Here is a 121,896-nt window from a genome sequence, read left to right as displayed (position 1 = left end):
CTGTTTACCTTAGCAGACAACAGAAACCATATTTTTGTCTGTCTCTCTCGTTTGGAATTGATATACACAACTGAATGAAAAGCAGAAGGTGTTCAGGAATTTACAGATGTGGTTCAACCATGGTTTCCCATATTGAAAAGACAATAACTTCTGTTTGGTAGTTCAAAGTTGAATAAACATTTAAATAAACATTTACTCCAATGTTTTAACCTCATGGACTTCAAAGATACTACATTTGAGGAGACTTGAAATACAATACTTGACCAAGGTTGTATTTCTAGATCTAGATGTGTCAATTACTTTTGAATTATGTTCTTCTCCAGAATCAATGTGTAAGCGTTTTGTAGATTATCTTTCATGGGTTAACAGTTCTTAGTGTCACGTCTCGACAGGAGGTCCTATAGTCATTTGCTTTTAAACATAACAAAATCCATTTCTAAGTTGTAACTTTTGTTTATTCCATTTATAGCCATAAATGTCTTGGGTTTCACGCTGCTTGATATACATTCATGTGCCATATTTTCGGTTGTCAGTCACCTAAATCACCTAGTTCTATTGATTAAAAAGCCCACGTATATCTTTGACAATTATTCTTGGAAACATTCAGGCACCAACACGACGGATGGGAGATCCGACCTTTGCCCCTAGAAAGAAAGCAAAACAAAACATCCTTTAAGTAACGCATCAAGGCTTAATGTGTTTTCGAGCTAGAAAAAAGCCACTTCATAAATTTATAATATCAGTAAAGCCAGAAAACCACTGTTGAAATAGATATATGTTGGATGAGTCAATTATTATGTATTCTTTTGTGCAATGTAACTGAATCTTCGATATTTACGAGTCCATTGTGTATACTTGTACTCATACAACTACATGCGTGGTCAGAGAGGTGACGATATGATGATCAGACGTGTTTGCGTTATTCGCAGTTCAATTTTTCCTGATATGTGAAGATCAGGAGACTAACAACAGCAAACCAAAACACCAAAAGAAATCATCACATACAAATAAAAACAAACAAACAAAAAAAAGTTAAAACCCAAACAGCAAGGTCACTGGATTGTCTGGTGCAGGTTTGAATATATAGAGACTGCCATCTGAGTGCTTCTTTAAACAAGGAACTCTCCAATTTCCAGAATCATGTTTGTTGTAGGGAAATATCTGCACAAACACCATCCTACTCTATAATGTTTTTTTTCAAACAGCAATGCATTAATCCCAATTATTTACCAGCATGGATGGCCAGCATGGGGTCCTGGTCAGCGCCACTGACACGTATGGCGGCGTGTCCACTTGCATCAACATGGACTGTTTTGCCAGTACACTTTCCGTTCACAAGGTCACCGGAAATTACATCGCAGTAGTCTCCAGACGGAAGTCCAGTGTTAAGTGTCTCTTCGAGATCGCCTCCCTCGAGATTAAAAGCAATAAAAGCTTTGTTCCCTCTCGAGAATGCTATCTGATAGTCTGAACCAGACCACCAGTTGTTCAACTCTGAGAGACTAGCAACGTTCCTGAAGGCAACCATGTTGTACATCGGGCGCCATCGGTGCTCACAAGTCCATCCGTTGCCACAGCTCATATCACTGGAATAAACAGAGAAGGAAACGTGAATGGAACCAATTTCCTAATAGTGCTTTTATTCAGTTGTCTGTGACGACATTAGGGTAATCGGTTCCAGGCAACTTTCAAGGCAGTAATGATTACACTGCATTGCACGCAAGGATGATGAGAGCAGATTAACCGAATACTCTGGCCAAAACATTTCCGGGAACAATGTTGTCTTAGTTATATTAGACTTTGCTGGATGTGTTGATGCTAGATGACATTCCTGGATGAGGATCAATAAAATTTATGATACCATGTTCAACTGTCTTCCGAATCCATTTCCATGCACGTGACATTTTGAGAACCGACGGTAAAAATATACCCAAAATATATAACATACAAGAAACTGACACATGGCTATAACTAAACGTCCATTGTCCGATTTCGACTTTGTCATAGGGTCATGTTTGTATTTTCTGTCAGTTAATGATGATACCGGGGCTGGAGGTAATAAGCAGAATCAGATAAAAGGCCCTCCGCATGTCAAGAAAGACATTCATGCAAAAATATTTTGCCAAAACATGAAGCCTTGATTTTGCAACAAACATACCTTTTGATGGTCACCGGCTTGGTGCTCATGTCACTGTTGTGAGGGGGTCCCTCATTAGTGTCAGTCAGTGAGAAGTCGTATGAGCTCATAATTTTGGGGAAGCCGTACGGATAGGCTAACATAAAGGCTGTAGCCAGCTTGTAAGCACGGGGCTCGAAGTGACTGAGGATGTCCCCAGGTGCGCCGTGATCTCCATGATCCCTCTGAGTGTCCTGGGTATCAATGAAGACGATTGTATCGTCAGATCTCATCATACCTTTGCCCCAGTCAGCCAGTAACTTCATAGCCTTTTGTTTCCTGTCGATAAAACAAATGCACAATTTGACAGTAAGCATACGAGCTACTGTTGGTTGCTTTGAACCATGAACCATGAATGAAATAGATGTTGTTGTTCCATAGGAAAGTTCCTCAAATCTGCCAATCTGTGTTTACTGAAACACAATTCTGAGACCATATCTGAATTTCACTAACAGCATATATGATGCTACAAAAAGTAGTGGGTATTCCATGTTTGGAATATATGATTTAGGAACCAATCTATATGAATGTATCTAGAACTAGAATATGATTATTTCATGCAAACATGTTGGTTCTTGCATATGCTTGCATATGCTTATTTAATGTGCGCATGAACATGGTCAGGGTAAAATCCGAATTTACAGTAAATGGGTCAGTGTGTTCATACACACCAAACAACATGTGGTGTCTGTCATGAAAGGAATGGCTACATGCAGTTCATCAGTAATCACACGTCTTTCAATGTGGAGATAAGTTGGTGAGTGAGTTTGGTTTTACGCCGCTTTTAGCAATATTCCAGCAATATCATGATGGGGGACACCAGAAATGAGCTTCACGCATTGTCCCCATGTCGGCGATTCGACATGACGTGCGAACGCTTAACCACGTTACACGTGTTAGAGTGAGTGGCCACACGAGTCATCTACACACATTGCATCTGCATATCCGACGTCAAAGTGTTATCCCGCAGTAAGGAGGGGGCGTAACGTCACTTTGGGAAAATTTTATGTGTTCGAATGTTCACTTTGACATAATAGGGGCAACAGAGGCTGCCATAGATGGAACGAGGTATTTTCATACCCTTAAGGTCAGACTAATAGTTTTGGGGGTGGACCGGTAATAATAGGGGTGGGATCATCGTGAGTGACAGAACAAATTTACATGTTATCTACGGAAGTGTCAATGAGCAAAACTGAAGTGACAACATACTGGGCTCACATTTGCGAAATGGACAGTACAACTGTACAACTGAGTGTACTTTTCTAGTCGCCGCCAGTACCACTTGCGTATACCTAGAGTCATGACACTTGTTCACTCAAACGTTTTTCACTAGAATCTGGTGCGATAGATGCTCCAGTCTCGAGGATCTCTGCAACTGACGATACTTATTTAGATATGGTCATTGCGCATTGTTACCTGAAGTACTTTGTGAGCTCGGCTCCATAGATGAAGTTTGTGACTCTTCCGCTACTAAGATACTGGTCGCCCGTGATTGGTTCACCATTTCCCGTGTCTATTACTTCTTGGAATACGAAGGGCCTCTTGTTGTGACCAAATGTCCCCGAAGGAAGGTCGTGAACTTGATCCATAATAGCTATAATATCTCCTAGAAGGAAATTTGGTACGAATGTCTATTATCTTTATTATTATAGACATAGTTTGTTATATATTACGTCCACTTTATCATATGGACTCATTTAGCGATATATACGTACGAAGTAAACATTTGAGATTACATAAACTGTCCTGTACGATGAATATGTATCTTGTTAAGAACATGTATTAATCCAACATCTGTAAGTGTGAGAGTTTAGTTTTGAGCCGCACTCAGCAATTCAGTGATCAACAGCATGAACATTGATCTACGCAGTTGGGATCCAGTGGCATGTGTCAACCAAGTCAGTGAACCTGACCACCCTATCCCATTTGTCGCCTCTTACAACGAACATAGTCGTCTTCACGGGCATTCAATATCTGTACAAACCTGGCCACATGTGCTTGGCAGCATCCAGCCTGAATCCAGCAATACCCATATCAACCAGGTGGTTCAGATAGGCAATAACTTTGTCTCTGACGGAGGTCTTGTCAAGTTTGAGATCTACGAGGCCAAGCAGTCTGCAGTTCCGTATCTCGTCAACATTCTGAAAGTCGTGGATGCTCAGGTCTGCGGTATGGCACGTTGACTCGTCGTTGAAGTCGGAGGGGCCAAATGGCACGCCCGGAAATTGAAGCGCACTCCCGTTGTACGTGCTGCCAGCAGTTCCATAGCCAGCGGCACTCGAGCTAGCCATATGGTTTATCACCGAGTCCCCGTATATTCTATAAATAATAGCGACACAACATTTTCCATATCCACTTACGCAGATTGGATCGTACAAATCTGAGTATGTCCTGAACTTGTGTTCATGAATCACTATCTAATAGTCATGATAAAAGGTGCCCCGGGCGTACACCCTTTACACCTGTCACAAACACACGCAAGGGTTACTGAGCCGCAGATACCACACCAACGCCTAGCACTTTTCTCAATTCAAAGTCAGCAGTGTATTCTCACACAAAGTTTAACATGAACCTCTCCCAGTTGTAGTCACGAGTAAAACAACATATCTTTTGGTTGATGATATAAATATAGAAAGGTGACATTCTCTCCAACACACAAAATAATCGGGAATGCTTACTCGACCAATCTCTTATTCAGTCATTCGATAACTAATAATTGTTATTTCCTTTTTGATTCTTGGTGTTGTGTTACAAGTGTGTATTTTCTGTGTATTGTTGTTAATTAACTGATAATTGTTATTGGGTCACGACGCTTAGTGTTTTGAATGATAATTGTGATGGATCACATTTCGTATGGTGGATGGTCAGCATTTTTGGGATTTTGGTAGCTGGCTGTCCGGGAATTATCTGCCCTTTGTTTTCTGTTTGTACTTCCGGGAGGCTGCCAGACATTTCTACGGTGTTGGCGATGGTCGTATAGTATTCCCAGAAATTATTGAGAATCATGTTGCGTCATGTAAGTCATTACGTTTATTAACTTCTGGCGTTTTACTTACATAAACATGTTAAAACATCATCCTTTTACAGTCTCAGTCTTGTTTTAGTACTTTGTTAGACCTCCTCGCTCAGCAATGCATGCCTGAATACGCCTAGGCACACTACCCATCAAAGTTTGTAGGTAATCGTGTGACAGGGTATCCCAATATTGGACCACCTCGGCCTTCATATCTTCAATATTTCTCAGTCCCTTTTGGTTTATTCTGTCCTTCATGACTCCCCACACATTCTCAATTGGGTTTAGGTCTGGGCTGTAACTGGGCCAGTCTAAAACTTGAACATTTTCGCCCGACAACCACTGTTTTGTGTAGCGCGCAGTGTGTTTTGGGTCATTATCATGCTGGAAAATCCAATCATCTTCATACAATGTTTGTGCTGTCGGAAGAAGGTGACCATTTAGAATGTCAACGTATCTTTCCTTTGTCAAGTTTCCCGTGAAAACACACAATGGCGTCACTCCGCGAGCCGATATGCCACCCCACATGTGAAACTTCGGGCTAGGTTTTGGTCGCTGGTAGATAGGTTTGACAGTATCTTTGGTCCAAATTTTCACACAGTTAGGGAAAAGCCAAACAGAACTTTCATCCGAAAAGAAAACATTATCCCAATCTTGATTTTCATGAGCCCGACACCAGTTTAAACGTTTTTCCTTTTGTGCATCTTTCATCAACGACGAGGGAATTCCACGTTTTTTCACCCAATTAAGTCTCTGTAATTCCTGCCTAACTGTTTCATTGCATACCTGAGGACTTCCTCTGCTAATCATTTCATTTCTGATGTTCTCAACACTTTTCAATTTGCCCCTACTCACAATCTGCCCAAGTCTTCGGCGATCCACAACACTGAATTTCCTAGGCCGACCTGCCCCTGTTTTGTGCTCTATCCCGGTTCCTGTTTGAATATTCTTCAAAGTTCTGTATACTGTAGACATGGTATTCCTCTGTCACTTTAGCATCAGCCTCACCCCTTTCAAAATCATCTAGAATGAGCTTTCTTTTCTCTCTTGCTGTAAATTCTGCCATGTCAACACAGGAAGCCGTCTGCTCTTGACCTAATGAGCTGCCTTCTAAGCCTTCAAGAGTTGTCTCCCTTATTTAGTATGCTTAGTGCATAGTGAAAGCCCTTTTTCCAATCTTAGCATCATTAGAAAAAAAAACAAAGATTTTCTCAATAATTTCTGGGAACACTGTATGTGCCCGAACGTTTGTGAATATATATAAAAAAAGGCTGGTTGACGTGTTGCGACGGACACATTCACATTTATTCACTAGAGTTTACATCGCCAACAAATCCGTCAACGCCGAAACTACTGTCAGACCACTCGCCGTGTTACATTCTGCATGACTGTTTCTCTCTGAGACTAACACTAAGACTTTGGGGAGTTTGCTATATTATATTTTGTTACCCATTGCCTTAGATTTTGTCGCATTTGTATTGTATTTGATATCGATATTGTGATATTGACTTGTGACTTTGTATAACCTGCTCTCATTGCCTTAATACAAGATTTGAATATTTTAACTTGTCATTGTTCTGTTTTGCTGGTTCACACGGGATTTCTTACATTGTTTGTCACGGTAAATTCTTAACCGTTACAGTTGAAATACACAGATTCTCCGTGGGTATTGAAGGATGCAGGATGTGGTTACTGGGGTATACAGGATCTGAGTGATTATACGGATTATATGGGGTTATTGAAGTATTCAGATTCTTTGTGGCTTATTACACCTCTCCTAGCGACTGTGGCTTTTGACTATCAGGATCAGTCAGTCAGTCAGTCACTCACTCACTCACTGAGTCACCCCTAGCATAAACGATTACATTTATTACTAGTATAATCCTGTCTGGACATCAGTGACTCAAACTTTCACTCAGTCACTCACTCTTTACATACCATTTCATCTATAACATTTCTCGTTAACCGATCCTGTGTGGTTGACAGTGAAGCTCACCTGACTCCGGCTCATCTCATGCACCTGTCTCACTCACTCACTCACTCACTCACTCAGTCATTCTCTGCATATAGTCTGGCTGAGAAACTAATTTACTCGTCCATGTGTGTGACATTCTTCTTTGACAGTCCTCTGTGTTAATGTGTGAAACTTTCCTGACTCCAACTTTGTTGCACCTGACTGAGTCACTAACTTATGCACGTGTGTCTTCTTTGACAAATTCCCGATCATGTGTGTAGCTCACCTGACTCCCACCTTGTTGCATCTGGCCACCATATCCTTCAGTTCTTGCTCAGTGCCGCTCCTCGTCTGCAGTTTGAAGCTGACAGGCTGGTACCTCTCCCACCATGGCCGATTAGGATTGGTGACGATCCGATTTTCATGAGGAGGAGAGATCTGTTATATCATGGTGGCTTATAATTAATCGAACAAACCAATATCTTCTAAAGCGCAAAGACACAAGAGTTCAAAAGCAACCAAATCTTCGGGAAGGGTGTTGACAGGAGGTAGGATGTACACATGGTTTACATGAAAACAAACAGCTTACATATGTTGGTGATGTTTAAGCATTTTAGGAAAATTATGAATTCATGATGAAAATAATAGGTATAAAACAGGTTGTACCATTTCTGTACCTAATGCCGATAGCTATCAGGCATTAATAGTTATAGGAGATCAAAATGTAGACTGTATTCTTGCTTATTAGTGGTCGATTTCAAGTTTCACCACGACAGCTCTAGGGGAAACATATCGTGTTATGCAGCTAACCTTTAGAGTGTTGATATCAAATACAGCCGATAAAATGGCAACCAATATGGCATCAGTCATCTTGAAATCAGTCCACCGTAAGAGCAACTGCCAAAATCCTAACCGTGTGTTTAAAGAACGTGTCATAATTGCTGACACGTAATCCAAAGAAGTCATCATGCCACATCATGTCATATCAAACAGGATGCGTTTCACTTTACATCGCTCCATACAATTATAAGGCTTAGCTCTTTTCAGAGCTCGTTAGTTGATAATATAAGTTTATAATATGTTGACAAGGTGACAAAATATATATACGTGTCAAGGAGGTGTAGAGTATTGCCATCGTGCTCGCGCGCGTGTGTGTCCATGATTGCAACCTTTTTCTCATGCATAAGAAATGTCTGCTGACTGAAGGCAGTATTTATTGTCAGATTCCGTCTATATCATGGATAGATGTAGTGATGCTACCAGATGAACGTTAAAGGTCGGTGGACAAGAACATTAGTGACGATAAGCTATGGAGAGAAGGCCACCTGGTGTCTCTCCTTGAAGCTAAGGAGACGTAGGCGATGTTGAGGGATTATTGTCGTTAATGTTGTGGGAGATGTACACAGTGAGATGGAATGTCCTGGTCGGCGTTATCACGACATAATCATGGCAACATCGTGTGATAAGAAGCGTACTGATGACTCAAGGAACATTAGCAAATTGAGAAGACTTGGCATTGAAAGACATATGATATCAATTTAAACGTCCACATGAGAGGTCCTCAAAGCATGTTTTGGTGTACTGAATCAGATTGTTTTATGAGATCGTTGTCCTGACAGTAAATGGACAACGGCATTTCCATAAGGGAGTGCTGTACTATTTCCATGTAACCTTCAAACCATAGGCAAGGTAAATAGCAGAGTGGCACGTCAAATGGATGAGGGCGACTGTGCTATACCTAGCGGATCCTGCAGGAACACCTACACACTTATCTAGATAACAGTTCCTATGATAGGTGAACGACCATTGTCGCCTTAAGCAAATAATTTACATTATCCTTAAAGGCAATATTCACTGTCAAATAACATTCTCCACTTGAAAACTCCTAGTATATATAACGTGATACCTGAACACCACAGTACCCGTATGGTGCAAGGAACCGCTCACATTCGTCAGCAATGTCTGTCCAACGCCACTCGAACAGGTGCGTGATGGCGGTGCGTCCTTTCGCACAGTTAGGGTCACTGTACATGGACCCAAGAGCTTTAGATATGAAGAAAAGATGTAAGAGCATCACAATGAGGAACACTCTAACAGGTGCGCGATACACGGTTCAGGTCACTGTACATGTGCCCTAACCTACAGACATGCTAAAAGATGTAAGAGCATTACAATACAGCACACTCTACAAGAGCACAGTATTTGCTTTTGTATCCTGCCATGTCATTTTATTTCCACTTCAAAACTACCCTCCAGACCTTCCCCACCCCTACCCCCGACATCAACACATCACGGCATTGATAAAGGTTAAATAAATAAATAAATAAATAAATAAATAAATAAATAAATAAATAAATAAATAAATAAATAAATAAATAAATAGGGAAAATGCGTGCTGTTGTTATTTCTGTGTGTGTATCGTTAGGTGAGCAAAGCTAGGATCAATTTTGATCAACCAACAAAACCTGGAGCCTTCATCTAACTCAGGTGCGTTTCAAGTCTGTTACAACACATTGCGACTGTCCTGACGTCAGAGATGAGTTCGTACAGTACATGGCAGCAGCAAAGGTGTTTCCAGAAGGGTGGAGCGTTTTCAAATACTGTGAAATGTGATTTATTTAAGTGTAGTGGTGCATATTATTGTACTTAATTTCAGCTTGAGTAAAGAACACAGTACTATAAATCTTCACGTTTCTGTGTGGAAAATCACTCACCCGTCGGCAGGATGAACGTCAAACACCACAGTGGAGCCATGTCAGTGGGTACTAGCTTGTTAGATAATGTAACTGCCTTATATAGACTGTTATCTGTACCATGATTGTACAGACACCATAGGTCGCGTCCTTCACCACTGTACATGTTGAAAACAGACATGACTCAACCTAAATTCTTTTTCACACAAATGATAAATTTTGACGGATGTGAACCGGACAGATTGAACCCTTTGTGCTCTATACTTCGACACTACGACACTTTCCAACTCTCCATGTCTACTCTACGACACAAGTGTACAGCACGTATGTGCTGTTGTACGCTCTACGACACTTCTGACACTATATATCTGCGCTATGGACACAATTTGCGCTACTACACAATTTATACACAACACGTCACAATTTAATTCTGGACTCACAAAAGTCCAGAAACTCTCCGCACTCTGGCCACTCTCCCACAAGGAATTTGGCAAAAATAATCATGCAGCTGTTATGTATATGTGCTAAGCATGAAAAAAATGCAAAAATGTTTTTTTTCGAAAACTTAGAATTTAAATTCGCTCGCGAACAGTGGCCAATGGGCGAGAATGTTTAATTTCGTCCAGAATAGATGTTTTGGAGGTTGTAAATGAATGACATTTTAACAGTTGCATGCGTTGAGCTTGTAAGATGTTTTAAAGATTAATGGAAATGGTAGAGAAGGACACCCCCACTTGGGAACTTGGCAACAGAGAGACGCCACGGTTCAGTGGTTACAACTGTACGGCCTTCTGTGCGCTCTGCTCAATGTATTAGGGATGGTGATGTAGATGAAGGCTACGCAGGAAAAGTAGGTGATGTGGGTATACTATATTCTGCACTATGACACAGTTGTACTCTCTACGTCTACACTTCGACATCTCCAGACACTATACATTTGCACTACGCTACCGTCAGGCACTATATTCTGCACTATGACACAGTTGTACTCTCTACGTCTACACTTCGACACCTCCAGACACTATACATTTGCACTACGCTACCGTCAGGCACTATATTCTGCACTATGACACTGTTGTACTCTCTACGTCTACACTTCGACACCTCCAGACACTATACATTTGCACTACGCTACCGTCAGGCACTATATTCTGCACTATGACACTGTTGTACTCTCTACGTCTACACTTCGACATCTCCAGACACTATACATTTGCACTACGGTGCCGTCAGGCACTATATTCTGCACTATGACACAGTTGTACTCTCTACGTCTACACTTCGACACCTCAAGACACTCTGCATCTATACCAACGGTATACGTAACACCAGCCTCTAGACTTGAATCTCGTCCGATACGTTACAGAAAATATACAAATGTTCTTGAACACAGTACATTACACTGTCATTACACCAGAATGACCTAAAAGTGCATCTCATAGAAGGGAATTTATCAATGTATCATCGATGTTTTCGAATGTAATGCTCTATAAACATGTTGATATGATCTATCCATCTCGTGTAGCTTTGGCCACAAATTGGGCTCCCCTGTATCGACTGTATTATGATATACCAAGACTGATTTACCGCTAAACCATAATTAGGCTTTAATGATGAATCTAGATATTGTAATGAATACTGTATGAGTAGGTATGGTAATACAAGGATTTATGAAGGCAGTCTTTCTGTGAAATTGGCTTGACAAAGGACTGCAGGGGATGATAAGACGGTCTCATTTCCGACTAGAGCATACTAATTATGGCATTGAATTTCTTGTGGTACTTGTGTCCAAACGCGTGATGAAGCAGAGAAACAGATGATTTTTGTGACAGACAGTGTGGGATCAATTTGCTGGCCATGATTTGAGGTTGGTTAGTCACTCTCCACTTCTGTGTGGTGATTGATCACGGGTGTGTACACAATAGTCAGAAGTGTGCTTAAAAGATGAGTTAGCATGTAATAAGCAGAAACGCAGCCCATGGTCAGCTGTCTCCATTGGAAAATCCGCTGGAAATGGTGGCATCCTCGAGTGACCATTCACGTCGCCTTTGTACAATGATCACCTATCTGAATGGGAATATAATACGCTGGATAATCGAGTTTACGTTTGCCAGGAACTGAACACCGTTCCAATCCAGTACTTCACTCCGGTGATAGAGTGGCAATATCTCGGTCGCCATGATTTGATAGGGTGTTTGTTTGTTGTCAGTGATATTCCAGATATATGTCGGGGGCCTGTAAACAATCCTGTCTCTACAAAACAATCCAATCTTTTGCATCAAACAACGATGTTGGGACATGACGACATATATGAACACAAACTCTCTACCGGATCGGCACGTGTACTCTATTAATCGAAGTGACCATGAATTGATATAATTCCTTCAAGCTGTTGCAAGTGTACACATTATTGACAGTACAAAAACGTATCGACAGAACACACACGCAAATGGACATATGGTGTTAGTGAGGTCAAACAATTTAACCTGGCGAATCATACAGTTTTATCCAATATGAAAGCAATCCCCAAACGTAAAGCTAATTATTTGCGTGAAATTGACTGAAACTTGAAGGCCATTTTGCTACTGACTACAATGATCTTAGCTCCTTACAATTGGTTCCGACCAATTGTAAGTTTTGATTGTAACTTACAATGATCTTAGCCTACAATCGCTTTGTGCAAGTGGATGGCGATTGTAGCCGAAGCCTAAGATCGCGATCTTAAGGATTTACAATAATTGCAGCTCTAAGATCGTTTTGTGCAAGTGGGCCCTGGAAGACATCACTCGTATGAAGTTGCATCACCAACCTTTACAGATCGGTTACTATGACGTCACAGTGAACTGACATGAATGATCTACATGCTTCTGAAGATTCTTAGCTTTAGCTGTATTTTATCCCCTACCGGGATGTTGGAACTTTTGTTTGCCTATTTTGTGTTGATTTCTTTTTTGCGCGCTTGGATTCCGTACATTCAATCGATACTCAAGCCATATGACGGCGGTCTGTAAATAATCACACAGTCCTGTGTTTGAACTGTGATCCATATGAAGGACATACAATCGACAAAGTCAGCGTGTCTGACCATTTGATGTCGTCATTCGCCTCTTTCTGAAGTGATGATTTGCTGAAGCCATTTCTAAGGGCAAATCAATACATTTCTTGTCTCTCATATTTAGTTTTTGGTATTTTTTCCTGATTTCTATACAATGTTAGTTGAAAACCTAAAGCCGGAAGCTGATGTGGATTCCTGAAGTCTTTATACATGGAAATTAAATTTATCAGTGAATAAACAAACAAACAAACAAATAAATAAATAAACAAGGAATTATCTTCATGTGGCCTAATCCGCATCGGCATTGATTCCCTTCTTGTTAGTGTTCTTGTCTTATCTAACTGACAGTGAAATTAATGAATTTCTCCAACCTGCACGAATATACAAAATACACATGACTGGTGATATATTTAAATTGATGTCGAAGCAAGTTATATTTAGCGACCAAAACAGGCCTCCGAATAGGATACCGCTTAGCTGAATGAACTGCATCACAATACTTTCTAGGCCATTCTGGTGACTTCGGTTACTGTGAAGCCAAAATAAAGTCACATCACTTGCCCCTCTTCCATCTAAACCGTTCAGCTGGACATGTTAAATTAGAACTATTAGATTACACTGTACACATAGACTCGCACTGTTCCACAATTTATACTTTTGTCGAGTCGTGTTGACATATTGTAAATCAAAAGACTTGAGTGGAATTCCCAGCTGGCTTTCGCAAGAGGTATTAAACGTGAGAGGTGAAATGTCATTTATATCAAACTTGTGACACATTTGGTATCAAAGGAGCGAAAACGGAAAAGAATGAATTGATCTGAAGTCAGAACTGCCATTAAACTTCTTAAAGCAGTGTTCTCGGCGATGTCATTCAACTTTGTGACGTCATAGCATTGTATGATCCTGGTGATGTCAAGTCATTGTCAGGTCATTAACTGATGACGTCACTGCGTTATGGCAGTTCAGTTGTTGCGATATGTACATGTCCATGTAATACATTTTTATTAAACGAGTGAATGATTTGGTATCAAACGAGCGAATGATATGATATGAACTTTGTTTTTGACACCCCGATATCATCTTCGATATCTCCGACATAGTGGAGACGTCCTCGGTCAGATGTGGCTGTCTCGGGATGACATGGGGCGGGATATGAAAAATGAAGTATAATAATCATTACACATTATATGCATTGTGACATGAATCAACCCTTATCACTACATATCAACATATCACTACAAACAACGGCGTAGGAGGAGTGATTTGAATAGTAAATGAATTATCACAATTGTGTACATTATTTGATGTAAAGTCAACAATCAGTATGAACTTATATCGATATATTGATAAAAGTGTAATGACAGATTCTTCATAATTATGATATATTTGCAACTCACCAACCTAGCTGTTATATACTGGGGATCATTAACTCGATCCGGTAAGATTACCTTATTCTCCTGAATTGTTTGAATTGTATTTTTTATCCTAGATTCACATTTATTTAATCCAAACAGACCCCACACCTCAAAGGGTTCTATATTTCCCATATGGGTACAATGTGTGAAGTCCATTTCTAGTGTCCTCCCGCCGTGATGTTGCTGGAATATTGCTAAAAGTGGGGTAAAACCAAACTCAGTTTGTCAGTGAGTCAAGGCTGAGCTGGTAAACTTTGAAACCAGCTTATTTTTTACCGTACGAGTTATCCACCTTGGCCGCCAGAGCGCAGTCACTACATCCGGCGCGGAATAGCTAAGGAAAACAAATCTGGGCACGTTTGAAATGACTCTAAGGATGCAGAACTATATGGAAAAACATAAAATAGGTCCTCTGTTTGAGGTCAGTAGTAAAATCAAGTTATTCAGTTTAAAAAGTTAACGATGTCACGAGTGAAGGTACAACTGCGTTCACTTAATGCAATCATTTTTTGTCACTTTCCGATGCGGAATACATCTAAGTCAGATATTCAAACTGAGAAGCCTACAATTATTCTGGTTCTGTTACTAGCAACATAAGAGTCTTTCTTGTCCTCATTATATAGGTGTGTCTACGTCGCTGACTAGAAATAATAAATAACAGTTTCTTTTCGCAATTCAGGTTTCTTCTTTTATAATGTCAAATAAATACTAGATCTTGATGTTGTGAGTTCACCATGTTCATTGTTTCACAAGTATTATGTTTCTTCAGTTTATGTATGTATGTTCGTGATCTCTTCCATAAAGGATCTCATGAACAAGGTGTTACGAGATATGCCAGAAGATCCCCTTGTCTATGTCCTGAGAGCAGTTTACAAGAAGGCTGGATTAGAAATTCCACAGGTAGAGGAGGATGTTTCTGTATATATAACTTATTTGGTATTTGTAAGTTAAAGGTTTGTAGTATGTTTGTGTGTACAAACATACAATTATGTAAAAGAGTATTATGCCAAGTTTTAAAGTTTGTGGTGCTGTATTCTAAAGGTAGCCCTAGTATGCTATAAAATTGTCTCCCACGAGTCCCAGATCTCAGATTCTATCATTTGGGTTAACCTCAATGACCCATTGTGCCATTACATGACTTCTTTGGCTAATTATTATTTAATTGCCAGTTTTTGTTCTCTAGATTTCTTAACATTTTTATGTAAGTGAGGTAACTCATACACCAAAAACCAAAGCCACCTGTTTTCATGAACATGAAAATATACTTTTCAATCGGGCTTTCTTTATTTCAGTATTGGATTTTCTCACAAACTTGGTCAGGTGTAACTCAATGCTTCACTGTTCTCATTGCCAGTGCAACATTTAGGCTGGGTTGAAACTTGCATTAAGTTGCAATCTGACTGGTACATTAGACCTAAGGGTTTAGGCAATCAAGTTTGTCAAGAGTGGGCAGTTTGAGATTGTGACAACCATGGGATTTTAGTGCAGGTTTACAAATTACTGGCCCAAGATATATTGAAGTTGCTCAATAATATTTTTTTGCTACTGTTTACATTCAATCCTCTAGGGGTTAAGACAGACTAAAATATTTGTTGTGACATACTGAAACCCATACCTCACTGACCCGGAGGATTATATGTATATATGTATAATTATTATGAGGTTTTATGCATGATTTGGTTTGAAATATGTGATTGGGATGCTAATGAAATCAGAATAGGTTATATAGTCACATGTTAGTGGGGAAGGAATCAAAGCACTGTGTTTGGATAGCTACATATTTTCTCTTGTCTTTCATCACTATACCTCACACACTTTTAAGCAGCAGTGGAAGACTTAAAAATAACTCAACAATTTTCAAAGCTCATGTAGTTTTACTTGCATACCTTTGAATCAACAAAATATTTCAACGTCACTATATCCCCCAACATGTCCTGATTTGACACGATACACGACATGGTCCTCATATGACCACTGAACCACCAAGTGGTTTAAATTGAAGTCCTTATTAGACTTCTAATACTTGTGCCCTGATTTAGCACTGTATGCGAGACAGTCACCGATAGCGTGGCTGCCCTAATGAAAACATATCTAAAACTCTCCTGCTCAGTGGCCATGTACACTGATGCAGGCGTCTGCGTGTGATGCATGTTTTTCACCAATCGCTACCCACATTGTTCAAGTGGTGTGTTTGTGCAAATGTTTTGTGTTCGGTCGGACCTTCTGTCCACACACAATGTTAGGTGCTTTTTGTGAGAGGCCTGACTATCTGACACATTGCTCCTGATATTAGATACTAGTTTGTCTGATTCAAGCACATTGATCTACAGGCAGTTACACTGAAACACAAAATCCAACTTAGATGTAAGTAAGGAACAGTAGTATTTAGAATGAGGGGGCTATTAGTATTATTTTAAAGTTGCTTTTTAGAGACCTAAATGTTGTAGAGAAGTAGTTGTTAGCAAAGATGTATGGCTTTGAGTACATTTCTTCTTTCAGTGCATGTTTAGATACCAGTGCCTTTAACATGACTGGTAACAACTGGCTAGAAAAAGTTGTGTTATTTAGAATTATAATTTCAGAGAGAAAAATTACAATTGTCACAGGGAATAGCTGTTGCAATAATCGGGTCATGGTGATGAGAAGTATTTTTCCATTTTGAAGGACTGTGAGTTTGGTGATTGTTCTTATATTCCAGGACATCAGGCATGGTGGATTGAGGCGAAGTCCGTCAGGCATGGGTGAGTAGAATTAGTACAAGTAAGCAAAACACACATGTGAACTTGTGTTTAAAAGAGTTGACATAGAAAATACATTATATGTCCTTGACCACCTCGCTGGACATAAAATAAAATATGATAGTAATATGTGCATGTTTGTGATTATCAGCGTGTTAATGTGGTGTCCTTTCAGCACGTGGAAGAAGTAAGAGTCCAGACAAAATGCCAGTGTCCAGTAGTGCAGGTGAGTCCCTTCGGTTCTCAGTTACCTTTGTTACATGTACAATATCATTAGACTAATAATTTAGAGCTTATTAGTTGACAGTCTGTCATATATACCTTATATTTGAAGTTTGCAAAACTTTGCTCTTAGATGCAGCTTTAGGAACCCGTGACTATGACAAGCCATGGAAGTCACAGGCCAAGAGACTCAAGCCCAAAAAGTCCTCAGATGATGCCGAACTATCAAGATGTAAGTGTCCGAATATGGGGTGGATGATACCTTTAGTGTTTATGTTAATCTCACCAGGTTGTAAATGATGGTATATACCTGCCATCTATGATGTTTGTGGTAAGTAAATCAGATCTAAGTTGATGTCTTTCAGCAGTCTCCCGTCATTTAAATACAGATGTTTATCTTTTTATTACATATAGATCAGTCTGTGTGTTGTGACAAAGTGTAGTCACAGAATCCCTTTGTACAGCAAGTTGTTTCTGCTTGTCATCATCTCTCTGTTGATAATTCTCATCCTTGATAATCTCCAAGGTATACATACTGATAAATCCCCACTGGCACCCTGGATGCATCTATGACCCAGCCCGATAACTGCCTTAGCTCCCTTTGCTGGCTTCTATCCAGTCAGGTGTCTACGCTGGGATGTTGAGTGTACCAATCACAAGGCCTCCATCACGACTCATTTCTGCTTCTTCAGTAAACGTTAATGTTATAAGGTAGAAGGAGTTCTTGTATGTTTCAAGGTTTCAGACCTGTCAGCTTGTCTGTATGAGTTTTTCCCCAAATCTTAGATGCACAGTGAACAAACATTTGTTGAAATTAGCCATCAATGCATCCAGGGCTCTTGAGATTTATTGGAGCATGTACCCTGGCAGGATGCTCTCTGTCCTGATGCTTGGTAATCCTAGGCATTGGCACTCGTCATACATACTCTCCAATCGTGTCATCTGTGGCCATACATATATAATGGGTGTAATTTAATCATTTGTACTGCACTACATTTCTGTCATTATTGAGCTTTACATCAGCAGCCAGCCTGACAGATTGAGCAAGTGTTCTGTACACCTGAATATCAAAGTTGTTAATGGCAACTTTGGTTGAGAGTGAAGGTGTTTACTTGTTTTCATTAATCTTCTGTATATCTAGAAAAGGCGTTTCTTGTGTTGTCAGACTGACTGGGATTGTCTGGTAGCCTAGTGGTTAAAGATTCTTCTCCTCACACCAAAGACCTAGGTTCAATTTTCAGATGGGTACATTGTGAGAAGTCCATTTCTGGCATCTTTTGCCATGATATTGCTGGAATATTACTAAAGGTGGCATAGACTGACTCACTCACTCACTTAAGAGTCATAAGACCAACCTGTCGTTTCTGTGGACAAGAAGTCCTGACATTGGTGACTCAGTAGTCTGAGGTGGTGCTATTTGCTGTGCAAAGCTGCATCTCTTGGGGATACCAGAAACCAGGGTGTGTGGGTTGGAGTCCTGGATGACCCAGATTATGTTTCTATCTTTGCCATCACCTGTGTCTTGGGGTTTCTCCAAACTGGTAAACACGAAACGAAGACCCTGCACTCAGGTTGTCCTCCCACATTAAGCATTGTGCAGTCTTTTGACTGGAGTACTGTTGAATGTGGGAGAAAAAACAATTTGCTCAGTGACTCTCTCACATAGGACAAATCCATTCAAGTGCAAGAAATATCATAGCTTATTTTCACTGGTGAAAATATAGTGTAATTTGATTGGGTAGCTGTTTGCGTCACATCATCCAGAGGTAAAGCGTTCGTATCATGGCAGGATGGCAATATGGTACATAGGATTGTCAAGCATGGATTATCATCACGATTTTACAATTGTTCAAATTTCAGCTCAGAGCTCCAGACTACACTCCGCCCCACTCAGTGACAGTACTGTAGGGGAGTTGCTTAGAGTGACACCGGTCAAACTGGGCAGGTGTTGTTATATTATCAGCATGTTAGACTGGTCCAGGTGACCATGTCAAGGTGACCAGGTCAAGGAAATAGTGTCAGGTGCATGGTGGCAGTAGCTACTAATGTCAGTATGGTGGATGGCTTGCTTTATTGTAGAATGAAGACCAGTCTCCTTATACCCAATCATAGCACATCTTTACAAGAATAAAAAATTCTAAAAATAATTAATATTGCATAACCAGTTCATTTAAAAAGAGTGTGACCATTATGATTTGACAGAATTATTGTAAAGTATGTTTAGCCAAATTCCTTTCGGAGGAATAACTTAAATATTTTTTAAAGACAATATTTCCAGTGATGTAGTCATTCACTCTGCTACTGATACACCTGATAAATAATATACTTGTATTTGCATGTTTTTACCCTGTAACTAGAGGGTTTAAGAGGAGTTTGGATGGTCATGAGAGAAATCAGTGATTCCATACCATCAGTCATGCTAACCACTAACTTCTTACCCCAGTTATCCATAATATTCTGAATTACTTCAGTCATAAAGGTCATGGAATGGTTGGTGAATGAATGGAATCTTATCCATGTAAAAACTCTGTGATGGAACATACTTGAGAATTGTGTTCTATATGTCATTGTTTTGGGTTATCATGACATCAAAAACATGAGATGAAAAAGGTTTTTATAGTCTAGCAACATAATATTTATCAAGACAGTTTCAGATATACATACATTTAAGAATATGAAGGTATGTGAAGGCCTTATCCATACAAATACAAAAATACATCTGGCTGCAGAGATGAAAGATGATTAAATTTCACCAATGTTAGAATCTCAATTTCAAGTCAGATCAGATTTATGTGAGTATTTATTAAGATTGAAATATCACAGCTTAAGAGATAAGAAGATATAGCTGGCCAGTCAGGCTACCTAGATTTCTCTTCTCCAGCCGATAAGAAAGAAGACACACATTGTGGAAAGTGACTTATCAGGAACGACAGGCAAGTGGCAGAATATGGTGTCTCAGAGATCAGGCATGTCATGTTTTGAGTGGTTCCATGGCATGTGCATTTTACTGGGAAATATTGTGATGCCCATTTTGCATGAAGAACATAATGGAATAAGCACAAGTTTTGTGTGGAATACATTGCGGAATAATTTGAGATGTCTTTATTGTCTTTAACCTAATACATTACATAAGGCATGTGGTAGGCAAACACTATTACGTTAAGTGCCAAGCATGTGATAAAGGATGTATATTTGTCAGGCTTGACTAAAGTCAAGAATGTCCAGGAAAACCAGAAGTTTTGACTCAATGGCCATAAAAATACAAGCCTACAAGTGTTGGTGCATGAGAAATCCCATTATGGATTTTGGAGCTCTTTCCTTTTAATAGGTCAGTTCGGCCTCTGTGTATATTGTAAATATGATCCTGGTAATTGTTTGTATAGTTAGCTTTATCTTACCTCAAACATAAACGTCATTTTCTGATTGGCTGAGAGCTTTTCTCTTATTTTCAATGTTACCTGCTGGGAATGACAAACTGAGGGAATTCATTTGGTACTTCGTGTTTGTGTTAGTGAGTAATCATTATTTTTTGTAACGGAGTCGCCAGAAATGTATGGAGATTACTGGTGTTTGCAAATGCAAATCAGTGGAAGAGAGATAGCTCTCAATTTTGTTTTTCAGTCCTCTGTTGTTGGTAGTGGCTAATGGCACTCCATGGTCGAGTCTGATACCTGTGCTTCAAACAGTTCAAACTTAACATTGAGGTGTTTGGTAGGATAAAAGGTCGAGGTCTGAGTGCCCTCCATGTTTGTTTATGTTTCCATCAAACTTGTAATGTATTATGAACATATTGGAAATTTAGCGACTTGCCATGCTTGTTTCATATTTTTTTATGGTTTTCAATTCATACTGAGAATGTTTGAATGGCAATGCTAACAGCAAGTATTGTTACATTGTTATTGCCTATCTAGGAGAGCTACAGTGCTGTGGCATTTTTCTTAACTTCATCCATTGAATATTGCTGCTCTGTTTTGTAGTATATAATGAGAAAGTGCATGACTTTACACTGAAGTGTATGAACAAATTGACAAACAGACCAGAGGCTTACAGTTTTAATCGCATAATTTAACCTACCTTATATCATATATGCTTGACACTTTTAAATATTTGCTTTGAAGCATGAAACAAAGTGGATGATAAATGCTTGGTCTATGTCCATAATACATGTAATGAGAGTATGGAGATGGAGATAGATTTTGGTGTATGGCTAAGTAAATGTATTCACCATCAGTTCAGCTGGCCTAGTTTCATAGCAGTAGAATTACCTTCAGTTCAAGTGTGTAGTGCAAGGGAAGTAACCCTTCAACTTGTCATTCCGTAAACAGTTTGCTTTCAGTTGAGCTTTACTTTAAAGCCTCTTTAAAGTGCCCTTAGAATAAATACAATATATTTTTTAATTAAATTTTAATGATCAACACACTAATCAGAAAGAGAGGTCTTATTCATAAAACTGTTGTTTCAGCTTTTTTATCTTGTTCACAGATATAAAGATGGTTTCTGATCTATATCAACAAGTATCTTATGTGTGTTACATTAGCTCGGCGCCAGAGACCAGACTGGAACAGTGATGTGAAGATGAAGACAACATCGTTTGATGAGCTGTGGGAAGATACGTCTCCTTTGAAGAGAGATGACCCAGTACGATCAGAGACTGTCGGGATTATGAAGAAATCCTGGGCCAGGGTGGGACTGGATGTAAGCCATGAGACAATTATTTTTTTGTTCACTGTTTTATAAAATGAATTGTTCACAGTGCAGATTGCACAACTTATGTATTTTTCATCTAAATAGAAATGTCTGTCAGTCAGGGATTTTGATAGGTATATTGTTTCAAAGTATCCGTCATTTTGTATCAAACATTTATTGACTGTGGAAAATGTTTACATTCATTGAACAAATCAGTTCGTAACTTGTATGCACATTGCTTTGTCATCCCCCTGGCATGTAATGCGGAGGGATATAGTTGACGCCTCGTCTGTCCGTAATTATTTTGTTTCCGGAACTCAAAACCGTTCAATATTTTTAAACCAAAATTGCTAGATAAAATAAACTGAGCCTCTGGTTGGGCCCAGATTTCTGGAATTTTTTTTTTGTTTCCATTTCCAAAGCATCGCTCAAAAACTGTTCAATATTTTCAATATTCAAGATATGTGTGGCAGACCCCAAATTGGTGCCTTTTGCTATTTGCAGATTTTTGCCATTTGTATTTTTTCCGGTTTCCATGGAAACGATTTGAACTTAATGTCAAAAGGGAGGGATGGGCTCCGTTTCCAGAGCACAACTCGAAAACCATTTGGCATCGTTTAACAGACCTTGGCAGATATATAAGACAGATCTTGAAGTGGTACCTTTTGGCATTTGTATTTTTCCATTTTTTCCACAGAAACGATTCAAAGTGAGTCTAAAAGAACATCAAGTAACTGTCAGAAGATTTGTCCTCTCAAATATGTTGGGGCCAGGGGGATATGTCATCTTCTGAAGACTCTTGTTTTCTGTGTTTTCTGTGTTTCCTGTGGGATTAGACCCTGAAAACAAATAACCATAAAATATTTTAGTGGCAATTATACTCTTAATTTTTAAACTTATTGTGTCTTGTGGTGAGAAAGTGTTTAGCCTACCACATGCCTTTTCTCCCTAGGCCTTTCTTGTCCATTCTCCCAAGCACTCCATGCTACCTTCATTGTTAGACAGCGTCCAAACTGTTATGAAAAGCATGCGGCATGCCCCACTATGTAACCATGTGACCACCTCTGAATCATAGTTCTCCTTCTTGTTGCACCTGAGCTTGGACTTGAGTTACTTTACTCATTGTTTTGTTGAGTAACATTAACATCGTGGAAAAGACCAACCAGCCTAAGAAGATTGGAAAGTGTGGACATTGCAACAAGGTATTCCCTGATAGCGACCCACATTTTCCCTGCATTGATTGTGTGGGACAATATAAATGAGGGAGTCAGTGCAGTGAGGGAAATGCAAGCATCTTACCTTTCAGGTTTTAGGGGATTACAATAGGGCTTGCACTTGACGTGTTGGATAGACCAAGATATGCAGCATCGTTAGCAATGCGCTTCAATAATATCCTGAAGTTTGTCTCTCCAATACTCGCTTTGGACCTCAGTGGTCTCATGGGTGGGTCTCAATGCCTGTGTCTTCTCCCCACCAGCTTTTCTACTCAGAGTGATCTAAAAGTAAAAACTGCAGTCGACCTTGCAGATTCAACTGGATTTGGTTGCATCTTTCTAGCCAACCAGAAGTTGGTTTTAGATCTGGCATGTCTTGCAGAACCAAACACAGTTCTGCTTCCTGATTGGGACGACCTGTTGTTACACCGTCACTCGTATCCATGCCATAGTGCTCATTGCACCCTGTCTCTGCACATTCAGCATATTTGCAAAAGTCCCTTTAGCAAAGGGGTACTTTCATAAAGTGACTATGACCATTACTTGTGCTCACCAGAATTCCACCCTCTCACTTTATGACGATAAGTGGAATTACCTCGCTGTTGTCGGTATTGGCCACCACCACAGGTTCTAGGGTCTCTATGGTTCCTGAGCTACAGTATTTACTCTGGTCCTTCAAGTTGGCTGATCAGTCTAAGAAATGTAGACCTCCTGCATTGGATTTGCCAGTAGTGCTGCATCATTTGGTCTCATAATACTATGGATTCCTAGAGCAGAAGGACTTTGAGCAGATTTCTTTCAAAACATTCTACCATGTGACCTTAGCTACAGCTGCTAGGATTTCTGAACTCCATTTTGTGGATGTCCAGTTCAAGAGGAAGAAACATGGCAATGTCCTCCTCGTTCTCCACTGGGACTTTGCAGCAAAAAATCAGATGCCTAGACATTTTTACCATCTTGCCTTTGCCCATGATCCTTTGCATCATGATACTGAAGACCTGAAGCTGTGTCCTGTTATCGCTTTGCACAGTTTCCTTGCTGCTTCTGAGGATCGCTGCCATCTCCGCTTTTTTATTTCATCTTTTCATTCCTTTATCCTCAACATCCACTGTGGAAGTGTGTAGCACCACCTCATCCTTCTGGAATGAGGGCCACCATTTTATGGGCTTATGGCTTTGCTTGATTACCACCTCTGGCAGCTTTCAGTCCACATGAGACACAGGGCATTAGCTTTTACGATGGCTGTAGAAAGACATTGCTCTGTCCATGCCATTATGGAATGGTGTTCTGTGCGATCTGACTCAGTCTACCCCTTCCACTATTTAGGGTATCTTTTGGTCAAGGATGTCCAAGGGCTGTACCAGTTTGGACCCCTTGTTCTGGCACAACAACTGTCCACGGACCAATAACACAGATACCATGCGGTTGCTGCTTTCGTGCATTTTCCTGCATATAAGTCTGAACCTGATGTCTGTCATTGTTCTTCTTGTTATGGTTTTTTTTATCATGCTAAGACATGGAGAAACTATCACCTGGATGGATCTGGAGCATGGTTCTATTTCTATTTCCTGATCTCTACTTTTTGAAACAATTATATCAGTTATAATAATTGATTTATAGAGTGCGTATTTCCAAAAGTTAAAGCAAAGTGTGTAACTCCTGAATTCCAGTGGTTTTCTTTGTGTTCCAGCTTGAAAGTTGCCAGACTCAGGTTTCTTTTGACTGAACTTATGTAATTTGTAAAGGAGTGAGGCTCAATTTGATGTTGTCTGGAACTGAGTGTTTGAACTGTGAATTGTTCTTCTCTTTCACCTGGGCCTGGTCAGTGTCTGTGGAGATCTTCTCGAAGCAGGGGCTTGCCTGGTTATTGTCAAAAGACTTTAATATACGGGATACCTCATAAATCGTGGAGAGGTAAGGTCTAACTTGTGTCCTTTTGTAGCTTAACACCACGTCATTCAGGACCACCCATCTCCCTGGGAGATGTTGTGCTTTGTAAGCTAAGGAGTTCAGGAGAACTCATCACAAACATAAGAGTTGTGTGAGTTGTAGCAGGCCTCTCTTCTGCATTGCTATCTACGGGGCATCAGTGTCCCATCATCTTGCAGTAGGATAAGTGCATCCGTGAAATAGGATAAGTTTAAACATTTGAAAATTTTAGTTATAAATTGCATATTTATATACATAGGCTATATCATGCGATGGATTTCTGCTCAACCTCTCCTCTGTTCAGATTAGCCAAGGATAAGTTTATCCAGTGACTCCAAGAACAAGAATGCTGATTCAAAGGTGATCACATGGTTAGATCATGGGTCATGCTGCATGCTGTGTGCTTTTCATGATGACTGGGAAGCTGTCTTAAAAAGACGGTAGCATGGTGTGCTTGGATGAATGGACTAAGGAGGTCTAAGGAGAAAAGTTTACATTGTTTCACTCAGTGTTGAAGCAAGGGAGAGAAGTGCATACCTTACGACATGATCAGTGTATAATTGTACAATTAATAGCTACAATTTTTACTTCCCCCTCCCCCCAGGACGAAGATGACAACATATACAGCAGCAACAAATACACAGGTCCTCGCCACGCCCACTTTAAGTCTGATGAGGATCTCCTGGCTGCGGAGAATATTGTGTCGTCTCGTAAGGACAACGTTTACCAGGAGAAAACTGTAGGGAAGAGGTGAGTTGTACTGTACATTAGGTACATTCTGAAGTGGGAAAGGAAAATGGGATTTGAGACTTTTGCGCTTACATAACCATGTATATGCACTTGTGTGTATGTGTCTACTTTTACTGCTTGAGTACTGTCAGTTATCGTGTGCTATTCTTATGAGGTAAAACGCTTCAATTTCTAATGGTTATACCCCAATCACACAGTTTATACTTATTAGTACACTGAATTGAGCCCCTTTATTCCATGTAATATCCTGTTGTATGGTGAACTGAAGACAAACCAGTCATTTCGTCACGATGATTGTACCTCTCATACTTAACTTACCAGAGTCATTGCTCTAAGTTTGAAATTCCTCAGGGCTCCCATACTTTAACATGGAGTGCTTGAAGGGTTGCGATAACACCGTGGGACAGGGACAAATTATTTGCCACAAGGGAACACACTAATTACTATCCATTTCATTTATGCTTGCTTATTACCCTGTTTGGGCCATACTTTCAGAATGGATGTTGTAGCCAGTAGTGCATTGAAGAGCATTTTACAAACATATTCTCAAGTTTGGTTGTTGAATTTTACCCCCAATTTTAGACTTATGGGGGTGGAGATGTTTGATTTAGAGATGTTGATGTCTGTTTAAAGCAAATCATCTCGAAGTCACAAACTCAATGCTGCACAGCATCGTCAGGAGCTTGAGAAGTTGTTGTTAGAGTCTGAGAAGAGGCCTACAGATTTGGGCTACACAGAGGAACCAGGGGAGGATGATGAAGCCTTAGAGATGCTGGGTGAGACGGTCATGGCATTGGGTCCTAATTGCAGCTCATGTGACAGCCCATTTGTGGTGTTTTCTTCCAGAATATTTCTATAAGCAGTCTTTTTGCTGTTATAACAACATGTAGATCATGTTCAACAGTATGGTTTGATTATATTTTCAACGTGGGGTGCAGTATTTCTTAAATGTGTTGCATAGTGGATGTTGTTGGATATTTGGTGTCAAGATATACTTTTTGATGAACCATAGTCTGTCAAGGCTCCTAAATCCTCAGTACAAACAAACACTGGGACCTGCATGTCTGAAGTCTATATCTGGACAACTATGTTATCAACAATATTTACTGAAAATGTTATGCTGTTAGATTGTATTTGAGCGCTGTGAGAGCAATGCTTCATGGCATTATCAGAGGATGTCTGTATGGTAGTTCTTGTGTTGGTAACACCCCAGTGTTGGCTTTCAGAGGATGCTGATGATTTGAGAAGAGAAGGAGTGACCAACATCCCAGCTTCAGGCTACAGACTTAGTAAGGTGGGCAGAGAGAGTAAAACAGCTTGTGGTATCCAGGCCAGTTGCTCATAGGTGTCCTTGTCCTTGTCTTTTGGTTAACATTGTTTGCAGAATAAGCCCTTAGAAACATTCCGTGGTGAATCCATGTAGAATCAGTCCTTACAAGCTTTCTGTGGGGAATCCATGTAGATCTGGTCCTTTGAGAAGTTCAGTGGGGATTCCCTGCGGAATCAGTCCTTAGAAACATTCCAAGAGAATCCATGTAGATTTGGTACTTAGGAATGTGTTTGGGAGATTCCATGCAGAATCTGTCCTTAGAAACTTGCACTTGTCCCTGTTGTGATTTTGTGCAGAGTATGTCCTTATAAACCAGTGCTTCTTGACTCGAGGGTTTTCCAGCCAGGGTAAAGTGCTCTCGGAAATAGAAAAAACTGTTTTTAGGCTGTTGCTTTGTATCCCTACAATTTACACAATTACAAATCACATATGTTTAAATAACCCACGTCAGCCTAACTGGACATTTAGTGGGATGCATTATAGGATATCCACAGAAGCATGTTTACTCGCAAAATCAGGCAAAACTTTAAAAAAGGTACGAATAGCTGCGGAAAACAATAGTTAGACTACAGATGGCAATTACATTGCTCAGCCAGGTATGACAACGGACCTTTGACTCTCCTGGCATGAAATGCATGTGCTGCTTATGGGTACAGGGGGTCATCTCAAAGATATTTTATGCTTTTTTGTATGTAACGAATATGTCTCATCTATTGATCATCTTCTTATGTGTCTTCCTGTCATAAAGTTTATGTTAAGATATGTAAGAGAGTATGATAGCCATAGAAAAGCTTAAATCAGCTATTGTATTAAATGTCTCAGAATAGATGGGTAGCATGACCACTTGATGATCAACAGGACTGAATATTATTTGTAAATTGTTATAACATGCCATTTACCTCCCAACTTTGATTCCCCTAAAGGATTATCTTAGCTGATATCTCCATCCCCAGTCTGACACCCATCCTTACACACCGTTTAATATGACCCCTTTATACCCGTTTCCTTTTATAGTGACAGGGAGACTCCATGGTAGCTACATCCTTAGTAGTTTCAGTATTAAAGTTATTATTCTTTACATCAGCTATCGCTTATGATGAACCTAAGTTTACTTTTTAAATGGGCATTTAGAAAGTGTCATTTGTAATACCTTGTCATGGCACACCAATTTGCACAAAGTAATGACTGTTCCTAATAAGTCGCTTTGGACTTTCTGTACTGCACTGACATTGCTCACTTCTGCACTAATCTCTCCTCACTGAAGCCCTACATGTCTTATCTCCCTACCACTAAGAATGTAGTTGGGCCAATATTAGTTCAACAGATATTTCACACGTTCACATATTAACAACATAAATTGTAGATACGAATGCTAAAAAACATTTTTTTATTATTTCCGACAGTACTTTCGGACCCAGTTCACCATGTTTGACTTGTGAGCTGATGGTGGTCTATGGGTTCCTGCTGACTGTCTGTCCTTATGGTATTTGTATCCTGTCAGATTGATCATTTACTCATTCTATCAACCACTAGTTTATTAACCAATCTGATTTTAGAAAAATGTATTTATATTCATCTCTTGCTTTTGGTAGATCATGCGTCAGCGACAATCAGAGCCGACTGTAAAACTGAACATCAAGTACGTATATTCTTGTTACTACACATTGTTTCTTTCATGACTTGACCTGTGAAGATCCAGGGTAGAACAGGCCTTCAGCAACCCATGCTTGCCATAAAAGGCGACTATGCTTGTTGTAAGAGGCATCTAGTGGGATTGGTGGTCAGGATCACTGACTTGGTTGACATGTGTCATCAGTTCCCAGTTGCGCAAATTGATGCTCATGGTGTTGATCACTGGATTGTCTGGTCCAGACTCGATTATTTACAAACCACCACCATATAGCTGGAACATTGCTGAGTGTGTCGTAGAACTGAACTCACTCACTTGCTCTTTCATGACTGGATCTTAACCATGAAACATTCCATATGTTTATCAGAAAGCTTTCAGTATATTGTCAACAGCATCTGTACTGTGAGAGTACAGCCGTGACTTTGTCGATTTGGGAGTAGGATTACTAAATAAGTAATTCAACTTCATGTTACGCAGCAATCATTTCTTGTTTAATGTAATGTTAGCTAAGATACATGTGTGCATTTGTTATCACCCACTTTGTGTTGCTTATCGTAGACCAGTAACAGTTTCCAAGAGTGAGTACACAGAGTTTGAATAGCTCCAATGGTTATTGTTTGTTCACCCTGTTGTTTATATTCTGAAAATAGCTTCTTTGAATCTTTATTGACTTTGCTTGCACATGGTTGTTTTTTTCCTGTTCTTATTTCTTCTGCAAGTTGAACTGTAGAAAATGTTTATATCAAGGTAGTATAAAGAGAATGTGAAAACAGACTGCAAAAATTTGCATTTGCTGGACGTTACAGAAAACATTCATTTAACTTTGATTGAATAATCAATATCAATTTCCAAATCATCAAAATGAGGTTTTTTTGATGGGATATATTGATGTGAATCAGTGTTAGACATTGGGAATAACGGATGAATTTTCAAGGTCCCTTGGAACATGATTAAACTCGGTGCCATGATTAAATTCATGATTAAGGTCATGATACCAAATAAAATATGGAAGTAACACATTATTTTTTACGTCTGATTGGTAGAACACTTTGAAGTACCTGTGACCCAGGTCACGATTATGTTTGACATACAAGTATTCTGAGTCTGCATTCATCCATGTGAGTCCAGCAGTTGTGCCAAATGTCTTTTGTGGAGCCAGGCTATGAGTGGTATGCTTAGTGTAGCTTACATGAGTATGTGTAGATCCTGTAGTAGTGTAGAGGAATGTACATACGCTGCTGCAAAGTCTTTCACTGACCGCCGGGCAGTAATCTAATGGACATAAAAAGCACAAATATGCCTTTTTTAAAAGAACAATTAAAAAATGACCAATTTGCAGCAAAGTATATATTGCACTGCTTGTCTAATGATGTGTTGTGGTAGTTATCTCCCCTGTCTAACTCTCATACCCCATGGTCTGTACGTCTTCCAGTCTTTTTCCACGGCCTGAGCCAGCACCTTCAGTACAAGGTATGTCAGCCGCCATGCCATCCTCTACACTGTGTGCCAGACAAAATGCCATTCGTTTGATATCAGATTTTCTCAACGATGAAAGCGTGGTTTGACATGTTTTTCCACTTTGTCACAAGTTTTTACAGTTCTTGTACAGTGCGACTACTAACATATCCTTACTGCTACATTTTTATTTTCCCCCTTCTTATCAAAATGTCAGAAACAGTTTAATCTGTGATTGTTTTGTTGTGAATAATCATATGATAGTGTATTATTTATGCATAAATATTGTCTTTTCTTGTTGGCATATAGTACCAAAGTGTTTCAATATTGTCTCATTCAGATAATGTCATAAGATCTGATTTTCATGATGCATAGGTTGTATGTGCAGCAGATATTTGTCTTATGTATTTATGTATATGTAAAAGCGTTTGTGTGATCATGTTTGCCTAATCCAGATATGATGATCATTTTTTCAGATAATGTTAATATGAATAATAAGAAATTATGCTTAGAGAAATTTGAAAAGAAAATCTGTTTCAACATATTATCTAAGAAATTAATTTCATATTATTTTATGATTATGTACACGAGAGTTTGTATTCATGACTCTATTGAGGAAAATATATTATCATGTGTTTGAAGTAGACTAACTGAAGAGAACTATAATACTGTGTATTTAGAATAGACTTATTTGTCCAATAACATGGCTCTAAAATCATATGAGTCTTGTAGTCTGGAGTCATACTGGTCATGAGCTGCTCTTTGTGACAAGTGATTCTCTAGTCTCAGGTGGAGCATGTCGTGGAGTGTCTCCTCACTACCCTGCTCACCTTCAGTTAATAGATCATCCTTAACGCACCATGTTTTTCTTTAAGGAGATCCATATGAGGAGTATGGAGTATATGACTCTGACATGGAGTACAGACCACGTGCAGGTCAGTTGTGTGTCGTATGCTGCCAACACAATTTTTTCATGTGACTGTAGTCAATCTGTGATGTTCATTTCTACCCGTGCCCTTATTCTTGGAATGTACATAGCCCCAAGAATTCTTAATTTTAATCGTAGCCAATGTGTTAAGAATGGGCTTAAGAAATTCGTAGGGCTATGGATGTTTCAAGAATTGCTAGCTGGATTCCTTTATATTACTGAGGTCAGTCTCTCATGCCTGGTTAATTATCAGCCCATTCATTTAGAGACAACCTGTCGAATGACATGAATTATCTAATTACAAACATGTATTACACTAATATTGTTCTGTCATGTCAGTTACTAGTGTATATTAGCCTGCCTGTCTTGTTATAAACCTACATTACTACAGGCAGTCTGTCATGTCATGTCAGTTACCGACCTCTGTTACTGTAGGCAGTGTGTCATGTCAATGATCAACTTATATTAATATATGCAATATGTCATGTCAATTATCAATCTATATTGCTGTACACAATGTGTCGTGTCAATTATCAACCTGTATTACTATAGGCAATCTGTCATGTTAGTTACTGACCTATGTCACGATAGGCAATCTGTCAGGGTCATATTACCAGTTAATACAACACGATATGTGTTACACGTTTTTTGGAGACAGTTGTTTTCCCCAATGACTAGGTTAAACATTATTGTAATATTTGCATTTTCTGACCCTGATTTGTGGTATTTAGTCGAGTTTAAACTGTAACATGATGATATCTGAAAACATGTGAACAGGTTGAAAATGTTGTTTCAGGAAGTCCGTCTGGAGTTGAGAGTGATGATGAGTTTGAGAGCGTATCCCAGGTGACGGGCCCGGTAAGTGTAAGTCATCACTTTTCACATCACTGTTGTTGTTTTAGATGTTGGCACAGCTTTCACACTGCCAGTGTTGCTGTCTTTCCTGGATGACTGTATGTTTGTCTGTCTGGCTAAAGAAACAACTAAACTGGATTTGGAGGTCATGCTCACTAACTTTATTGATGTCTCCCTCTGGTTTACCTGACTCAGACTCTATGAAGGATGTACAGTGGTGATTTGGATGTTATTATATTGACTGTTCTAAGATGCTTTGATGAAAGATCAAAGGCACTGACAATACTTTATCAGAAAATAATGTGCACTTTTTGCATTATGTCACAATGTGTTGATGTCACTGCGCCATTCCAGTCTGCCCCCTTGTAATCAAACTTTGTTGCATTACGTCACAATGTAACTGACGTTTCGGTGGATGTCAGTTGCCATCGCCTCGTACAGTCTCCCACAGTAAACTGATTCGTCGCATCAAATTTCTTAATTTGCAGTTGCATCACACAGCTAACATCACTGGTGGAAACATTACGTTTATGTTTTCCGAAGGATAAAATGTCTCACAGTTCGACTCCAAAATTTTCAGAGACACAGTAATGTTTGCAATGTTTACATTCCCACAATGCAGTTGTGGAATGTCGCATGACTAGTCAGCTTCAGCTGAATGTACTGACCTAAACTTTCGTTAGTAGTAGAAATGAGGCAGTCATATTGCCTTGTATGGTTTAAGAGAATCACAGATGTAATTAAAATGATCTAGAGAAGATATGTAACCCGAATATAAACTGTCACCAAACTGTTCATCATTTGTTTTTCTACTAACGTTTGTCTTAACGTAGGGGGCTGACACGTCAAAAGAACAGTGCATCAGTTAGCCCTGCGTGAGGATTCTTAATTGAGGTCACAGACACCGTTGTTTGTTTTCTACCATAGATTAATCGAAATTAGGCTTAGAAATTATTAAATACTGCATCCTAGAAAAGAAATACAGTTTGTTCTACCACCATGTATGGTGTAGTAAAACACACTTTTGCCCTGAACTATTATTTTGTGAAAGCACTCGGACGCAAGCTTTGTGTGTGTGCTTTATTACATTATGCATGGTGGTAGAACAAACTGTATTTCTTAATGACATAGACTGACAAACAAAACATGGCTTGAACAATGGTATTGATCCTGAATCTTCTTTGATATAAACAATTTTTCATGATCAAGCATCTTAAAAGGGTTATCTCCACTGAATGAGCCACCAAATATCTTGTTCATCTTCTGCATCTCCAGTTTAGGGTGTTGATGAATGCTTGATGTTTTCTGTGTGGTTTTCTTGAAAAGAGTGCTTTTCTACTGTGCTTTATGTGCCAGATGTTTATTTACTATATTTGAAATCCAAGTGTATTTCAGTGTACATGAACAGACCTACCTGTGGAAACCAGCAGAGATTAATTTTGCCGCTTTGAATAGAAATAGTTACATGTGTACATGACAGATTAGAAAAATCTCCAAAAAGTGAGAATCATAATGATTAATATCCATCACATTTTCAGTGGAGACCTCAACAAGCTAAATTAGTGCATTATTTGGTTCCATGGAGAATGTTTCTGGTTTTGATAATACAAAGCACACAATAGTATTTACTCCTGTTTCTAACGTGTGTGCCTCTCTATGTGAAGTGTATTTGATCCATAGTTTGGTTACTCTCAGTTTTCACTGGTAGGCCTGACTTTATGCAAAGATTTTCATCATTCAGTATATGCAAGTAAGTGTTAAATTCATATTCAAATACAAACTGTTCAATATTGCTCGCTTGATTTGATTGATACACATGTCATTGTTCAGATTAACATTAAACGTGCTCAGTCACTACAGCTGTGCTCACTGCTGTCTGAATACGGTTTGGATCAGTTCTACTTCTCTTCCAACTGCTAACATTCTTCATGGTTCTTTCAGAGACGCCCTGTGTGGAATGTTCCTGATTCTGATGGTAGGTGCACATATTCTTCCCTTGAACAAATTACTCTGCGAGAAGTCATTTACCATTAGAAAATAAATAGCCAGTATTACCTTGTTATAAAATATATGTGTATGTAAAATGGCCTTACCAAAGACTTACGAGATGTGATCAGATATTACAGAAACTTGTGAAATGAAACAGAACTCATTAGCCCAAAACGTCCGAAGTTGCTCATCTAGAAATTTTTATAGGTAATAACTGGTCATATCTGTCATGTCAGCCAAATTGATAATTCACTGCCTGCCTGTTATCATCACATGACAGAATGGTTTGCTGCATGTTGAGATGTAATGTGTGTCGGCGTAAATATCCCACATGGTGTCAGATATACAGGAGAGATGACCATGGCAGGAAAACAATTTGACTACAAGACAACTTCCAGAAAGTGTCTTTAATTTTACCAGGGATATCATGCAAGTGTGTGAGTGATATTACATTTTTGTGTCAACAGGAGAAAGCTACATACCACGTCCTGCTTTCTCCACTCCACAACCAAGCAAGGCCAAGGGAAGACCGTCAAAGCACAGGTGTGCATACTTTATGTTCATGTAATCCTGCTTTGTTTGAATCCCATGTTGATGATATTATTACTTTGAGATCTGAGGATGAACAATCCATTATGAAAATGTATATCTACGGGTTCAGATGTCTTTTTCTATCTTCTTTGCTGGACATTTTAGAAGTTGAGTTGATGAAGAAGTGACATCTGGTACATTAGTGCTACCAACACAAGTTGTATGATACACTAAAGAAACACCATTCTATAACTAGTCTGATTTCAGCATGAGATGGTGGTACTATATATTGTGTTATCATGTGCTATGTCTTTCCACAGACACCTCTCCTCCACCAGTCCAGCTAGGTGTTATGTTATATTCTCTTCTAGTTACCACACATTGTGTGTTTCCACAGACACCTCTTCTCCACTGGTACAACTAGGTGTTATGTTATATTCTCTTCTAGTTACCACACGTTGTGTGTTTCCACAGACACCTCTTCTCCACTGGTACAGCTAGGTGTTATGTTATATTCTCTTCTAGTTACCACAAGTTGTGTGTTTCCACAGACACCTCTTCTCCACTGGTACAACTAGGTGTTATGTTATATTCTCTTCTAGTTACCACACGTTGTGTGTTTCCACAGACACCTATCCTCCACTGGTCCAGCTAGGTACAGCTAGGTGTTATGTTATATTCTCTTCTAGTTACCACATGTTGTGTGTTTCCACAGACATCTCTCCTCCACTGGTCCAGCTAGGCACAGCTAGGTGTTATGTTATATTCTCCTGTAGTTACCACATGTTGTGTGTTTCCACAGACACCTCTCCTCCACTGGTCCAGCTAGGTGTTATGTTATATTCTCCTCTAGTTACCACATGTTGTGTGTTCCCACAGACATCTCTCCTCCACTGGTCCAGCTAGGTACAACATCCAGAGTCCTGGTCGGTCACTGGAGAGCGTGGATGACTCTACACAGGAGGGTGTGAAGACATGGACTCCAGGAGCTGGCAGCTCTCATCAGGTAGTACTTGAGTTAACTGAAGTATTTATTATGTCTGGCCACTGGATGTGACTCAGGACATGTGACCATAAACGTCATATTCGGTATGCTGGGGTACCAAGTCTCAGGAATGTTATTCAATCTGCAACGAAGACAATCTACACTATGTCAGACTGGGGTGGTAAAGTAGCCTAGTGGTTAAGGTGTTTGCTGGTCATGCTGAAGACCTGGGTTCGATTCCCCATGTGGGTACAACATCTGAAGCCCATTTCTGGTGTTCCCTGTCATGATATTGCTGTAATATTGCTAAAAGTGACATAAAACTGGACTTACTGAGTCACTCAATGTCAAGTTATGTGTTTGTTACTGATATTTTCCTCTACTCAAGTGGTCAAAGTTTTCACTGAGTATCACTTGTTTCCATTCCAAGTTATGACATTTGGTCGAATATATCTTGAATCCTATTCATAGCAGAGTTATGCACGACTCTGTACTCCCTAAGACTCAACTAGTGACTTCTGTGGTGATGATAGTGTTGTCGTTGTTTGACAGAGATTGATGTCCCCTGATGGAGGCAATGAGGTGAGAGAGTCCTTACAGTCGGCTCGAGGGGGATGGACATTTCCAGACGATTCTGATGCCAGTTTCACAGAATTCAGCAACAGTAAGTCACTCCTTTGAATAGCCTTGCTTGTGTTTTGATCAACTAGATCTGCAGGACGTGATTAGACCTGAAATTCTTACATGATATTACAGAAATTTCATTGGTGTTTTGGTTGGTATCATGAGTTTGCTAGAGACCGGTCTTTTCTTCTTTTAGGGAAGGGATCATCACATAGAGAACCACGAGGTAAGTTGTACCTGTGAGCTATGCTGGTAAGCCATACCAGTAACCCAGACCTTTTTAGACGGATCTGTTTCTTCAACTCTACCAAAGAAGCCATGTGTTTAATGTTAACCTGGTACAGTATGCATTTGTTATTGCCCAAGCAACTAACCTTGTAACCTGACAATATACTTATACACAGTGCAGGTATGGCCACCTAGTGGTAAAGGCATCACACCAAAGACCTGTGTTTGATTCCCCATGTCACATTCACACTTGAATGATAATACAGGTTCTGCTAATGATTTATCAAAGCTGTATTATATTGGAATTCTTGATGTTTGTATTCCATGACAGGATCACTATATTGAATCCTGTATTCTTGTCACTTGTGGTCTTTGTTTTGTCCCCACCAAACTTATGAAGTAGGAATGAGTTAGTGAGTCTGGCTTTACACGGCTTTTAGCAATATTCCATTGATAGCACGGTGGGGGACACCAGAAATGGGCGTCACACATTGTACCTATGTGGGAAATCGTACCTGGGTCTTCAGCATGACAAGTGAATGATTTGTCCGCTAGATCTAGACCTCCCCACTGCCCCATGAACTAGGAGGTTCATCAAAGAAGTAATCAATAGTCTTTAACTTGGGATTGGTCCACAACATATGTCATTAGAACATACCTCAAACATCAGACTTGAAACAACTGCAATCCTGTTTTCTCTTTTCAGCATACTGACCTAGGGGAGGGAAGCACAGGCTGACAACTGTTAATGGATTTTATGGTTTATTGGTTTATAGTAAATTGTTGTTATGTCATATATCACTGTTACATTGTAGGTTACATGAGGCCTTTTTGAACTAGAAAGTTTTGGTACTGAAACTGTATTTTTCTAACAAAGTAGACCCGGTTTATGGACATCAGATTTTATAGCTTACTGTAATAGTATGTGTATGGTCCATATCCTTGTACTGAGAGAACCTGATTGGTATCAGTGATACAGAGATTGGAGCTCTGATATATGATAGCCCTTATGTACTGTGATATGTCTGGTGGATGCATATTTGTTGTCTTAGGTCCTTTCATTCTGACAGAAACTGACTGTGATATTTTCAACTGTCCATATCATACTCATTGTATACACATATTTCATGTACATTTTACTTCATGAATTATATGAATAAAAAGTTTAGTTGAGTATGTTTTTTAGTTCATCTGGTATTGTGAGTCGGTATTACACACTTGGACAGATTCCTCATTGTAAAAACAAAAGACCGGATCTTCAATTTGTGTGATGGGAGCTCAAGACCTATAGAACCTTACAGCTATTGAAATTCCTGAAATTAATGCTAGTGCATTATCTTTAGACTTGTGCCAAGGATTAGGCAAAACCTAATGATAGTATTCCTCATTGACCAGAGGCCCATTTGTCGTGAACCATTTGTCAATCGATAGTTTTGCTGAAAATTGAAACTGAATGAAACTTACAGAAAATGAAGCTCATGTGGTAAACATGTTTTGTGTTGTTCAAAAATGAGTAGTTGCAATCTTTGGGAATTTATATTTTATGCTAAACCAGACTACAAACATCAATATGTATGAAAGTATACAAAACGATTTCACCGCCCTGCCAGGGCAGGTCTGAATATCAACAGATTGAAGGTCACATCAGTCACTGGCCACAGTTATCTGAGGTTGAACATGTCGACATTGCACCAATCATCAAGTGTAATTCATGAAAACATTGTATTATTCAATGAATAAAGATAAGATGAAACTAAATACATTGATGTCTTTAGCATCACAACAATGTGTTCCCTTGGACACAGGGACGCTGTTGCTCGACAGGTTAGGTAAGTTGGATCGAGCTGTCAAGTAGTAGGGATTGACTTGATATCAGTGTACCCGATGGCATGGTGTAATGTCAGTCACAGTCTTGTCTGGTTTGTTTTACTGAATTTAAAGACCACCATTATGATGCAGTAGTATAAGACTGCCCCTACTGTTTCCCTAGTCCCCCTACCAGGTGTATATTCATGCCTGAAATCACACAGCATTTTCTTGGGCTGCTGATGTAGAGGCTTGTGCCCTCATATGATGGAAAGGTTTCAGCTGGGACAGCTTCCTCAACATTTATCAAATATGTGTTTCCAAAATGAAGCAAAACAACTTGATCTACATAATAGATTAAAGACTCTTACCAAAAGACTTAAAAATAAATAAACAACAACTTTATTCTATTTTTGTACATTTATTTTCGATGAAGGAAACAGGTCCTGTGTACACCCATTTGTAGACTCCACAGCGAACCATTGCAACCTTGGTAATGTGATCTTTCCATGCTCCAGGGTGCGACACACCCGACAAGTCCATTCCATTTTCTTGAAACAATTAAAGCAAAGGAACATCACACATGAAACTCCCTCAAAGAAGTTAATACATATGTTTTATTATAAATTATGTTTAACCGCCAATAGAGTGTTATCGTGCAAAAATAAAATGGATAAAAAAGTGAACTTCAGTTAGAAAACAGTCACAGTTAAAATCACGAGTTATGAAGGAGTCACTATCTGTAACGTGGGAACTATGTACGTGGCGCGAGAATATAACTGACTGGCGTTCAACATTAATCTCTCGTCATGGCTAAATGTAAAATAAAATAAAATATAATAAAATGGGTATATTTAAATGGGATGCCATATGAGAACGTATTGAAGAATTAAACCCCCTGCATTACAGCCATGCCTTCTGCTAATTTCAGAATACTTGATGTTAAATGTTGGTACCAGATATCTCTTACTTTTGTCATTGTAAGCTCATTCGTTGCCTTCTCAAAGCATTGTCACCTCTGGAACCAGGGTTATAGTTACAGACAGGATTGTGGATTTGACGCGACCACAATGCCTTGAAAAATTATGTAAACGGACATTTCCCTTTAAGTTCCCCCATGGAAATTAAGACAACTGATTTTTAAAAGTTAACTAATAAATACGGTGTAGTTGTGTACGGTGTGCAATCGATTTTCGCTTACCTACAATACCAAAAAATACCAAACGAAACCGAAAGAAATGTTGAAAATTATCTCTGAACAAATTTTAGAAAACCGTGGATGACATAACAGTTCTAGTTACAGATCTGCAAGTCACTTTATGTAACCGAAAAACATTATCTAAAAACACATGTTGTGACTGACCTCTCAGCTGAACGGTTGGTTCTCTCTGTATAAAGGCAAGACCAGCTGTCTATCTGTCAGTGACCCTCCTGTCGTCATGATACACTTCCATGTTTTAGCCTTCTTTCTTCCTACGGGTAAGCCCTGTCTTGGCATATCACACAGTCACACCATGAGGTCATGGCTACAGGAAGTGGTTTGTTGGTCTACAGTTGGTTGGTTTGTAGTCACACTCACAAATACTGCAGTTATATGGTTTGTATACAATCGAGTCGGGACCAGACAATCCAGTGATCAACAGTATGATCATCAATCGACGCAACTGAGATACGATAACACGTGACAACCACGCCTGCGAGCCTGACCACCAGTTAATCGCCTGTTGAGACAAACATGATTGCTGCAGACAGTTGTAGTACGGATCTTCATGGGTCTGTTGGTTAACAGGGGGAGTGACGTTTTATCCCCGTGTCCACACGGGGACAGATATGTCAGGTAGATGTTAAGCGATAGTGTTGGTGTACAGAACTTTTTCATGTCCTATCGTTACAAAGAATGCAAATCTTATGTGTTGATGCTTATCGTTTTGCTGAATATCTAAGCTTGTAACTCAGTCATTACCTGGTCGTGTCCAACGAAATTCCACTCGTTCTACAGAACATGATACAGTACATTGATGCTTTCCCTATGCGGTGGGCGAGGTGTCTGATGGTGCGCCAGACTACTTTTCCAGCTGTGACCGGGTGTATAAACCTTGGAGTCATCTTTGTGTGCAGACTCTTTCAGTGTTGTCACCTCTCCTTGTGTACAGTACACAAACCAATGACAAATGACATTTTGGGTGACCCTAAAACTACTTTAATATCTGTTAGGAGCAGTTCATGCCGTATCCCCCCCCAAACGGCAGCAAAAATTGTGTCAAGAACCATAACATATGACGAATCTGGCGAGCGGCCTGTACTGGCAGGTCGAGCTGATTACAAGATCCTGATCATAAAGTTCCACTCCTAAACCCAGTTAGTACCTGATTACTTATCTGACTGTCCAGTCATATCAACCTTTAATTTCTGCTGTGAATCAGTCCCTTGTAAACCAAAGGAAATCTGACAACGTTTGCCACACTTCTGTGGAACATCTTCCTTCATGGGTAAAAGAAAGAAAACCTCTAAGAATTCTGTTCACACATCAGGACATTTCTGTCCACACTCTCTTTATTGAATTTAACCTTTGCTATGTATCAGTGAACTTGTATCCGCAAAGATGTTTCCGACTTTGTGTTCCACTGTGAACATTCACCTTGTGTGTGGGGTTATCGTATAACTATCGGACCTGTTATAACTATTCGTACTTATATCAACTATAATAATGACAGGAGATTGGTTTAAGCTTACAGTTGGACTTGTAAGTTGAAACACAGATACTTAAACTAGTGTAACAGGGTAGTCTTAGACCTCTGTTTCGATTTGATTCGTAATCAGGCGTGGTCAATGAAACTCTAGTAATTATAAGGGTGAGTCGGATACTGTGAATTGTTTTTACATGTTTTAGTGTATAGAGTCATGATCTAAGGATGAATCTTTCAGTGACGTGTACTGATGCACGTGTTAACATGTAAAATCATTCCTGGATAAGATACCAAATGAAGGCCCATTCTGCACAAGGCCGAGTCGCCAAAGAAAGTGCTTTGTCACACTTATTGATAACTGTTTCACTGTTCAATACATTCCGAAAAAGTATGCCATTATCTCTTGGTAAAAGAAATTGTAAATGTTGAAGTAACGGTAAAATGCTAGTTCCAGTAGATTCTAAATAGATTCTAGAAAGCAGAACATAATTTTCTTTCATTAAATAATCATTTACTCACTCAGAAATTCCAGTTTAGTACTGAACATGAATCTCTCTTCTGTGGCACCGTCACACAGCATTAGGGTCGATCTTCAGTGACACCCACTGTGCAGCGGGGAGGTCTGCTATTGTCCACCTGTTCGAATGGACTTGGTCAGACGTTACAAAGGAATGTGAGAGGTTTCTCGGACCATACGGCTACTGTGGTGTTCAGGTAAGCCAGTCTGAATGTATTCCTTCTAAACTAAGAAACGTATCGTCATATACATTTGATATTTGCAATAAGGAACACATTCGGCATGTTTGGTTTCTTTGTTTCATACAAGAGTAATGAACTATACGTAATGCAGTTTTCATGATGTTAAGACAAAGATAAAGTATGTCTACTTGTAAAGACGTGCATCGATGCACTAGAAACCTCACTCACTCTCTCACTCAAGCGTCTATATTTCTCAACAGTTTTAACGTTTTGCTAAAAATTCAAGGAAGGACTGTTTGCTCCAGATACAGCTAAGTTCGCCCACTTAGGTTTTACCATTCCATGCGTAGTCCATTCAGTCAAGAAAATTGCGTTGTATGGCACGTCGTTTGTCGTCATGATGCTCGATACTGTCCCTAACAGTGATCCAGTTTTTCTCTCTGCCCATTGGTGGCTACTTTACATGAAATCAGTGAAGGGTGCTAACGATAGAACCGATATATGTATATATTTATTGAAATGAAGCTTCGATTAAAACTGATGGCATTCAGTAAGAACAGTGTGTGTTTTAACCAGATATCGCCTCCCAATGAGAACGAAATTGTCACTAAGCCGAGAAGGCCATGGTGGGAGAGGTACCAGCCCGTCAGCTACAAACTACAGACGAGAAGCGGTACTGAGCAAGAACTGAGGGACATGGTGGCTAGGTGCAACAAAGTTGGAGTCCGGTGAGCTTCACACATCAACACAGATGATCGGGGATTTGTTAAAGGAGAATGTCACACATATATACATATGGAAATTAATTAAGCAACACCAAATTCAAAGACACATAAAAACTTAACAAAGTTTAACGAAGTAATTTTGATGATTGATTATTCAATTTTGATGTATTGACATACAGCATGAGCTTTTCATGGGTTGATATGACGCGCGTGAAGCTTGCACAGCGCACGTGCATTGCTTTAACCTCAACTTTCGAAAAATGCACTTTTTCCCTGGGGTGTTTACAAGCGCAGGTTGTCGATTGCATTCGGTTTTTCATTCATTTCAATGTCATGGCACGTAGGAAATTATCAGAGGCCACTCGTTGGCAAATAATCGGCATGAGGAATGCTGGTATGTCTCTAAGACAAATCGGGACTCAAATCGGACGACATCATTCCATAATTTCAAAACTTTTGAAAAAATACCGGGCCACTAATGAAGTTAAAGACCTGCCTAGACCAGGAAGACCCAGGAAGACCACAGTCCGGGAGGACAGAGCTTTACTGAGACGTGTACGGCGCAGGTCCTTCGACTCGAGCTCTCGGTTGAGACAGGAGTGGCTTCCAGGGAGACCCATCTCGAACAGGACTGTTCGGAATCGTCTGAAAGCTGCAGGATACCGGGCAAGGAGGCCAATCAAGCGACCCAGACTGTCTCCAGCCCATAAGGCAGCCCGACTGGCCTGGTGTAATGACCGTTTGCACTGGAACATTGCCTCTTGGAGGAAGGTCCATTTCTCAGATGAGAGCCGGTTCTTGCTGCACATGGTGGACGGTCGTACTCGGGTCTGGAGGCAGAGGAACACAGCAATGGCTCCACGGAACATCCAGGAGACTGTGGCCTTTGGGGGAGGTTCCGTTATGGTATGGGGGTGCATTTCCATGAACTGCAAGTTGGATATCATTACCATCCGTGGCAACCTTAACGGTGTTCGTTACCAACAGGAGGTTCTTGACAGGGCTGTGGTACCTCATTTTGAGAACCATCCTCTGGCAACGAGACCCATATTTATGGACGACAATGCTAGACCTCACAGGGCGCATGCTGTAAATGATTTTTTGCGGCAAAATGCAATTGACAGAATTCCATGGCCTGCCATGAGCCCTGACCTCAACCCCATTGAACATTTGTGGGACTTTATTGGCCGTCGTGTGAGGCAGAGAGACCCACCAGTCCATAATCTCAACGAATTGACGGCTGCCCTGCATGAGGAGTGGAACAGGATCCCCCAGAATCAGATCCGGAGACTCATCCAAGGAATGAGGAGGCGTCTGGAATCGGTGGTGCGTGCGCAGGGAGGACACACTAGATATTGATGAAAGTCGGTGTGCAGACTCTCAGATGACTGTTCTTTCTTTCCATGTGACATTTGTGTTAATACACCTGACAACAACGTCTGTGGATGAATAGTAAATTGTGTCCATTTTTTCATGAATTTAAGACAGTTTTAAGAATTTGGATTTCGTTGCAATAAAGCAAAGTCTTGATACTTTTTCCCTTTAAGTTGTTTGTCAGAGATCGTCTGTTGAATAAAAAAGTGTCAAACTATATCAACCCGGCATATTTTGATTGTCAGAACACTTCAAAGTTGCTCCAATAGAAAAAATTGGGGTGTTGCTTGATTAATTTCCAGGTGTATAGATGAGTACATTAGTTACTCAGCCAGGTGCAATAAGGTTGGAGTCAGGTGAGCTTCACACAATAAAGGGCCCCTATATAATGGACCCGATATAAACCCCCAGTCCAACTCACCTTTTCCAGAATCTATGCCGACATTACGATCAACGACATGACCGGGGTGGCTGGAAGAGGTGTAGGCACAGCTGGGTCCTCATTCGACACTAACCAACTGCAGTACCCAGGGGTCCCATACGGCCCCACAGACTTCAACGACGGCTCCAACTGTCACTCTGCCGACCTCACCATCCACGACTATAATAATGCAGAGGAAGTTCGAAACTGCCGCCTGGAGGGCTTAGCGGATCTGAAACTCTCCAAAGATTATGTTAGAGGCAAGATTGCCGAATACCTCGACCACCTGGTGGACATTGGTGTGGCGGGATTCAGAGTCGACGCTGCCAAACACATGTGGCCAGGTATTTCTACTTGTATTGGTTTATTGTGTTCACATTGTGGATGTACATGTTCACAGTTCGCCATAGCGGTTAAGGTCGGTGGCTCGGCCAACAGCCGTTTGAAGATGGCTGTGTAGGATTCAGCTTTGATTCATGCGAGTACGGTTATGTTGTGTTATGTTGCAGGTGACCTAACGGCGATCTTTGGGAGGGTAAAGGATCTCCGCTCGGATATATTCGGAAACGGAAAGAAACCGTTCATATATCAGGAAGTGATCGATCTTGGAGGTAGTGAGCCTATCAAAGGAGGCCAGTACCTTAGTAGTGGAAGAGTGACCAACTTCATCTTTGGTTCCAAACTTGGTCAGGTCTTCAGGTACAACCCACGATTCCTGTAGGATACCTTCCTCTTGTGACTGTTGCAGCCTTGTTAGTTATCGTGGCATCCATTGGGCATTTGAGGACTGACCACTAACACAGTCTCAAACATATACATTTACCCACAGATAAGCCTATCACGTTCTACAGACTTTTTTGTCTTCAGAATTCGGCTTATCCACGGTAATATACCGTAACTCACTGTTGTAGTGTCTATGGTAAAGAACAAAAGTTGTCTAATCGGAACTGGTTTACAATCCGGACAAACGAGCCGGTCCTAGGCCATTACGTAATATACAGATTCCACTACACACCTGTCTGCACTAATTGAGTTTCCTAGTATTCATTGTCATTCCATAAGCTGGCGAGTGAATAGGGAAACATTCAACTTCATCGACAACAATCTCTTGCTTGTTTCATGATGACAACTTTTATGGACACACAACTTCTTATATTTTGCGAAAGGCGACCATTAGATATGGTTTCTAATATTGTTGTCAAGATTCGAATGTCGTTGTCACTTACTTGACATTGACATTAGAATCCATGTCTAAACGTCGCCTTTCATAGAATAAAATAAGTTGTATAACCAAACATCACTTGTCATCGTTCAGCGTCTTGTATGTTGGATCGAGCGGAGTTTCGAAATAGATCCTTCCGTCTATTGGTTGTGATTAAGGGGATGTTGCTTGTGATCCAACAGTACCATTCCACCGGCAAATGGACAGATGTCTGTCACCGGTTCCACTACACCAAATCACAATTAGCTGTTCGGTTCCAAGGCCATTACGTGAGATTCAGGTCGAGATATGAGGCACAACCAAGCAAACTTCAACTAGGCAAAAAAGACAAAGATAGGAACTTTATTTATTGCATTCTTATTTTTGTGTAAGCATCACTGATCGGTGAAACAATCAATGTTTCTAATTTCAGAAAGCAAAATCCCATGAAGTATTTATCCAACTGGGGATCAGCTTGGGGAATGCTAAGCTCTGATGATTCTGTCGTTTTCATCGATAACCATGACAACCAGCGTGGCCATGGCGGCGGTGGAGGTCCAATCACCCACTTCGAGCCCCGTGCTTATAAGCTGGCTACAGCCTTCATGTTGGCCCATCCATATGGCTTCCCCAGGGTGATGAGCTCGTATGACTTCAACCGAGCCAACCCTGACCAAGGACCCCCTCAGAACGGTGACATGAGTACCAAGCCAGTCACCATCAATAGGTATTGTAATCCATTTCATCCAGTAAATATGTTCGATATAGGTGCCCCATACAAAATGATGAGTGGAATAGAGTTGCTGTAAATATGCGTCATCATAAGAGAAAAAAAACTTTCGTTTTTCGCAAAAGCAAAACACATTGGACCTAAAATGGTACATACCGGCGAACAATTTAATGAAAGTATCACTGAAATTATAACACCAGGTGTTCGCGAGAAAGTAAGTCTGTCCTTCAGATAACATTCTTTACTTACATAGTTTGCTAAAGGAAAACAGTACATATTGCTTGACGCCAGTGCCTGGCTGTAATATAACCAGAAACAGTCGCAGCATCTATATTTCAGTGATATGACCTGTGGCAACGGGTGGACTTGTGAGCACCGATGGCGTCAGATGTACAACATGGTTGCCTTCAGGAACATCGCAGGTTACTCCGGGTTATCAAACTGGTGGGCTGGTTCAGACTATCAGATAGCATTTTCCAGAGGAAACAAGGCCTTCATTGCCTTCAACCTTGAAGGATACGACCTTTCCAAAACTCTCAATACCGGACTTCCGGCTGGAAGTTATTGTGATGTCATTTCCGGCAACCTTGAGAATGGCAGTTGCACTGGCAAGACAATTAACGTAGACGGAAGTGGCCATGCTTCGATTCATATTGGCAGCTCTGACGAGGACCCAATGGTGGCCATTCATGTCGGTAAGAAGTTATGAATGACACCAAAATGATGATAAGAAATATGACAAGGTCAGTTATTTGTAAATGAATCATGAGCAAAGTTAAAATAGGCCTGAACAATGAACTCAATGCACATCTTGCAGTGGTAGCCACCATGATGCAGTTAGACAACAGAGGGACAATGTACACAATGGTTTATCTGATTCATGATATCATGGGTTATATTAATGGTTAGCAATACGTAACAAGAAAATATGTATTTTGGTAATGTTTTCACATATTATCAAACGTCTGTGTACAAACGTTTAGATCTGGCTACAAAATATTAAACCCATAAAGTAATACCTTTATTCAAAATTCATTATCACTGGAAGTCCTACATAAATATATACTTGTGACATACACATTTTTGCCACGTAAGATTAGTAGACTAGCTACTGGTTCATCTCAAACGGTGACAGTGACAATGAAGACGATGATCTAGCACCGTCAATACTTCGAGAGTATTGTTAACATTAAACCGTGATAATATGGCTTAACATACTTCGACAAATGGCCTTGAAGCGAAATATAATCTGAAAAAGGGACGATCCATAAACCAAACTGGATCCTTAGATCTTTACAGGTACTGACGCTGTTAATGATATTCTATGGTATATTTTCAGGTGCCAAAAAGGGTGCGGTAGGAAAGCGAGTTGGTTAAATGATCTAATGCGTGATAATCCAGTTGTAGCTGTATGTACTTGATTATAAATTATTGCTTCATTTTGCGATTTTTTGTCATTTAGAATGATGTGGTTGGGTTTAACTCTCGGTGTGTCAGTTTGGCATGAAAGGAAGGCCGGAAGTGACGATGTGTGCTAAACACCTATTTTATGAAGACATTTTGGAGCCGTTTCAGATTGAAAAGGTGTGATGTGATGTGGTATGGTGATGTGGTGTGTTGTGTGGAGACGTGGTGAGGAGAAGTAGTGTGTGGTGTGGAGTGGTGTGGTGTAGTGTAGTGAAGTGTGATGTGGTGTAGAGATGTGTGGTGTGGTGTGGTGTGGTGTGGTGGGTGTGGTGTGGTGTAGTGTGATTTGGTGTGGTGTGTGGTGATATGACGTAATGTGATGTGATGATGTAGTGTGGTGTGGTGATGTATGTTGTGTGGTGATGTGATATTCTGTGTGATGTGGTGATGTGATGTGGTGAGTAGTGATGTGGTGATGTGGTGATGTGGTGTGTGGTGATGTGATGTGATGTGATGTGAAATGATGTGGTGTGATGTGGTGGGGTGATATGATGTGTGATGTGGTGTGATGTGATGTAAAATGATGTTATGTGATGTATTGTGGTGTTATTGATAATGTGATGTGATGTGGTGTGTGGTGATGTGATGTGATGATGTGATGTGGTGTTTGGTCATACCAATGCTCTGGCACCCTGATGATCATGAGAAAAGTCCTATGCCGTAAAGATTGCTGTCGAGTGATCTCAGCTGAATGTAGCTGCATCTCCGTGTTTAAACATCAGACCCAAAAACGTGGAGTTTTAGAACGTTTGTAGTGTCTGAGAAACAATAACAACAGCAATAACAAGAAGCACATTTATATAACATCAATAACATACAACGCATGTCTATAGGATATACACGTATCCCCTGGGTGCTTATTGATTTTCTATTCTCAACTCCCGTGGGAGTATGCAGCCAAATCTGTCTGTTTGCGTCTGCAGCATCCACATAACCATCTCAATGTGCCCGAAACCTATCCCATGCTGTGGGAATAGACACGGCTTTCAAACAGAACCATCTGCCTCGGACACATCATGTTTTAGGACTTGGTTGTAAACAAAAGGCAGCATTAAATAATTCCAGCTTACTAATCACATTCACCCGACCAAATACCCAAGCATTATTGCTTACGAATTTGCTTCGACAACACCAAGAGTCAGAACTAACTGTTAATCAAAAAACGAAAGATGTATTTACATTTAGTACTACATGTAAGGGTAACGCTATCAAGTTGAAACGGCGAACCCGCATTCGTGTAACCACCCCACTGACCATAACGCTTAGCTCAAACAGCGTGTAACGTTAAACTACCTTTCAGGGAGTTTTAGGCAGACAGACGGAGCCGTGCGCGACAGCAACAAGAACAAGACGTTGACCAAGGTGAATGTTGTCATGATGCTTAAAAGTCAACGAGTCATTATCGGCTATTGAACACGAAATAAACATGTATTCATTCGTTTATAATCATCACCACTAACACTGTGTATGGTCAATACAATGAAAAGAAGGGACATACTAAATTCTTATTTAATTGTCCAGCTGCCATCGAGGTTGCGCCAGTACTGGTTAACTGTTCTTCGTCATAGAATTAACAATGATTGTGGTCACAGCCTGCTTAATCGCGCAGTCAATAACCTCTCGTTTCACAATTTCGGAGGTAAAGGCTACTGACACCACCAAAGGTGTAAATTGTCGTGGTTGGTGGCATTGAGTGCGTATAGCTTCTAGCAAAATTCCAGCAACATCATGGTGGGGGACACCAGAAAGGGGCTTAACACATTGCACATACTAGGAAATCGAACCCGGTCTTAATCGTGACGAGCGAACGCTTTAACCACAAGGCTACCCCGCCGCCATGTTGGCATTTAACTATTGTTTAGAGAATAAGGTTTTGACGCACACGAAAACATGACTATAATTAGCACTAAGTACTGAGCGGAGGATTGCAGTTGCCCCAGGATGGTCCATCACGCATGTTTCTTCTTTGTTCGTACGTAGCTGCGCAGCTGGTATCCCTTCTCGCCGTGTTCCAGTGAGAGAAGGTTCAGACCGTCCAGGCTCCAGACCACATATATGGCATCTATGGGAGAGATATCTCATGTCAGCTAAAACGTAAAACTCAGGTGTGTGAGATTATTAATGAACAGGTATAAATCAGATTCCTGACGACAGAGATGAAAGAGACGGACATGATGTACAGAAAATCTCGCCCTAACCACGTGTCGTGGAATGTTGAGAGCTCAGTCCATAGAAAATTCAGACTTTAAATATTGTATCGACGACTTTTGATATATTTCATTTAAAGACAAGACGATTCTAGTTACCATCCATATTCATTCTTCTAACTTGTGCTTTGATGAGAACCAGTGTTCTGGGCCCATTTGCACAAATCGATCATAGCTCATTGTAACTCCCATTCTCCAACATAGACTTCAGATAGCCGTAGCGCTAAGATCGCTTTGTGCAAGTTGGCCCTAATTTTCTTTCTTTGTTTGCTTGTTCTTCATCGCCACACACAGCCATATTCCAGCTATATGTCGGCGGCCTGTAAATATTCTGGACCGGACAACGGGCGTTGAACAACAAACAAACTGTTATATACAGGCTCTGTGACTGTGCACACATCAACATTTAGGGTAAACAGAAAACTGCACACAAATTTTCGGCAAATGTTTAGGTTGCACTTACCTTCCACTTTTAATCAACATTGACTTATAAACTACGTGCCCTATAACTGTCTGCAAACACTCACCTTTCTTCAGCTGGAGGCCTTTGTCACACATTGTGTCCAGCTTCCCTACCACGCCAGGTCCGACGTTGTAGCAGGACCTGTTCTTCATCATGACTAGCATCTCAAGGCCATCCAGAGTCAGGCTGATCATGGTAACATGGCGGACATTCACCAGTTGTTTCCGGTCCACGCTTTTCAGTGTTTTATTTCTCAGGTGTAGTAAGTGTAGCGTACCTCCGCCCCCTTCTCCACCTGCAGACTCTACCGTGTATATCTTCCCCCTGGGGATCAGGAAGAACATGCCACAACGTCCAGCGATGTTCCTGAAAACCGAATTCCTCATAGAGATTGGCCTTTATCAACATCAACAATAACATCATTTGTGTGGCAATCATAAATGTATGTAGAGGTAAAATTCTACGCTAACGTGTTTTAGATAACACATTACTTAGTTAGCAGGTATAAAAGAATCACGATAACAGAGATAATGTAAATTAAAAGACTTATGTTTGATGTTAATGGTAACTAACACACAACCCAAGAAGACCCAAAGTATTTGAGATACTTACCGAGAAAATAAGCAAACGCGTAGAATCGAACTGATACACAATAGGAATACAATGCTAGAGAATGATAAGAGGCAATGTCAAAGAATGATCTTTACTCAAAAACAGATGTCGACCCGTGAAGGTCCAGGGTAGAACAGGCTTTCAGCAACCCATGCTTGCCATGAAAGGCGACTATGCTTGTTGTAAGAGGCGACTAACATGATCGGATGATCAGGTTCGATGACATCGTTGACACACGTCACCGGTTCACAGTTGCGCAGATCGATGCTCATGCAGTTGATCACTGGATTGTCTGCTCGATTATTTACAGACCACCGCCATAAAGCTGGAATATTGCTGAGTGCGGCGTAAAACTAAACTCACTCACTCACTCAAATATCAATGTCATTCCACTGGACAACAAACGCCTATTCCTTTCGACACATGTCCGCCTGGCCATTGCTGGGAACTAAACGAGGAACATGCGAATCGGGGGATCGTGCATTTAGATTTTAAACGGAATACTCATAGATCGGCGCTTATAACTGCATTCTCCAAATAGTTTGATCGTAGACCGACCTACCTACCTACCTGCCTGCCTGCCTGCCTGCCTGTCTGCCTGCCTGCCTGCCTGCACGCACGCACGCACGCACGCACGCACGCACGCACGCACGCACGCACGCACGCACGCACGCACGCACGCACGCACGCACGCACGCACGCACGCACGCACGCACGCACGCACGCATATATATACATTACAGCTTATATACATGTAAGCTGTAATGCTTATACATTACAGCTTAGTTCGTACTTATAGGGCGAACTTCTGTTTTCAGAATACTTTACACACGTACTCGATAACGTAATGTCCGGCAAATGCAGATGTGGACCCACTGTGGTCTTTGTAACGTACATAGTACATGCGACTGGCTGGCCGTCTCAGGCTGTAGGATACTCCCATGTACAGACAGAATTCTCCACTCTGTTGGCAATGGCCAAAGTGAGCGTGACTCACATTAGCCCGTGGCATTCCAAGAATCCTTAATGACCTCCACAAGGTTGTTTTGTAATTTGTTTCAGCTATGAAGGTGCGACCGGAAGCACTCTTCAGTAAGTAGTAGGTGATGTCCCGGTTGACAGGACTGGCAGCAAAACCCAGGATATTTCTTTCATTTTCCAGGGGGACGATGCCCTCCTCGGACGTGAATACCGTTTCTGAAATAGGTATTGGCACAGCCTTAGTCTCTTTGGAAACACAAATTCGTGTCATTTATTAGAGTCAGTGAGTGAGTTTAGTTTTACACCGCACTCAGCAATGTTCCACCTAAATGGTGGCGATCTGTAGATAATCAAATCTGGACCAGACAGTCCAGTGAACAACAGCATGAACATTAATCTGAGCAATTGGGAAGCCATGACATGAGTCAACCTCAATCATTAGAATTAGGTAGTGTTTGTGAATCGTTGTTCAACTGAACACCGCAGCTGCGGTGACTTACTGAATGTGAAATGGGAAACCCACTAAAAATAAAGGCCATTCATGATAAATCACCCCATTGATGATCGCACCCAAGCAAAAACACTCATCTTCATAATCACCCGATTGGTCCACGACGACAGGTGTTTAGTCGTGCTAACCAACTGTTCCACTCGTCCTTTACTGGTTTGATCAGCGACAGCGTATTTCAAAACTAAGATGTGATGCTATGGGAATGTTAGGCTAAAATAATTAGGAAGACCAATCCTTATGCAGAGACGGTTCATCTAGTATTTGATTCAAGGATGTCATAATCACCTGTATTTCTAATTAAAGGAAATATTGTTAAACATATGATGATACTCCTTTTTAAAGCTAAATAACTATTCCCATTAAACTTAGGTTTCACGTGTCAAAAATGACAACTATGTTGACATATAACAGTCATTTCTGATTTTTCACTTTTCATAAGAAGGTAACGTGTTTGAGAAAAACGCAATGCCTGTTCTCCGAAAGCGCATGCATCCTGTTTAAGATAAAAGATAATTTCAATAATGGTTTTGTACTAGACCTAATTGTGATAATTTTCTGAAAGATTCCTGTCAGACAACCATTAATGGCAAAAGACACTAGGTGGAGCTTAACTTTTTAATTCTAGGCATACATTCAGCTATAGAACAACTTTGTTCATTGTGAAATTCAGAGGTATAACCAATAGCAACTAAACTACTGACTAAATGAAATTATTGTTTTAAAACAGGACTTACTCCGTAGTTGCCAACGATATAAAAAATCATACCAGGATAAAACTAGTTGCCGGAAAAAATGTGAAGTGAAGTCCTGACTGTGATGATCGTATGAAATACATCAGCATCGAATATCATGGTATACTTTCATTTGCCAACAGGTTTATTGAGTCAATACTCTGTCACTTACCATAAGCTGCACACACAGACTGACCCCTCCGCGTTTGAATACACTGCGCACCTTTTGAACAGGTCAGGTGGCGACATGGATAAAGGTCATCCTGCGAAAGAAACAAAATGTATCAAGACAGTTGTCTTACCAGATACACTTAGTATCCCCATGCTGAACGAAAAACCTCCACACATTAGCAAACACAGATCACCTTACTACGTGAAACGTCACATTCAAGTCCCCAGAGTAGAATAAAACATTTCGTTTGTTGTTCCTGATTTTAAGAACTGCCATTAAACATGAATATTGTTGAAATACATTCTATTTGACGACATTAGTGCAGTTGTATTCACTCCTTGATAAATAGTCCCATGGTTGTTTTATGGATGCACTGTTACGCTGTCTCTCGGAGAATTCGATCTTCACATTTTGATCACTACAAACAGATACACGTTAAAGTGTCCCTTCTGCTTCAATAGAATTTTCAGACTTAAATTTTCAGAGTTATAAAATATATACCACAACCATTTTATCTTCTACTTCTACGGATGAAATCATTTTTCTTTCCGTTTTTTGTTCATTAACGCTGACACATATTTGAACTTAGGGTGTCGTTTTGAGCCACTTCACGCTAAAATGTCTTAAGTCACTTTTGGCATCCTCCCCGCCCGAAAAAACCCCGAAAACATACAACAAACGCACAAATAAACAACAGCAACAACAACAAAAGACAACCTCCAAAACAACAACAAGAATAAAAAGCAAAACAAAACAAAAAAACCCATCAGAATGTACATGTTCCTTGCGTACTGTTTCACGTTTATGTTACCTGGGTCCATGAGTTCATCTCTGTGTAGACGACACCGACCTCACGGTAGACCTCGGCAGTTGTAGTGTCTACAGATCTCAAGGTACAGGTCAGGGTATCCCTGTGGTACGTGATGGACAAGCAAGCGGTCTGACTTCCACACAAAAGCAAACACATCTGGAAGCCGATTGGCTGATATGAGTCAAATCTTCCTGTGTGCACATTCGTGTGTACCCAGATCTGACCTTGCACCTGCTGACGAGAATGTGTTCCCTGTGAGCGGACATTATATGTGAGACTTGTGGTCAGGATCAACTGAACCAGACTAGAGAGTGGTACCATTTCCATCATGGTTTCACACCATCTGACCCTGGAGGTGTCTCCGAGAGCTTCCTGGACTGCGTATGTCTTCATGTGTGTCGTGTACAAAGACATGTTGCAGAATTAATACACTACAGTTTTGATGGTGGCTGTCACGCCTCAGACCCGAGAGCGACACATTGACGGACAAATAAAAACAAAATGTATTTTCACACGCGACTGAAATATCAGTGGTATCTATGTTATTTTCATTTTCACATTCTACCGTACATACGTGCCCAAAACGATGACAGAAGTAAAGCAAACAAAAGCAGCAAAATCAACTTGTAAGTGTTTTCAAAATGCTTCCTGACAGATCAAACCGAATAACTCTACTTTCTGTTTACTTCTGTATATTTTCAGATGTGTGGTGTCGTTGTTGTGATGTTTCCTCGAGCTCCCTGTTCTCTTCTCGGTGATCTGAAGCATCCGTGGCAAATCTGTCTCATCTTCTCTGTCTTTTTAGATGGCAAATCCACATAAATATTTTCCATCGGTAAAATTTGGAAATATACCCCCTCCTTATACGAAGCAAATAAGGACAATTTCCCGATTTAATTCTTTATATTCTCTAAATATGAATAATACTCTTTTGAGCAAAGTTAATATTTTCTCAATCGCCTTTTTCATCCGAAAAGGGATAGTGAGTTTTCCAAGCAGCCCATAGTGGGTAAGAGTCGTGTATAATATTTAAATGTACTTTGTACAGGAAGATATATACACATGTGTGAGTGAGTGACTAGTTTCACGTCGCTTTTAACACTATTCCACCAATATCATAACAGGGGACACCAGGAATGGCCCTTACACATCTTTACCCAGATGGGGCAACTCTGCCGCCTCATATATACAAGTGCTATACATAAAGTCCCATATTGAAACGGCAGAAACTGATAAGTTTGAGTACAGAGCTGTCTTCGTGTTTTTGGTCCCCGAAGACTACCCGGCAAAGCACACTGAGCAGCGATCGACAGCAGTATATGTAAGTCTTGCCCACCCTCTGTAACCAACAGACGATGGGTGAGGGAATTCCAGTGCAGTAAAGGGAGTCTTGGGGATAACCCAGTTCCTTGTTGGCCCACTGACCCGGGAAACATTGACCAGGTGCACACCCTGATCATGATCAGACATCCTGCATAAACATGTCCACACGTCTGTGGTTTGAGATGGGCCCCAAGAACGCTCACCAGCGAAATGAAGCTCACGAGGATCACCAAGAGCGATGCCATGAAAACAAAACGGAGATGATTTTAGGTTAGTCTCTTGTGATGAAACGCGGATTTCAGGAGCAGACATGCTGTTTATTGCTTTTGTTTGGATATTAATACAATGAAATGAAAAAGCGTGCTTGACCTTGCCGTCGATGATTGCAGTCATTGCCGCTCCAAACATTATGTTATGAAGTTTAAGAATCATAATGCTGTGGGTTATGAAACGTGCTGGTAAAACATATATTTATAAATATTCCAGCCTCAGCGACTCCCGAGGGAAGCATATGTAAGTGAGTATCGATCGTTTTAACCATGGGCTTGTCTTCTGGTGAAATCCTGGGCTCTTTATGAGCAGGGTCGCCACATCACTATGTCTTCAGATCGTCACATCACCATGTCCTCAATCGTCATGTCGTCATATCACCATACCGCCATATCGCCTTGTCATCATACCATGGTCACCATGGGAGCATATGCATGTCGTCATACCACCACATCGCTGTGTCACCATTCATCACGACAAGTCCCCATGTCGTCATATCATCATACCGTCTTATCACCATGTCATCATATCATTATATCATGGTTACCATGGGAACATATGTATGTCGTCATATCAAAACATCCGCATACCACCATGCCATAATGTCATCATGTCACCATGTCATCATATCACGACAAATCACCTTGTCGTCATATCATCATACCGTCATATCACCATGTAATCATGTCAAAATATATCACAATATCGCCACATCACCATGTCATCATATCGCCATATCACCTTGTCATCATGTCACTATATCACCGCATCAACATTTCAACAAATCATCGTGGTAATATATCAACACATCACACACAAAAAAGAATGCTATCATATACCATTTCGTCATGTCGTCATAACACCATGTTACTATATCACCGCATCAACATTTCAACAAATCATCGTGGTAATATATCAACACATCACACACAAAAAAAATGCTATCATATACCATTTCGTCATGTCGTCATAACACCATGTTACAAAGTCAACATATCAACATAACACCACAACTACATATCACCATGTCATCATATCACCACACATCACAATATCACTATATCAACATATCAGTGCATCACAATATCACCGTATCAACTTATCAGTACATCACCATATCACCGTATCAACATATCAGTACATCACCATATCACCGTATCAACATATCAGTGCATCACAATATCACTATATCAACATATCAGTACATCACCATATCACTGTATCAACATACCAGTACATCACCATATTACTGTTTCAACATATCAGTACATCACCATATCACTGTTTCAACATATCAGTACATCACCATATCACTGTATCAAGATACCAGTACATCACCATATTACTGTTTCAACATATCAGTACATCACCATATCACTGTTTCAACATATCAGTACATCACCATATCACTGTATCAAGATACCAGTACATCACCATATTACTGTTTCAACATATCAGTACATCACCATATCACTGTTTCAACATATCAGTACATCACCATATCACTGTATCAAGATACCAGTACATCACCATATTACTGTTTCAACATATCAGTACATCACCATATCACTGTTTCAACATGTCAGTACATCACCATATCACTGTATCAAGATACCAGTACATCACCATATCACCGTATCAACATATCAGTACATCACCATATCACCGTATCAACATATCAGTACATCACCATATCACTGTATCAACATATCAGAACATCACCATATCACTGTATCATCATATCAGTTCATCACCATATCACCGTATCAACATATCAGTACATCACCATATCACTGTATCATCATATCAGTTCATCACCATATCACCGTATCAACATATCAGTACATCACCATATCACCGTATCAACATATCAGTACATCACCATATCACTGTATCAACATATCAGAACATCACCATATCACTGTATCATCATATCAGTTCATCACCATATCACCGTATCAACATATCAGTACATCACCATATCACTGTTTCAACATATCAGTACATCACCATGTCACTGTTTCAACATATCAGTACATCACCATATCACTGTATCAACATATCAGAACATCACCATATCACTGTATCATCATATCAGAACATCACCATATCACTGTATCAACATATCAGTACATCACCATATCACCGTATCAGCATATCAGTACATCACCATATCACCGTATCAGCATATCAGTACATCACCATATCACTGTATCAACATATCAATACATCACAATATCACCGTATTATTGTATCGACATTACTGTTTTGCTTTTTTCGCATTTGCAAAACAATACTCAGACTATATGTAGAAGCGGTCATTGTTGACAGTTCTAGTGTTTTAGATATTTCTTACACAACAAAGGTTCAGATTATATTGTTTTTGACTACTCAATGTTTAAAGAAGAGAAAAGTGAAACTTTCTCTGATTAGTTCTGTGTATCTACTCGGTGAGGGTTCGGTGTCTATTTGTAAGACTCTGAAGCATATCTCCGATGTTACTTGCACGATGTCTTACAAAATGTGATCCTTCATGATATTTTATTCAAAGAAAAAAATGTGAAACTATAGAAAAGCTATAAAGATTTCATGCTTCTGTACGATACCTAAAACCACGTTCATCACACTTAAAAGAGAACTTTTCATGGCTATCGGAATCAAATTAAAGTTATTTGTCAAAGCAGGTCCACGGCAAGATATATTCCGGCGGTCAAAACACATTTAAAAAATTTGGACTGACTATGGACCATGCAAAGATCGCCTGCGAGTGGTCTTTTGTGCCGATGCTTCCCTGTCACTGTTTACTGTAAGTTTGTCCTGATGAGTTCGTGGCATGTCACATTTGCATGACCAAAGTAAATCTGCTAGCAATCGATTTATGGTCTCAATAATTAATAAATGAAATGTTCTCCAGAAGACACAAAATGACACACACACACACACACACACACACACACACACACACACACACACACACACACACACACACACACACACACACACACACACACACACACACACACACACACACACACACACACACACACACACACACACACACTACTCTCTCTCTCTCTGTCTCTCTCTCTATATATATTGTGACTGATAAGCCTACTGTGTGTGACGGTTGATGAGCCTAATGCTATATTAGTATATTAGTTGCTAGAATTTGCCATAGGTCCAGGTTCGAGTTCATAGATGGGCAGAATGAAGGAGATATTCTTGGTTTCATATGACTGGAAGGTAGTTAAAATCGTCATAGGTCCATACCTTATTGGATACCACAAAGGGATGTCTAAGAGGCCCGTTATCTATCTTATTTCGTAACCAAGAAATTCATAAGGGATAACAGGTTAAATCTTCCTAACGGGTACACGAAGGGTGTAAAAACGTTAGCTTCAGACCGCATTTGTGCATGTGGATAATTTATCAACTGAATGTGGAAAATAAAAAAATGAAAGTAAATAAAATAAAATGTTTCAGTTGTAAGCCTGATACTGAAGTCGTTTATACTTTGTTTAGCTCTGTCCTTTATGCGTAAATTTCAGACCAAAATATATTAAGCCAAATTGTTGGGAAAATCCATCTGTGTTTACATTGACCCAGTTGAGGTTGCTTGGATTAAATAATGTTAAACTGTTGTATAATCTTGGTAAATATTTGCTTTAGTTGTTAATATAAGGAAATTTGTATCTAAAATAATTATGTTCTTTTACATATGTATGTATCATGTTACAAAAAAATTGTCAAATCCGTCTACCAGAAAATCACCGCTAAATTGTAAAAAGTAAGGATGGTAAATTGAGTTTTGTTGTGAACTGAGTATAAAAGGCAGCTTCATTGTTAATATTTCTCAAGTGCTGCCTCTGTTTTCTGTCAGTACATCTGATGGATTTCGAATAATAATGAAAGACAAGCAAAAGTATCATATAGTATATGGCACTCCTTAATAGCACTTTATTCAAACAAGTTAAACTGAACATCGGCATCAAGTGAGCGAGGATGCAGATGTGTACACATTAAACTCATTGACAACACATTGAGACAATAATAAAGCACCAACATTATCTACAAATCATTTAAAATAGGTCAACATAATCTCCAAACCGAAAAACGCATTTGTAGGAACATCTGTCTGCAACACTGGGTGAAATGATTCCGATGTTTACTCATTTTCTGAAATAGAGCATAATAATGATTAATCATACATAAATACTACTCATGGGATCTCAATAGCAAACGGTGGTAGAATCGATAAAGAACAGTGAATCTTCCCGTGTACAGAACGAACTGTGCCCATTTCAATCGATTTGCGAAATTCAGGAGTTAAGGAGAAGCAGGGATGACGAGGGCGCTTCGGCGCAGAAATATTGGAAGGTTAGTAGTACCGGTTGAACGCCAGAGGGAAATATTTTATTTCAGAAAAGTATTTGTTGAGAACACTAAGGCCAAACCTTTTAATCTACAATCGACATTCTTTGTACAGGTTTGCTTAAGCCGTGGCTGGTTTGGACAGCGCTCATCTACCACGGTAGGCATGTAGGTCATGGACATTCAATTCTATAGGCTGTCGCTGTGAGGAAAACTGATGGGCTCAATTCGATCTGAGCAGGAGTTACATAAACATTTCGCATCATGTTTTTCGGAATAATTCTTTGATGCCCAACCTACCCGAAAAGGCACGATGACACATTACTGAGTAATACTACAACCATCATTTGTACACCCACATTCTCTAGTCATCATAAGTGTTCATCAGTTGTACATGTCTTCCTGGAGATCATGCAGGATCGTAATGAATTGACCTTCTGTCCAACGTAGAAATACCATTAAATTACTGGGGCTGGAGGCTTGGAGAGTTGCCTAAAGCGGACGATTTTAATGTATAATTTCCTCATGTAGGAATCCTGCTTTTACAGGATGTTATCTGACAGCAATCGGTCTGTTTCAGACGGAGACCGGTGGCCAAGTGAAGGAGCACACTGACATGAGGGATCCCCAACATCTCGTGGAGAATGTGTATGCATTATGGGGCGATCATTCTGCTGATGTTTCTGAATTCAGGAACATCAGTGAAAGGCAAGTGCTTCTTCTGTCTGTTTGTTGCATGGTGGCGTTTACTTCTTCTTAAGCGGGCGCGGTTGTATTTACGTCTTGGATCTTAAAAGATTTTGTATATTTTAGTCTCAACGATCATGTATTTACTACTACTACTACTACTACTACTACTACTACTACTACTACTACTACTACTACTACTACTACTACTACTACTACCACCACCACCACCACCACCACCACTACTACTACTACAACAACTACTGCTACTACTACTACTGCTGCTACTGCCATTACCACCACTAGAACTACTGCTTCTACTACTACTACTACTACTACTACTACTACATCTTCTACTACAACAACAACAACTACTACTACCGCCATTACCACCACTAGTACTACAACAACTACTACTACTACATCTTCTACTACATCTTCTACTACAACAACTACTACTGCTGCTGCTGCTGCTGCTACTACTACTACTACTACTGCCACTACCACCACAAGTACTACTGCTACTACTACTACAACATGTTCTACTACAACTACTGCTACTAATAGTACAATAACAACTACCACGGCAGCCCTGCCACCACTACAACAACAACTACTACTACTGCTATTACTACAACTACTACTACCACCACCACCACTACTACTACAACTACACCTATTGCTGCCATTACCACCACTAGTACTACTTCATCTTCTGCTACAACTACTACTACATCTTCTACAACAACAACAACAACGACTACTACTACTACTACTACTACTACTACTGCTGCTGCTGCTGCTGCTACTACTGCTACTCCTACATCTTCTACTACAACAACTACTACTACATCTTCTACAACAACAAGAACAACAACAACAACAACTACTACTACTACTACATCTTCTACAACAACTACTACTACTACATCTTCTACAACAACAAGAACTACTACTACAACTACTACTATTGCTACTCCTACATCTTCTACATCTTCTACAACAACTACTACTACATCTTCTACAACAACAACAACTACTACTACATCTTCTACTACAACAACAACAACTACTACTACAACTACTACTATTGCTACTCCTACATCTTCTACATCTTCTACAACAACTACTACTACTACATCTTCTACTACAACAACAACAACTACTACTACAACTACTACTATTGCTACTCCTACATCTTCTACATCTTCTACAACAACTACTACTACATCTTCTACAACAACAACAACAACTACTACTACATCTTCTACTACAACAACAACAACTACTACTACAACTACTACTATTGCTACTCCTACATCTTCTACATCTTCTACAACAACTACTACTACTACATCTTCTACTACAACAACAACTACTACTACAACTACTACTATTGCTACTCCTACATCTTCTACATCTTCTACAACAACTACTACTACTACATCTTCTACTACAACAACAACTACTACTACAACTACTACTATTGCTACTCCTACATCTTCTACATCTTCTACAACAACTACTACTACATCTTCTACATCTTCTACAACAACAACAACTACTACTACATCTTCTACTACAACAACAACTACTATTGCTACTCCTACATCTTCTACAACAACAACAACAACTACTACTACATCTACTACAACAACAACAACTACTACTACAACTACTACTATTGCTACTCCTACATCTTCTACAACAACAACAACTACTACTACATCTTCTACTACAACAACAACTACTACTACTACAACTACTACTATTGCTACTCCTACATCTTCTACATCTTCTACAACAACTACTACTACATCTTCTACAACAACAACAACTACTACTACATCTTCTACTACAACAACAACTACTACTACTACATCTTCTACAACAACAACAACTACTACTACTACAACTACTACTATTGCTACTCCTACATCTTCTACATCTTCTACAACAACTACTACTACATCTTCTACAACAACAACAACTAATACTACTATATCTTCTACAACAACAACTACTACTACTACATCTTCTACTACAACAACAACTACTACTATTGCTACTCCTACATCTTCTACAACAACAACTACTACTACTACATCTTCTACTACAACAACAACTACTACTACTACAACTACTACTATTGCTACTCCTACATCTTCTACATCTTCTACAACAACTACTACTACATCTTCTACAACAACAACAACTAATACTACTACATCTTCTACAACAACAACTACTACTACTACATCTTCTACAACAACAACAACTACTACTACTACAACTACTACTATTGCTACTCCTACATCTTCTACAACAACAACAACAACTACTACTACATCTTCTACTACAACAACAACTACTACTACTACAACTACTACTATTGCTACTCCTACATCTTCTACATCTTCTACAACAACTACTACTACATCTTCTACAACAACAACAACTACTACTACATCTTCTACTACAACAACAACTACTACTACTACATCTTCTACAACAACAACAACTACTACTACTACAACTACTACTATTGCTACTCCTACATCTTCTACATCTTCTACAACAACTACTACTACATCTTCTACAACAACAACAACTAATACTACTACATCTTCTACAACAACAACTACTACTACTACATCTTCTACTACAACAACAACTACTACTACTACAACTACTACTATTGCTACTCCTACATCTTCTACAACAACAACTACTACTACATCTTCTACTACAACAACAACTACTACTACTACAACTACTACTATTGCTACTCCTACATCTTCTACATCTTCTACAACAACTACTACTACATCTTCTACAACAACAACAACTACTACTACATCTTCTACTACAACAACAACTACTACTACTACATCTTCTACAACAACAACAACTACTACTACTACAACTACTACTATTGCTACTCCTACATCTTCTACATCTTCTACAACAACTACTACTACATCTTCTACAACAACAACAACTAATACTACTACATCTTCTACAACAACAACAACTACTACTACATCTTCTACTACAACAACAACTACTACTACTACAACTACTACTATTGCTACTCCTACATCTTCTACAACAACAACAACTACTACTACTACATCTTCTACTACAACAACAACTACTACTACTACAACTACTACTATTGCTACTCCTACATCTTCTACATCTTCTACAACAACTACTACTACATCTTCTACAACAACAACAACTAATACTACTACATCTTCTACAACAACAACTACTACTACTACTACTACTACTGCAGCTACTGCTACTACTGCTACTACTAGTACAATAAGAACTACCACGGCAGCCCTACCACCACTACAACTACTACCACCACCACTACAACTACTACCACCACCACTATAACTACTACTACTACTACTACTACTGCTACTACTACAACTACAACTATTGCTCCCATTACCACTAGTACTACTTCTTCTACTACAACTGCTGCTGCTGCTGCTGCTACTACTACTACTACTACTACTACTACTACTGCCACTACCACCACAAGTACTACTGCTACTACTACTACAACATATTCTACTACAACTACTGCTACTACTAGTACAATAACAACTACCACGTTAGCCCTACCACCACTACAACTACTACCATCACCACCACCACTACTACTACAACTACAACTATTGCCATTACCACAAGTACGACTTCATCTTCTACTACAACTACAACTACTGCTGCTGCTGCTACTACTACTACTACTGCCACTACCACCACAAGTACTACTGCTACTACTACTTTATCTTCTACTACTGCTACTGCTGCTGCTGCTGCTGCTGCTAGAACGACAACAATTACTACTGCGGCAGCCCTACCACCACCACTACAACTACTACCACCACCACCACTTCAACAACAACAACTACTACTACTGCTGTTGCTACTACTACTACTACCACTACTACAACTACAACTACCCCCACCACCACTATCATCATCACCACCACCACTACTACTACCACCACCACCACTACTACTACCACTACCTCCACTACCACTACCATTTCGGCTCTTGTTTCTCACACAGGTATCACCACAGTCACTTCTATAATTAATTATACCCCTAACCATCTAATCTTCAGGTATGTACATATATTGATTGTTACCTTTGTTGACAGATTGTACAGGTCGATGTGTAGAGTGTAGGAAGGGCGCGTGTCAGTGGTGTTCAGAGCAGTGGTACAACCACTCCTGTGAGTATGAATGTGCCCACTGCAACGACGCCCTCTGCAGCTGGAAGACGGGGTACTGCAAGACCAGCTGTTCCCCGGACAAGTGCGGCCACGGTTGTTCGTGCAAAGAGGAAATATCGGGTAAACATGAATATTACCATAATATATGTCAGCTAATATTTTCACCTGTGTTCACTGACATGGTCGCCATTTCGTAAAAATGATAGAATTAGCATCATGCTTATGTTTTTGTCAAATTTATTTCATATAAATGTTTTTAGTGTATCTTCTGACAAAAATGTTTGCAGAGGTGTAAACCCACTTGGTCACTTAGCCAATACTATTTAACATTTGTGTATATGAAGCCAGCCCAATTCGGGTTTACAGAAGTGACAAAGGCAGTGTTATTTATTGCTTGAACTATGTTATAATCAAAATACTTTTTCGGGGATTTAGTACAGTGTGGTTTCGAATCCCCGATTGAACTCAACCATAGAAAGAACCAGAAAATTTTAGTAGTTTTTTTTCAAGAAAGCGTTATTTTAAATGTTACATTTATTACATACAAATACTTTCTACAACGCTATTTTCATTCCAAGGCAGTGTTATGGCTAATTCGCGAACTGGTTCAAGGTGACCAGTTTTGACTGAAAACATTATTTATCGTGCTTAATGTTTCCTATTTCTCATGCATACTTGTTCGCTTTGACGTCCCAATTATTGTTAAACAATGTTGTAATTGTATTAAATTATTTGTAGAAGTTCATTACGTTCTGTTTCGTGATACTAGGTTATCAAGAATGTGTTACTATCTAAAGTAAGAAGGGTTCCAGAAGCTAGTCAAACAATGTAGGTGCAAAAACACATAATCTCTTTAATTTCGCGTTACACAAAATCGTGCGTTTTGGATGGAAAAAAGTTGCATATATCCATGCCCTATTTTGGAAGCATTGTTGCCGCCGGGATATAGTCAGTGACTTTACTGAAGTACTACTACTACTGTACCTCATTCTGCTATTATCATTGCTCTGCCACTGAATGTAGTGAGTGAGTGAGTTTACTTTTACGCCGCACCCAGCAATATTCCAGTTTTAGGGTGGCGGTCTGTAAATAATTGAGACTGGACCAAGCGATCAAGTGATCAACAGCATGAACTTCGATCTGCGCAATTGGGAACCGATGACATGCATGTGTATGGCAAGCATGGGTTGCTGAAGGCCTATTCTAACCCGGACCTTCACGGGTCGACACTGAGTTTAGCACTTTTGTGATAGATCTGCGGGAATATATCGATTTGTAAACGTCGTCAGTAGTTGATTGTGTAGAATTTTCTGGTTATTTGAATTGCATTCAGGGTTGACCAGTCGATTTGCAAAGCCTCCTCGCTAATTTCCTGATGTACAGTTAATGTACAAACCAAAAGCTCAATAATAGCTATATAAGCAATTGGACGTAAAACATAAAATATCAAGTACTGTAATTATCACAAATAATAATTAAAATACATTCTCATTTCAGATGCAAACAACTATAGAAAGGATATAAGTGACAGCATTCCAAATAATATCATCGTTGCTTTCGTCATCGGGATCGTATTTATAGTATTTATAGTGTTTATATTCTGTGGATATAACAAATGCCCAGAAAAAGACGATGTGCCGAGGACTAGTCGCAACAGTGCACGAACAGCGCGCCGAACACCATCAAGCACAACAAACAGTCCATCTGTCATGTCGTATCCTAGCAACAATCGGAGTGACGTCACTTCCCCTTTGTACCCGTACTCTCCACAGAGCTCATACCGGAGTAATATGTCTGCGGACGCTATGTGTCAACCTTTAAGAACGTCGGGAAGACACACCCCTTTTTCGTGTGACCACCCTCCTCCCCCATATGGGTCTCTATCCCCAGCAGGTATACCCCCATTCAGCCCGGAAGCGTCAGCACCACCTACCTACGAGTCCCTGTTCCCTGCGAAGAGCTTACCAGATCCAAGGTGATCAAAACTGAATGCTTAATGCTTGTCTTCAGAATATCCTTCAAGGTGACTGGCGTAGCTGCAGCTGTCCACACCGTGTCGGCGTGTGTCGTTTCCGACATTATACCTAGTGTAGCTTCGGAGTCACTGTAGTCATGCTGCATGCATTAACGCTAATCCATTTTCCGAAAAAGCCGTTTGCATACTATTAGATTTCCTACAACTTGTGACCAATTTTAAAGATATGTCATTATGTGCTGAACAGAAATTATGTGTATTCTCAATAGAAGGGAATATATACACTTGCAGCCTTCATTTCGTAACCTAGATTGTGTTGTCATGTGATAGTCACGTGAACGTAGCAGTTCCATCGTGGATTCTAAGCAGCGCTGGCTGAGCTGGGATTAGTCGAGGGAAGGGAGCTTCAGGTGCAGTTGGTCGACATGGTTTTATAGAGGTAATGCTGACAATGATCATTGTATATTTACGTCACGTATTGTAGTGTTTACATACCCAGTTCCGATACTGAATTTATTGTATCAAAAGCTGGATTTATATTTAAACGTTATTACACAAGTTGTTACCTAACAATTCTCTTGTTGCATATTATAACATGTCTTATGTGAAGTATGACCTGTGCGCCATTATATAAATTGTGAACGTTTTCTCTTTCCGATTATTTTCCAGTCTGACCAAGCGCTGACAATGTACATTGAAACAATGTATTTACATCTGAAATTAGATATGTCCATGTTAGGCTCCTAATATACCATGAAAGCACATAGTGATGGTTAAATTAGCAGGTGAGGTTTGTGCACTGTCGTCATCAATGGCTTGATTGTTATATCGCTTGACTGTCACATGGTTTGGTTGTGGTTTCTGATTTTGTATTTTCTGAACGTTCGTATACTATGTTGAATTCCTCCCAAGATGATTGGGCGTGAGACCTAGGGATGGGGAATCTTTCAAGGAAAGAGCATTTACCTTAACGTTTTCCATATCATTTTACCAAAGTGTCAAGCTTGAACTGTTGTGGTTGTCTGAGACGTCTGTGATCACACATATCATATCCGATAAACATGATGAATATTAATATTTATCATATGTGCTGTATTTACTAAAGATCATGTCAATACTTGTCGCACAAACTGCTTTGGATGTGCAGATTATACCAACACTGATGCGTCAGATATAGGTTGTCATGTTTTAAGGTTACCTAATATGTCTTACACGCGATACAGATGCATAACGCATGTCACACATGGTGTGATTCTCACATAATACATATCTGTTGTGCATGTTGTTTATAACATGACACGTGAAGAGTGTTACACACAATAGAGATGCAGTATCTGATGTTTTATGAATGCAGAACAGATGCATACACCATTAGTATGTATTATGTGTGCAGTCATCCACAGGAAGTGCTTCAGAATGCATTCCACATGCATTATATATGCTGTCTGTTATCCTATTCTGCCTTTGATATGCTTCATAACCGATTTCCGTGACCTTTCGTTATAACATACTAACATTACGGTTAGTGTACTCATGGTGTCAGTTGGCAAAATATATTCTTGCAAGAAACAGGAACAGAAGAACATTTTTATTGATCGACAGCTTTTTTTGTTTCAATAGATGTGACGTCTTGATGTTGATGGTTACACGACGAGGACACTTGCATTGATAACGTTGCTGGCATCTACACCGACACGTTGCAGCTATTGCATTATACAAGTTCCTAATCCATAAAACATGTAGTTCGTCGCACCAGGTTCTAACTGCCACTTAAGAAAGTTAATAACCTTTCTGTATAACCACTAGAGTAACGCGTCTTCGAAATATCACCTCCAATTAAAATAGTCGGACACCATGGGTCAGAAATGAGTCCAACATGAAAGATATATACGATTTAGGTTCCAACCCATACAGAGTATATGGCTATATGTAAATAAACAAAGCAATTTAAGTACATGCATGATCTGCTAATGGCATCTGCCAGGAGGGGTGTTCCCAGAATTGTACACCGGTTAACCCATTTCATCTTCCTGCACGTTTTAGATTCGATTGTTTTGTGAGATACTGGGTCCTTAGTCTAAAGATTTCCAAGACTTACGACCAGGTCTATATGTAATGACCACAGGTTCCTTGTTTTCATGCGTTAGAACTGTACTGTCCAGAGTCGTTGGTATCCCATGTGCTGTGTTCAATGTCTTCCTGGCGAATACTGAGCAAGCTGGACTTCAGCGTAGTGCACTTTCCAAATGCAGACACTTGTATTGATTCTTTGATGATCCACAGACGTTATGTTGAATCTGAACATCGGACAGACTCGTTTGAACGGAATGCCTTTTTCACAAACATTACTATCGGAATCCCATTTTTGTGTCTAATTCTAACTTCTATATCTTTCGCTTGTGTCACAAAACATGCATTAGTCCACTAAGGTAGATTTTCTCATCATAACCGCCTTTCCCTTCTGAACGATATGCGTGTCGTCAGTGGCTTGGTTCCAGTGAACTTAGTAATACTTGTTGAAACTCTTGTAGACGCCCCGATATGTACCATGAATTTAGACTTTCTCATTCTTTACCGCCTTTCCCTACTGAACGATGTGCGTTGCTCCAGTGAATTGGCTGGGGTAAACGCGAGAACACGTGTTTACAATGGCAGATACTCTGCATGTTAATGTAGACGAGTCAATTTCGCCTTCACGTTTTCCTCATTGAATGTGCCAATGAATTCTTTTACACAGGAAACTACAATCATATACTCAAGGGTTTTTGTTTGATATTTGCATTGTTTACTACTGGTCTTTGAATGTTTTTGTTTACATCAATTTGTTTATTTGTGTTATTTGGGAAACCTCAATATTTCCCATTGTGTTAAATTAGTCAGTGATGGTTACGATATGTTCTCTTACTGATGAGCAACCAATGTGCACAAAATGAACGATATGATTATATTGTTGTTGCTTACTTATTTATTGTATTTTTAAACGCACTTTTTACATTTATCTTTTGAAATAAAATATTACCAACATTCATGTTTCGTCTTGACGCACTTCAATCAAAAACTGCATTTTATTATAGATGCGATTTTTCTATATACGAGAACATTACAATTTCTGATAAAGATTGACAGTCCAAGCGTGATTTCGCAAAACAATGCACACTGCAATAGTGATTATATCAATGTGGCTCACACACAGAGCCGGACTATACAAACAATACCACGAGGCCTATATCAGGGGACAAGACACGCTGGATGCCGTTACTTAACGGCCGCATGGGCGCCGAACATGCACGGTCCATTCACATGTTGCACATCGACGTAAAGCTGGTTTCCAGGGCAATCTGGTGGTGTGATCAGAAATGACCTGTCGTCAACAGGTTCGACGTCGGGACTCTTTTAAGCCCGATATAACTCGATTTACCGCAGCTTTTCACGCTGGGGGTACTTGTCATGATTCGTACATACAGAGCCTGACTATACAAAAAATGATTTTACTCTTGATCGGAAGCCCTGTGTCTTGGCTCTCACGTCATGTGCGACACGTGCGGCTGCCGTCATGTTTTCCCACCCTTAAAGCCAGCCAAAGCTAACCCCGTGCGTGTGACGGGAGCCAAAACAGCTCAGATTTGATATCACAAGGGTTTGATCTATGCATCCTGCATTCACTAATTGTCTCCCCGTGTGAGAAAGAGACTTACTGCACGCATATCATGCATGAAAATGTGGCCACGTGCATGAAGCACCTGAGGTTATCACGGTGTCGACATGGGGCATCTGATTGGGCGTCCACGCCCATTTTGCCATCTGTTATAGACATGTAATTTTACCAAGAAAAAAAGCCTTACTTGGCGAGTATCTTTTAAACGTCACTCGAACGTTGAATATTCACATCCTATTCACATGTTGCTCATCGAAAGCTGGTCCCCAGGGCTGTCTGGTGGTATCATCAGAGGTGACTAGTCTTTACCGGGTTCGACGCCTGGGCGCTTTTAAGCACAATGTAACTCGATTTACGGCAGTTTTTCACGCTGTATAGGTACTTTGCATGTTTCGTACATCGACCCCAGGGTTTTGCCTTTGTCATGGGTCTGAAGCCCTGTGTCTTGACTTTCGCGTCATGTGCAACACGTGTGGCTGTCGTCATGTTTTCCCACCCTTAAAGCCACCCAAATCCTAGGCCCGTGCGTGCGGCGGGATCCAAACCAGCTCAAATTTGATATCACAAGGAGCGAGCGAGTGAGTGAGTGAGTGAGTGTTTTAACGTATCTACACATGCACTTACGAATTGAAAGCCAGAACTGCCCATTAGCTTTTGATGTCAAGTGGACGCCATCCTTCGGTATCGGTGCAGGTCCCATCCTCATGTGCTGACAGCGTCGCAACATCTTCTTCAAGCGCCGGTTCGCCTCCTGCACCTTCCGCTTGTAGATAGAGACCGTAATGTTCCTTGGTTTTACCCTCGGAAACAGACTCCCTATCACTGCCTTGGAGCCTGGCCGTTTCCACTGAAGGAAGTCAAATGAATATAAGTTATTAAAAATCGCATCAGGCATGTAGACATTATTAGCCAACGAAACATGCACTGATAATGTTGGCGACGCACAGGACATGCGGCATGATACGCAGACGTCAACTTGACATGCCCGTGCACATGGGCACAAATGCGCTCACATAATGACGCCCATTGCCTGAGTGTCTGAGCTGACACGGGTGCGCATTACACCTTGGCAGAACCGCACTCTCAATGGCGTTCCGATGCATTTTAAATCTTTCATTTTGGATTAAGGATGTTGAAATAATAGGTGACGGAAGCCGCGCGCCAGATCCCCGTTTCTACCAACCACACGCACAAGTACAGTTACATAATGGCACGTATTGCCTGATTATCAGACGTGCCTCGAATGCACATTATAACTTGGCAGAACCTCACTTTCAAGGGCTTTCCGATGCATTTTAAACATTAAAGTTTGGATGATGGATCGTGAAATTATAGCTTCCGTAACACTGACGGGAGACGCGCGCCAGATCCCCGACTACTTTACCCACCATGGGCGCAAGTGCAATTACACAATGACGCGCATTGCCTGAATCTCAGACGCGACTCGAATGCTTTCCGCCACAGTAAAAGTTTATATATTAAGACTACAGATGTTGCTTTTATGGCCTTATTCCAATCAATTGCAACTTTAGCTCTGTCAAGTATTTTGATTCCTGTGTAGCTCGACTATCCAATGTTGAACAACCAGCATATTTCTAGAATCCCACATGAATGATCTCGCAAATGCTTTATTGTTGTAAATATTAACGACGCCGGTACAACCGGTGCACAGATTCATCTAAATACCGCCAATCTATATCACCTCCGGTATTTGTTGCATTTCGCACATTAATACCTATATAGCACATTAATACCTATGCATTTTCTGAGGTGACTCGTAAGAGTGGTTGCTATTACATCACGACCGGATGATGGTGACATGATGATTGTTGTGATATAGACGAACTGAAGATCAATAAAATTACACAAACCATCATGTCGGAGATTAAATCTGGACTGGTTACCAGGCACAGCAAAAATAAGCTGGTTTCCGGAACACTGAAACCGAGAAGAAACGTCATGGAAACCAACATTTCCAGTTGGTTTCCAGGGAGTTTCCTATAGTTTCATTGTGGTTTCCATGCAACTGAAACTGCACCATTTCAGGATGGTTGCCAGTTCGTTTCATTACCCACTCCTCCAAGCGGGATCCAGTTGGTTTCCATGTATGAGTTTATTGTAGGTTTCAACCTGGTTTCCATGTGTGAGTTTATTGTAGGTTTCAACCTGGTTTCCATGTATGAGTTTATTGTAGGTTTCAACCTGGTTTCCATGTATGAGTTTATTGCAGGTTTCAACCAGGTTTCCATGTATGAGTTTGCTGTAGGTTTCAACCTGGTTTCCATGTATGAGTTTACTGTAGGTTTCAACCAGGTTTCCATGTTGTAGTTTCCAACCTAGTTTAATACCCAGTTTCCATGAACTGAAACTTGCTCGTGTCGGCCCTTTACCCGGTCCCCCGGAAAAGATGTTGTTTCATGTCTCACATGTAGCAAATCAGGTATTTTATACAATTGCATAATGGTAAAAGACTTCAGGATGACAAACAACAGAATAAAACACAAATTCATTAAAAGTTTATTTACATTCAACAATATGTTTGTAAACAAATAATATTCGGAATATTCAAGTTAGTAAATGAAACAAAAGCAAGGGAATAATTAGCAGTGAGTACAGAATGTTTTTCTTAAACACACTGTAGACCAGCCCATATCACTTGGCTTCCTAGTTTGAAAAATGTTAGCTCTTTCCCCAAGAGAGGAAGAACTGTGTGCTTCTTCTCCTCCGGCCAGTCAATCGTTTCACAGCCTTCCTGCTTTCCAGCTTCTGAAATTTAGAAAACAAACTATCAGTACAAATTTGCATTCGTCTACGATATCCATGGCTAGAGAAAAGAAAACTGTCAAACATTGCTTGAGGTGAAATACACTGAACCCCATGTCCGATAAGCGAAGAGATCAAAAGTATAAACTGAGCATTTGACATCAAAAGTTTCAATCGCAGAACAGCTTATTGATATATGATAGAGTGCAGAGACATGAAGATATTCGCCTTTGAAAGCCATAATTTATTTTCTGAATGTTACTTACAATGCACATTATGAGTATAGAACTACGATTTATCCGTTATTGTGAAAAGACATGTTTTCTTAACCAATAATGTGGCAGACAAGCTATGACTATGGGGTCACAAGCATAAGCTGCAGCATAATGTGCTGCATAATATTTAAAACTTTTTAAGCTGTATTTTTCAAAGAATACATTGCACTTTTTAAACAGTGTTCATTTTGAAATTCCTTGAATGTACATAGAAAGAATCCAAATTAACTTGATATTTAAGGGTTTCCTTAAATTGTTTAATCTCTGCAAGATGTAAAATGACTAGAATACGTTTACTTACTCTGAACTTTTTGCCGTTCTTTGCGTACAAGCCTTGGGTCTCTGCTTTCCCCACACCTTCTTAAGTGATCCATCTTGTTCATCCAAACCCATCAAAAAGCTTCTGAAAGGAGACATGTGCATGATGCATAACTATAAGTGAAACATGTTTCCAGTTGGAGGTTACAAGAATAGTGACATGCGCCATGCATTTTTACTGATTCCTAGGATTTACATTATTTGGTTATGTTGTATGACACACATTATGTACTGGACGGTTCAGGTTATACATACCTTTTTTGTATGTCATAATGAGTCGGTCCTGGCTGCCTTCTTCAGTTTTTCCAACACTGCCCTCCTTTATGCTGGAAACGTAGAAATACATCCATTAAAAAAAGTCAGGAACTTGTCGTATTGCACTCTTGACAACAATAAAGTGTCGAATAAAAAGAATAAATATCAATTTGCAAAGTGTAGAATATGCTAGATGAAAAGAATCCAGGTCAGCAAATGCATATACTATTTTGGGTTGGCAATCCATGATTGTATACCCATATATTCTTTATATCAAAAACTCTTCGTAACCTATTCTGTGGGACTAACACAATCCACATTTCTTCATTCAGAGTTCGTTAAATCTTGATATGATAAACATAACACTACCTACATCAGATGGCAAATCTAAATTATCTCATAAATCAATAATATAAAAATATTCAATATTAGTTTGAAAACATTGTGAAATTTCAATTTTGAAACTTCACTCAAACAATGCACCAAATCTGGTCAGAGATTCCCTAACCTATAAATGCAAAATGACACACTATCCCCGACTACATTGTTTTCAAACGTGCAAATATCAAAAGCAATATGAAAAGGATTTCTTAAATAAATGTTCGTATTTACAAATACGTTTGAAGTTATTTTGAGTCGTAACAAGCACATTAGCAATAATATACTGGAGATATTTGTGGTTTATTTTTTTCTTGCAAAGATAATTTTTCATTCATTAACACATTGAACCATTTTAATCGTGTGTGTGAGCTGATCCAAATCACAGTAATATTGACTTCTTGAATTAACCGAGTGCTGAGTGAAGGAAGCCATACATTTCTCTTGCTAAGAATTCGACACGCATGTGTTTACCGAGGTCCATCAAGTCTAAAATTTCATTATGTATTGTAGTAGTCCCTTATTTACCTTAAACATTACGAATAACATGTGCTATTGCTTATTTCAAGAAAATAACACTGTACCTGACCAGATCGTGGAATGTTCCTTTTCTCCCGCTGCGATCGACGACTGCTGCTGTTCTCAATTTTTCACGTATCCGAATCTCCAAAGCTTCTATTGTAAATCTCATTGCCAGTCTCCTGAATCAGATAACACTGGCAAACGTATGAATACTGCACTGTGTTGACTTCCTTGTCGTCGTTACTGGACATACCGGGTGAGAACTGTTTTCAAAATAGTCGTCTCAAAACAACTTGGGATCAAGTGACAAAATGGCGGCAACTGTGCGTAGGGGCATTGTGGGTAATAAGAAATACCTGATCCTTTTTCGATTGGCAGGCACGAGATCCTTCTCTGACCCAATTTGGATGTGATTTTAATACAAAGACTGAAAACGACCACTTCAGTACATAAAACTGTTGCTTTTATAAAATGCCACGAGTTCGCGTGCCCATGGATTACCGGTTCATTACTTCCGGTTTTGTCTGTCAACACCTGACCCAGGTAAGTTCTATTGTTTTTACAGCTAGCTAATTTTGATAATAGGAGCCTGTTAAGTGGGGACTGCCCCAATGAAGCCGACACCCGAACCCCGACACACTAATGGCCTGACACTGATTAGTTGTCAAGTATTGGAACTCAGTGTCAAAGTATGCCAACTATATATGCTTTTAACGCTAAACTTTACGCACTGCCTCAGTTTATTGTATAATTCACGTATATTCTGCATAAATATCATCATGTAAGTACCGAACTGACAATTGTTTTATTGACTTATACTAATCTTCCTAAATGCTTATACTCTTTCACATTCCCAGGAGTTGGCAGTCTATAGCCTGTTTTTTATATATTGCATCATTTACCTTTTAATTATTAATATATATCTGAACTATTGCTATTGCTAAAGTGGTTTTTATTTTTTTATTCATTTTTATACAATATGTTTACTGAAAGGAATACAAGCCCGTACACAACTCAATGATCCAGTAAGTTATAATTAATATATAATAAAAGTTTGAGCAATGTTTCTATGCAGAGTCAACTCACCATTTATTCGTGTATATAGATATCACTGTTTTATTATTTCTTTTCAGATAAAGAAAGCGTCTGATCCTCAATTTGACAAAGCAGACAACCGAAACCTGGGCTTGCCCCATTCATCCCAATCTAGAGAAACGGAACTAAGTGTGCCTCGCGCACATAGCTGGGCAAAGGCCATTTATATCCATTCGCCCTTTCACCATTTGCATGTTTAGTACGGTTATTATGAAGTTTGTGTGCATGGTAGTTGGAATATGATGCTTCATTACATTACGAATAAACAAGAATGTGAAGGAAAAAAGTGTATAGTTCTTGTGTCATCAGTTTGAAGCCACATTTAATATTGTGATATCCACAGAATGATGCGTCAACAATTTACTTTTGTTGTCTTGTTCATCTAAGCAATGATACGAATCCCTTCCCCAGGCACATTCAGATTGAATTATAACACCTCGTGAGAGCTAAGTTTCAGTCAGGAATGGAAACCAACACATGACCATTGCTTCGTGTCAGTTTCCATCACCGGAGCTTAGAGTATCCATTATGGATTCTATTTGGAAACTAGGTCACCCAGTTTTACTGAATGGATACCAACTGGATGTCAGGATGGTAAACAATTACACATTTTATTATGTTACTTAGTTCAAAACAGCGCAATGGAAACCAACATGAAACTACATTTTCTACTTTTATGTTGGTTTCCATTTAGTGAGATCTGAGAGTTGCAAATTCCAGGAATGGAAACCAACAAGAAACCCCCGAACTTAGTATCATTTTGGTTTCCATTTACAGAAACACCCAAATCACATTTCCAAAATGTAAGGCGGCGAATGCAGCGCCCAAGGTGCTGAAATAGGTGACACAATATGTGTGGACTGATTCCCTATGTCCATCCGTAACGTCATAACCTTATACCTGTACTTTATCGTGTCCGTGTTTGTGCACACCTCCGCCCTGACTAGACTTGGTCTGTGGTAAGACACGGACACAACTGTTCCCATTCTCACGTTGCTAGGGCACGTTGATGATGCACTTCTTCCATTATAGGGACCACAAACAAAGCATTTTATACACATATATCCGCAATTATCATTGCTAAATATTTTGATTTTATGTCAGGTAATGATGATATCGATTTCAAGGTAGGTAGGCATGTTTAACACATAACAAACAAAAATGTCGACGGTGTGCAGGGTCAGGTACCCTTCCACTCAATTGAAGGGTGGACCTTCCACTCAATTTAGCCTCAAACATGACTTCTTCTATCTTGCAAAGTGTTGCTTGTACCTGAGGGTCAAGTGTGAAATATGATAATGTTGTACACCCTCTGTAACATCTTGAAGACGGCATGAAATTGTTGAGTTGTAGAAATTGTGTTTGTGTATTTGATGTATGTCTTTGAAATGCATACTGCTGGAGAGAACGGCCTGTACAATGACAGCCAGGATGTCACACCTGTGTGATATGACTGTCGTGATTAGTTTAAAAAAATGAGGTTCACCTTCACGCGCATTATGTAACCCTTCAGGGTATGTTGTTTTCCTTCACGTGCACTCTGAAAGAAGGATAGGGATGAAGATCACCATCACGTGCATTTTCAATGATGTAGTTCACCTTCATGTGCATTTGGAAAGAATAGGAATGTAGTTCACCATCACGTATATTCAAATCAGAATATACTCCGCTTTCATGTGCATTCTGTAAAATGATGGTTTTGTTGTTCGCCTTCACGTACATTTAATGGTTGGGTAAAGTGCTCCTTTAGGTCGAGAAGAAGCCAATCGGCGACAAAAGAGTTGTTCTAGTGTGTAGCCTTACTCAAGTTGAGCCAATTTAACGTTGATAATGCTGTCACACCCTAGCGGCCTGGGTTGTTCATCATGCTTCGAAACCAAAGAGAGTCAATTGTTCACCATGCTACGAAAGCAAAGGGAGTGGATCGTTCATCATGGTACGAAACCACAGGGGGTGGATCGTTCACCATAATACGAAACCAAAGGAAGATAGATATTCTTTATTTCCTTTTATGTGCAGTTATGATATATTTTACGTTTAATGATAAAAGATGGACTAGTAAAATGCAAGAATAACATCATCGTCTTAACAAGTCTGAACAATAATATCTATAACCAGAATATCACATATCACATAAGTTCATTTCAGTCATTCATTTTAATCGTACATGACATAAACACGTGCTTTACAATACCCCGACAGTTTTACGATAACATTCTCTTGAAACGATTTCAGCTGATCCATAGAACAGATCAATAAAGTCTTGCAATATCAGTGAACTGGCCATTTATCTCTGAGGCTAGCACCCAGAGATAGTGTTCATTACGGGATCGTATATTAATATATCTTGACAGATTGTCTCGATGAGATTCAATAGCATCATTTCTGTCATAGCACCAGCATTTCTTGTTAATAGATTGACCATTACTGACATAGTTAGCTAGCATATCGTTTAGGTTATACTTATGTACAAGCTGTAGCATATTAATACCGATGGCATCCAATACAGCAATACTAGAGGTGCGCTGGTGTAGTCCCTGAACTGTTTTACAAAACTGTCGTTGTACAACTTCGAGCATATCATACTCTTTAAAAGAAGGTTTGCCCCATACGTTGCATCCATATGACGGCCACATGATATGATTACCCTCTCCCAGATACGTGCTGCAGATCTATGATAACGACAACCAAAATACAACCCATTGTTATGACTAGTGTTCATGAGCACTCTTAACTTTTCACATGCAGATTTTGTACGTTCAAGTGATTATTTGCCTGTACTGAGATATACACCAGCATATTTAATAGATTTTCTGTGTGGAAAACGTACACCACTAATTGATACATTACTGGTTTTAACGTTGTCGTTTGAGCATTTAAAATGTAGAGTCGCACTCTTGCATGCATTATAATTTAGTTGCTACATATGAACATGTTCAGCGACATCGAGAAGATGGCCTTTGGTAGAGGAACCCATCAAAGTAGTGTCACCAGCAAAATGTATCCCGGAACCAAAGGAAGTGGATCGATCATCATGCTACAGAACGAAACGGAGTGGATTGTTCATCGTGCTACGAACGCAAAGGGAGTGGATTGTTCGTCATCCTATAAAAGCAAAGGAAAAGGATCGTTCATCATGCTACGGAACCAAAGGGAGCGGATCGTTCATCGTGCCAAAGGGAGTGGAACCACAGGATGTGGACCGTTCATCGTGCCAAAGGGAGCGGAACCACAGGATGTGGACCGTTCATAATGCTACTGTACAAAAACAGAGGATCGTTTATCATGCAATGGAACCAAAGGAGTGGATCGTTTATCATGCAATGGAACCAAAGGAGTGGATCGTTTATCATGCTACGGAAACAGGCAGAGTGGATCGTTCATCTTACTACCGGACCAAACGGAGTGGATCGTTCATTGTTATGGTACCCTGGCACTTCTGTAGAGCACAGCTCTTGAGTTAAATTGTAGTGTTAGAGTAAAACAGAATTTAAGATTACTTTAACGTAACTGTCACAGTTATTCCAAATACACTGTGTACATCAAGTGAAAATGGAGCCTCGCAATCCGGTATACTTCATGCTTTTCACAGGAGAGGAAGGATGCATTTTCGATGTTTGTACAAATACCAATCTTATGTTACATGAATACAGTCCCGACCCACGGAGTAGGTCATGTATGACGCTAAATGACAACTTGCTACTCGGTGCTTGTTGCAAGCTCGATGAGCCACAGTTTCACAATGGCAACGTGATCTCAGTCAGTACTGATGTATGCAACATAATGAACCGCGGCACACCGAGTGCCCGGGTCTTATGTCCTTACAACCTGTATTTGGTATCAGTTTCGTATTCTGAATTTTAATTCAGTTTGCGGCAGTTACACAGTAATGGTGCGCATCCCACATGACTCAACAATTGGATAAAGTGAAGTCAGAAGCACGTGCCATGATGTTTGTTTTTAAGTAATTACACTAGCTATAAATACTGTAAAATCCCCTGTTGTTTTCGGGTTAGGATAAGGTGTTTCGGTTCGTGGCGCAGTCCCCCTTTAATAATGAGTACACGTCTCCATTCCAGTGACGACCTAATGGTTATCATACTCATTGTAAATAAACTGTTGCATGAACAGGTCGGTTGTCGCTGCTTTCTTGACCTTGTTGTAGTGACATGCTGTTTGATGTGAAAGGAACGCTCGAACTAAGCAGATTGTAGACATTCAAAATTTGGTGAAACCCGTCTGCATTGAGATGATGATTGTGATGGTGATGGTGATGGTGATGGTGATGGTGATGGCGATGGCGATGGTGATGATGATGGCGATGGCGATGGTGATGGCGATGGTGATGATGATGGCGATGGCGATGGTGATGGCGATGGTGATGATGATGGCGATGGCGATGGCGATGGCGATGGCGATGGCGATGGCGATGGCGATGGCGATGGCGATGGTGATGGTGATGGTGGCGACGACAAAACTGTATCAATAATCCAAAATAATTTAAGAATGCCCACCTTGTGTTTTGAGGTTATTTTCCCTCATATTTTGCAAAGTGTACTGACTGTTACATAGCCATCACAAACATTATGTATATAATGCCACGGGTATGAGTCATGTCACAGATATGGGCTTCGAACAGCCATAATGCCAGTAGGTTCAGTCACACAATTCTTTAACTAAAGGGACGCGCCAACCAGACGGGTCTGACACCTGAGAGTCCCAGAGCTGGTAGACCGAGAGTGGGTATCACTTTGTGGCATGTTTTGAGTCATCACTAGAAAACCAATACACTGACATTTGATTTTTTCATCTTATCAGTACGTTGAAGGCACGTTTCAGCTGATAGTCCAGTCTGACCGGCAAATCGTACAGGGTTTCAGTTTAACACTGTATGTTATCGTTCCTCATAATACACCGAGAGAAGTAACCTGTGTAACAGATTGTGAAATACTTGACACTGATAACTACGAATAGCTTAATCTCAACTATTCTCGTTGTTACATCACTAGTAGCGGTTGATGGACAGGAGAGAAGAGCAATGAAGAGATTCCCACAGAAGATTTACGGAGAATCCTGATCAGCTAGTCGGAGACCCTACTAGGGACCCTTTCACTGAAATCACCATAATCTCTCAGCTCGACAAAAACATGCATAACACCATCAAGTTGTCTTTCATATCTACAAAGGTTTACGAGGAATTACAGGAATTTCGACTTCGCTAGCGGATAGCGATATATTCTGAGATAGCTCTCAGGTTGACACTGCTTGCAGTTTAAAAAGCGCGTGGGTGTGGGGTGTGGGTGGGGTGGGATGGAGTGAAGGCTTGGTTCCGCTAAAACATTAACTTCATTGCGGACTTTAGTCATTTAAAGAAAATGTGTTTACAATTCCCCCACATTCCCCTGGATCCGCCAAGGACTTACTGAGAGCCTGGTATACGTGTCGTCAGGTCAGGGGCAGTACGGCACATACGGAAACCGTAAGTAATCAGTAAAAACAAATATATCGTCACCTGCATGGAAGAAAGGGTTTGGTCTGTCAGCTGTTTGAACGGTCTGATGTTTGATTAGCATGTTTGCTTGATTTGGAAGGATCCATCTCTTAGAAGTATATCCTTTGGTTACATTCACTGACAGGGGTATGGTGCTGGCATAACTCAACACATAGCCATCGGGTATCCAGAGCTTGAACCCTAGATCGGCGCTTGATATCGGGTGTTTACTTGAATGATCTGTACTACTACCCCAAACGACCGCACACACTAACTTTAGCATTTCAGAGAATAAATCTTACTGAATAAACTTTAAATTTACATTTCGTTTGTTTGAAACCTCACATTTGAGATGAAAACCTACAATGGAATCTTTCCTTGAGTCCCTCCAGCGTGGGATAGGGAAACATCGCAGGTGTATAATTTAAGTATATTGTATATCCTCGTGAGAACCTGCGTCCACATATGGGGACAAACAAACATAATTCGAAAAAAGTCCAGAAGGTATATAACTACGTTTGCAATGTCAAAAACCCGAAGTCCCCACACGAGGACAGTCTAGTGGTGCCACCTGGGGCATTCGGGAAAGGTCACTCTGGAAGTCTTCATTTTTGAGGCTTGAAAGAAGATGACTGACCTTGTCTTGTGTTGACACAAGACTCAGCTCATTGGGTTATTTCTCGAATTACGTCAATTTCAGATTTTTCTCAGCTGCATCAATACTAAAAGCTAAATTTCAAATAGTTTGTTTTTCTGTTGGCAACATGTCCCTCGATGTGTACAATAGGTTTCACTGCTGATATGCTTGTCCATGGGTGTGGACAAGAGGTATTAAATGGTAACAGTAAACGTTTGATGTTTTGATGAAAACTTTACGACTTTGTGATTAGATTGCTTTCTATCCTGGTTTAAAACCTTTTTAAAACTTCACTAAAAAGCTGATATTATTCGTAACTTCAGTTTTTGACCTTTTGCGGCTTTTTGTGGCTTTATCAACCATTCATCGTTTTTAAAACTGATATCTATTTTTGAAAGGCCTGTGAGATATGTCAGCATTTTATTCGAAGGTTACTGTTCATATTTTACTTCACAGTTTAGAATTGATGCTAACGATGGCTTACGTGTAACATTGTTTGCAGTATTACCTATTTTACTGAATATAATGGGCTGAATTTGTTTGCGACATTTTTATGACTTTTGCTGAATACTGTGAATTGATTGCTGATTGAGATGCAATGGTAATTAAACATCATTTCCAACACAGTTGGGTCTTGGTATCAATTTTGTGTCATTGTTTAACACATAGATTAGATATTAATGCATATATTTATGAGTTATGTGTTCACTGTATCTGTCCACATATATGGACATGGAAAAAAAATGTGTCAAACTAAGTCCCAATGTCCACACATGTGTACCCCTAAAATATCCCTATGGGGGTATGTTGGCATGAAATGACTTATATTTCCGTTGCGAGTGAAGTGTTTGTCAAATAAAAATCTATTTTAGCATTTATGATAAAAAAGTTAGCAAATTTGGCCACCTATGGGTTTCGAGAGGATATAGGCCTCCCTTAAAGCGATATGTACCATATGTCGTACTGCTCAGTTCGTTTTATGGTAAAGAATAAGTATCACATGCCGCTTTGGATACTTCCTTGGTGCAAACAAATTCTCCAAGACGATATGAACACACTTGCAACTAGGTATGCGATGGTATTATATACGACGGTGGAATGTTAGGACCAGCCTTTTCTTTGGTGTTGCTTCAGTTAATTTATCTATGACGCTATGATATGCAGTGTTAAGAACTGGGTGAATTTTAATCATGTTTTCAGTGATGTAAACAATAGCAACGCACTGAACAGAAGACATACAAACAGTTCCCCTGTCTATTGGCCTGAATTGTTCTGTGTCCTGCTGATCAGCCACGGAAGATTGATTTGACGCAGGAAGTCTATCTGTACCGGCAGTAACATTTTCCATAACCAGGATCTCTGAGTTTGGATGTGTTTTTGACGACAAGAGGCAGGTGCAAGTGCATGTGCATCTAAAGAATGTTAGGATCCTCACAGCACATGTGACACGAAACAGCAAAATATCACGTCTCAAAAATGATTGTTTAAGTTATTCCAGCTTGCACAAGGAGCACAGTGCAGCAGTGTATACAGTATATTCATATAGGGTTCCCTATTTTACATATACACATGATTTGTTACATAATCATTCGATAATAGTATGGGTACGATTATTCTTGAGATCAATCAGCTTTCAAAGACCATAAAAATCATACGTAGATTCGTTATACATACAACATTAATCACGACACACATTCAAACGTATATAACGCGAGGTCATTGTTAAATACTCTACACATCAAGCCAGTGGGCGTTGATACAATCAACATTGTACACAGTTACAAAACAACATAATATTCAAAATGTAATACAATAGATAAAATGTACGAGACAACTACCCCCTAATTTGCGACTGTCGTCCGAATTATATAGTATTACTTATTCCAGCTATCGCAGATAATCGCGTTTACAGATAAAACTTACGATATCGTTGTTATTGTGAACTTGAAATTATGTCATTTAGATGGACCAAGGCATCGATGGTCAATCGTGAGCATGCCACGATGGTATACGTGGCACGCACGTGGTTTTACCAGCGTGAACTACAAATATCCGTAGAGACAGATACATGCATTGCACCATGGTTCTGTTAGCTTAGGAGATACTGGTCACGGATTAAGGTTACGTGTGATACTCGTTATCACTGTGACCTTGACAGATTTAACATTGCGGAACGTGGTCAGTTGGTCTGTAAATTTCCAGTTTTCAATAATCAGTGAGTGAGTGAGTTTGGTTTTACACCGTTTTTAGCAATATTCCAGCGATATCACGTTGGGGGACACCAGAAAATGGGCCTCACACATTGTACCCCTGTGGGGGAATCGAACCCGGGTCTTTCGCGTGACGAGCGAACGCTTTAACCACTAGGCTACCCCACTGCCCCTTTTCAATAATACATACCGTTATATAATATTAGTAAATTATTCTACATATTTGATTTATTCTACAGATTTGACTTAACGGTTGATGTTGTAAGGTGGGCTTGCAAACCACACCCTGAGTCACGGTGGCTCTATCAAAGCGATATATCCCCCATCCTCTGGGGAGACAGGCACTCGGACTAGAGGAAGATAAGACTACTCTCTGACAGCTCTTCCCGGGGTGTTGGCGGAGAGGGGTTGGGGAAATGCCTCGGCCATAGTCTGTCAGGGTGTGGGTGGCCTGGAAAACACTGCTGCAGGACGGAGAGTGGCTAGTTTGGAAGGCTTGCTGTGTATAGTGAGGGTGGGAACATTTGAACAAATACACCCCCACCCCCCCACCCCCACCCCACCCCCCACCCCCCGGCACAGCTCAGTAGCAAGGATGAGAAAACGAGAAGAAAATATACAGGGAGATAACCGAATTTAGGGAGATCAATCTGGCCAACTGGATATAGCTATAAGAACGCCGCATAGGAATACTTCACTTTAGTTAAGAATCGTACAATGCTACTTAATCCACAAGATAAATATTCGGTTGATTTTCCTTTGGAAACGAGTGCAAAGTTTGAAACAGGATACTCCACAATTGTAGTTATAGTATTCCCTTCTTGATAAATAGCAATTGGTTTGATACACCAACCATGTCAACCTCACCACCCGATCCCGTTAGTCGCCCTCTATGACACGTAAGTCTTCACGGGTTTAAATCGCAATTTAACAGAGGCTTTATCACTAACGCCAACTCGGTCTAATAGCAGAATAGGTGTCAGCGCTGATTGTACATAGCAGGGTTACTATATAAGGGCATCTCTCATGTATACACGAGATATACATGTTATGATCATTTGGTGTAGGCTCTCATGCTGTTTACGGTTAGTTTCAAGGATTGATCTATACCAAAGTAGGAGACACCATAGTGTCTGTGGTGACTTTCAAGGATTGAGCTATACCACAGTAGGAGACACCATAGTGTCTGCGGTGAGTTTCAAGAATTTGAGTTGTACCACAGTATGAGACACCATGGTGTTTGTGGTGAGTTTCAAGTATTGAGCTATACCACAGTATGAGACGCCATAGTGTTTGTGGTGAGTTTCAAGAATTGAGCTATACCCTTGTAGGATACACCTTTGTGTTCGCAGATCAGCATCATGTGTGAACATATCGTGGTCACTGACTGTAGAGGTGAACAGTTTCGTTCATTTTCACAAGAGAACTGTGTTTAGCATCCGGTGAGTAGAAGTGGATTTATGCCCATAGAATGAGATTTTATAGCCGATTCAAGTTGTAACAACTACATACGGCTTTTGGTGTTTGTGAAAGGAAAGAAACTAGAATGCAATATTTCATACAAGAGCACTTTTGTTCTCGTGAGGGTGGTTACGTGTACTTGTGTAGTCTCTGAAACCTGACAGCTCGAAATTGTTAGCATTGCATGTCTTAAACATTTTACGTACGTTTCTTAGATTGTCCCACTAAGGTACTAAACTTTTATATGTATATTGACATGCGTGTGTTTATACGTGTTTATAAGTGTGTGTGTGTGTGTGTGTGTGTGTGTCTGTGTGTGTGTATGCATGTGCGTGCTTATGCGTGAGTGTGTTTACATGTGTGTGTATGTGTGCATGTGTGTAAGCGCGTACGTGTGTGTCAGAGAGAGAGAGAGAGAGAGAGAGAGAGAGATGGATCGCGGATGTGTCTGCTGCTTTCGAGGATTAATCAGTCCGGTTTACTAACTAGAATTCATCGCCTTTCATGATTTTGCACGAAACAGGTGAGGCAAAGTGCACAATAACGGACTGATAATAATTCGGTTGACCGAAGGTGCAACCACTACGGTCTTGTCCATTCTCAAACGTCCATGAACGTGCCATGAAAGGATATGTAACGTCATAACGTGCTCACATAGATGTGAAATGCTGTGCCCACGGGGAAATGGCATAAAGTGTCTAAATGGATGCCATAGCCTGTCGACATAGATCTATGTGTCATCAGGTGTTCACACACATGTGGCTCCAGATGTGCACATATATGTGTTAAAACGTGTCGACATAGATGTGTCATAACGTGTTAACATAGATACGTAATCAGGTGTTCCCATATATGTGTCGTAAGGTTTTAACACAACGATCAAACAAAACGTTTTGTAAGTGTCTGAGTTTTGGGGCTCGGAGCTATAGATGTGTCTTCAGGTGTTAACGTAAATGTGTCATAACGTTGTGATATAGATGTGTCATAACGAGTTCACTTAGATGTGTCATAACATGAGCCGACATATATGTGTCCAAACGTGTTCATATAAATGTCATAAAGTGTTTCATAAATGTGTCATAACGTGTCGACACAGAAGTGATCGACAAAAGGTGTTCACATCGCCGTGCTTAAACCTATTCATAGATATGTCATTAGTTGTTCACGTAAATGTGTCGACATATATGTGTCAAAAACTGTCGACGTAGATGTGCCAAAAGTGTCGACATAGATGTGTCATAACGTGTTCACCTAAATGTTACCTTACATACATGATGGGTCTGCATTGATGAGAAATGTTGTCTTCTTGGGGAAGCGACATGCCATCAAGGTGAAGCACAAATGCTAACACTTTTAACACATTTGGAACGGCGTGTTTATACCATTTGTCATGCCAGTAGCAAAATTCGGTCACATAATACACGAAGGCAGTTCATTTTGACCTAATCAAGGCATGTATTGCTGAAACATCTCCTGGAGTGTGCAAACACAAGGTAGAGAGCTGTAGTAGGTCCATTGACTGAATACTAGAACTAAAGTTGATGGAAGTTGAAGCTGATAGCATTACAGCGAGCGGTGGTTGCTGTGATGATGTGGAAGGAAGGGAAGCTGGATGACCCCGTCAACCTCACACCCGTGAAGTAATAGATTCTTTGGACGCGTAAATATCTGAAAAGATGGTACATAACATTACTGTATCAAGGTAACCAACATTCCTTCGTTTTGTATATGATATTGCTTGTGTACGAGCATGTCGCTATTGTTACTGGCAGGTATTTATGAATGTTTCTCACGTGTCGTCTCCTGCGTGTGTCGAGTGTGTGTTGTGTTGTGTTTTGTGAGTGTGTGTGTGCGTACGTGCGTGCGTGCGTGTGCGTGCGTGCGCGTGTGTGTATGCGTGTCTGTGTCTGTGTGGCGGCACCTACCATGCATGCTGTTTGAAGCTCGGGTCAGCGACTGCTTTCTCCTGCAACATTTGGTGGTGTCCAGTTGTCTCTGAAGAACACACATACACATCATAGAAATCACAGATGTTGAGAGTGTGAAAAGGCATTTAAAAGTTGAATGTAAGGTGACAATGACTACTGTTGTAGATAGCAGCTTCTCCGTTATACATACAACCCGTTTGGGGTCAACTTCCTATCCCTATCCCAGATTGAAGAGTCAGTGCGTGAGTATAGTTTTACGTCGAGTTTAACAATATTTCAGGAACATCGCGGCGGGGAAAACCAGAAATATACCCATGTTGGAACATTGGCAATAGCCGCCAGGCTATCCCATCGCCAGAAAAAAATTGGAGAATTGTTGGCAGCTATCCTTAAGTCTAAGAACGTCTTCTCAGTCCTTTTATAACTACACCGAAATTAAGCAAAGAATTTCCACAGTGAGAATTTTTAGACAAAACCGGAAAATTGTACGGAAATACCCAAGCACAGGGCGACTTTAGATAAGAACAAGTTCATGAAAATAGGAAAACTGGAATTGGTGTCAGTGCTTTTGGATGCACGTCATGTCAAACTGTTGACACCATGACATTGTGTCCAGCATATAGGAGCATGTCTTGTCAACCGACTGACAGCAGGTGTGTGAAGGACATAATGTCCTGTCCTGTTGATAAACCTGGCGTGCTGTTTTACAGATGTGCATATGTATCCAACTGTCATAAGAAGCAAGATCTAAGACATATTTAATGTGAACCATGACAGTGACGAAAACGACTCAACCCATTATTATACGGTAATTAGAATCACATTTTCATTGGTTAGAGTCCTTTGTAATATCATACAAATGCAGCCTCTCTTGATCGTACACTCACAATGGACGGCAGGGTGTAGAGAATAGGGTTGATAGCTGAGTTGACGGGTAGCACAAAGACGGCGGTCCATGCGTACACCTCTCCGCTGATAGAGGTGCCGTTGAGAGCCATCAGTCCTGGAATATCGAATCATCAGGTAAAAACAGAAGTGGGTCGCGATGTCAGATAACAAAGATCTATTACCGGTAGGCTCACACTGAAAGAGTGGTAATCTGTTTCTAAACAAACACTAAAAATAATTCTACTCAAGTCGAGAATAGGTAAGATTGTCTTTAAGTTAACAATTTGTTTAAATTTCTGAATCACATTAACTTTATACCTGGAAAGAAGTGAAGGTCTAAAACTATGCCAAATTGATACTCTGTTAAAGACGTTCTTCGCTCAGTTAATGCCTTGGTGTGGAAAAACTGTTGAAAGTACACCTACCCATCATGCAGACTGGAAACCAGCACAAAAAGTCTGTGATGACAACCAGCGACAGATTCCTGGCCACAGAGAGCTCCTGACTACGTCTTTGCTTAGTCTTCAAAGCACTACCTTCCCTCAGGTATCGGTAGATGAGATATTGACCTACGGCGATCAGAAGGAACGTCAAGAGGTTGAAGCCGATGAAGATGGCGGTCGAATATTGCCATCCTGGCAGTAACTCACTGGTAAGCGGGAGGGCCAGACAGGCAGCGTTCTGACCATACAGCTGCCAGGTTGACGCCCTGGGAAGAAGGGGGACAAGGGAAAAGACCAGGGCGACTAGCCAACCGATGACAGTAGCAATGGCTGAGGATGTCTTCGACAGATGTACTTCTCTGAATGGAAACCTAATGATGAGAAAGCGATCGAAGGTGACCAGGCAGATGAAGATTGCAGAAGCTTCAGATGACAGTGTGGAAAGGAAGCCAGCCATCTTGCACATCGTGCTTCTTCTCCAGGACAAATCATGCCAGATGTAGAATCCCCGGAAGCGGAGATCAGCCGCAGCTACGATGATCAAATAAATGCCCATAAAAAAATCAGAGATGCACAAACTCAACCAGAACTGTCCATATGGATGTCGAAGTGGAGCCCGGTTGTAGATGGTGCGGTACAAGAACACGATGGCGTTTCCAACAAGAGCCATAAAGCCTTGGACCCAAATTAAAATTCGAAGCAGGTCTTTCTGCATTAGGTCTTCGCATGACGAGAGGGAATTCTTGGGGGCGTGGCACCTAGTCCTGGACAAGGATTTCGGCTTCACCTCATCGCAACACAATACGAATTTATCACTCGTAAGAAGTTCTAAAGATACTAGGCCATCAAATATTCCAGCAGAAAATCGACTCACTGGATTTCCCTTAAGTAGCAATTCCTTAAGCCTTGGAACTCCCTGGAAGGAGCCATCTTTAATGAAGTCTATCTTATTGAAAGACAAGTCCAAGTGCACCAGGGAAATCAGTCCAGAGAACATGTCGAAAGAAACAGATTTTAAGGCACAGTTTGCAAGATTCAAAATCCTCAGTTTGGAATTTTTCATAAATGTTTTGGGCCATACTTTTGACAGTCTTCTGTTGTGTGACAAGTTGAGGATTTGGAGATTGCGATACCACCAGAATAGAACCCGTCCTATGGACCAATGCATATTGTAGCTCAAGTCCAGTTCTCTTAGATTACGGAGATAACGTATGTTACCCTCACGTTTTAATCTATAAATGGAACAGTTTGATACATTCAAGTGTCCGACGTCAAGGGGGTCAGCAATGCGGAATTTGGCTGAGCTGAGGTTGTGTCCACTGAGATCTAGTCTTGTGACGCTGTAAAAGACAAGAGTCCCCTTGGACAAGTCAAGCTCTGGAGTCACAGAGACGATGCCTTCCGCACAGTCAGTTTTCCCTTCACATCGATCACCACATCGTCTTTCGTCGTCCGCTTTGGGACAGTCCACAACTCCGTCGCATACTTTTGCAAGATGGAGGCAGCGTTTGGAGTTTCTGCACCGGAAGAAGGACGGGCACGAGAGGTCATCTGTGTATTGAAAGGAAGATTTTAATCGAGGGCTAATACATATGATTGGACCTGTATGCTCGCAACAGACAGTAGATCGTAGATTATCTTGAGATGCCGTTCATCTCTAATTTCAAAGAGTTACCTTTACCATTTAACCATACATTCTAACACGTAACAACGAAAGACTGTGCTGATTCTTTAGAGACAATATTGAGTGTAGGTGAATTATAACAGAACTTACCACAATCCTGTTCGTCCTCGCCGTAAGGACAGTCTTGCTTGCTGTCACAGACGTTGTTGCTTAGTATGCAGTAGCTGTTCGGACACTTGAACTCTCCCGGACCACAATCAGAGGTTGCTTGGACGAAAAATAGTAAAGTGTTGAATGCAAATTAGTGCTGGATCATTCCATGATTAGGGAGAGTGTTTTTTTCCAATTCGTCTCACGCCAATCTGCTTATATATAGACCGTCAAAATATGTATACACCAATGTTTGATACTAGCTAATATAGAACAAATTTGAAATGATCATTCATTGGTGGATCTTTCGATACGGATATCCTACTTGTATGTGGGACCTTACTTCTGCAGTGTTTCGGCTTCCGCCTAGTATCTTTCCAGGAACGACTGTAATCACTTTTCAAAAATTTATAAAAACGTTAGTAACTGCAAAGAACCCCCGCCATGAAGAGAGTGTGCATGTACTGAAAACCCACAAGTAGTTATGAGTTCCCGAAAAGCGCAGTAGGCAATGTTTAGCATTCAGGGTTACGTATATAACCTGACCGCGACAAACCAAACATTAATTGACAGCAGCATCGTGAGTGAGTGAGTTTAGTTTTACGTCGCACTTAGCAATATTCCAGCTATATGGCGACGGTCTGTAAATAATCGAGTCTGGACCAGACAATCCAGTGATCAACAACATGAGCATCGATCTGCGCAATGGGGAACCGATGACATGTGTCAACCAAGTCAGCTAGTCTGACCACCCGATCCCGTTAGTCGCCTCTTACGACAAGCATAGTCGCCTTTTATGGCAAGCATGGGTTGCTGAAGGCCTATTCTACCCCGGGACCTTCACGGGTCGACAGCAGCATCGAGTGGTGTCAGAGTGTGATGACTCTCAGACGATGAAAACCAAACCTGACCACAAGCTCACTGCACTCTGTTGTGATAAGTGCAGATTGCTGTGGACCAACTCTTGTCTGAAACCCAACCTACCACAGGTCAGTTTTTCAAATGGTATTGGTCTCTTGATGTGTTTTGTTCCCTGGAAGAGCACGTATCTACCGAAGCCGTCGGGGATAATCAGGCACCGATTGCTTGCAAAGACGCTGCTCTTCGAATCTGGGCCAAATAACATAAGAAAATATGATATTTAACAAGGTTCACAGATTAGAAGGTGAATTCATATATGTTGCATAGATACTTCTCTTACAGCGTCTATTATTTCACATGTTCATTCCATTACTACACTCTATGTGAACAGCCATTTAGACGTTTACTTTCAGAAGGAGGAGAACTTTGAATTTACAGAAACGCTCAACACATTCGAAAGGTACAATATTCATAAAACGAAACTTAACGTCAAAATACATAGTTTAAAGGTACAAAGATTTACATCACGTGATATCTTTTAAAGATCCATCCAGCTTCCATGTCAGTAAAGATTAATTAATTGACACTTAATTTCACCCTCAGCTAGTTCACATAATTTCACCCTCAGCTCTTTAATGTACTGTTTCACCAAAGTTCACCAGAGCTCTTTCACTAAACGTCACCATCAACGTAAACGTTCACCCGCAAGTTGTTTGACGTAAGTGCACCCTCAGATGCTAAGCTCCTTTGACTAAGTTCCCCGTCCAGTCGGAGGTATCTTACTGACATGCTCACGGTCTTCATGCTAGCTGCCTGCTAGCACCATTTCCCCCCGTCAACATGGACCTTACCACCGACATCGCCGTCAACTCTCAGTGTACTCACACCACCACGTCATCCTGTTCCCAAGAACGCTGCCTGACCTTTGCAGCTTCGTCTCATCCTCCCTCAGGGCCCCAGCACAGTCCGTGATCCCGTCCCTCACCCACACCCCGGGGATGCAGGTTCCGTCGTAACAGGTTTGATGTTTAGATGAACAAGTTTCTTAACGAAAAATGGCAATCAGTCACACAACGATGAAACGAAGAAAGGAGGCACATAATAAGTGGTTCTTAGTACTGAGGATATTTTACCGAATGCCGACAACAATAAAAAGCATAGAAAACTAGAAAGTAAAGTGTACCGTGGCAACTGTTTTCATCTGATCCATCAAAACAGTCAGTGTGAAGGTCACAAAAGGATGCCGAGGGTACGCACTGACCCGAATTGCAGGCCACCAAACCTTTCCCACATCGCTTGCGCACTGCAAACATGATATATTCAAATGTTATGCGAGGCATTGAACTGTAACACTGCACAAAGGTGACAAGTGTCCAAACAACAACACAGACTGTCAACTATTTAAAAGGGAAAATTAACTACTACTACTACTACTACTACTACTACCACCACCACCACCACCACCACCACCACCACCACCACCACCACCACTACTACTACTACTACTACTACTACTACTACTACTACTACTACTACTACTACTACTACTACTACTACTACTACTACTGACCCTGTAAAACATAATACTAATCATAATATTATCTTCTTTATTTTAAACAGCTGTAAAAACACGGCTGACTCACCACATCCAGCTTCGTCGCTGTTGTCGCCACAGTCGTCCCAGAAGTCACAGTAGAGGTTGTAGGACACACAGCGGCCGTTGTCACACTTGAAGTCGGTAGTCGCACACATGCTCTCTAAATGAATTCATTTTCATAAACAGTAGTCAGTGTTTCTCAATAACTAATCTTTGGTGTGTTTGCAACTTTTGACTAAGCGCGTGAGGCCGAGAGATGGTAAAGCTATACCTGACAATGGTCACAGATGCTGACGTGATACTAATACAAGACAATTTGGATGCAAATGGGGAATTCGTTTGTGTTTATTCTAAGCTTTACCTGCGTGACCAAAATGAATTAGTAATTTATGGAGACGAATTCTGCAACTGGTCGCTTTGTTGTTAACCGTGACCCTCGTGAACTTGATTCTGCTTTACAATGTAGACGCAACCTGGTTGCATAACACTGGGATCGGATATATGTAAAACACAGTGTGAGTTGAACATAAAACAATGGTTTGAAATCTGTACTATAACTACTAACCCGAACTAACAAAGCTACTACTATTACTACTGCTGCTACTAGTACTACTACAACTACTCAACTACTACTATTACTGCTGTTGCTGCTGCTGCTACTACTACTACTACTGCAGCTGCTGCTACTACTACTACTGCTGCTGCTGCTGCTACTACTACTACTACTACTACTACTGCAGCTGCTGCTGCTGCTACTACTACTACTACTACTACTACTACTGCAGCTGCTGCTACTACTACTGCTGCTGCTGCTGCTGCTACTACTACTACTACTACTGCAGCTGCTGCTGCTGCTACTACTACTACTACTGCAGCTGCTGCTGCTACTACAACTACTCAACTACTACTATTACTGCTGTTGCTGCTGCTGCTGCTGCTACTACTACTACTACTACTGCAGCTGCTGCTGCTACTACAACTACTCAACTACTACTATTACTGCTGCTGCTGCTGCTACTACTACTACTACTACTACTACTGCAGCTGCTGCTGCTACTATTGCCGTAATCAGCAGTTGTAGTTACAAATACTTATCACATGTTTACATTTGTATTTACAATTACTATGTTTGCTACCATTTTGATATAATGCTGAAGCATACCACATCCTATTTCATCGCTTCCGTCCAAGCAGTCTGGGACGCCATCACACAGGAAATGACGTGTCGTGAACTCGCCGTTGTCACATGCAAAGGTGTAGGTCATCTTGTAATTGGGAACTGATAACCCGTTGATTACAATGCTATTGTTAGAGACTTCATTCAGTGGCACTACTGGTATGTCAGGAGCTAGAGGGTAGAAAAACATGTCACATATGAGAACATTCCAAAACAACACATTCTCCATTGTTTATGCAGTAAGTCCTGTGAACGAAACATGCTACATATTTGAATATACTCTTCCAAAAATGAAACGCTTTGGTGATATCAATATGTACCTTTCACACATTTGTAAAAACTAGTATTTGGTTTCTGTACACGGAACGAATGTGTCAACTTGCATGAAAATGCCATGGCGACATATGCATGTGCAGTCCCGAGACATCATTGGCAATGACACTGCCTGTATTAGGGCGTTTTGCTTTTATACGGCCAGGGGCATTTTTTAGATAAATGAAAGAATATGCCGGTACTGACTGATGTAAATCGAAACTTTGAGTCTGGACATCTGAAGCCATGGGACTCTGAACCTGCCGTTGCACTTCACCTCAGCATTCGCCAGAGTGCAATCAGCCGTTTACTGGACCGATATCAATAAACCCACTCTACGCAAGATCGGCCTCGAAGTGGTAGATATCTGCAGCACAGGGTAGGTACATCCAGGTACTTCTTTCGCGGAATTCGGCTGAAACAGCAGCTACAACTGTAACAGCAATTACAACTGCAGTACCTGAGGCGGTTATCGGTGCAAACCATTTGTAATCGTTTAACGAGAACCTGGACCGTTCCAGGAGACCCTGTGCTGCGGCGACTATATCGACGTCAACCGATCTTGTGATGCACCGTTGTTTACGGCATCTACAAGACTGGCGACGAGGATGGTCGAGTGATAAATCAGGTTTACTGTGTCACTGCTGTGGGGTAACGACGCCGGAATGAACGTTTTGACCAGAATTGTATCGCCACGTTGACCGATGTTATGTTTGGTGTGTCATGATGATGTCATCGTACAACAAATTTCCCTCGGGATAATAAAGGATTATCTTATCTTATCTTATCTTATCTTATCTTATCTTATCTTATGTTGGGAGTCATATTCTACATGAATAGCAATTGAAATCTAGTCGGTACAGGAAAGACATTTTAAGGAGTCACATGGTTCCGATCATTGACGCAAGAGGGAGACGTTTTTGCGAGATAATGCGAGGCTTCACACAGCACATGCCACTATTCATTGTCTTCAGAATGAGATCATAACAGGGTTTCCGTTGCCTTTGGTTGATTAAATTCGTAAAATTCACCTATGCTTTACTTTGTGGGGAGAATATACTTCCAGCAGTGAATGATATATCACTGTGCATTTCTTTCTACTTTGTTACAAATTTTATGCTGACTAAAATAGTGAACTAAAATTGGCAAAAGTTTAATTCTGGTAGGAATCCATTTGAATTGTTGTGCCACAACCCTCACCGTTGTTGTAAGCGGTGTGGTTACCAGCTGCCGAAACACACACAGTGGCCTTTCCACGGACGACGACCTTGGCGCAGCCGACGTCGTGCCACCCGTCCACGTCAGAGTAGTGACACAGCTCCAAGAAGCCCCCATCAGGCTGACTGACATCATTACGCAATTTCCCCGGCGCCCTGGCGGAGGATGCCATTAAACATATACAACATCTTAAGGCATAGAGTACACATAAATGTCAATTGATCGCCGGCTTTTAAAGACACAAGCTGGCATTTAGTCCTAATGCACCTGTATTAATTAAACTAAATTTACCACAACACTACTTGTCTGTACTGTAACATGTAGGGTAGGCATTTAATCCGTGAAGAAGGAGAAGAAGAAAAATAGTTTATTAAAGTGTCACATGCTATATATCGGTACATTGTGACAATAAAAACAATTATTAATAGCATCCGGCCTTTCGGCCTACGAGACACATAAAACAGTTGCACGCTTGACAAAAATAGATAAAATATATTTTGCACACAAGTTTCTCGATAACCGTATTACCCTTTAACACACATACGTACAAGTATACAAGCATGTATTCGCACATATCGCCCTAGGAGTTACACAATCTCCTCCGGTACATACGGTAAATCACTGCGGCTACCATATCCGTTTTTTGTAGAATACAAACTGCTTGCTGAGCGGCGGGCAACAGAGGAAAAACAGGATTTAGCAGATTCATATCTCTTAGAAAACTATACCGTAGATTCTCATATAATGAGCAGCCAAGCAGAAAATGAATCTCATCTTCCACTGCCTGATGTTGGTACAGCTTACAGAGGCGATGTCCAAGAGGTGTGTTCGATCGAGTGAATCTTCCACATTCTATCTCTAAGGGGAGAGAACCACAACGCAACTTAGGGAGAATACTGCGATGGGATCTAGGAATCAATTCTATAACATAGGACTTGCAACTGGGCACCAAGGAACCCTTAAAAAGCCTATATGTTCTAAGTTTATTTCCATTTGACTGACCACGATCATTCCATAGATCTCTCAACCACTGTTGTTCATCAAGAGATTGGATCCACTCACAGGACATTTTAACATCAAGTCCAGTCGTATTATACAAGTCTTGAACTGGGAGCTGTAAACTCAAGAGTAACTTGAGTAACCTCCGAGACCACCTCGTAACAACACTTGATAATCTAAAATCTGGCGTTTGATTCAATGTATTCCAAAGTCTCAATATTTCTATCTTTTGTTTACAGAAAGGACTTGTAAAGGCAAGTGTTTCTGCTGAGTAAAGAAAACACCGTTTCCGCCTTTGTGTGTGACGAAGACAGGAACGTCCGTCGCTGCTGTCAGGTTTGGGACATGCCTGACCACATGGGCTGTATGATCGACCTTGTGGTCAGTTAGTCCAGACAGTGCTTCCTGCACCTTTCATCACACTTATCAATTTCAGTGATCAAATATTTGATTTCAAATAATGACTGGAATACACTTGATTCCCTACATCAGGTACAGACATATTAGTGTTGGGTATTGGTTACATTCTCAGAATCTATCATGATTTACCGTCATTTATTAAGTTCTCCTGGTTTTGTATGTTAATGTACTAAAATATAGAAAAATAGGAAAATCATGTAGTTCTTTTGGGTTTGTTTTGGAAACTGCACAAAATGTATGTGCAAAGTTTACATCTTTAAAGAATTAATTTACTGGAGTCTTCAAAATATATTCAGTCATGACATGGTCAATAATGCTTTTGAAATGAAACAGACAAAACAAACTATTGCTAGTGCAAACAAGTATTCTAAAATTGTATGTGTTTGATTATGAGAAAACATGATCAATTGCCGGGTCGTTTAGGCACTGCGAGCTATCATCGAACATTACAATTGATCTGACCACCACTAATACATATGAGCACTAATCAAGCATAACTTGCTTTAATATGGGCCCAAATAGGCGCTCATTCCATAGCATACTGGAATACAGATACGGTCTATATGATCATAGCCTTGGCACATTGAGCTATACATAATAATTGTATGGGTATGAACTGAGTCAAAAGACGGTAGTGGTAATTGTATAACGAGCTTCATACAAAACAGAAGTACACTTATTACTTATTACACTTGAGATAAATTTGTCGAATTCTGATTGGTTAATATCCAAAGCATACGAAACCATGTAGGCGGATTCGCCAGGGTGTACACTTCGTTAATGTTACGTGACACACTACACGGGTTGTACGAATGACCTTGACCTTAAATGAAATGTGACTACCAAACGGCTGATCACTTCGAAATTTTAGAGATGACGTACAGAGAAGTAAAACTGTTCCCATAATTTCTTATTTGTCTGTGTCAATAAATGAGTCTCAAAAATAAAACGTTTCTGTATTTTATTTGTTGAACAAAACCTCAAACCAGATCATTTTAATCATAAACTAAACCATCCCGGTCTATCTCCCTTTGTGACCGTTCGGGAACTATCATGGCGAAACATTTTGCATCCCATGCTATCAAATGTTGAATGCTGGTGTTTAAAGGTAACCAAATTACTGACCGCCGAAAGGATGTAACTCTGCACGGGCTGTAATACCAGAAAGGAAAGGAGATAAATGATTTTTGACTTCAGTATTCTTTCATTAATGGCCACGGTACCATAAAGAAGAACAAATGTTGTAAATTGTTACCAAGAGGTTTTTGAAAGGCATTCTTTGAAACACTGGCTTCCCTTAGTAAATGTGTAACAATGCACACCACCGTGAATAGACAGTCGGTTTTCCATCCACCCAGCGGTACTCTCCCTTTGGTAAGAACCACTTCATAGCACGCTTTCTCAGGCCTATGGAAATAAAGAAATATGCCATCATTATACTGAGCACCGAATAGAGCCAGTGGCACATGCCTTTATTATACACCGCAGTAATGATGTTAGTGAGAAGACGGATTAATGAATACGAGATGTAATCAACAGTTGTAATATACGGTAACGTCAAGACCGCCATCAGAGAGCTATAATTGTGCTTGACTGATTAAAATGGACCGCAATTCTGAGGCGGGCCTGGATGAATGACATCTGTCAAAATTATTTTCGTTACTACAAAAAGATAGTGATCCCTTATATAGCTCAAACGTCCTGATTTACATAGAGTAATGGAAAATGGTAAGGATGTTACCATTTTCATGCATGTTATTATTTTTAACTCGAAATAGATGAAACGGTACGTATGGTACGCATTTGGAGGAACAAAACGCCAGTAAACAGATATAGAGTGGACTGCATTTGTAAACTTCCACTGCGGTGGGCTAAACATTGTGGTGTATATGAACAAATCGGTTGAGCTGAACGACTCCGTATATTCTGTCTTAACTGTTGTTATTGTCCCTACTGCCAAACCTTCCCAGCAGTGCTGAAGCTTTAAATGAAGCAAGTCTAGATCTTCTCAGGTTCTGAATCTCTCTTCTCCTTCGGTCTCCATTTCAGTTTATATAGATTTGTTTGTTACAGTCAAAATGATAATATTATATATTCACAGACTGAGCATTGGTCTAGGTTCCGTAGCTCACCTGAGGGAATATAGGTTTAAAGCATTTGTGTGTTGCTTAAATGACCGATTGCGGTATATACGAATATAAAAGTTGTCAGATGATGAGGACTATAACAGAGCGACATTGGAAAACTGTGTTAAGCCGTTCAGTATGTAATAACTTTAAACAAGCTGTGATACGCACCACTTACGTGCAACATCTGACATATCATAACGGTGTCGTACATTGAAAAATGCTTGAATACAGAACACGTGAAATGTTTAAAATTGCTGCCCTGGTCGCAATGTTTAAAATCGGCATAGAATTCGGTTACAGTAAGGACTGGCTGGAATGACAGCTGCGAGGTTTCACGCGCAAAAACATACAAGGGAGTGTCAAGGTTTATGACGTGCGTTCGACAGGCGGAGGGCAGAAAGAGAACATTTGACTGTCTGAGCTGAAACACGCGTCCACGGGATATAGAGTTTAGGATTTTAGTGTAAGTGTATGTTAGGTTTAAGTGTAAGTGTATGTTTAGGTTTAAGTGTAAGAGTATGTTTAGGTTTAAGTGTAAGTGTAAGTGTAAGAGAGCACTGAGTACCAATAAAGAAGGAGACCGGCCAGTAGAAGAACGAAGACCTGATGAAATCCTCTACATCTTGGGAGGTAATCACCGGAAGTGTGTGACCGATGTTATGGCAGCGCCACCAATCAGCCCGCCAGGAGCTTGCTTTGTGTCCGATATATTCATAGCATCTGCCGTCGTGATAAGCACCGGATCGGCTGCACACGGCTGACCGGTAAAGAAAGTATATTATGATTTTGCAGCAGGCACAGTGTTCGCGGCATTAAGATACAAGCCCATTAGAATGTGACCCCTGTAACATATATTTTTACTTTAAGGTGATTAAATTGATCGATATTCCTCTTGTTCATTAGATTCGTTCACCCAAACGTGAATATCTACCATCTTACCATGCTGAATATTGCTGAGGTAGACGTTGAGCTATAATAACGAGGAACACAACAAGCAGCATATGTAATAACCAAATATGGGTTAGTCGGCAGTCAAATTTAAGTCTGATCTCTCTTCCATAAGTTTGTGAGCTTATTGTAATATGTATGGTTAACGTAAGCTGACAGTGCCACACATGGACCTAATGTACAAAATAAGTATCATATAACACCTGGTCCTGGAACTTTTTCTCCAGTAATGGATGTCGTACAAGGGAAGGGTGACATACCCGGACACAACAAGTGATGAGCTGTTTTCAGAGCACTGCGGATGTTGGGTACCGAGGCAGCACTCACTACCCCTCGTGGGTCCGTCACCATGTTCTCTACCTCACTGTGGTTCACACCCACCGTAATGGCTATCACGTGCATGCCCGCTTCACGTGCCGTCTTCACTGCCTGGGTAATGTCCCGTCTCTTAAAGTCCACCCGGTCAGTGATTACTATTGCCACCCTTGGGACCTCCTGTCTTCTGTCACAGAACTTGAACATCCTATCCCTGAGAAACTCGATGGCCGCTGTCATGTTGACACGGGACACGGGACTTCCGAGCAGTTGGGACAAGGTCTTCTCTAAGTTGGACCTTTTCCTTTGAGTGGTCATTTTGCATGAAAATGTGTCTTTGGGATCAGGGTCAAAGGTCAATAGTCCCGTTCTGGCGTGGCGAAGGTTAGTGGTGGCAATGTGCTTGCCAAGGCTAGCCAGTACGCCGCGAAATTTGGCCGGCTTCACATCCACGACAAACACCAGGTTCACGAACATCTGGAAACAGGAGTCGAACCCAGGAAGTACTGCCGCTGAAAGGGGAAATAACTGGTAGAATAATACATAACAGAAAAAGTATAACATGAAACGTTAACTTAACAGTAATTAAGATGAAATAGTCGACTAATAAATGAGCATATAGCCTTTAAGTGACATTTAGAAGAGGGGGTGATTGAGAGGAACTGTGGACAGACAGTGTATTGCAATAGATGAAAACGTGTTCTTTTCTATGTCGGGTTCCTTAAATGTTAAACGTTAAACAACCGAAGTGGAGAATTACTCTGTTGTAATGAACAGATGTTGATCAGGTTATGAAAGAAGATTCTGTTGATTTTATGTTTCTGACAAGTTGTCCGTGAATTAGTTGGTTCAACACATGCGTGTCTCGAAACCTAAGTCATTGTGCTTTGGTGTCATATGCATGAAGTTCTCGTTGGTACCATTGTCTTCCTAATCCAACTAAAACCTTTCTTGTTCGCGTTTCGACCAAAATTAATTTTAAAACTACATAATGATTCGAAAACATTGATCTGTTGAAATCAGCCTCGTTATTACACTTTACCTCCCTTTAACGCAGCATACACCTCATCTGCAACATTCGTCCCTGTACTGTTGGCGTCTGGTACGAAAAGGACATTGTCGTTGTTGGCGATTCCAGCAACTGCAGCCCGTGTTAAATTACCGACTCCAATGACGACTATAGGCAAGCCGTCGTTCCTTAACCCTTCAGCTGTTGTCACACTCACCGTGTGCTCGCCAGAGTGTTCAGCCATCAAAACGACGACCAGGTTGGGCCACTTAAGTTGGTTGTCCGTGAACCACCCGAACATACCCTTAACAACTAGCAGGGCAGATCCTAAGGCACATCCTGTTCCCGTCTGTTCTATGTCATCTATGGATTGAAAGACCGAGTCCACTGTTTCAGCTATCCGGAGTCTCCGGACTATTCTGGGGTGGTCACTGAATGTTAGCATGCCAACAGAAACACGTCCCTTGTCATCTGTCCCTGTTTGTTGGAAATTGTTCAGGATCTGTTTGATGGCCATCTTCATCTTCTGGAAGTGACCCGACTCAACAGTCACGCTGTTATGAAGAGCGAAGACGATGTCGTATCTCGACGTGTACATGCTGGACACTTTGAACAACTCCCCCTTTCCTGGCGGTACAAAACACTTACTTGAAATAATAGAAAAAATAGGATAATGCTGAGTCGTAACACATTCTGACAAAGTTAGTGAAATGGAGCTTACTTTGAGAGTGAAAAAGTTTACGAATTCTAAATAAGGAATATTATGCAGGGTCAGATCAGGTGTAATCAATGTATTACTCACAACCGAACCCAGCCAATCGTCCAGGCCACAAGACGTAAGGAAATAGTGCGACACACTGTAGTGAATGAGTGAGTGAGTTCATATTTAACGTCACATCGGCAATATTTCAGCCATATCGTGACTAGAACACAAACTGAAGTAGACACACGTTTGATGATGGCTAACACACAGGCGATTATTTGACTAAGATTTATCTATGTGAACTCTGGGTTCATAATTGTGTTATGTTCTTTACGTTTTCAATGTTTTAGCAACTGATTTAGCCAAGGACCGCTTTGATAACATATTAGAATGTTACAATATTACACTATGTTATCAAAACGGTAAGTCTCATATCAAGTGTATACCTTCCACTCGATCATTTTTTTCAGGGATATTATTACTGCGTTGTATCTCTGTCTAGATGTTTATTATAGTCATACAGCTACCTTTAACCATGGTTTCAACGATCTGAGTCACAGCACTATCCACGGCTTGGTTAAATACAGGGGTCGCGATGTATTCGGGTCTGCTGGCGATGTCCACGTAGGCAGCGTGAGAGACGTTCCAAAGACCAAGAACAACCACGTTGCACCCATCCGTTTGAACCTTTAGAGACTCAGCTCGTGCAGCAGTCGAGTCACTTGGCACATCCGATGTTACAACAAAGATGATTGGTAGACGTGCCTCTGTAGGCAGCTGCCGTCTTGGTTTTGTGATATGCTCTCTAACGGTTGAGATCGCCTCTGCAACATTAGTTCCATTACCATCTCTTTTTATTTTGAAAAGCTCGTCAGTGAATTTCGTTTTGTCTATCAAACGGATAATCCTGGACGTGTTGCTGAAGGTGGTAATACCGAAGAACCGACAACGCGGTAGGTTGACTTGACCCAGGGCATCAGTCAGGTTCAATGTAAGAGTGATCAGCTGCTCAAAGTCGCCCTGGCTCATGGACTCCGAGTTGTGGAGAAGGAAGAAGCACACTTGTTAAAATCATAAATAAGATTAGTTAAAGATAGTATTACCGTGTTAGAAATGGTACATGGTAAACAGCACATCGATGCTCTGCTTTGACTGTCTCAGTATTACCCTTGCATTAATTTGTATTGCCCGTCAATGATATAACGGAGTGTAGAGCAGAAGGTGATAGTAAGTTATGTTAATCATCACTTATATCGTCAATTTTATAATCATCTAAAACTTTCTGCATAAAACGTCTTCACCTAGATATCAGAGACTGTTTTACACAGTAACAAGATGCGTTTGATACCATTCCACTGCGTGTTTGTTTTCAGAAGTACTGTTCCAAGCAGTCACAGTCTCTGCAACTACATTGGTCTATTACGTGAAGAGTCGGAGAGGGGGTAGGGCGATACTTAATGACACTGACAGTTAACATAGGACACCACCTACGTGACCTACCCGCTGCCACCGTCCTGGTAGCCTGTAGTAGCAGTACCGCCATCATGATAACCCGCCATGCTCCTGGAATCAGAACAGCGGGCATCCAACAGCTAGTTGAAACTAATAATACAATGCCACCGCAACAGAATACAGGCACGTGTAGAGAAAATAACACGGCGAAAGAGTTGCGTCCCTTGTCGTGCCCAAATGATTGTGATTTCGAAAACCCTAGTTATCCTTATTATGTGTCTAGGTTTGCCATAAGTGATCGTGCTTTCATAAAAGTGACTTGCATCACTTCGGTTCCTCCATCCCCACCAGTCTGATCCGCGGTGATATGATAGCATTACTGTAGGTGTAGGTGTTGTATCTCACTCACTCACTCACTCACTCATAACAACATGTTTTGAAGAATAAATGACTAAGTATGGCTTTAACAATATTCTAGAAATACCAGGCAGGGACACCAAAGATGGACTCCACTTATGTACCTATGTGAGGAAACCCGGGTATTTAACCACCATGTCACCCCCTGAATAAGCAGGAAGGAGAGTCTTTTAAACCTGATCTTTAAGTTGCAGATGTTCGGTAAAAGTACCCTGCAAACAGACACAAATCTGTACAGAATTCACCTGAATATATTCACTCTTTGACCTGTCTGTAATGACTCTTTTGGCACCATATGCATCTTAATAATCTGTATCGCGATGATGAATGCAAAGTCATCGTATTTTTGATAAGGGGACCCTAGTAGGTGGTAAAAATCAATGTAGATGTTGGAACAGCGGAACTGTGTCAGTCGGGATAGGACCGCTCTTGTAGAACATATCTACATCATATATTTATAATTAGAAACATGTCCCAGATATTCTGTACATCAAACTAAATATACCAGTACTGTGTATTGAATGATTGTCTCCATCATCGACATGTATTTTATATATATATTTAATAACAGGGGAAATAGACATGGTTTAACAAATATCTTATAACAGTATATATGTTACTGACAATTGGAAATATAACTGGCCATGTTAAATCCCCTGCCTTAAGCTTATGATTTATCTTTTATATCTTTCGATACTAAGATTAACCCCATACTGTTATATGGTTGTGAAATACGGGGAGCCGATACTTTTAAAGAGGTTGAAGCTACTACCACCAGGTTTGTGTGGAACGTGGCATCCTTTCACGTTTTTCTCAGACATTCTATACTGTTTATTGTTCTGTTTATGATGTGTAACTCAATACTGAGTAACACGGCGCTATTTGGAAATGTGTACTGCATATCTTGTATGATTGCCTACACGGGTGACGTATAAGAATGTGGCGCTGACCCTACTCAAAATACTTAAAGGAGAATAAAAACGAAAACAAAACGTTTGATAGGGATAATGACATTCCAAAATTTATCGTTCGTGATTTAAACAAAAACGCTTGTAAAACCGAAGATAAACAGACACCTTAATCGTATTTCGCCTATTTCCGAAACAACGGACAGTTAATGAGCAGAGGGGTATCACGTGACATGACGTCACACGTGCCTGTTGCTGATGGCTTTTTCCTTAATTTTATCTGAAGCTGCAAAAGATGTTCCTGATGTCATTTCTGAAATGGATCAATACGATTTTACATTTTGCAAGACAATCTTCCAGTGAAGACGAAGAAGAGAATCAAGCGAAACGAAGTCTCTTTACTAACAGACCGTATTATTATACAATTATACTGTTTGTGAGCAAAAGGTGAGACAGTTCCGACCAACAAATCCATCCCTATAAATGAATCACCAGTCTAACAAACTTTATGGATAACAACTTCTTTATTACGATAGTGCGACGTTTCGGTACAGATTCTTGCACCGTTGTCAAGCAGGAATGGATAACAACTTCTTTATTACGATAGTGCGACGTTTCGGTACAGATTCTTGCACCGTTGTCAAGCAGGAATGGATAACAACTTCTTTATTACGATAGTGCGACGTTTCGGTACAGATTCTTGCACCGTTGTCAAGCAGGAATGTAACATACAGTGGTGGCAAAGTATATATAGTGAGGCTAACAAAGACATGCAAGACAACAAGGTAATTAACACAATAGGATGGGGACTGGGGTGATGAAGCCAGTGGGTAGACAACGGGGGAGGGAGTAGAAGCCTACGATGTACAAATGTAATGGCTGGTTTACCAAGGCAGAGAGTTTATGCAGCTGATTGGGCTTGGAGGAGTGCATCATAAGCTGATGGAATGTAATATCCTTGATCTCGGTTCATGGTAGGCTTTTGACGTTTGGTATGAATGGCTTCAGTGAGTTTGCGTTTGGTGAAGTCCTTTTGGTTGTTGGCCGGGATGGTGATGTCGGCCCAGCTAATGAGGTGATTGGGGTTAAACTGGATGTGATCAGCGATGGCTGATTTGCTGTCGGACTTTGTGACTGATGTTTGGTGTTCCTTCACAGGAGTGTTGATCGGTCGGGATGTTTCGCCTAATGTAGCTCAGTCCACAATCACAATATATTTTGTAAATCACACATTTCGGGTGTTTGTTGTCGACAGTTGCAGGTTTTCTTCCGTTGAAGGAGGTTCTTGAGGCTGGTGATGATGATGATGTAAAAGTGTTATGTTCTAATTTGCTTCGCTCAAACGAACATAAATTATTTACAAAGTACAACATACTCGTAATACAGGGTGCTGTCTACCGCGCCTCGAGAGCGAGTAGGTTTATTTGAAAATTTACAATGTAAAAGCACATCAAACCGTATCGGAGACGACGGCATACGACAAACGCGAAAGTCTGCAGGCATCCTCCATATGCGATCCAACTGGATAGCCTCCAGTAGTAAACAAAACAACAGCTGTAAAGCCAGGTCTCCACACAATATTTATCCTGGAATCTGCTGAAGATGAACGCCCGTTATGATGCAGTCCTTGAGAATAGCGAAGAAGCATTATCATCTCCACCTGGTAAACATATCAGCTTAAAGCACGGCCTTCTTAACATCCAAGATGAATCAACCCAGATCTGAACTGCTTCTGAAATAAGGTGCACCAATTATACCTGAAACTTCACCGATAACGATATTAGCTTTAAAGATGACAGACACACCCAAGTGAAAAAATAAACCTCTGATTTACTAAGTATTCGGTAAAATAAACAATCATCACCTTAAACTTTTGCAAGCACCAACAAACGTTACGACACGTTCGAGCCTACACAAGAATTGCTTGCCTGAACATGAAGCATACTTAACTTATAACAGTGATCGTTCCGCTCCATAAGATTAATCGCTGTTGGGTCCTTGACTGTGTGCCTGTCAGCAGTCCCTGTGTATATACAGCGTTTCCTTCATTAAACCTCTGCTCATCCTCAATGAAACAGCACCATATGTCATACACACTGTCCATAGTCGCTGACACTAGGAGTAATGAATTTATATCGTCTTTCACATAACCGTCTTTAGCTGTCTCCGAAGCCCAGCGATCGTGTCTTTTAAATAGTCTGTCTGGTACACCGGCGTTAGCCGCAGCACTGGCTCCCCCTGAGCGGAAACTGTGCAGTCCGATTTTGGAAGTATCTTCACCGGTGAACTTGAATTTTTCCAGGAATATTTCTCTAGCTCTAGTGTAGGAGAGCGGAGATTTTCCTTTCAATTTGTATTTTGATTTACGTTTACAATAACACAGTTGTCTAAATATGTAATCTTCGGAAGACTCTACAAGATCTGCTGCCTCAAGGTACCTCTTTAACATAGTAACTGGACATGTCGGAGAACTAGTAACAGAAATCAAAACAGTTCCCTGTAAACGTCAGTTTTACTTGTTCTGAGAAAAATGCTTATGTAGCCTTTTTCAAAGGTAATGTCATTTCTTTTAATAATCACTACTTCAGAAAATCTGAAAAATCCTGCATATGAGAGCAAAGACATTGATAAGAATCTTAAATCTAGCAAAGTAGCATTGCTTCCGCCAAAGGTATTTGCCAACTTTAACAACATATCAGGTGTGATTGGATCTTTCTTAATCACAGGTTTTACACAGGTTCTCATTGCTGATTCTTTAACATTAATAACCAGGTTATCTGTTCAGGGAGTCCAGGGACAAGGATCAGGGAGTCCTGCGTTCCTATGTGCCCATGAAATACCATAAATTGCTTCTGTTATGCTACAACTATGCTTACCGCTTTGCATCAGGGAAACTAGATACAACGAAACACGAAACGACGACGCTGGAAGAAAACAAATATCAAAACTAGAGGCCCATTCTCTCCAGTTCTTATATGCTCTACTCTACTTGCTTGTAGTAGCTGGTGCCCTTGATTTCAACACTATGTCGGGTAACTTGTCAGCTAAAATCAGCAGTTTCTCGTCCTGTAGATTGTTTCTCTCACTCCACACGCCAGCGGTAAACAGCTCTGAAAATGTCCAGTGACATAAGCACCAGTCTATATCCTAATGGCTAATGCATAACCTTGAAAATTATCTAAAATTGACTTTCTGCTGCCCACCTGAAAGGAAGTACTGCCGCTTAACTGAATAAAGTCCGTTACAAAGGAGCAAAATGCACCATTTTCAAACAACGTTGACCAAAACGATGCCGATGGCCAGTAGGAAATTACCAGTGTAGCTGGAGCCTTATTGTTCAGGGCATACTTTATGGCCTTCGTCACTAAAGATACGGGTGGAACTACCCAGTTATTATCTCAGAACAAATCCTGAGTAAACGAATCGACCGCCTCTGAACCCGGAGTCCAAAATCTAGAGTTAAACCTGTTTAGTTTAGCATTGATATGGCTCGCAAACCTGTCCACAGAGTGAGGGCCCCACCTGTTATTTACCAATTGAAAAACACGATCCGATATGGTCCAATCATCATAATCTTGGAATTTACTCAAACTGTCTGCTTTATCGTTCTGTGACCTGGGAATCCAACAGAACTGTAGACTGATGTTATCTGACCTTACACATCTAAAGATCGACAGGGCAAAAGTCTGTAGTACAGGGGAAAAACTACCACAAGTAGCGATGTGACAACATGCTTTATTGTCTGAAAACCACTTGACCGACTTGTGTGCTAGAAAGTGTCTAAAAGAAAACAATGCCAATTCAACAGTCTTTAATTCCCTCCAAGTCGAGTTGAATGTTTTCTCTGAACTATTCCATGTATGGTGAAAAAGTGCAATCGGTACCCTGGATAAATGCTGCACAACCAACCGAACTTGCATCTGAAAACACAATAATAAGGGGAGAAAACTCTTGTTGTAAACTTCTACTATTAAAATTCAAAACATTGTCTCTCCAAAATACTAGCTCTGAAACAAAGCCAGGATTGTCATAAGACGTTACAACTTTATCCCAGTGAGCATGACCCTGCATCTGCAAGTACATCTGCCTCGTTAATAACTTACATACGTCTCCAAATACTGGCATAAGGGAAATGACTTTACCGGTCAGTCTGACAACGTCTCTTGGTGTAAAATTGGGTAGGAGGGACATGAACTTTGAAAAACTTTGGTTTATATCCTTAAGTTTTATGTAAGGAATGGAAATGATACACTTGTCAAGATCCCAGTTAAAGCCAAGCCATTCTATTTGTCCTGAAGGTTCCCAAACGGATTTCTGATCATTACAGACAAAACCTGCCTCAGCCAACGTAGATCTAACGAAAGAAGAATGTTTTCTGCATAAGTCTAGAGTCTGCGCCAGACCAAACCCATTGTCCAGATATACAACGATATCAATGGAATTCTGTCGCCAATACTTCACAAGAGGTCTAAGACATTTGGTGAAAATATATGGTGCAGAAGTTAAACCAAAAGGGAGAGCAGTAAAACAATAATACTTGGTACGACCACTATCTCTCCACGAAAAACCTAAAAACTTATGCTGATCTTCATGAATATCAATGTGATGATAGCCTGACTTTAAGTCAAACTTGAACATACATCCTCCAATATGAACATAGTTCAAAGCAACACTATGACCTTCGAGAACAATTTTCTCCTTCCAAACGTAACGGTTTACTAACCTCAGGTCTAAAATTAACCTTTTCTTGCCAGATGTTTTAACAGACACTGACAGTGGACTTATAACATGAGATTTTTGTTGAACTTGCACAATACACTTATTACTCAGGAGTTGTTGAATTGCTTCAGTCACAAACACACTGTGTTTAAAAGCAGAGCAGTTGTTACGACTATACGAGGAAGGGGGAGTTTCAGAAAATGGAATAACATAACCATGTTCTATAACTTGCAAAATGTAATCAGAAGCAGAATTTTTTCTCCAGAAAGGAATGTGTTTCTTTAGATTACCTTTTACTATAGCACAAGAACTAGACTCAAACTCGAAACCATCAGATTGATACAAGGCATTATCTTCAAGATCTGTACCTTCTAACTCAGTATGTGAACTAGAAGGTAAATTCCTGGAAGCCAGGTTTTCAATGACCTCTCAACAATAGTTTTCTCCAAGACTGTGCCTCTCGCTGTACGTCTTGCGTCCTGTTGGGGAACTTCCCTCCCTTGAGTTCTCCTGGGCTGACCGGCGCAGAGCTGCTGCTGCAGGGCACGTGGCTCTCCAGTGTCCAACCTCCCCGCAGAAGAAACATGGCCTGGACACTGGGTAAGGACGGCCGGAGTACTGTCGAAAAGGCTGATTGGGAGGCTGAGTTGTTGGTGGCAAAGTTGGTTGAGGATAAGGACATGGGTTTACGGATCTTTGAGTTCCTCTGCCTCGGGGTCTGCCGAATTCACGTCGTTGACGCTTGCGAAGTGCCTTAGTTTCTGCCCTTTCAAACTTTCTCTCCTCCTCTGAATTAGAAGCAATATCATCCCCTTCTAACTCTGATATCAATCCCCATCCGGACGGAGAACGGTCTGCTAATCTGATGAACTTATTCCTCTTCTTAATCGAACATTGGATACTGTCTATAAGCTCAAGACAATCGGAAAAATCTCTCCTGTTACAATGTCTTTTGACCGAATCTAGTCTATCTGAAATGTCAGTGTTGAACTTAAATTGAATTTCATTCCCTTTGTATTTGAAGGTGGGTTTATCAAATTTTCTCACCTTTTTGAAAACACTGAGTGACCTTTCCTCGGACTCATCGACAATGTCTCTCTTCAATGTCCTCAGCTTGTTGTCCATATAGTCCTTAAACAGCTGAAAGGACTCAAAAGGTTCAGAACTGGACTGTCTCGACTCCGGAGTAGAGGAGTCTTGTTGATCCATGAGGGACAATAGGACAGAAACCAAGGCAAAGCTACTCGCCTGAGCAACGCGTAGACCTCGAGTGACAAAACAATTTCTTCATCCCACCTTGTAACCTTCTGTCACGTGACTAAACAAGCACAACTTCTCGTGCAAAGCCTGCATCCACTACCGTTTTTACCCTAGATAACTTTATGTGTCGATGCCTGCTTGCTGTTTCAGGATTCGGCTGATCTGGTGTGATGGTTTGCCAATATAGGGGATGGTGATCTTGATGGGGCCTGACTCAGGTTTGGGCCTTTCAGAGGGAGGTGACATGGTAGCAGTTATGGTTCTGTGGACTATTTGGGCTGGAGAGTTGTTCAGTTCTACGAAGGTTGTCTTCAGGTGTTGAATTTCATTAAGCAGGTTTGTTGAGCATATATTTTCGCTCTTCTAGTTAGGGTAGATGTGATGTCAGTATTAAGTTTGGGAGGATGATAGGAGTTGTAGTGGAGTGGGCTTTCTGTACACAGTGGTTTGGAGATGGTTGGAGAAGGTGCGGATTACAAGGACGTCTAGGAAGGGTAGTTGGTTGTTCTGCTCGGTCTCCATTGTGAATCTGATGCGGAGATGCTGGTTGTTGAGGTGGGTGAGGAGCTGGGTGGGGTTCAGGCTGGAGGATGGCAAATGTATCGTCTACTTTCCGGTACCAGCAGGTTGGTTTCGCAGGTGAAGTTTATAGTGCTTTCTCCTCTAGTTCTGTGATGTAAATTGCAGTTAGAATAGGGGATAGAGGTGAAATGCCACTCAAAGAAGCAATCACCAGTCCTTAAGAAAACATTTTTCAAAATGGGATTGCAATTCCTTTCGTGTCACATGCATATTCTATCTTAGGGTAACAATTCACATTTTGCAACTACATGTTCATGCACGTCGCACGTGTTGGAGGCATGATTCTTAACTGAGCGATCAGGTGCTCCAAAACTGTTTTGTTGAACTAATACCACTAACACAGTGCCTGATAAAACTCGAACGTCTCCTCTGTTGGCATGACGCAAACTGTAGTAGAGAAAGTAGTCGCCTGGTAGGATGTCTTTCTAAAGTCTCTCATGACTTCTACCATATTCGGTATAGAAGGATTTATAACCGACTCCCAGATAAACAACTCGGACAGTTTCTCAGTTGATAACGATTTGTTGCAAACTACAGCTAACACCAGGGCCTATCATACACAATTCTTCTGAATCTGTTGCGATGGAGATGTAGTTCTCAAAATGTGAAATCCTGATGTAATGATCAAACATGATGTAATTTATCATGTGAATTAATATCATGTTAATAAAGATCAAACTAATTCAGGTCACCGTGTGAACATGAGCAGCTGCCAAACGCTCTTAAGACAATTAAGTGTTTGTAATGACTCATTGTCTTCAAACAGATACAGTTGTTAGGAGGAGTTCAGAAGTGTTGAATCTTTGGAACAAAGCCGCATATGAAATACTAAGGTATAGAACATACTGCAGCATGTAATTCAATAATTTTCTTTATTAAATTTGAGCAGTTGAATAATCAAAGCGATATCTGAAAGGTAACGGAGGACAAAAGTATATCTTGTGACAGTTGTTTTCTTTGTGCTTCATTGATGTGGTGTGCTTCACTGATGTGGTGTGCTTCACTGATGTGGTGTGCTTCATTGATGTGGTTTGTCCGTTTCCGGTAAATCAGTTCAGAGACCGGTGAAATTGAGGATTCTGATTTAGAACTGGTACGCGAGGGGGGCCGATTCAGTCACAGCTAATGGCGTATTTTCATACGTCAAATCCTCATAATATCACTGGTTTGACTTGTACGGACTGGTTAATATCAAATATAAGTGAAATATTGCTGAGTGTGGCGTTATCGAGGATACACAAGCGCAGCACACGAACGTACGCATTAAAATTACACGTAATGTGAAGCGACCCAAAAGGTAGAATAGTAGAATGAGATGCCACCATTAAGGAGGTTACTTGTGAATCATGACTATCGGCGATAGATGGGTGTTGTTATGGTGGTCAAAAGTGCCACTCTTGCATATGTAGGGGGTTACGTAGATGATCCACGGAAAGGTCCGGCGCATTATGTTACATTGATTAAGATCCTATAATACCTCAATGCCTCTATAAATCCCGATTCCGCAGAAGGGTTTGTCATGCAGATGATGGATTGTATGCTCGTGTTAGATGTTATAGATGTGTTGATGTGTAGATCATGTATGCTACAACATGTCTGAGTGGTAAGTCGGAATACGATCGTCGAAACACTTGGTAACATTCGTCCTCTCGCAGTCTGATTGCCGGCCACCGTTCCATGGCCATTTGTTATGACTGAAGACTGCACATCGTCTTTCTAACGACTCGGAAAGAGCGATGTCAGGGTCGCATCGATTGCTTGTTGACATCGGACTCAGCAATATTCCATTTATATATACCCGTGAAGATCCGGGTGAGAATGGATCTGCAGCAACCCAGAGAGGCGAGTGGTCAGGCTCGCTAACTTAGTAACCGGCGTCCAAGAACACGAAGAGGTGAGATCTGTCCAAGATGAAGCTGCTCCTCGAGTCTACAATGCCGACTGTCACGTGCCACATGTCATTTTATTCCAGTTTCGTAGATCGATGTTCAAGATGTTGATCACTGGATTGTCCAGACTCCAGTATATCTAGACCACCACTGGAATGTTGGAATGTTGGTGAGTGCGACGACAACTCATAAACCACAACAGTTATGGTGTAACAGGTAAGCTTCGACTGTATGCTCATCGGAGACAACAGCATTTGAAATTTTCGATGCCTACTGCATCGCAGCTCAGTCCTTGTGTTTCGCTTACAACGACCATCTCACTGATCATTATTCATACTATTGTAGTGGATCTGTAATTCCCAATAACATCTGCAACTTTCTCCCAGAACGAGTTTAAAAAATCACAAATAACGCTATATCAAGTCATGGAAAATGTGATGGATTTAGATTCCGTTGTTCGAAAATGTCAAAATAACGGAAAAACTTTTTACGTTGGTCACTACAAAGCCACGGGGTGTTCGCGGGCGTGATAATAATGTATCATACAAAAAGAAAGTATTAGAAACACGTGAATAGGTCTAGACCCTAATATTAACGGTTCCCTTACCTGACATTTTAATATGATCTGCCTGCGGATGTCTCCTGAGGGCACTAGGGATGTAGAACCCCGTTCAACAGCCTGGTTTTATCCTCCCTATCACTGCTCTGGAGCCTGGCCGTTTCCATCGAAGGAAGGCGAATGAGTAGAAGATATTAAAAATCGTATCAGGCATGTAGACTTTATAAGCCAACGAAACATGCGCTGATAATGTTGGCGACGCACGGGACATGCGGCATGATACGCAGACGTTTGCAGCTTGACATGGGCGTGCACATGGGCATGTTATACATTGTCTTGAGGCTAATTTGAATGGGTTTTCATATGCACTATAGATGTTAAGGAAGGATACAGAAATTATAAGGAGGTATTAGCGAGGTCAACTTAAGTCGGCGGCGAAAGTGAAGCGGGATAGAAAAGCGGCATTACATACAGACGTTTGCAGCTATGCTCAGCATTGCAGATGTGCATGTTATGCATTGCTGGAAACCCCGTGGAAAGACCTTTAAAATGCATTGTAGATATTAAAGATCCCAATATGGAAAACGAAATTAGGACGAAAGTCTACTTCCGCTAACAGCGCCTTTGAGACGGAAGTAACATGCGACATGCCTAACACCTTTGCTCAACGTCGCACATCCACATGCTATACACCGCCAGAAGCGCATTGAAATGCTCTTTCAAATGATCGCATCAGGCATGTAGACATTATTAGCCAATGAAACATGCGCTGATAATGTTAGCGACGCACAGGACATGCGGCATGATACGCAGACGTTTGCAGCCTGACATGGGCGTGCACATGGGCATGTTATACATCGTTAGAAGTGCATTTGATACGTTTGTGAATGGCATATACTGTACTATGTTGCTGGGACACTTACGTAACTGGGCGCTACAGAAGAGGGCCTGGATGTCACACTCTTGGACAAATTAAGAAATAAACTGCTTATACAATATTTCTAGGTGTAAGTCTACTTGATATTTATGGAATAAACCTATTAATGTTATGCATCAGTTTGATAAACTGAGCAAATGAAGAACAAACGAGAAGAAATAAAAGTAAAGTTCACTTGCCATTGGTGATTGCCAACGCTGACTGGTAATCATCCGCTAAGATACTTGGTCTGTGATGATGAAATTGCAGTGAAATGCATTCCTTTATATTACCACGTCGCAGTCAGATAACCAATGGAATGGTTTAGACGATCACGTGGCCAAGCCGGATGTTTCTAAGTGGGAGGAGGAAACTGTAAGTTGCCCATCTCCATTCCATGGATGATGTACATTTGGAGAGGCACGAGCTTTGCAAAAGGTGTGCATTACCCATGCCAAAGAAAGTCAGTGGGACGACGAGGTTTAAAATCACAAAGTAGCGGCATGTCAAAAGGAGGTGACCCAAACTAAGTTATTATAACCATAGGAGGGCAAGACAGGTGACGAAGTTACATTTGCTGATAAGTGATATGTCCAGGGTACGGAGATGTGGACACAGACAAGTGATATACAGCTAATCAGGTAATAGTATAGTTTATAGGAAGCTAGAGAAGTACATGTATATACAATCAGTCCAGCTTGTATATTGGAATAATGGAACGTATATTCGAATGCACATTATACCTTGGCAGATCCACATTTTCAAGGCATTACCGACGCACTTTACACCATTGATTTCGGATGGCGGACATTGAAATAACATCTGAGGAAAGATGCGCACCAGATTATCCACCACAGGCACAAATGCGCTCACATAATGGCGCCCATTGCCTGAGTGTCTGAAGTAACACGGATGCGCATTACACCTTGGAAGAACCGCACTTTCAAGGGCGTTCCGATGCGTTTTAAATCTTTCATTTTGGATGAGGATGTTGAAATAATAGGTGACGGAAGACGCACGCCAGATCCCCGTTTCTACCAACCACACGCATAAGTACAGTTACATAATGGCACGTATTGCCTGATTATCAGACGTGCCTCGAATGCACATTATAACTTGGCAGAACCGCACTTTCAAGGGCTTTCCGAAGCATTTTAAACATTAAATATTTGATGATGGATCGTCAAATTAGAGATTCCGTAACACTGACGGGAGACGCGCTCCAGATCCCCGACTACTTTACCCGCCACGAGCGCAAGTGCAGTTACATAATGACGTGCATTGTCTGACTCTCAGACGCGACTCGAATGCACACTAAACCTTGGCAGAACCGCACTTTCAAGGGCTTTCCACCACAGTAAACGTTTATATACTAAGACTACAGGTGTTGCTTTTATGGCTTTATTCCAGTCTATTGCAACTTTAGCTCTGTCAAGTATATTGATTCTTGTGTAGCTCGACTATCTAATGTTGAACAACCAGCATATTTCCAGAATCCCACATGAATGATCTCGCAAATGCTTTATTGTTGTAAATATTAAAGACGCCGGTACAGCGGTGCACAGATTCATCTAAATACCGCCAATCTATATCACCTACGGTATTTTCCTTGCATTTCACACATTAATACCTATATAGCTCCCCCACTAAATGGCAACGTATGCGTTTTATACATTGTTTGAAACGCGCTTTAAATGGCCTTCAAACGCAGCATAGAAATGTATTTTCTGAGGTGACTCGTAAGAGTGGTTGCCATTACATCATGACCGGATGATGGTGACATGATGGTTGCTGTGATATAGAAGAACTGAAGTTCAATAAAATTACACAAACCATCATGTCGGAGATTAAATCTGGACTGGTTACCAGGGGCAGCATTAGATTCACGTTTGCATTTGTAGGGAGAGTATTTCCTCGGGTTTCCAACGATGTATAATATACATAGATATGACAAAGTAAAAAGCAACCAAAACACAATGGCGCGAGCAACTTCCACCGCAGACTGGGTGGAAGAAAAGTCTTCCACCGAGACTACAGTCTTCCACCGAGACTTGGAAGAAAATCAGACAATCTAAAATCACTGAAACCTTAATTGCCCGGCTATTAATTTGCCAAAAAAACCCCAAACAAACGGAAACATTCTCCTAGAGGCGTCAGAGTCCCGCTATCCAACGATGCAGCATGCGCGTTTAAGGCGGCGAATGCAGCCCCAAAGGGAGCCGTGCTGAAATAGGTTATACAATATGGTGCACTTTTTCATGTTACACCGGTTTCGATTCTGCGAGTGTGTTTCTATATATAAACATGACGTTCTGCTGTTGGTGACTCCATCTCAGGATCATGGAACAGTCTCTTGAAGGAGCACATTATGCGTTCTCCATAGATACAAAACAGTTAGCATCCGAGCAAAAGAGGGTATTCTCTTGCAAAAATTGCATAAGCAAACTGAATCACAAAGTTGACGTTACTTCTCAGACAACTGCTTCTCGCCATGAGACCGTGTTAGTAATGTGATATCACCTATGAAGGCATCTCACGTCCTGTTTTCTTTTTAGCCAACCATGCACATGGGTGTATGTTTTGTTTTGATCAACAATGTGTTATATATGACTCCAAAATGGTAAAAAAGGCACGATCGATAATACTCGTCGGTTTGATGAAGATATTTCATTTCGCCCGCCTTTTCCTTTGCCGTCAGTTAGGCAGAAGTTGTATTTGAAACATGAAGACTGTGTTTTCAGATTCTTTTGTCAAAACAATGGATGTGTGATTAGAAGGAGACATAATAGCATTACGAAAAGAAAAGCGTGTCTTTCCCACTACATGAAGAAAGGCGGTGGGTAGGGTAGTGGGTAAAGTGTTAGCTCTCCTTCCCCAAGCAGGTCCGGGTTCGACTCCGCACATAGGTACAATGTGCAATGCCCATTTCTGGTGTGCCTCGTGATTTTGCTGGACATTTGCTAAAAGCAGCGTAAAATAACTCACTCACTCAGATCACTCACAAAATGAATATGGTATGCACATAGAATGAGCCCCGTTACTTCATGCATGTTAGCCTGTTATCAGTGAAAGATTAATGAAAATGTAGTTGAATGGACAACAATATGTTGATTTATCGACGAAAATGATTAGTTTTAGTAACAATTTCACTATGTTAACTGGATCATTGTGTCATTTGGTCGCACATGTATCTTTAATGAATAGCTGATAGAAGTTTCACTGCGTAATTGTGAATAACACACCGGTGCAGATGGTGATTGTTCCAGCTGACAATACAAAGCAATCTGATAGAAAGCTGAGCGTTTCTGCTGATTATGTATGCACGGTACTATTGAGTGTATGTACAATGGACACATTGAAGGGAAATGAACAGCAATAGTTGAGTGAAGGATTGAATAGGTTTCCTACTAGACTGTGACGGATCCACCGGTGTACAATATTTACTAATGTAATTTATAATTATTTATTTATTACTATTTCCAGCTAGTATTGCTGCAGGATGTAACACGAGTTTGAATATAATACTGAACTATTTCAGCAGGAATCATTTGTTCTCAATCGATTTCTCTTCGTGACAAACAGATTTGTGGCTATGTGTTTGATCAGCTGAACAACTGACTTGGTGTTTCGTGCGTTTGTGATAGGAGCTACCATTGGAACATTGTCAGTTCGCCTATTTATGAGGACCTGGCACCAAAAGTATTTGATCTCGATTCAAAGAAACTATGCTCATTGTCCGAATGGTACTAAGAACGTTTTGCCACATATTTCTTGTGACTGTGCAAGATAGGGCACAGGGTCCTGTTGATAATTAGGATGATATTTTCCCAATCAGACCACAGGTCGATTTCATGAGCATCACGACAATATTCGTGACACAGTGACATGAAGACTTATTTCGATGGTAACTACCCTGTCTGTCTGCGTTGTTTAACTCGGTTATGAATCAAATACTACCCAGGAGCTTTCGACCCGAATCGTTTGGCGTGTATTTCATGTGTCAGCTGTGCTATTTGACGTTTTAACGTCATCACTGGGGCCGAAACGTCGCTTTCAAGGTTATTGAACTAACAAAATTAGTGTGCGTTTTTGCTTGTATTTAATATTAACTAACACGGAATGTATTGAACTGGTCAATGTACTATGTCTCTGTTATAACATGAACACACTACAAAAATACTGGTGACTTCAGGTCGAACGGTTCTAGTTACAGTCCATTTATTTCGAGGACAAGGCATGGTAACATCAAATACCATCTTCAAATTTCATATTTATGATGTATCCTGGGATCGAACCGCCAGCTTTCCGCTGACCTGGCAGACACTCCATCCACTTGACTATAAATGCGGCTGTATTTTCATTTCAGCCAATGTGACGTCAGAGTCTTCATCAACCCAGATGTTAGTTGACGGCAATACCACCTTGGAGGTATTTATACCTGGGGCCTTTTTCACAAAACTCTCGTAAGCCTAAGGTCTTTTTTCGTAACATTCCTACTTCCGATGTTACAGTATAGCAGGTACGAATGCTACCAGAAAGGTACGATATCTTATGCTTACGAGAGCTTTGTGAAACGGGGCCCTTTGATAATGTGTGAGTGAGTTGGATCTAATGCTGTGTATATTTCATAGTAACCGTGCGGTACATCTTGATGTCTTTTGAAGATATCTGTTTAAACTGTAACACTGCATAGACACGTTGTCCTAGGGACCATTGCTTAATCGACGTCCAGGGGATTGTTACAAACACGAGATAACAACGGTATAGTTTTCATTTCTCGTGCTGTCGTATACTTTTCTGTGGTTATCGCGTTTTCGACTCGTGTTACCGCTTTATCTAAATGCGATGAAAATATTTCCGCCCTTGGCAACAATACAAAGACGCTTACCATATCAGTTTAATCACTGACAACGGATATAATGCAACAGACATGAAAGTCTGTAACGTATCTATTACAATACATACACACTCGCACACGCACTCGCGCACTCGCGCACACACGCACTTGCCCGTTTCCATCAGCGGGACGGTCCACTACAGGCTATGCAGCTGTGGACTCAAACTGACTGACCCTAGTCAGCTGAATCGTTATTCAATACTTCATCAATCCACCCCATTAAGCTCAATGCGAAGGTTTCCATCTACACGTGCACAAGACCAACACATATATATTCAACTGAAATCAACCCTTAGATTAAAGGTAGTGTTAGTGAACAACTCGCCCCGTTCCAAATGGATCGGATTAATATCTGTGGGGCTTGTATTCTTCGTCCTTAATGGATGTATGTTTATTCAATCTGATTTTGCACAACCAGAAACAGAGATTTATAGACCTTTCAATGGGCCGGTCACAAAACAGTGGAAATCGATAGCCAGTCCCAACACTCGAATACAAGAACCGGCAAACAATATACAATCAAACAGTCCATGACAAATGACATGGGCCGCTGGTAATCTGCTTTGGAATGATGACAAGCAATGGTAGAGATAATTGAACATTAAATCTCGCTGTGAACAGCTAAACGCATTAACACGGGGAGACAACTCGCGTGTGGCTTGCAATTCAGGCGTCAAGGTAGGTGTATTTTTGCATGAGAAAGAATCCACCATCATATAGAATAATTTCATGTGATTAATTAGCATCGCCTCTCGACGTTCGAATTCGCTGAATTCGTGGTCTGCCAGAACCATGCCCGTTCGCGTTGGTAATCACCTGTTCAATGAACCCGTGTCATCACCTCTCGCAAGGAGCTCATTTAACACATGTTCATTGCATTGTCGGAATTGTACAATTGACTCTGTATTTAGCAGAATACATGAATACGAAAAAAATGCTTATTTTTATTCATTTGCGCCATAGCTAGGTGCTGACGTCCATGACGTACAAAAGACGGGACGGTTGGTACTTGTTAATTGTTTCCCGGGTTTGCACGACAATTACATAAACACGGTTGATGGTATCTTCTCTTGCTTAATGCGACTCGTGGTTCTGCTGGTTCAGTTGTGATAGGGATGAAACACAACATTTATGTGAATGTTGATTTTCCAGGAGGGCATGCTTCAAGGATTTTTATTACCAACAGGTTATTACAGGAAGGTAGGTTAAAGCAAACAATATGCTATTTTGCTTAAAACCTCAATATACGTAAATGGCAATGGTCCTGATCAGAATCGCGAGCTGCATAGATATGTATATCTCCATAACTTCTGACTAAAATTTGTCAATTAATCAATTGATTTATCTGTCTTTAATCAATTTATCGTACGTAATGCACATCTATGATCAATCTTTATTCCGGTACTCAAAAAGCCTCAGACCTACAGTACACTATATACATTGTTCTATGCACATTCACGGACCAATATGTTTCTATGCGTAGAAAATATACAGGGGCGGGTTTTCAATTTCTTTTGTATATGAACTGCTTAACAATAGTGAAAAATTAAGCCTGTTTGGATGGGCATAACATTTGCTCTTATATATTTGTGTTGAAGATTACAGTGGTTAGGACATACAAGGCAAAACT

The 121,896-nt window shown here is 40.6% G+C and overlaps 7 protein-coding genes across 12 annotated transcripts in view; 4 read left to right on the top strand and 3 right to left on the bottom strand.

Moving 5' to 3' along the window:
• Nucleotides 1-433: 433 nt before the first annotated feature.
• On the bottom strand, nucleotides 434-9,932 carry LOC137277504 (alpha-amylase-like). The gene is made up of 8 exons (XM_067809265.1): nucleotides 9,858-9,932; nucleotides 9,050-9,186; nucleotides 7,430-7,581; nucleotides 4,161-4,495; nucleotides 3,593-3,782; nucleotides 2,159-2,455; nucleotides 1,231-1,586; nucleotides 434-644 (listed from the first exon to the last, which is right to left on the bottom strand). The coding sequence occupies exons 1-8, from the start codon at nucleotides 9,895-9,897 to the stop codon at nucleotides 604-606; spliced, it is 1,548 nt and encodes a 515-aa protein (XP_067665366.1). The 5' UTR covers nucleotides 9,898-9,932; the 3' UTR covers nucleotides 434-603.
• Nucleotides 9,933-14,587: 4,655 nt separating this feature from the next.
• LOC137277503 (uncharacterized protein C8orf34 homolog) lies at nucleotides 14,588-38,162 on the top strand. Of its 6 annotated transcripts, none has more exons than XM_067809260.1 (20): nucleotides 14,588-14,727; nucleotides 15,111-15,206; nucleotides 17,005-17,047; nucleotides 17,220-17,270; nucleotides 17,400-17,498; nucleotides 19,127-19,207; nucleotides 21,804-21,961; nucleotides 25,700-25,845; nucleotides 26,479-26,621; nucleotides 27,072-27,139; nucleotides 28,768-28,814; nucleotides 30,238-30,275; nucleotides 31,136-31,195; nucleotides 31,985-32,052; nucleotides 33,985-34,018; nucleotides 34,500-34,575; nucleotides 35,443-35,569; nucleotides 36,101-36,212; nucleotides 36,369-36,398; nucleotides 37,107-38,153. In XM_067809260.1, the coding sequence occupies exons 1-20, from the start codon at nucleotides 14,671-14,673 to the stop codon at nucleotides 37,112-37,114; spliced, it is 1,542 nt and encodes a 513-aa protein (XP_067665361.1). In that variant the 5' UTR covers nucleotides 14,588-14,670; the 3' UTR covers nucleotides 37,115-38,153. The 6 variants fall into 6 exon arrangements, with proteins under 6 accessions (XP_067665361.1, XP_067665360.1, XP_067665362.1 ...); XM_067809259.1 differs by having other exon boundaries at nucleotides 31,985-32,046; nucleotides 37,107-37,574; XM_067809261.1 differs by lacking the exon at nucleotides 19,127-19,207 and having other exon boundaries at nucleotides 37,107-38,162.
• Nucleotides 38,163-39,645: 1,483 nt separating this feature from the next.
• Nucleotides 39,646-47,420, top strand: LOC137278718 (alpha-amylase-like). Its single transcript, XM_067811233.1, has 8 exons — nucleotides 39,646-39,685; nucleotides 41,471-41,607; nucleotides 42,169-42,320; nucleotides 44,122-44,456; nucleotides 44,622-44,811; nucleotides 45,747-46,040; nucleotides 46,383-46,738; nucleotides 47,383-47,420. Exons 1-8 carry the CDS (start codon nucleotides 39,646-39,648, stop codon nucleotides 47,418-47,420), a joined length of 1,542 nt encoding a protein of 513 aa, XP_067667334.1.
• Nucleotides 47,421-48,293: 873 nt separating this feature from the next.
• Nucleotides 48,294-54,131, bottom strand: LOC137277199 (uncharacterized). Its single transcript, XM_067808872.1, has 5 exons — nucleotides 53,999-54,131; nucleotides 53,188-53,278; nucleotides 51,629-51,989; nucleotides 50,245-50,546; nucleotides 48,294-49,572 (listed from the first exon to the last, which is right to left on the bottom strand). The coding sequence occupies exons 1-5, from the start codon at nucleotides 54,014-54,016 to the stop codon at nucleotides 49,460-49,462; spliced, it is 885 nt and encodes a 294-aa protein (XP_067664973.1). The 5' UTR covers nucleotides 54,017-54,131; the 3' UTR covers nucleotides 48,294-49,459.
• A 5,773-nt stretch (nucleotides 54,132-59,904) lies between these two features.
• On the top strand, nucleotides 59,905-66,989 carry LOC137279247 (scavenger receptor class F member 2-like). Its single transcript, XM_067811749.1, has 4 exons — nucleotides 59,905-59,968; nucleotides 60,543-60,670; nucleotides 64,837-65,031; nucleotides 66,409-66,989. Exons 2-4 carry the CDS (start codon nucleotides 60,607-60,609, stop codon nucleotides 66,888-66,890), a joined length of 741 nt encoding a protein of 246 aa, XP_067667850.1. The 5' UTR covers nucleotides 59,905-59,968; nucleotides 60,543-60,606; the 3' UTR covers nucleotides 66,891-66,989.
• A 20,308-nt stretch (nucleotides 66,990-87,297) lies between these two features.
• On the bottom strand, nucleotides 87,298-94,708 carry LOC137279246 (G-protein coupled receptor GRL101-like). Its single transcript, XM_067811748.1, has 10 exons — nucleotides 94,600-94,708; nucleotides 93,484-93,597; nucleotides 93,024-93,143; nucleotides 92,726-92,884; nucleotides 91,964-92,089; nucleotides 90,980-91,096; nucleotides 89,188-90,756; nucleotides 88,762-88,877; nucleotides 87,872-87,941; nucleotides 87,298-87,614 (listed from the first exon to the last, which is right to left on the bottom strand). Exons 1-10 carry the CDS (start codon nucleotides 94,700-94,702, stop codon nucleotides 87,574-87,576), a joined length of 2,535 nt encoding a protein of 844 aa, XP_067667849.1. The 5' UTR covers nucleotides 94,703-94,708; the 3' UTR covers nucleotides 87,298-87,573.
• A 26,205-nt stretch (nucleotides 94,709-120,913) lies between these two features.
• LOC137279245 (uncharacterized) overlaps nucleotides 120,914-121,896 on the top strand; it is a 5,941-nt gene continuing 4,958 nt past the window's right edge. The window contains exon 1 of the mRNA XM_067811747.1: nucleotides 120,914-120,944. The gene's annotated coding sequence lies outside the window, so the exon portion shown is untranslated. The remainder of the gene's footprint in view (nucleotides 120,945-121,896) is intronic.

The sequence above is a fragment of the Haliotis asinina genome, chromosome 3, assembly GCF_037392515.1.
Source record: "Haliotis asinina isolate JCU_RB_2024 chromosome 3, JCU_Hal_asi_v2, whole genome shotgun sequence".
NCBI lineage: Eukaryota > Metazoa > Mollusca > Gastropoda > Lepetellida > Haliotidae > Haliotis > Haliotis asinina.
This window is presented reverse-complemented; position numbering and strand designations above follow the sequence as displayed.

Excerpts from the sequence above, each read along its gene's own strand:
- LOC137277503 (XM_067809260.1), top strand. The coding sequence starts at position 14,671 with ATGACTCTAAGGATGCAGAACTATATGGAAAAACATAAAATAGGTCCT. Across the intron at positions 27,140-28,767 it reads CAGGCTACAGACTTAGTAAG|ATCATGCGTCAGCGACAATC; the intron begins GTGGGCAGAGAG and ends TGCTTTTGGTAG. Across the intron at positions 32,053-33,984 it reads AGGTGACGGGCCCGGTAAGT|AGACGCCCTGTGTGGAATGT; the intron begins GTAAGTCATCAC and ends TGGTTCTTTCAG.
- LOC137279246 (XM_067811748.1), bottom strand. The coding sequence starts at position 94,702 with ATGACCTACACCTTTGCATGTGACAACGGCGAGTTCACGACACGTCAT. Across the intron at positions 93,598-94,599 it reads AAGCGATGAAATAGGATGTG|AGAGCATGTGTGCGACTACC; the intron begins GTATGCTTCAGC and ends GAATTCATTTAG. Across the intron at positions 87,615-87,871 it reads AGCTTCAAACAGCATGCATG|ATATTTACGCGTCCAAAGAA; the intron begins GTAGGTGCCGCC and ends CCATCTTTTCAG.
- LOC137277504 (XM_067809265.1), bottom strand. The coding sequence starts at position 9,897 with ATGGCTCCACTGTGGTGTTTGACGTTCATCCTGCCGACGG. Across the intron at positions 7,582-9,049 it reads ACGGGTACTGTGGTGTTCAG|ATCTCTCCTCCTCATGAAAA; the intron begins GTATCACGTTAT and ends ATGATATAACAG. Across the intron at positions 3,783-4,160 it reads TGCCAAGCACATGTGGCCAG|GAGATATTATAGCTATTATG; the intron begins GTTTGTACAGAT and ends ATTTCCTTCTAG.
- LOC137277199 (XM_067808872.1), bottom strand. Across the intron at positions 51,990-53,187 it reads GTCTGTGTGTGCAGCTTATG|AAACGGTATTCACGTCCGAG; the intron begins GTAAGTGACAGA and ends TACCTATTTCAG. Across the intron at positions 50,547-51,628 it reads GCCGGACATTACGTTATCGA|GAACATCGCTGGACGTTGTG; the intron begins GTACGTGTGTAA and ends TTCGGTTTTCAG.
- LOC137278718 (XM_067811233.1), top strand. The coding sequence starts at position 39,646 with ATGATACACTTCCATGTTTTAGCCTTCTTTCTTCCTACGG. Across the intron at positions 39,686-41,470 it reads AGCCTTCTTTCTTCCTACGG|CATTAGGGTCGATCTTCAGT; the intron begins GTAAGCCCTGTC and ends ACCGTCACACAG. Across the intron at positions 46,041-46,382 it reads AAGCCAGTCACCATCAATAG|TGATATGACCTGTGGCAACG; the intron begins GTATTGTAATCC and ends TCTATATTTCAG.
- LOC137279247 (XM_067811749.1), top strand. The coding sequence starts at position 60,607 with ATGTGTATGCATTATGGGGCGATCATTCTGCTGATGTTTCTGAATTCA. Across the intron at positions 60,671-64,836 it reads TTCAGGAACATCAGTGAAAG|ATTGTACAGGTCGATGTGTA; the intron begins GCAAGTGCTTCT and ends CTTTGTTGACAG. Across the intron at positions 65,032-66,408 it reads GTGCAAAGAGGAAATATCGG|ATGCAAACAACTATAGAAAG; the intron begins GTAAACATGAAT and ends TTCTCATTTCAG.